The sequence below is a fragment of the Amblyomma mixtum genome, chromosome 9 (assembly GCF_055824585.1).
Source record: "Amblyomma mixtum isolate Tamu chromosome 9, ASM5582458v1, whole genome shotgun sequence".
Classification (NCBI taxonomy): domain Eukaryota; kingdom Metazoa; phylum Arthropoda; class Arachnida; order Ixodida; family Ixodidae; genus Amblyomma; species Amblyomma mixtum.
Window position 1 is genome coordinate 114047974 of NC_143020.1, and position 104277 is coordinate 114152250.

Sequence of the window (104277 nt, forward strand, 5' to 3'; positions counted from 1 at the left end):
GCCATCACGGCGTTCGTGAGCCGACCAGTCGCTAGATGGCGCCACTTCTGCGACATGCGTGCGGCCACCATAAAAAGGCCTTCAGCGCGTTCCTCAGGGACGTGAATCCGTGAGATCTTGAGGTCACGAGACTCGCCCGGTGCCGATTACGCGTGAAACTTGCAAGTATGAATGCTCCTTCAAGACATGTTAGAATCACCAGACAATTTGGCGAGCGAAGACAAGCGCCTGTGTCTGGTAGGCGTTGGGAGGCTGCAGGAGGTGAGAGGAGGGAAGAAAGAAGGCAGGAAGAGCAGCTGGTCGTTGCGTAACCAATTCGCCGCGACCACCCAGCGCCGGAGGGAGTGTGGATCGAGCCCCGGTTGGCACCGCAGCGGACGCGTATACACCCGCATGGAGAAACCCACTGGGAGGGCAGAAAAGGGAGAAACAGGAATGACGTGGGGCCCATAGGAGGATACAACTCAATGACGAGGGGCATTCGCCGCTGCGTTCTTGATTTGTGCCCAATACTATAGGTGAACTCTCCTGGGCCACGGAGCTCGGATTATTGACGTCGCAGTCCCTCTTTTTGCGCATTTCGTTCAATCAGCCGCCATATTCAGACTGCTGGCTGCACTAGCAGATATGCGCTATGCTGTGATAGCGCCAACATTAGCATACATCGCATTTTTTCTGTTTTTTTATTTCGATTTTACCTCTCTCGCCCCGCCAGCGAATTTCGTTACACCGGAAGTCTTCGGGCTGCACCTGACATGAGTTCTAATGCTGTCTAGGTTACTATCTACAGAAACTATAGGTTGTCCAAAACCCGGTGGACAACCTATACAGAAGCCCTTCACTACGGCATCTCTTATAGCCTGAGTCGCTTTGGGACGTTAACCCCGATAAAACCAAACCAAAACCCGGTGGGCCAGTTGTGATGACGTCACAAGGCCACGTAACGTTTATCGACTAATCATCGAATTTATTAACATTGGAGGTTTATTTTGCTGCTGGTGTGAACTGAAATGCTGTCGTATTAATATATGAATTACACATTAGTGCAATATCCCGTCTTCAGTGCGGGTACTCTATGAGCCATAGAAAACCACAGAACACTTAACGATCCCTTAAAGAGTCAATTGCACTCGTTTACATGAGCACACAAGCTAAAATTTGAGGAAAATGGGTAAGATAGAGATGGGCTCATAATTCGTTGTATTGTTTTGACGCGATAGGATTAGGTGGGCCGCAGAGGCGACAACTGTCCGGCGGCGACGGCGTCTGTGTGGAGCGTCCATTTCCTAGGTGGTGCATGCTTAGGGAGATTTGTCTCTCACCCTCTTGCCCCTCTCCCATTCCCCCTCTCCACCTGTAGGGGTACAGCCTCCCGAAGAACTATCTGCGCAAAAATAAAGCTTCCGGGAGCTACCGCTTCTAGCATTGCTCGGGAAGAGCGACCTGTGTCTCGTCAGTCTTACCGCCGGCTGTGTCTGAAACAGCCACCTGCCAGTGCAGTGGTGTACCGCTTTACTGCGCCGGTAGCTGTATGATGACTCGCCGCGATCCATGAATGTGCCACAATTTGCCCAGTTGCTAGTCGAGATTCGAAGAGAATCGGAATTGGAAAAGGATGTCGGGACTGAAATTGACTGCCGAGTGAAAGAAGCGTGCTATCTCATTTCCCCGCATCACTCAAGTTGGTCAGCTATAATTTTTTTTTCTCTTGTAACCTTTCCCCAATGGGCATTGAAACTCCCTTGGACGTCCTAGGGACGTTGAGGATGTCCGCAGGACGTCCAAGAGAGGTTCAGTGCGCATTGGGTCTCGTGGGGCTGGCACACTTTTGCTAATCGTAGCTTCTCTGAGAAGCTCTATACCGGTAAGGATAAAAACATTAAACTCATAGATAAGAGAAATCGTAATTTTGACTGCAACCAACTTTCTGACGCACCTGAATATCAGCGTTATCACAGCCGCTGCTATTCCTTAACCGTGTAATTACTAATCACAGGCGAAATTTCTAGCTCCATTAACGGGGTTAAGTATATTGAGTACTTCCGACTCTCATGCATACTCGGTGCGGGCAGGGTACTAGCTTCTTTTTTCCTGCCCTTTATAATTTATTTCATGTGTATTGAGGGTGGTTTCCAGAGGATAGTAAAAAGGACATCTTCGCTAGATATTTTTTGAAAGTATAGAGTATTAGACTAGGGACTATAGTTGAATAGAGACTATAGTCGTCTCTTCAAAACGTGTCCGCAAAACGTGTCCGCAGCAGTTGTGACGTTCTCAGAAGAGGTGGCACCAAACGAGTGGTTGTGATCGAAAGAGTATGACGTGAAGATGCTGCGCAAAAAAAAAAAAAAAATATGCCTATACGATGATTAGTTCGAGCCAAAAAATGTCGAAAAAGCTTCGAAATAGCGCGGACGTCGATGTAGTGAGTGGACAGGGAAACAGCCATGGACGGCAAAATAGTGCAAAAATATGCAAAGGAGTGAAAATAAAGATCGAAATGAACTGAAATTTTTTTGATGAGTGGTAATCGAACAAAAAGTTTCATTGAAATCGATTAATTAATTAATTATCAGCAAAAATCATTAAACGGTTGAATAGGCTGGACGGGGATATAGTAAGTGGACGGGAAAGCAACCACAGCGCCAAATTTGAAAAACCGAGATGGTTGAGATAAAGAAGGTGCAATCTGAGTAAATAAATCGATGTTTAATTGTAATATATTACAATTGCGCTAATTCAGTAATTAAAGTAATTAACAAACAAAAATAAAATGATAAAAAGAGGCGGCGAGTGCCGATGAGGCGTCAATGCTTTCGCATTCTCCCAAATGCGGGTCGCCGCAGTGATCTCTAATTTTCAAGAAACTATGCACGAGAGCCGCCAGCCGACGCAGATAAACGAACTGCATTCGCCGGACGTGCACACATCCTCAAGCGACGGGAGAGTTGAGGCGGCTGTCGGCGCGATTGTTGCCTTGGTGACACTCGAAACGAAAACTAAAGAAGGAGCGATAACAGCGCGCACTCACCCGGCGGGAAGCACACCCCTGCGAGACGGTTAGGAAGCGAGCGATTGATGTGAGCGATCTCTCCTAGAAGCATGCAGTACACACTAGTCGGGTTCTCCACCGAACTGGACTGGAGGCCCCTGAGCTTCGTGAAGCCCATTCCATCCTACTGGGTGTGTGGCGCATGTGGATTAGTGCGCAAGAAGACGGCGCTGCTTCCATGTAGGCACACACTGTGCGAGTCCTGCTATCTGCTCAGCGTGCATGATGGCGGTCGAGTATGTCCGCTCGATGGCAACCACTGCGAGGAAGGTGACGTCTTTCTAAAGGAGTTTCCTGTCCAGGATCTGCTGAGGAGAGAGGTAAGCTTGGGGGTTCAAAGCAGCTGTGGTGTATTAAGGCGGAAGCCTTTAATGCCTCATCGTTGTAAGCAGGAGTTGCCGACAGAAGTGTCACGGTTTTCAATTGGTCGAAATGGTCGTGACGTCACAGTGCGCGAATTTCAAAAGGGGCCAATTGTACTTTGGCTAGTAACCCTACAACCAATTAAAGGATGGTATAGTGATGCTTCAAGAAAGTGGGGCTGAGGTTAGTTAATTGCTTAGTTAACCAAGTAGCCTAATTAACCTTTCTAGTCACACCAGATAAATAAATAAAACCGAGTAGGTAACTGGTCGAATTGGGGAATCGAACCAGGGTCTCCGGAGTGCGAGACGAGCACGGTAACCACTCCGCCATGCCAGCTCGATGGTTTGGAGTGAACAAAGGCGCGTCTGGTGAATACGGTGTCTTCGTTCACTCCCATCTTCCTCCCTTCCCTTAAGGCGAGGTTCAGGTGTCCACCGAGATATGCGAGGCAGATACATTTCCTTTCCTCAAAAACCAATTTACCGACGAGCAAGGCGTAGAACCGAACGGGCAATGGCGTTCTATGGACTCCCTGGCAGCGTTGCAAGACGCTGTAGCGTTTCGCTCTTAGAGGCGAAGCCTAACGTCTTAACAACGCTTCAGTGACACAAGCAGCAACACCGCGCTTAAGGCTTTCGCCTTACCGCACTTGAGGTCAACAAAGTGCCAACCTTTACTCATTTATTTAGGCATCCTCATTTATCATTACATGCCGTTTTATGCCCTGAGGCAATAAACATCGCATTAAAAAAAAAAAGTGCCCCCCTGATTTTTCATTTTCTTCATTACCGCCCCTCTTTCTCTTTCCTCTTTCACTCTACTTACTCCGTTCCTGTTTGGTGCGGTTCAGGTGTCCACCGAGATGACAGGGAATTACAGCGCCATTTCCTTTCCTTAAAAAGCGTTGCGTTCAAAGGGCAACGCATCACGCACGAACGGGTGGTGGCGTTCCGTGGACTCCCTGGCAGCGCTACAACACGCTGTCGCGTTCCACTCCTAAAGGCAAGATTAAGCGTCATTAATTGGCAGTTAATTAATGCACCAACAGAATGTGAAGTGAACAATCGCGTAGCAGAATGCAGCACTCAGGCTTTCGCCTTTCACCACTTTAGCAGCTAAAGTTCCTCGTAATTTTTTCTTTTTGTTTTCATTTTGCAGATCAAGTGTTGGAACGAAGGAAGCGGCTGTAGGACAGTGCTGCCTGCATCGCAAATCGCCCAGCACTTCCACCGTGATTGTCGGCACCACTGCATTCGCTGCCCCAGGTGTTCGGCCATAGTTCTCTGCAGCGACATGTTCACGCACTTGGAGTCGGAGTGCTGCCTAGCTACTGCGACGCCTGCAGGATCGGAACGCGAAATGGGTCCGAGCCTCAACGACGAGACGGCGCTGCTGACATCCCACAGACGTCTGCTGGAAGCGCAAGCCGGTGAACTGAAGGTACTCTTGGAACAACTGCTCGTTGCAAATGGCGCCGACAGCGACCGCCTCAACACAATCGGTCACGGGGTGAACAGCTGCCAAGAAGCATTGCGAGCACTCTGCGGAGGCATTGATAACGTGAAGGAGACCGTGAGGAAAGAAGTGGCCAAAAGAACGAGAGAAGAACGTGAGTCTCTGAAAAAATACTCCGACGAAATAGCCGCGTTTAGCGAAGAAACGAAAGGAAGTTTCGCTGCGAGCAGCGATGCAATTCAAACCGTTTCCAACAGGATACATGCGCTGGAAAAAGTGATGAGAGATGAGTTAGCAAAAATGGCCCGGAAGAAGTGTGACAAGGGCTCTCAGCTTCCAAGAGACTCCAAGAAGGACGCGGAACAAGGGAAAGAAAGTAGCAGTACGCTGGCCCGCGGTGGGAAAGCGGCGCCCAAACCACCTAATCTGCGGGCATCGTATTGCAAGATTATCGTAACAGGTGTGAGATCAATCGAAGAAAAACTGAGGAATCGAAGTGGGGTTTTTTATGCGAGCGAGCAGGTGTACCTACGAGGCTACTGCATGTGCCCCAGTGTGTGGCTCCAGAAATTCTGCAAAAACACCACGCTGCGTGCAAGCTTCAGCCTACGCAAGGGTGAAATGGATGACTCCGTCGAGTGGCCCTTGAAACAAACAATCAAACTGCGTGTCATTCATCCAAAGGGAGGTGAAGAACGAGTGCTTGTAGAGGATACCTCTGAGAAAAGTCCCTGTTGTCAAAGGCCGCGGGATGGACATGAACAAGTGTCATTTTTTTCCACACAACACCTTAATCTCGAAGCTCTCATCCGTGACGGCTATGTGGAAGGCGACCAGCTTCAGATCAAGTTCGATCTTCGACCGTGATTTGCACTTGAATAGGGACAGCGGTGGATGCCAAGAGAAGGCAAGCGTAGCAGGGGCCGGCAGAAAGTGAAGTGGGCGGATGAGATAAAGAATTTTTGCGGGGATACGGTGGCCGCAGCTGGCAAAGGACAGGTTTAATTGGGGAGACATGGGAGAAGCCTTTGCCCTGCAGTGTGCATAGTCAGGATGATGATCATGGTGGTGGTGGTGATGATGATGGACAGCCACAGTCACAGTCGGACCGAAGCTCCGTTCGTACAAGCCTTGTTGGTTCATTGTTTCTTCCTGTTTCTACAACTCACCCGGAACGGTTATGTCTGTAATTAGTTGTCAATAAAAACTGGTGGATTTTATTATTGTTTCAAATCTTAGAAACTCGTCATGCACCCGGGCTAATGCTTTCTTCCAGAGAAGTGCTTGCGGCATGAAATACGGTGGGTGAAATTATAGTGCCAAATTTTGACTATTTCGACGAGTCACCTCTGTATAGACCAGATTCTTTTACCCTCACACGCAGGCTGCTGGCGCGCTCCTACTCTCGACACCAGCCGCCATCTATCGGCGCGCGCGGCACGATGGACTGCGGGTCGCGCCGGCGCCGCGCGTAGAATGCATGTTTACGTGTTCGCTTCTGTCGTTGTAGTGCTTCATCATAACGTATGAGGGTGTGTGCTGTGCGTCACTACTCATATTTTCCCTCTACCAGACAGTACTGCGGTTATCTTGCGCGCAGTTAGGCGTTAACGTAACATCTCCGAGTTTTTTTTTTTCGTTCATTTGGATGTGAGTGAGTGCGGCGAGGCAGTGCGCGTCTGTCTCGTTGTTTGTGCCTACCATGATGATATTGATATTGATGATTAGCGCTCGTGTCCTGTCGTCACCTTTTCTGTGTCTCGTTTTTCGCTCTACGTTTTTCAATGATGATATTCTGCTGACTCAGGATTCTAAACGCTGGCACCGCAGCGGCGACGCTGCTCCACCAAGCCGCTGGCGCAGCGGCGCTGCTCAGGGAAATTCTGGAATACTTATGCAAACAGCAAGGATTTTTCCCGCGGAGTAGTTGGCCAGGTAGCGTACGGACTGGAAACCGCGGCACTTCTAAGCATATTTCTGCGCTGAGTGTCGTTTGTTGCCGTCTTTTACGTGCGCTATCATCTATGATAATTTTAGGCACAGAAATGTGGATTTATTGATTTGATTCAATGGTGTAGTAACTGGATAGTCGAGCTGCAGACTGAAGGTTGTGACGAAGCGCGTGTTTTCGATCACCTCCTTGCGCTGAGCTTGCTCTAGTTCCCATTAAACTCATTTCATGCACAGGATTATAAGCACGACCGCTACCGACTTCAGTTGCTCTTTCCGCACGCATGTCATAGGGATCAGGGGGGGGGGGGGGGGGGGGGTAAAGTGTTTACCGTAGTGTCTTTGTGCTTTTGCTATCTACCTTAATCATAGGAAAATATGCGCTATTTTAATACATTCATTCACACTTAGCCAAACGCCTACGCAACGCTGTCACACGCGGCGAGAGCTACCGAATAAAATGAACGCAACTTCGGACCTCAGATTTCGTGAAAGCTGGATTCGCAGCTAATATCTATTCAAGCTTTGATAATTTGAGTAAAAGTACGTTTTTATGCACCAGGTTGCATAAACCATGACAAATTTTGTTTTTTGTTGGCGCTGCGACTCAGTTAAGCTCACAGCGGTAATTTGTTGATAAACCGGCGCACCACGCATGCATGCGACAAGAAAGCCCTGTTTGTGGGTGGTACTTTATGGCCGAAGGATTAAGAGTGCATGGGAATTGGAAATGCATGCTAGCCGCACACCTAATACTTGATATTGAACGAAAAGTTTTTTTTTTTTTTTGCAGTGGAGCACTAAGACGGTAGCGATATAAGCATGAGCGCGTTCTAAGCGTCAGCACAATTCACGTGAATGTCAAACTAAATGTCATTCAAACGCACCAATGTGCTCCCTTTGATAACGTGAATACTTCCTGCAACACAGCCACGCTGCGGAAGTATGCTCGGCAATTTTTTTTTAGCGCCCGAAGCGCGGCTATATGCAGGCGCGGCCGCGGAGTTGCCGCAGCCCCGCAGTCCCCAAAGAAACGCCCGCACCGCGGCGCACCAGTCGGCGGAAAATGGCCGCGCCCAGGAGCGGATCTGGATTCAAAGCAGCCTTTGTTTAAGGCGATACCGTGAAAGGGGGTGTCGTTTTGTGCAGGCCGGAATATGTTATTCTTGGCCAGATGTCTGATTCCTGGCCGTGAAAGTTAAGTTGGGTGTCAAAATGTGCCAGGGTACTTGTTCTTTTGATTTATTTTTTAGAGCGCAGCTCTTTGGCGTCCGTTCCTGGGTTTCGCGTCGGCGTCGGCCTCGTAACCAGCTCCGCCCCCAATGTCACGCTTTTCAATTGGTCGAAATGCTCGTGACGTCACAGTGCGCGAATTTCAAATGGGGCCAATTGTACTTTGGCTAGTAACCATGCAACCAATCAAAGGGATCGTATAGTGATGCTGCAACTAAGTTGGACTGAGTTTAGTTAATTGCTTAATTAATCAATTACCCTAATTAATATAGAGGAGAATGAAGACGTCAGAAGAAAAGAAAAGAAAAGAAAGACGCGCGCCGCAGCGACAACAGCGTCCGCGGAAGGAAACGCTGCTAAAAAAAAAAACAGATAAGTACGAATCCGCGTTCCCTCCACCACCACGCACTTCCCCACTCAGAAAGACGTTGCTCGTTTCATATACGTTATGTCGAACATCCTAGACAGTTCCAACAATTGACAGGTTAATGACAGAACACGACGGATAGAAATAAATAATATAAATATGAAATAGCCTAATTAACCTTTCTAGTTAGACCGCATAAATCAATAAAACCGAGAACGAAATGGGAATCGAACCAGGGTCTCCGGAGTGCGATACGAGCACGCTAGCCACTCCGTAATGCCAGCTGAATGGTTTGGAATGAACAAAGGCGCGTCTAGCTAATACGGCGTCTTCGTTCACTCCCATCTTCCCCCTTTCCCTTACGGCGAGGTGCAGGTGTCCACCCAGATATGCGAGAGAGATATATTTCCTTTCCTCAAAAAATAAATTTACCGTCCAGCAAGGCGTACAGCCTTGGCGATGGCGTTCTGTGGACTCCCTGGCAGCGTTGCAAGACGCTGTCGCGTTCCACTCTTACAGGCGAAACCACACATCAGTAACACACGCAGACAGCCAATGGACGCGTCATTCGCTGGCAGCACTTGATTCATCATTCACAACCACATTCTTAACGTACGCTCCCTTGCCGCACATGCCAAGGACGTACACCACGATCACATTCTGCGCCATTCCTCTGTACTTTGCTTTGCTGAAACCTGGATGGATCCCGAAGAGCCTCTCGAAATCATAGATTTCCTATACTGCTGTGGTGCTCGCAGAGACCACAACAGAGCGGCGGGAGTCGCTATCTACTTGCGCACAGGTCTCTCTGCAATACCAGTCGAAATGTTTGGCACGTCACATGAAGTTGGCGAACTGTGCGCCGCAAAGTTGCCCAACGGCTTGCTGGTAGTAGCTGCCTACTTCGCCCCTACCGCACTCACGAAAGACGTCGTGCACTTCCTGCAACTCGCATTAACCGTCCATCGATCCACACCGATGTTAGTAGTGGGGGACTTTAATGTTGACATAAAGACAAACAGCAATTTCCTAACACTTATGCGGGAGAACATCCCGTTCCTCTCGCTCGTAACGCGTCCCACGGCTGTGACAACCTCGCGAGGCACTTGTATAGATCTCGTCTTTGAGAATCAAGCATTGGTGTACCAAGTCGAACATATATCAGTCTAGTTCTCCGACCACAAAGCTTCCTTCATGACTGTCAAGAACTGTTAGTGGAGTCTTTGTTAAAGGAATACGTGTGAAAAATAAAAAAAAAATTCTGTGATAGCGCATACATGTGTTGCTCGATTTCTTTGCCTCAATCTATCGAAAAGGTGAAACAGCTTATTTGCTGCGCTCAAATTTCGCATTAGGAAGTAACGTAATCGTCGGTATTTTTTTTAATTTTATTTTATTTATTTTTTACCCTCAGGACCTTACAGGCATTGCAGAGGAGAGGGGCAGGAAAAGCTACAGAAAACAATGGTAGAAAGAAAACGACGGGTACATAAAAGATTAATCGTGTGTATACATTGTAAGCTAAGAGAATAAATACATTAGTGTAGAACAAAACTGTCAGAGTTTATAAAACGCTAGCCAAAGCTTTGTTAGATTTTTAAGGTGGCAGCGAGGATGGCAAGTTGCGGCCGCAGAGAGCAATTTAGCAGAGCTCAATGATACCGAGCCTTGACTGCTCAAACGCTCGCAACGTTCCCCTCTAATGCCCAGCTATCCTGAACACCAACGAACGCCATCTGTTGGCCACCTGTAGCGAACACCGCGTAACTCAGAGGGGGCGTTTTAAATTCGTAATTTTGAGAAGAATAGGGTAATGAGAGATCCTTCGCGAACATGGCGATTACCACAGTTGACAGGGCTTCCTGTGATTACGCAAACTACTTCCGACTGCCGTAGAAAAAAAAAAGGTGAGTAATGAAAATCAACATTCCCGCGCAATTTGAGTGTCGCAGCGCCACGCGGCGAATGGTGGCAGCCGTGCACACTAGAAGCGTTTGTCCAGATTCTTCGCCTTGCCTCGCACAGGCCTACATAACTATGCCGGTTGAGTGCTTATTTCGCTACGTGGCTTTTGAAATTTAAGCTCGTCGCAAGTGTTTAAGATGCCAAAGTAAGCGCGAAAGTGGGCTGGTTTTGCTTTGAATGCGAAAGCTTTGTCTCGTCGTGAGTTCTGTTGAGGGGCTCATTAGGTTTGGTTTACGGGGTTTAACGTCCCAAAGCGACTCAGGCTATGGGGGACGCCGTAGTGAAGGGCTCCGGAAATTGCGGCCACCTGGGGTTCTTTAACGTGCACTGACATCGCACAGCACACGGGCCTCTCCTCCTCCAAAGAAATTCAACCGCCGCGGCCGGGATCGAACCCGCGTCTTTCGTGTCAGCAGCCGAGCACCATAACCACTGAGCCACCGCGGCGGCTGAGGGGTTCATTAAAGATTCCTTCCTTTCTAACTCTTTAGCATGGTTTTAATCAAACGCATGCACTAGATTCACCTTTATTATTTGAAGAACGTTTTGTTCGGCTAGTTGGTAACTGTTCATCTTCTGATTAGGGCACGAAGCACACACAGACACACCTGTAATAAATATCATGTTAAAAGAAAACACTTTTGTGACTTTTGGGTTGCATACTCGTCTCGCAATCTGAGAGTTTCTGGTTCAATTCCCCGTATCTTGGCGAGATATTTTATTTTATTTCTATTTGCTGCAGACGTCACTACCCCAACGTCTACTGCTGATATAATGTGACACGATAGCGACGTCACTGGGAGTTTTCGGACTACTGCTGCTGCTCAACGCCTTCGGGTTTCGTTGCTGATGAGCCATATATCATATCATGCTTTCATATTAATAAAGTACACGCATGTACTAGGGACAAAAGTTTGCGGTACGCGAGTTCTTTGGAAAACGTCCTTGTCACGGCTCGCTATGTCTGGCCTCGCATCAACGTCGACGTTCGCCGCTGGTCGCGCACGTGCCTGAGCTGTCAGCAAAGCAGAGTGCATCGACACACTGCGACTCCGCTTGGCACGTTCCCGTCTCCGGACGCCCGCTTCAGCCACCTGCACGTCGACATAGTCGGTCCCCTTCCTCCCTGCGGGAACCACCGCTACCTGCACTGACAGGTTCACGAGATGGCCTGAAGCGATGCCCCTTCTGGACATAAAGGCGGAGTCGATCGCAAGAGCACTCATCACACTGTGGTTCAGCCGCTACGGTGTCCCTTGCACCATTACGACTGATCGTGGCCGTCAATTTGACTCCACCTTATTTGCCAACCTATCTCGGCTCCTCGGCGTCAACCACATCAAGACGACCTCATACCACCCGATTTCCAACGGTGTCATTGAGCGTTTTCACCGGCAGTTGAAAGCTTCACTTATGGCGTCCGCTTTTCCTTCGCCATGGATTGAGCGTCTACCCTTCGTCCTGCTTGGTCTCCGCACTGCACTTCGCAGTGACTCTTCTACCTGTGCAGCAGAGCTAACGTTTGGCAATACTCTCTGTGTCCCTGGCGAATTCTTCGAGCCCTCGCCACCCACGCCTGCTGACGTCTCAGATTACGCCTACCGCCTACGTAGCGCTATGAGCACTGTCGTTCAACCACGTCAGCGCCAGTATTCTCGTCGTGTCCACATCCCCTCCGACCTTCAGCGGTGCAATCACGTCATTGTTCGCCACGACGCCGTACGCCCGCCCTTAAGGCCACCATACAATGGCCCCTACCAAGTGCTCCGGCGTGCCCCACTTTCTCCGGCTCATCAACGGCAGGCAGGACACAATCTCTGTTAACCGCCTTAAACCTGCTCATCTTGACACCGACGTCATCGCAAACTGTGCCGCTGCATTCCCTCCCGACCGTGCCAGTCCTCGTCGCGTACGATTTGCGCCAAGGGTATCCGCTTTTCGCCATTCACCCCTCGCGATAGCGTGCCATCGTGGTCCGGCCGCAGAAGACGACGAAAGTCCCAGTACGCTTGCCAAGCACGCGCAGACTGGATTTCGTGGCTGCTTAACTGAAGGCCGGCGGCGCGCTGTTCCGTTCCCGCCTGGCTAAGCGCGTCCAGCCGAATATAACGTTTATGGTAACTGCACCTCGCTCCCCACTATCCTGAGATTGTTACCAGGGTAAGGAGCATTTAGGATTTTAATATTTTCATACAACATCAGGGGACTGGGTAGCGAGGTGGAGTACATCAAACGTTTTTCCAAGAACTCGCGTCCCGCAAGCTTTTGTCCCCGATAGTACAAACCCTCATGCCCTGAAACACTGCGAAAAACATAACAGCGGCGTTTCCATAGTTTCCATAGACATGAGCATAATGGTATGTACGTGTGGCACAAACGAATTCTGCAGCTGCTGTAGGAGTCCTTTTGTTTGCCAGCCAGTGCGTCGCTCTCCAGCTTCCGGTGAGCATGAGTATTGCAATGGAATCAACGCGACACTATACCTGCGATCCCGCAAGTATGAATAAAATATTTCGTCTAAAAATGTGCTCAGACAGCCATGTAAAGGTCCTTGCACAGCTTTCATCCCACGTGCGGTTCAATGAGGAAAGTACGAAAGGTGGAAAGGGTGAGCGGAGAGGGCAAGCCTCTCCCACTTTTCTGCCTTCCTTTAGCCGGCAGTGCTCAGTCACACCTGCTACGCTGCCGTTCCCCAGCCACTGCCCTTCACTTTACCCGCCAGCCCCCGCTGCCACATACGCCTTCGTCGGTCCGCTCTACTGCGATGATTTTACTTGTCGGTGCCTTCACTGTGATTGCCGTTCTCGCAGCCTCGTTTTTCAGGTGAGGCGTTTATTTGATCACAGTCGAAAAACACAATAGAAAATTTTATGTCGTCACAACAGATTTTCTGTTATGATTATTGCCATTAACTTGTAGCAACGACCGAATTTCGCGCAATTACAACTGAACGGTACTGCAGAAACATACTACGAAAGAGAAGAATCTGTCGTTACGACAAAACGACAAACATTTTGTTGTAGTTTTGACACACTTTCGACTGGAATTTACCTCGTTGATAAGTAACTCGATGTTCAGACGTAGCTTACCATTCTAAATGAGCGGCCTGTCATGCGCATAGTAACGACCGAATTTCGTGCAATTACAACTGGTTTGGTTTATGGAGTTTAACGTCCCAAAGCGACTGAGGCTATGAGAGACGCCGTAGTGGAGGGCTCCGGAAATTTCGACCACCTGGGGGGTTCCTTAACGTGCACTGACATCGCACAGTACACGGGAATCTAGAATTTCTCCTCCAAAGAAATTCAACCGCCGCGGCCGGGATCGAACCCGCGTCTATAACTGAATGGTACTGCAGAAACATACTACGAAAGAGAAGAATCTGTCGTTACGAGAGAACGACAAACATTTTGTCGTAGTTTTGACACGGTTACGTCGCTTTTTTCGACTCGGAATTCCCTCGTAGATAAGTGACCCGATTTTAAGATGGGGCCTTTCACTCTAAATGAGCGTTTCTTGGCCCGTCTTGCGGACTAAATGAGTCTTTCGCTGCAGCGCGAACAGCCATGCGTGAAGCTCTATGGCGTTTCTCATTTTTATTGTTTAGCTTCGGAGGTGCATCGCGCCAGCTGCAGGTAGTGGGAGGGTGACGTTGAGGATGACCTTGGCAAACCTAGCACAACAACAGTCCAAGCAGAAATAAAACATTCTGCGGCGACTGGGTTTTGAACATGCGGCGGCGGCGGCGAAACAGATCAGTTTCGCTGGCCACTGCACGAGAGCATTATGCTATCGCCACAGCCGATCACGCATTGTGTTAAACTGAAACTCACTCTCGCGCTGTGCATTGCACATCGTTGTCATCATCAACTTCCAACCAGTTCCAACCAGATCCAACCAGTTCCAAGACGTTTCAACCAGTCGTTTAGCCAGCCAGTCGTTTAGCCAGCCAGTCTTTTCCAACGAGCCGTTTAGCCAACGAGCCGTTTAGCCAACGAGCCGTTTAGCCAACGAGCCGTTTAGCCAACGAACCGCTTAGCCAACCAGCCGCTTCGCCAACCAGCCGCTTTGCCAACCAGCCGCTTCGCCAACCAGGCTGAACAGATGCTTTCGCACGTGTGTTTAACTACGTGAAAACCCTACTATTTTTTTTTTGTATTCGCGGACTGTCTTTAGAGCTGGCAAAAAAGATAACGTGAGGCTTTCCTTATCGCATAATGATGGAATGGAGGCTTCTGAAGGTGCTAACCAAATTCGCAAATAACGTTTATTGTCAAACGACAATATTTAACAGTCGATGTAAAGATTAAAACAACGAGTTAATTACTTGAAAGACCGAAAACCCTGAGGTGTGCATGGGGCTGCTGACAATGCGACCGCCAATATCTTACATTTTAGCTGGACAATTTTTTTCCGACATGGCGGTACGACGCTTTCACGTTAACGTGCGAAGTTGTTGCAGTTACCAATATTTTAACCTAGCTCTCAACCTCCTCTACCTTCTAACTCAAGACCTCTGGTGCCGGGTTTAAAGGGCTACTTCCTTTTCTAACTGCCTAAGGCTGCTATGCTTTCAGATGGGAATACATGCCTGTCTTGACAACAGAAAGCAGTCACTATATTTAGCGATAAAATACTTCCTTTCGGAAGCGCTATAAATTTTGATACGGACAGATGAAGGGTGAAAAAAAACGACCGCCTCCCTGTATCCGTTAAAAAATTTTGTAGAGCGTCAAAAATGACCTGATGCGGTACTTTTTCCACGTAGTGTGCCGGGACCCGATTTCAGCCTACTATATCTTTTCTGTGTCTTCAATGCGCTTCAGTTAGTGAAACCGCTGCATGGTTCATCGAATCAAAGTCACAAGAATCGATTCGAAGACTCCAGTGAGAGTGATTTTGCAGTTTCACTGCGGATACGATATCAAAAGCTATAAAAATTGGATAGGACACTTAAGCTCCGCCTTGAGGGTATGACGTGATAGCATAGTGGATTAGGCCTAGGTTAGCTGGCGGTTTGAAATCTTTTAACGCATTTTTTTCAATTGTTTTCATTAATTAATCACTCAATTTCACAGTCTAAATTTTCTTTATTAACATCATCAAGTATTGGCTTTTCATTCTGAGCATTTTGACACCTTTGAATTTCCTTTTTCTATTTTTTTTAATTTCCTTGAATAATCAATTAATTACAGCGATTTCATTCACTTGTCTTCGCCTATCACACCCAAATCAATCATCAATCACTAGAACCACAGCCCCGCCGCGGTGGCTCAGTAGTTACGGCGCTCGGCTGCTGACCCGAAAGACGCGGATTCGATCCCGGCCGCAGCGGCCGAATTTCGATGAAGGCGAAATTCTAGAGGCCCGTGTGCTGTGCGATGTCAGTGCACGTCAAAAAGCGCCCCAGGCGGTCGAAATTTCCGGAGACCTTCACTGTGGCGTCCCTCATAGCCTGAGTTGCTTTGGGACGGTAAACCCCAATAAACCAACTAAACTTGCACCACAAATTACCATAATGCGATATGATTAATTTACGCAGCCCCCGATTACTTCCGACACGAGGTGCCGACTACTACTCCGCCGACGGCTTTTCGACAGAACCAGCTGTAGACGTTATTGCGTAATAATTGAATTGCTCGGTCGCCGTCCCTCTCCTTCCGATAGCCATGATGCTAATGTTTCCTTTTTCCTTTCCAGATGGCGACAGAAGCACTTCTCCTATTTCAAAACCCTCGGAATACCTGGCCCCGAACCGAGCTTGCTGTGGGGAAACATCCGCGAGTATCACGAAACGGTGAGATCGCGTGGAAAGTACAACTGCAAAACCTCTGGTATGTCGGTGCAGATTCACCCCGGTGCGATATCTCTACATGTTTTTAGTGAGCTGAAAACAGCGTTGGAGGGGCAGCTGCAAAAAAAGTGCTTTCAGTCGCATTGGGCTTCCTGTACGCAGTTGTGTGGGGCAAAGCCAATCTTGCTTCAAAATGTGTGAGGCTTATATCGATGATTCCACCTCAAAGCCTTCACTAAAGAAATGAGATAAAATTCGGTAGAGACACTTAAGACTTGTTACGTGTAGCAATGCGAAAGCACTAGTTTTTTCGCAGCCGAGTTTCTTTAATTCATTAAAGTTCTTTCAGCGAGATGGTTCGTCTGCGTGGTTTGTTATGCACGATGACCGGCACACGTCCCGAACATACCCAGCAGTTCTGGACAAAAGCATTTTTGAGCGGAAAAACTTTTACGGACACAGTTTTTTCATATAAGGAAACATTTCGCTATAACAATCAATATGTCCGCTGATAATTCGACGGCAGCCTTGAATTTTTTTTCTCATTCACATTTTTTGCTATCGTCAGAAGGGCTGCCCATTGGTTTTCTATGAGCGTCTTAACTGGTCGATGCGATCGACGAAAACACTTTAAAAGAACGATTTTGTTACATATCAAAAGAATGGACCATTACCTTCAATATTTCCGCAAAAATATCTTGCAATTTTACAATTTCCAAAATTTCTGTCCGAAATTGTTGGACATGTTAAAGCTGCACAGAGTGACCTTAGTCAAGGCCAAGCGCCCTGCAATGCGCTCCATTTACTCCATCTCAGTAGTTCCATGCAGCACTACCAAAGCTGCGATGAGCGCACAGACGACGCTGTGACCCTGCAGACTGTAGTGCCAGTATAAAAAAGGCAGAAGGTTACACGGGATAGCCTGCTTTAAAGCGCGTATGCTCCAAACAATGTTTCATATCGACCGTTAACGTACGTACGTTCCCGTTACGTGAGCAATTTCCCGAATTTAGCGTGCTCGACTCTTGCGTACGTTCAAACATCGTTTCCGAAATGGCGGCCCCCTTCGAAGCCGGACCCTTGGCCTCGGGCTGAACTCATCGTAGTAACCACTATATTCAGTACCTTCACTGGCCGTAAATGGGCCACTTCGCTTCGTCTAATCTCGCCTATAACAATGAGCAATAAGTTCGGCATGACTTTTATTCAGAGTGGCGATTCTGCCACTTGTAGTCCTAAGAGCAGCGTCAGTGTGAGGACAAAAATGTTTCTCGTTTCAACAAACACATGGCGGCACTGCGCTTAACTGGGTTGAGTCTCCGTTTGCATGCGTTTATTAAAATTACGATTATGTGACAAATGGCGTAACATCCCGCAGAATGCTTGAGTTTAGCACACATAAGCGTGAATACGCATATGGCGTGTAGGCAGCATCGATTTGGGCTTTTTTCTTACCATATCTGCGTACGCCGCGAGCAGACGACGAGTGGAGGACAGTCACGTTTAACGCGCTCTCCTGATTGGCTGAGGAGGTCCCCAGCTTCCATTACGCTGCAAGGAACTTACGAGATGGAGTATGGATGACAGGCCGCAGCGAGAGAGTGCCTTGCGCTCGGGCGATCCTATCTTGGCTACGACTCAGGGGGATCCGTCAGATGACGTCACTACGCGCGCGCGCTGCTTTTTCTGCTCACCTCCCGGCCTCCCCCACGAGTCGTAGCCGGATGGGATCACCCGAATTGGTTCGCCAAACCGGCGAATCATGTTAACTAGTAAAGTGATTAACAAAATTCTAATAGTTACCGATAGGCACCTGATTGCAATTAGAGGTTTGTAGCCGGCCATTAGTATTAGCCGTATCAGTTTTTAGAATTTCGAAAACGCGATCACCATTCGCGCTGTGGCTCGACGAAGTTTGCCTATCTCGATTAGTTACATGCACTGGAGGGCTTGCTTTGTCTTCATGCTTTTCGAAAGCGCCTGTATTTTGGCGCTATGTCGCCCAATTTTGTCGAGCCACAGCGGCGAGGGTATTCTTATTTTCGAAATTCTTAAAACTGATTTAGCTATTAATAACGGCCAGCTACAGATCTCTAATTACAATCAGGTGCCTATAAGTAACAGTTTAACTATTAGAATTTAGTTGATCACTTTACACGTTAAAATGATTCGCCTGTTTATTGACGTCTGCCCACACTGGTATCACTGTGCCGCAAAAAGCTTCGCTTTGCCTCAAAAACCTTATTTTCCAAAATTTAGTGATCACCTTCCTTGAAACACCTGACATATATAATTACTTTATATTATTTGATATACTGATATTTCATTATTACGCCGTGTAATTAATATTTTCAATATTCCTGACAGGACCGCATCAAGGTTGTTGAGAGATGGCTGGAAAAGTATGGCGACACATTTGGGTAAGGTCTACATGAAAGCATTCCTTCCGAGAATTCCTTGCTCGATGTTAATTTGTGGACGGAAAACTCACGTCCCCTGCATTAATTCATAAGTGCACTGAGGCAGAGCAAGCATCTGGGAACTGAAACAGACAGATCACTTCTAAGGATCTCTGTTTCCTCCGAAAACAATCGCACTATGTGTGGCTCTAAGAGGTTTCTTGCTTCTTAATGAAAATTTGCCAACGTGTAACTTACGTCATTAGTGAGCTAAGCGGCAGCCTCCCAGTCCCTGACTAGACTTCACGAGGCTGTCGTGTATACTCGCTAACCCGCTTCTGATCAGCTGCTACAGTTCTGCTAGAGCTTCAATCCAATTAAGAAGCTGTGCTTATTGCTTTGCAACTGTGAGCCCCCTTACTACCTCTCACTAAAAAATTCATAGTTAAGGCAACCAGTACAAAAAAAAAAACCGACAGATTCGGGAACGAAATACGACAGAACGTTTGGTCATGTCGAAACGAGAGGTCATTTTGTAGTATTACCATAGAGTAACATAAAAGTAAAGAGCGGACACTCGGGCCCTTTCGCGGCCGAGTTCGGCGCTTCCCCGTTTCCGCCAGATGGCACTGAATGTGCAAATAAAAAAAAAAAGAAAAAGAGTATGGTCTTGGCATGTCTTGGCTTCCTTCTGCGGAGTGACTGATGCGCTCATTGTCACCCTGACAGAATGCACGTAGTAGGTTCACTGCCGCTTGCCAAGCGCACGCGATGCGTGGCATAACGCCTTTGCGACTTGTGGGCGACGTGTTCGCCGCGGCGTCCAGGCAAGCGATCAAAGCCAAACGCGTTTGACGAGCGTTGCACGTCGAAACCTGGATAATCGTTGCGTGCTCCGTAATCGTCACGCTGGTGGCCGGCTGCTCAGCTGGGCAATGTGACACCGCCTCCTCCGCGAGAGTGGAGAACGCACAAAACGCAATCAAAGTAGAGCCTCCAAGATTCCTGTTACGCCTATCATCTCTGAGGCCAGTGCGTTTCCCCGGGTCCGCTAGGTGCGCTGTGCACTAAAGTCGGCCGCTGGGGCCTACGGGAGTGTCCGCTCTTTACTTCTATATTACTCTATGGTATTACGAAGTTGCCTGTTGTCACGGCAATAGTTGGGTTACTACCATAAAGGAACTACAAAATACTGCAAAAAATCTGGTGTTTAATATAAAGACATGTGCAAATTTACTTCTGAAATCTGCTGTGGCACCGGAATATTTTTATTATGTTATTCAAAAGTAAAACACCTACATGTTGCGCTTTTCAGATTCTACAACGGAGACGTGCCATTCATCGTAACTAAAGACCTGGAATTCTTGAAGTTTGTTTTCATTCGCAACTTCCAAAACTTCACGGATCGCGGCGTAAGTTTTATGTCAGCATTTTTTTTCCCCCAAGAATGGCAATTACTTAACGTGAGAGTTTTTCCGCGGCATCTAATTAACGCAGGTATTTTCTTCTTCGCTTTATTTCAGCTTTATCATTAGGTTTTTTAAGGGCTCAAAAATAGTGGCACTTGCTATCCGGACTAAAGCGCAAGACATTTTCAGATTGCTCTCATTTAGCGCATGTCAGCTCCTAATGAGCCTTTACGTGGTCGTCCAGGCACGCATCGTCGTGGTAGTCAGCCTCGCAGTGTACACTTCATAGCTGAAAATTCTTATGTTATCCCAGTGGCTAAAGTAATGTTGTAAAGGCCGGCTTGTACCAACAAAACACAAAGGGACTGGAGTGAACAAAGGTTTAAATATAGATCCCTGCTTTAACGCGACAGTATTAGAAGCAAGAAAATGCGGAAGCTTAATTCGGTGATTTGCTGGAGGCAAGCGTAATGATGGCTTACAAAAACGGTCTATAGACTGTGTATAGACTTTTTATAGATTCTATTGCCTTCCTATAGATATTTCATTTTGTCTATTCATAGTCTATAGGCTATCTATAGAAAAAGTCTACTAAAAGCGTATGGCCATAAATCTATATAGGTTGTCTATAGACTAGATTTGTATCGCCTGTAGACTACTCTATAGGATTTGTCTATAGAAAGTCTATAGACTTCATAGACGAAGGTCTATGGAAAGTATATAGACCCTATAGTCTCCAACCCGGGCTACGGTTATGGACCGCCAGAAGAAATTTTTGTTAGTGTTAGGGTTAGAGACTGTCCGAAAAATTTTTTTAGGATTAGTAGCGTATAGAGACCGTACGAAGAAATTTTTGTTATCGTTAGAGACTGTTCGAAAAAATTTTTGTTAGGGTTAGGGTTAGAGACCGTCCGAAGAAATTTTTTTAGGGTTAGGGTTAGAGACTCTCCGCAGAAGTTTTTGTTAAGGTTAGGGTTAGAGACTGTCCGAAGAAATTTTGGTTAGGGTTAGAGACCGTCTGAAGAAATTTCTGCTAGGGTTACAGTTAGAGACCGCCCGAAGAAATTTTTTTAGGGCTAGGGTTAGAGACTGTCCGAAAAAAATTTTTGTCAGGGTTACCGGACTAGATCATTCCCATTGGCTGAAGAGAAGTGACGTCATCAGACAAGAAGTGACGTCATTTTCTCTAAAGGCATCGACCTCTGCTAAAGCTATCGCACTGCCAACATAATAGATGAAAAATTCGAAGGGCGACCTGATTGGAAAAAAAAATTGAAAATTCCTTTCGAGGAAATCAAAGATGCTGCAACTATCTCACTTCTCAGTGGGCACCTGAACGAGGCCGTGAGGAAAGGGAGGAAGATGGGAGGGAAGGAAGAGAGAAACAGGTACTCTAGTTGAGGGCTTCGGTATAACGTGGACCACCTGGGGGTCTTTAGCATTCGCTAGCATCGCACATCACAAACGCAACGCTTCAACTGAACCTTATTACAGAACGGGAAGACTTTATACAATCATTGCAAAATAAAAAAAAATCCGGCAGACAAGGCTCGAACGAGCTGCCCACGTGTCCAACTGCAGAAAACTGTCTTGCCAGCGAAAGATTACCCTGAACGCATCCTTATTTCCGGTATCAACCGAGATAGGCACTCTTCAGGAAGTCTAATTCCTTCTGTGAAACCACAACTCGTGGGCGGCTGACGCAAGAATCTCCAGAATTATGTACAGTCGGAGACAAAAGTATCCGGACCACGGGTTTCTCAAACTAAGCTCATAGCTCTACTATCAGACAGCGGCTGGAGACCGCACTTATGGAGATGAAAGAGCAAAAATTTCACTTTCACCTCCACAGGTGCGGTCTCCAGCCACCGACTAATTGCAGAGCTAGCTATCGGCTTCGTTAGAGGAACACGTGGTCCGGAGACTTTTGTCCCCGACTGTACAGCTAGACGCAACATGAAAAGGAACATGACAGCGCGTGGCTTCCGCTCTTCGCAAAGCGCTGCCACGGACAGACGACGGGAAATGGTGATATATAGGTTCGCGCCTCGTGTGCCGGGTTTTGATTTTGTTTATTTTTTTATTCACAAAAATCCGTGAGGTACAAATCTTTCCTATCGTGTAATAAACTTCAGTCGAAGCCAGCGTCTGTCTTGTCCAAGTCTCCTTCATGTCCGTGTTTGCTGGGCTGCTGTAAATCATGACTGTTGACTGTTGACCCGTGTAAATCACGACTGTTGACCCGTGAGCAGTCCTTCGCGTTATTTACCTCAATATCCTTATGATAGCACTATTTCGTTTCATGTGCTTTAACAATTTAACAAGTGCTGCTGCAGGCATTTCATTTCCTTTTTCGCAGCTGATGTTGGCTCTGGAGAAGAACCATCCTGTAATGAGCAAATCTATTATCAATGCTGACGGCATGCAATGGCGAAGCCTACGCCGGACAGTGGCTTCGGGTTTCACTCCGACGAAGCTGAAGCAAGTGAGTAGCAAGCTTCTTACCGCAGAACAGATGTCTTTTCTACAGTTTGGCTTGTCTTCCGAAAGGTGGGAGTCGTTGATCTGAGACAGTCATTGATAAACGTTTGAGATCATAGTCTGTATGATGCTGACTTTACCTAAATAAACCATTCTAATAGACCTTAGAAGAATACGTTCCACTACATCAAAGACAGTTGCAACCAGCCATACAAAGTAATTTTGCAATGACATGAACGCACATTCAGTAAGTTGGGGCGACCGAAAGGAATGACAAAGTCCCCGCCTGCACCACGTACGTATTTGTTGAAGAAGTTAGCGCAAAAAACGAACAAGGGACAGAAGAAGGTATGCAAAAGACATTCACGAGCGATATTGTGTCTTATGTGTTTCTTCTTCTGTCCCTTGTCCGTTTTTCGCGCTAACTTCTTCAACAAATGCATCACCAACTAGCCCGGCCGCTTGCTCTCCTGGACCACGTACGTACAACAGGCTCAATCCAATTGTAAGATACAAGAGGAGGCCCAAGGGCAATTGTGAGTTTTGCCACCCTAAAGTGGAAAAATAAAATAAAGGGGGAACGGGGGGGATCTACTGTAGCGACACACAGCCGGGGGAGAGGGTCCGGGAAGACTCGCCTGCTCTCCCCTGGGTAGTAGCGGTAAGGAGTGGATTGTATGGTTGTCAGGAAACGGATATTTTGGACGGGATTGGAGGAAGCGAATGTTTTGCTCTGATCCGTGAATTTGCCTTGACTCCATCACTGGCATGCCCGACCAGGACAGAGGGGGCGTCAAGACCGTCCAATGGAGCGTGGCCTGGTCTGCGGTTGGAACGGGCTGCGGAGCCAGGCTTCATGGAGGGGCCCCAGGTTGATAACCCCGTGTTATTAGGTCGGGCGCCGTTGCGTTACAGCAAAAGACAGAGACGGAAACGCTACGAACGACTGTAGTGCTAGTTATATCGCAAGTGGCGGTTTGGGCGGATTGGCCACAGCACCCCCCACGAATAATGAGTGCTCAAGGGTAAAGCCTTTGTTTCCATTTTAAATACACATGTCGCCACCTCTACCCTAATGAGTATTGCCCACTGCTGCCCTAGAGTAAAGGTCCAGAGGTGGATCAGCCTTCGATAAACTCAGGGCAGACGGATAATAGAGGCGTAGCCTGAAGTATCCTCATATGCAGTGTATCTTTTCGTTTTGTGTTTAAGGATCAGTCGTCTACAAAACAGCCAGGGGAACAAAGCATAGCACGTAAACGGTGGAAAGCAATACGGGACACAAGAAGAAAAGGGACTAACATGAGTGCATCCCTGCACCTACACTTGCACAGTCCGCATCGGTGTTTCTCTCATAGTTTTTAAGATAAGAATCTCTTAAAGTTGTAAAAAGTCACCGCATATTGATGTTTACCCTGATGCGGCCACTTTGTCCTTCGCTCCAATAGCGTATTTCTAGTCTCTCTAGTCGGATACAACTTAAGTCTGCAGTGAAGCTCCGCCCACATTCAGCCTCCGCGCACGGAATTCCTCCACGACGAAAAAGAAGTCCGCTGCTTAAAAGTTTCTTGTTACCTAAACAAGAAGCTTATTCTAACAGAAAAAATTACGAGGTCTAGAATTTTGATACGTGGATTGTTTGATGTAGTCAAACATTAAAAAGCTGCAGAAGAATGGCCTGAGGGGCGAGTTGGTGCATAACGAAATGAAGGGCGGCGCAACAAGGACGCTAACAAGAAAGGGACAGCACATGCGCACCCTACCAACTGTTTATTACATGGAAAGGTGGCATATTTAAACATACAGCATGCAGACGTGACACTCATCGCATTATCGCTCCGAACCCAACACGTGGAACACGTTTTTTTTCCCACGTATTAGGTTCGGAGCTATAATGCTATGAGTGTCATGCCTAAGCAGTGTGTTTAAATATGCCACCTTTCCATGTAATAAACGGTTGGTAGTGTGTGCATGTGGTGTCCCTTTCTTGTTAGCGTCCTTGTTGCGCCGCCGTTCATTTCATTAAAAAGCTGATTTCGTTTACTGTTGTTATTGGCCAGCGGAGTAATACAGGACTCCGCAGACCACAGCCCAGTGTTAGCAACTGCTGTTTTTTTTTAAGTTGTATCCAAGGAGGTTAACCTCCTTGGTTGTATCCTACTATAGGCCTAGTTGGTAGTCCGTCATGATGCAAACAACGCACAAGACAGGACACAGGTGCACTTGTTCATCCTGTTTTCTTGTGTCCTGTCTAGTTGTTTGCTGCTATAGCTGCTTGCATGATGACGAGAGAGAGAATTATGAATGGAAAGGCAGGGAGGTTAACTATAGGCGACTCACAGTATGCTACCCTACACGTGGGAAGGGGGACGAAGGGAGAGGTAGAAAGGGGAGAGAGGAAGGCAGATGACTTTTACGCGTCTCCGTAGTCCGCAGCTAACAGAGTACACAATGAAAGTTTACAACCTTGAACTCACTCCTCAGTCTTTCAAGAATTTCAAAAACGCCTTCACAGATGTCCTCTGACGAACTACGAACCAGCCCTACGCTCTACGCTGTTAGACCAAATGACAAAGTGGCCGCATGAGGGTAAATCAGGTACACCCGGCGACTTTTTACAGCGTTCACAGTTTTTTATCACAAAAACTACGAGTGAGATCTTGATGCGGTCTGTGCAGGTGGATTGTATACAAAAGCAGACATTGTGTACCTTATAGAGCTCGATAATGATGCAATTTTAACTAATAAACTTTTTATGCTAGGTTTTTGGGCGCCAAATTTAATCACGACATTGAAGACCGCTGATATCGAAGGCTAGCCTAATTTTTAAAATTTCTAAGTTGGTAGTGTGGTTCGAGAGATAGTGTGTCAAGAATTTGCTTCTGAGAATTCGTTTAGTTGACTTTCACTCATAGCAAGTTGATAAAATAGTGTCGCTCGTATTTCTAATGCATCAAATACAGGTGCCGTTTGTATATTTCATGACATCAAAGAAGTTGCCCATTTTGGCAACGATACTATGCTCCGACGCCGTTCTGTAAATGTGCAACGCAGGACAGCAAACTCAACGAGCTTTCGAAGGCGCATGCTTGTCGATCGATAGTTCGACCACATTGCCGATTAAAACTAAATCTTGTCCGACCTTCGACGTGACAGGCTTCAATTTTGCAATATAATCTTGCCCCATAAAATTTTAAAAAAAGTTGATTAGTTAATTTTCGTTAATTAACTGTCAAATTACCGTGCTCTATGACGTGCACAATGGCCGCCAAGCTGTATAATCTACGTGTACAGACCGCTTGGGCGTATTGCCACAGTTTTCTAAAATGAAATTTTATAAACGTTTAAAATATCACTCGATATATTTTCAGTATTTCTTTTTTAGACACCGCGCAGTCTTCAAACATGATGTACAGTCTTTGTCAAAAAATATACAGCCCAAGGGGGCTTGCTTTAAAGCTCTGTAGCGGGGGCTCTTAAAGGGCAACTGCAGCACTTTTTTGAGAATTTCGCGATATTCAAGGATTCAAATCTATGTAGGCTGTAGGTAAAACATGCCAAGTGTTTTTGCACTAGCATTTAAAATAGTGACGTAATCGACGATTAAATTTTGCGCTTCTCCTCAATGCACCAGAGCAGTGCAAAGAAACTCAGCGTGACGTCACGAAAGGTATGATTTCAAATTACCGCTGTCGTCATCCACACCCTGCCCTGACGCGTTAGACACTGCCAAACAACTCTCGGCAGTGTTCGCCTTTAGTGGCGTTGGTTTTTTTCCTTCAAAGCAGGCGTATGTGCGTTGGAAATGTGTCGATACCTTCGATGACGTCATAATGCACTCCGAATTGGCATTGTGCGCTGCGGAGAAGTTTGAAGGACGTCCGGATTTTAATCGGCGATTATTTCACTATTTCAAGTGCTAGCACAAAAAGACTTCGCATGCTTTACCTGCAAGTTTCACACATTCGACCCTCTTAAGCTCGTTGATTTCTAAAACCTATGCAGTTTACCTTTAAGCACATTTGACAGTCCCAAGCTTGGGAGGGTTAAGTACTTAAGTCCCTCCCGCCTTCGTGAGATTAAAGGGAAGCTGAAACGTTTTTTTTTTTTTTTTGAGAATTCGAGGTTATTCAAGATTTCGAATCTATCAAGCTTCCAGATAAAGAATGCAAAGTATTTTTGCACTAGCATTTAAAATGGTGACATAATCGTCGATTAAAACCGCGATGATGTTTAGGCTTCTCCTCACTACGTTCGAGGAGTGCAAGGAAACTCGGCAGTGTCGTCATTGTTGCCGAAATTTCAGATGTCCGCTGCTTAAGCCTGCATTCTGCTATGCGTCGTCAGATGGCGCCAAACAATGCATCGCGAAGTTCACCTTCGATGGCGTCGGTTTTCTTTCATGGAATAACCATTTCTTCGCTGGAAACGTAGTGCCGTCATACGTGACGTCATTATCGGGGCCTCTGCTCGTCGCTGTAGACTTCAGAGAAGCGTGGACGCCGACGAAGACTTTATTCCGCGATTACGCCACCATTTCAAATTCGAGAGCAAAATGATTTCGCAGGCTTTACCTGCACATTTTGCACATTCGGCAACCTTAACCTCGTCGAATTCTAAAACCGCTTCTAAAATTCTAAAATGCGTCGTCAGATGGCGCCAAATAATGCATCGCGAAGTTCACCTTCGATGGCGTCGGTTTTCTTTCATGGAATAACCGTTTCTTCGCTGGAAACGTAGTGCCGTCATACGTGACGTCATTATCGGGGCCTCTGCTCGTCGCTGTAGACTTCAGCATCGCAGCATCGCAACAATGCATCGCGAAGTTCACCTTCGATGGCGTCGGTTTTCTTTCATGGAATAACCGTTTCTTCGCTGGAAACGTAGTGCCGTCATACGTGACGTCATTATCGGGGCCTCTGCTCGTCGCTGTAGACTTCAGAGAAGCGTACTGGACGCCGACGAAGACTTCATTCCGCGATTACGCCACCATTTCAAATGCGAGAGCAAAATGATTTCGCAGGCTTTACCTGCCCATTTTGCACATTCGGCAACCTTAACCTCGTCGAATTCTAAAACCGCTTCCAAAATTCTAAAATGCGTCGTCAGATGGCGCCAAACAATGCATCGCGAAGTTCACCTTCGATGGCGTCGTTTTTCTTTCATGGAATAACCGTTGCCCTTTAAGGTCCCAGACTATGCAAGAGGAGCCGCGCTACAGGGCTCAGAAGCGGATCCCTTGGGCTGTATACTTTTGACAAAGACTGTACTACAAGAAGCGCAACGTGTATTTAAATCACCCGTGCCAGTCTCGTGATAGCAGCCTAACTCTTTCGCCCTTGTTCATAATGGCGAATGACTTCCGCCCGGTCTCTGTCGCCAAGCGACAACACGCGCCTTCTTGTCTGACTGTCTACTACTATCTGCGGACAGATGATGCCGGAGCTGCAAATGGGCGCCGACATATTTATGGACCTGGTGGCAGAGCTAGCGGAGAGCGGCCGGGAGGTGAACGTGTGGTCACTCTACAAGCGACTTGCCATGGACTACGTAGGGCGCGCTGCATTCGGCGTCAACTACACCTTCCAGAAGGGACCCGATGGCGACCTCGCCATTGCTGCCAAGGCGATGACGAACGGCGTGAGGACGGGGGCTCTCCACATGATCTGCCGTGAGTGGGCGATTATTAAGGCGAAAGCCTTTAAAGGGTCAGTCTACTCACCGAGATGAGTGTATAAATAATGGCATATTCTGGTAGTTGGCAGCCTATAACATTAATAACGAGGGAACTGCTCCCGGTTTAGGCAGGAATTTATATTTTATTTCGGCGTTAAAAGTCGCGTAAAAATGCAAGGTGGCGACCCCAAACGTTCATTTTGTTCAAGAAGGTGGTAGTCTTTTTTTGTGGAAGCAGAAGTGAATATACTACGTACCATTTGTATGCCCCAATGTCAGAGAAACGCACATTTTATTCTAGTAAACTGTAAAAGGCGTACCGCTCGCTTTTTCTGTAAATCACATGAATATTTATAGTTATACGTCCGCAAAACGCAGGCACATTCCCACTTTTAGTTCAGCGTATGCTAGCAGAGACGCAAAAATAAACTCAGGGTATAGTGGCGCCATCTGGTTGTCAGGACGGGAACCATTGCTGTAAACAAACCGACTCTCCACTTAAGCCTAGGAGCGGCAGTATCGTCACTCTAATTATTAAAATAAAGCAAATTTATCTCTTATATGTTTTCTTATAGGCGAGATGAGACAAAGCGAAAGACCGGCGCCCCATTTATGACCAGTGAACGCACTGAAAAAGGCAGCAACAACGAGAATTCAGTCCGAAGCGAGAGGCCCGGCTTCGACGGGCGCCGCCATGTTTGTCGCCGCACGGCGGAAATCCAGATGGTTGCCAAATGAGACTACCATCTCATACAGATGTGTTCCCACATCAATAAATTCTATTTTAAAATGTTCTACCGCACTTCTTGGCACCACAGCTGGCTAAACGGTAATTTGAGTAAAGAGCTATCGGTTGCCGCAAAGAAAATATGGTCGATAAAATTCAGTAGACTGACCCTTTAATGGCTAATACTGTCGTCTGTTAGCAGAGGGTGTCACACCTTTGGCAGCGTGTTAACTCGGTAACTAAAAAAGATAAGAGAAATCGAATGGTTGCTTCAGATAGAGGAGGAAAAAATGAACCTAGAAGCCACGTTTGATGACTGTGGAATAATTAGTTAATTGATTATAATCAAAAATGTCAAAATTGCGTCGAAATAACGCAGACGTCGATATAGCCACGGGAACTGTGTGGCGTCACATCCACCGGAAGTCGTCACGGCATAGTGAAAATTGTCACAGAATGGTCGGAAAAACGCCGGATTTATGTCAAATTGATGGGAAAATGTGTAATTAAGCGTAATTAACACTTAAGATCTCCGAAAGATGTATAATTTGGGTATCAATATAACCACGGGAACGGTGTGACGTTACATCCACCGGAAGTCGTCACGGCATAGAGTCCTCGGCTTTCGCCTCTCAACACTTTAGTTGCCAAAGTGTCCTTGCAATTTTTTATTGCCTGCTCTTAAGGCTACAGTGTGCTGCAATTGCAGTTTGCTGCATTACGTGCGGGAACGCTACCGCAATCCCCGCACGTAATGTTATTGTCCAATGTTCCCTTTTTGATTTCAGATGCGATACGACTCACTCCAACAAATTGGAACCATTAGATACACCAAATGAGCACGAAGCAGCGTTAAATGAGCACCTAGAACGTAATTTTGGTACATGAAGACTTCGTTTTTTCCTTCTTGCCCGACAGAGAGCGCCACCAGGCTCAAGCCTCTAATGAAACCGTTGTGCTGGATCAACATGCTCCTCGGCGCCTATGTTGCCATAGATGTGATAAAAGAAACGGCAAAGGTGATTGAACTGAGAAAGAAAGATCCTAAGGTAAGTGCTTCGCTATGTAGTAGTAGTAAAAACATTTATTTTTTTTTTTTCAAAAGGAAGAGTTAGGGAGTAGGGGATGGGGATAGATGTGGAGCTACAGTGGTCGGTCTTCCCTAGTGCAGGATCCCGTTGGCCTCCGCCGCTGCCTTGACCCTCGTCACCAGCATGAGCTGTGTGCTCGGGTCGGAGTCAGCCAGGAGGGCCTCCCACTGCTCTAGACTAGGGCTATTTACCTTTGGTAGTAAAGGGCTTTTTTCGCAGCCCCAGGTGGCGTGGTACGTTGTGGCGTAGCCCCCACACCACACGCACTCTTTCGCGTATCTGTTCGGCCACATTTTGTGATACATGGCTTTGCTTGGGTAAGTGTCTGTTTGTAGTCGTCTGAGCGTGGTGGCCTGCTCCCTGTCGAGGATATCCGCCGGAGCCGAGCACTTCTTGCGCGCTCCCAACAACGCCTTCATTGTCTCCCCGTAAGATTCTGGCGTGCTGAAGCGTTCGACCGGCAAACCCGCCCTCCGGTTCGTGAACCCTCGGACAACGGTGTCTGCCATGAGATTTCCCTCAACCCCAGTGTCAGGGACCCAAATGATGGTGTGTTGAATGTTTGTGTTGTTTGATCCATGTCTGTGTTGTTTTTGTTCGAAGAGGATACTCGCGGCTTTTCGGCCGATCCTTCCATCTCTGTATGCCCTTGCTGCAGCCTGAGAATCCGTGGCTATCCAGTAACTCAGTCCCTGCTTCGCTATAACTACAGCGCTTTCCTCTGTAAACGAGCTTTGTGCGCGTCCTAATCGCCCCCTAGAGTTATTTAATGAAACCGGTCATGTGCCCAAGAGCTTCTCACAAGAGCAAATTTTTCATCCGCTTAAACTTGGCATAAAACAAGCTATAAGTGGAATAACTTGATCAAGTGTCAACTTTTACTCTCAAAATGGCTGCACATTCCCAAACAGAGCCGCCGCTGTGGCTCGGTGGTTCTGGCGCTCGGCTGCTGACCCGAAAGACGCGGGTTCGATCCAGGTCGCGACGGTCGAATTTCGATGGAGGCGAAATTCTAGAGGCCCGTGTACTGTGCGATGTCAGTGCACGTTAAAGAACCTCAAGCGGTCGAAATTTCCGGAGCCCTTCACTGTGGCGTCCCTCATAGCCTGAGTCGCTTTGGGACGATAAACCCCCATAAATCAATCAATCAATCAATCATTCCCACACAGGCAACGATCGAGGTATAGGCGGTGAAAGTGGGATGAAAAGAAAGACATCTATGTTCTCTGAAGACAAAACTCCTGGCAAGGACCCCCCAACAAACACAAAATGTCCTAGCATTTTACACACAAAGGAAATATGAATTAAAAAAGTCACCCCATCTTGTCCATATAAGAACAAATAGCAGCACCACACAGAAGTCATTTCAGTTTACTAGCCGTACTCTTAGCACGACTTGTCAAGGGCGTCCGCAGAACTTTTTCCAGGGGGGGGCACCTGAAGTCCGGGGATGGGGGCGGCGGTAGGTTAGCACCAACAAGAAACTAGTGCATAAATAATATCCTTAATTCCAGGGCGAGGGGGGGGGGGGGGGGGGGGGGGCAACCGCCCCACCTTGCCCCCCCCCCCCCCCCCCCTTCCGGACGCCCATGCGACTTGTAGCCTATACAGACGAACTGAAAGTCCGTGCTGAACAAAACTTCCGGTCAACGGCGCAAATTTGAATGAATACAAACAGCAGACGCAAACGTAGGCACCTTTTAATACACAATTTGTACATAGCTCTACGGCGCCATGCATATAATGATGGCCACTTTTTTCTCTAGCTCTGAGAAATCTGCAAAATGAAGAAAGTAAAACAGAACATGGGCTGGAAGTTGATGCACCTTAAACAAGTATTCTAAGGGCTACAAAAGCAGATATGCACACGCAAAAGCAAACGTACGTAAAGAGCAACTTGGATGACAAAACAAAAGGCGAGATGAGCGTACGCTGCAGACACGCAGTTTCAGGTCATGGATTTTCTTCAAGTTGAAACCCCCCTCTCTCGGAACAAGCTTCAGCGACATGTTATCAAAACAGAAAAAAAGATAGTTCTTTCAGGCGAAAATAAAAAAGTGCGAAAAGGCCCTGCAGTATGTTTAAATAAATAAATAAAATAAACCAACATACCTTGACAACTTTGCCTACGGAAACCCAGGGATGAAATAGGAGGCTGCAACAGCTGAAACCATGAATTAAACGCAGCCCTCTGTCCTGCGCCTTCTCACAGCACAGCGAACGCTCAAACATACGCGTTACACCCTCGTAACGATCCTGGGAGTTTTATTTTCTTGTGACTAAGTGTGGGAGTAAGACTGCTTGAAGCTAGGCGGGAGGGGGGACGTCTTGAGGCAGGTACGGTGGCGCGCTGCATCCATGGTGCGGCAGACCGCGCATGCGGCACAGTCCGGCGTGGGAGTCGAGATCAAGGCACGATTAATCCGGTGCGGGAGAGTCAATATAGCCACGCGAACACTGCACAAACTACACCGCTGCGACAGGATGGCTGGGCGGTGGCGAAGTAGGTAGAGCAGGCTAATCCATGGGCACTCGCAGAAAGAGAGTGGTGGGTCTCCGGAGGTCCTTCCCGCCTATGACCGTAGTAGAGGGCCACGCTTCCACCGCCAACGCGCTGCAGTCGTCGGAGGCGCTGAGGAATGCAGGTGCGTATGAGGAGTCGCCGATTGCCACGAACTCCGCCGCCGCCGACGCCGCCTCGAACAGCGGCAACAAGGGCCGTGAAGCTGCGCAAAGGACTTGCGATGCGCCGCCGCTGCATCAGTTCCAAAACGAATGGTATGGGCACGCCGACGGGAAAACTGCCGTGAATCCGTAGCTACGAAGTCCACGACAGCCCAGTTGGCGTAGTGATAAGAGCATGAACTGCCGCGCGCTGGGCCTTGTGCTCGAACGGCTGAGGCAGCGCGAATAACAGCGCGCAAAGTGGCTTCCGTTTAGCGAGGAAGCCGGGCGAGCGACGGGAGGCCATTACTGCACTTCTGCTAGACAGCGTCGCAGCTAGGAGCGCCGATAGCCGGAGATGCCTGGAGGAGCCACCACACAATGTTGCAGTTGGACGGCAGCAGGGAAAACGCTAGAAGACGGGAAAGCTGGTGACCGCCGCTTACGGCGGCGCGACGAAAATGGAGACCGCCGTCACCTGCCGGCAGCATGGAGCCGACGGCCCACGTGCAAGAAACGCATGCGCCGAGAGAGATGCGGGGCTAACCGCTTCCTTCGGCTGTTCGAATGAAACTGCCGTTTCATCTCTCAAAACGACGCGTGCAAGAGCAAAACCTCCTCTCGCCGCAGCAGGGAAAGAGAAAAGAACGCGAGCAGTCGATTTTTGTTTCTTGTTGAAAATCATTGGTCCCGAAAACGTTATGCCCAGCTACCTTTCTGGGACCAAAATCCATTAACTCGCTTTTGTTGCTGCTTAAAACTCCAGAAAAAACGTTTCTAGACCTTTAGTGGGAGCACTGCCTTTTTGCTTGTGTTTCTGTCTTGCCTCTATGGTCTGGAAACGTTTGAGAAACGTTGTACTGGGACTGGGACATTCCATCCTTTCTAGGCGCACATGGGGAGGTCTTGTGCGTGTTGGGCATTTAGCACACAATGGCAAAATATTATTTTGAAGGTGTTTCCATAAGTGCTGCTAAATGCCAGGTAATTCTCAGTTGACGCGAGTGTAAAACAAGGGTTCGCAGTGACCGCAGCCTAACATTTCAAACTGCCTGTCGCAGCTCCGGAAGCCCGATCTTCTTCAAAACTTGTTGGATGCCGAATACCAACCGGAAGACACCACAGTTGACAACGACGCTGTTAAGAGTGGCAGTGCGGCTGGTAAGGAAACTAAAAAAATTACGGGGTTACTTACTGCACTTTAAGAGGGAAATGAGATAGCGGTGTGTTGAGGATCCACTGCACACGGATGGAAGTTGTTGAAGACGTCGACATCTAAAGCACAGCTCTATACACTGGCAGTTAAATACGCGGATTGTTCGGCTGAAAAAAAAAAAAAAAAGCGACGAGGGTCTAATGCAGTGGCCAGCGTAGCTGACCTGTTGGCACGGCCGCAGTTTCGAACCCACTCGCAGCTCTGAAATATCAATAAACCCCCGAGGGCGCATTAGAAGCACGCAAAAAGAGGACCGTTCCTTGATTTGCCTGAAACTCCTTGAGTTCCGAACTTAATGGGCAAAAGGAATGCCCCGCGGCATCATTCATAGACATTCAGATCGAGTACTAACAACTTATGCATTGTTTCCCTTGAAGGAACCAAGATAAATTTGAGAGCAGCGTCTCACAAGTTCTCGCCATGCTAAGGGTGATGCGTTGTATGAGGCCCCGGTGAAAACTGACTGTAAAAAAACACAGCTATGCTTTGCTGGCGCAGTCTTTCTGTCCCGTTGAAGGGGGGGGGGGGAATCTGACTGTGCAGCCTGCTCGTGCCCCCCCCCCCCCCGCCACCGAATACGGGCCGGTGTAGTTTCGGCTACTAGGCTTTGTTTCGGTGCAATGCCAGCAGTGGGGATGGGATGGCCGGGACCCATCCTCTGGGGATGCAAACCCCCAATGGGAGTGGCAGCGACTCCCAGACGACTGTGAGGGCCAGTCGTGCACGTGAGGTCCGATGCCTGAGCGGAGGCAGGCCTGGGTTTATACTCAGGTTGGACCCACGAAATCCGGCCCGGAAGGCATGTCAAAACGCCAAAAGGTTTTCAAATACATGCTACCTTCCTTCTTCTGCGCGCGGGGGCGTGCAAGTCTGGCTACCGACGCGTCGGTTTCTGGTTACGGAGAAACCAGGTCCGCGCGGGGGTTCATAGTGGCCAGGCTCTGAGGACCGCCGCCTCGGGGAAGCGGCCTTACGGCCGGCCGCAGGCTTAACCGCCTGCGGGATGCCGGGGGATGAGGGCTTAGTACTGCCTCGTAAGAGTCTGGCGAAAACCGAAGATGTGTGGAGTACCGGTGGAGTAGGCCCGGGTCATCTCATCCTAAGCCACGTTCTTGGTTAGTGGCCCGGTCGCCCAGCCTTGAACACTCTCTCCTCAGTAGGAGAAGAGTAAGCTAGGAGAGGAAATAAGTGCATGGATGGTTGGAGGAAGCACAGATGGGTCCCCCCGGAGCGACCAGTTCTGAGGCCGCGAGGCCGTTGACGTTCTGGACCTCCACTGGCCGGGACTATCACACATACTTCCGGTGTCCGAATAACCGCGAAAAACCTTCGACGGCTAGTAGCCGGCAGGTGGGAAAAGCCCTCTAGTGAGCGATGAGGAGCCCCAGGTAGCTACTGACCCCGTGTTAGGTTTTCCTGTCTCCGACGGTCGGAGCCCGTTGCGTATGGTGGGTGGTCGGGCATCCCGTGAGTGGGGCCGCACCATTGGGCAATCTCGATGCTCTCCCTGCCCTGGCCAGGCGGGCCAGTAATGGAGTCGAGATAATTGAAGGATCAGAGCAAAAAACTCGCTGTCCCCATTCCCTTCCCACGTCCCATTTCCCTTTCCGCTACTTCCCAGGGGAGGTCAGGGGAGCCTCCCCGGGCCCGCTCTCCCGGCTGTGGGTCGCTAATGTAGCATTTTCCCTATTATTTTATTTTTCCACCCACGGGTGGTCAAATTACAACTTGCCTACGGGCCGCCTCTTTTATTTTACAATTGGGTTAGGCCTGTTGTGTATAAGAGGTGCAGGCAGGGGCCTATTATTTTTATTTCCTTTTCGGTTGCCCCAACCTATTCAATGTCCCGTTGAAGGATGAAAAACCGAGAGCGGACATCACCTGAAATGCTCGAACTGAACCTCAAAGTATGAGCTGTGAAATCCTAATTGAATGAGATATATAGCTATTGCCACTTAATTTGAACGCGGCATAATATAAACTACACAAAGAACGAAATGAAGAATGCCACTTTCCAGCTGCCGCGGGAATTTAACAGCAAACAAGGCAGCCAAATCTCATTCGGTGTCTTTGGGCTTTACAGGAATCGCTTTGAAAAGCCGCGCGCTGAATACGGATGAAGTTGTTAACAGCGCTACCGCCCTTTTCGTCGCAGGGTAAGGAACAACAGTGCTCAAATGGATTGCCACTAGAACAGATTTAACCCTTTAACCGCAAAATTAAATTGCTAAAAACGTAGCAAGACCGCTTATTGTTGGCTAATTTTTGTCGGGTTTAAACACGCGCTGAAGACGCAAAACGAGTTTTGTGGACAACTACTGCCCTCTAGTGCAAAATACTGCAAGCAAAAATTGCAATTAATGCAATTTTTCACACAAGAGGGCGAAAGTTGTCCATTAAACTCATTTTGCGCCTTCAATGCCGATCGTAACTGGTGTTTGACGGTATATCAGCTCTATGGCGGGAGCAGTGCAACATCGCACATCGGGCTGATTGGCGGCGAAGGTGCAATCTCTCATGTCGAGTGCAGTTCGGGATTGGTGGTTAAGGGTCAATGTCAACCCTTTTCTGCGTTCTTTTCACAAACCATGTATCAGGATCAGAGCTTTCAATGTCGAGAAGGAAACACGCATTCCCGAAAATCACGGCGCCGAAAATATAACTTTGCTTGAACGCAGAAAATGCCTTCCGATCCCGACTCCTGCCAAACTACCGCTTTTCTATGTTTTGTTCAGTTCGCTGCACACCGGGTGCTTTTTTTTTTTTTGCGTTTAGAGACTTTTAAATATATCTACAGAAACGTCGCTGTGGTTTGTGCAAGGTGGATCGTACAAGAAGGCGGACATTGTGCACGTGATAGAGCTCAATAATTCGACGATTAGCGAACGAAAATTATTTTATAAAGATTACAAATTTGATCTTAAAGGACAAGATTATACTGAAAAATTCAAGGCTGCCAACATCGAAGGTGAGCCAGTTTTCAAATGTTCTTAATCGGCAATGTGGTTCGAACCTCAAAAATACGCGTTTCAAGGGCCGTTGAGTTGGCTTTTCCGCGTTGCACGTTCATCAGATATAGGTCGCTGCCCGCAGTATGGTCGCCAAAATGACAACTGTTTCTACGTCATAAAATACGCAAACTGAGTCTGTATTTGCTTCATCAGAAATTAGAGTGAGACCTGCAGCTCGAGAAAGTCAACTCAACTACAGCTTAGAAAAGCGCGATTTCACGCTTGATATTTAGAATCATATTGCCGAGTTCAAACATTTAAAAGCTGATCTTACTTTCGATGTTGACGGCCTTCAGTTCCGCAATACAATTGTGCCTCTTAAAATAAAGATAACGAACATTACTTAGCTTTGTCAATCAATCGTCTAATTACTGAACTCCATCAAATAGATAACGCCGCCTTAGCGTACAATCGACTTCCTCATAACGCATCGAAGTATCCCACAGTTTTAAAAATAAAAAATCTGACCCAAACAAAAATTCACCCATTGTATATACACAACACAGGATTCTCCACTCGCCTCTTTCTACATTTTATAAGCATAATTTTATTCATGCACTTTTCAAATGAAACAGCCCGGCTTCAAAAAATAGAGCATGCATTTTTTCACAAGCCGAAATTCATTACTTTATACCGATAATGACTCATAACTGTACTTCGTCTCAGAACTTGCTTGCAGCACTGAAAGGTAGAGCTCTCTCGTCTAATCAAGGCCAAAGGAAACAGTACCGTTAGAAAATTTGATTAAAAAATTTACATGCCAATCAATACAAGTTCGTGGTGTCTTTAGCAAAAATGACGGATTTCTACAGTTTTCAAGTGAACGGTAGCATGGAGGAAGGAAAGAACTAAGGAGAGGCCCTGACGTCACTTTTTGTGAAGCCGCCCCGCAACCGGAAGTTGGCTCGGCTCTCCTCACTATCTTCTTTCTCCACCGAGCTACGGGGCGGGGATCGCGCGCGGCTCGCAAGCGCTTCGTAAAAGAAGGGTATCAAAAAAACCGCGCCGCTCGCCGCTACACTCGTACACCTCCCTCCCCGTAAACACGCACCTAGACACAGACCGGCGCACAGGTGCGGTGAACCTTTTCCGACGCCAGGCGAAGAAAGACGACATTGCGCTCAGCTCACCATCCTCCTCGGGCTACCGTACACCCGCCGTGTGGCCTTCGAAACGCAGCTCAGCATCGCCGAGAGCGCCTTCATGTTTCTGTGCTGTTTGGTGAGGTGCGAAAGTTCGCTGATCAAAACAATCAACGCTTCTTCGCGTGTCGAAGCGCGGTTCCGGAGTGCCACCTTTTCGCGAGATTCATTTCAATGCATCGATCGCTCCACGTAACGACACGGAGTTTGACGAACAAAATATCAAATGAGCGGTTATTTGCTGCATTTAAAAGCAATCTTAGATGCGTGCGTAACGTCACGACGCCAGGCATGTAGACTTTAACAAGCAAGGCCGAACACACCGTGCCGAAAGCCCGTCCACCGCCACCGAGAAACACTCGGGCCCCTAGCAACAACGACGCTAACGACGCCGTACGCCGTTGCTAGTGGCCCGAGTTTTCTTGGCAACAACGACAACGTTGCTAGTGGCCCGACTTTTTAAGCCTAAATTTTGACGTCACTTCCGCCACATTGGGAATACGAAGGGCCTCTCCTTAGGTTTCCTTCCTCCATGGAACGGTAGTATAACGTAGCCTCCGGGATCCGAGTTGAATTTAAGGACGCATGCGTTTTACTTCCAAAATCAGCCGGTGATGGCGGCGCTTGTCTTTCGTTTTTTTTTTTCTTTTCGAGCTTATAAAATATCCCTTTCGGTTTTGAGTGAAACAACGTGGTACCTATCGGCAAAGGACAACTACTGTTTATTTATTTATTTTTTTATTTCAGTTACCCTCTCAGCCCAGAGGGACTGTCGCCAGTATCCCTTTAAGGGATCATACTCCTGACAATAAATCTGCTGCAACAGTTATTGAACGAACTTTCCAGCTTTGAGATCAATATGCTGCATTTAAACAGGCCGCAAAATAATGAGCTGTAGCAGGCGGTAAAGTGCTGAATCAATTTTCCCTAAATGTGGGCGCTCATTCTCAGATACGAGACCACATCTTTGGCACTAAGTTACATCACCTACCTCCTGGCTAAGCACCCCGAAGTTCAAGACAGAGTTCGACAAGAAGTCAACGATGCTGTTTCCAGCGCTGTAAGTAGCGTCATATTTTCCGAGTTACACCATTTTGGCGCGTACATTATCGCTAATCACACAAACACGCTGGCTAAGACGTTGCCATTGTTTGCTCTTATATTCTGAGGTGCCACTGAGTCGCAGCATAACTGACACGAAAGCGCGCTCATGAGGGCTCCATTATTCATAGTTAGAGGAATTACTAGATTACAACAGGCACAATGAATGAGGGTGCTGATCTAACCATTGTTTCCTCTATCAGCTTGCCTTCAGCTTTCTGGTACTTTCCTAATTTTCCTGCATTCCAGGCGAACCTTGATTGCTGCTGTGGCCGTTTCTAGTGTGAAATACCACTTGAATAAACTTCAGGATTTCTTAGAGAAATCTCCGCTAAAGAAAAAGTTCGGTACACAATACGCGGCCAGTCATTTTGAGGAACAGAAGAAAATATCAAGCTTTGAAATGGTTTTCAAGAACGTCGAAATTAAACCTACTCAAAACCACACTGCGTATTTCCCGAGGGAAGTGACGTCACTAGAAAGGATAATTCCTATTGGCAGGAGGGAAGTGACGTCACTAGAACGGATAATTCCTATTGGCCGGAGGGAAGTGACATCACTAGAACGGATAATTCCTATTGGCCGGAGGGAAGTGACGTCACTAGAACGGATAATTCCTATTGGCCGGAAGGAAGTGACGTCACTAGAACGGATAATTCCTATTGGCCGGAAGGAAGTGACGTCACTAGAACGGATAATTCCTATTGGCCGGAGGGAAGTGACTTAACTAGAATGGATAATTCCTATTTCCCGAGGGAAGTGACGTCACTAGAAAGGATAATTCCTATTGGCAGGAGGGAAGTGACGTCACTAGAACGGATAATTCCTATTGGCCGGAGGGAAGTGACGTCACTAGAACGGATAATTCCTATTGACCAGAAGGAAGTGACGTCACTATAACGGATAATTCCTATTGGCCAGAAGGAAGTGACGTCACTAGAACGGATAATTCCTATTGGCCGGAGGGAAGTGACTTAACTAGAATGGATAATTCCTATTGGCCGTAGGGAAGTGACTTAACTAGAACGGATAATTCCTATTGGCCGGAGGGAAGTGACGTCACTAGATCGGATAATTCCTATTGGCAGGAGGGAAGTTACGTCACTAGAATAGATAATTACTATTGGCAGGAGGGAGGTGACGTAACCAGAACGGATAATTCCTATTGGCAAGGGAAGTGACATAACTAGAACGGATAATTCCTATTGGCAGGGGAGAAGTTACTTCACTAGAACAGTTAATTCTTATCGGCAGGGGGGGAAAACGTCTCTAGAACGGATAATTGCTATTGGAAGGTGAGAAGTGACGTCACTAGAACGGATAAATCCAATTGACAGGAAGGAAGTGCCGTCACTTTCAGTAACGGCATCAACAATTTCCTGTGCAATTGCATTGCCAACACATATTGTATTTTATGTACTTGTGATTTTTTTCGTGCAGGCAAATATGGATTACGAATTGGTGACAAGGAAGTTGCCGTACCTAGGCCAAGTCGTCAACGAGACTCTCCGCATGTACCCGCCTGTGCCTATGTGAGTACCGCCTCTATAGCGGACAGATTCAGTGCACGTTTCACCAAGAACGCGGTTGGGTCTCCTCCACCCTTTCGCTTATCAACTTTTGCATTGCTTCTGAATAGGTTCGTCACGAGAAAGGCTGTCAATGACTTCGAGTACAAGGGCGTGCAGTACAAGGCAGGGACGTGCATCATGTCTCCGACAGTTCATATCCACAGGGACGGACGCTACTGGCCAGACCCGCTGACCTTCAACCCGGAGAGGTGCGCCATTCACGGCCAATCACGCCGCGCTCTTCGTGAGACGTGCCGCTTCCTAGTTGATGTTCAGTGAAGTTCGCGGTGCTGTAGTTTGTTTACCGCATCCGGTCGCGTAGTGGAATGCCCATTATGGGCTTTTCTTGGGCCCTCCGCACAACCGCACAGAAAGGGGTCAGTGAACCCAGCGGGAGAACGGAGGCGCCGAATGGCGGGGGATTACAGGAGACGTCAAACTCCCCTCATGGACGGAGTCGTTAGGCGGCATCCTGTGTGCACGTGTGTACGGCGAGGCTGGTTTCGTCACCTAGAACTGCGAGCCAGTCAAGTGTAAATATGTTCTCTCCTTGCTTGTATCTTCCTTTGTGCTTTTAATTGTTATAAAAAGTTAACCTCTCCTAAAGTGTCCTCTTGCAATGTGATTGAGCAAAACGAATCTGCAAGACGTCAAGAATCCTTCAATCATCATCATTAACTAAATTTCCCTCTACGAGATCAAGAGGGAAGCCAACTGGCGCAGTCGCGACAGGATTTGCTGCGTCTTCCTGCTCGAGGTATCTGACGGAGGGGCGGAGGATCAAGTCGGTGGACAAGCTGCAGAGCGGAACGTCCTAAAGGAGGAACGTCAGCGTCATAGAGCGACGTTGAAAGCTTCATGAGACTGCTGGTCATTGTCAACGGGACGTAGGAGGCTCAAGTCGGCGAGGAGCTGAAGGAGCCAGGCGACCGACGTGTCGTGGAGGTGCCTAGTCCGTGAGCTGCGTAAGGAACCAGGCGTCCCCGTTGAGGTTCAAGAGAAGAACCAGGAGACCAGCAAGTCAAACGAGGCAGGACAAGTCAGCGAGCTGCTGTGAGAGCCGGGGCTCAACTCAACTCATCCGCATCAAGGAGCCCGCTGTCGTCACTCAGGGCGACGAGATTACCGTGGCAGAGGAAAGCAACCTGCGAGGTAGGCGACCTTTCTGCTTCCTCCGAATTCACCATGTCGGTGTAGTGTTTTCGTGCTATAGATGATAGCACGGAAAAGGGAGATGGCTGCCGTACGGTATAATTGGGAGGGCAAGATGCGATGTTTGGAGATTGAGGAGGCAGAAAAGCTGCTTGAAATTGAGAATTTGAAACTCATAATTGAGCGAGAAAAGATAAAGCTCGCACAGATGCAGTTGAAAGTAGGACAGGGAACGAAAGCTGGTAGCGAGATGTTATTCGCTGCAGTTCAATGTTTCCACTGCATGGAATTTGGGCATCTAATGATTGACTGTCCGAAATCGAAGCGAGAACAGCATGTTCCCGTATTGAGAATGACCTGTGTGCCAGTGGCTATAGGTGTGAAAGCTGCAGCGGTTAGGCAGCAGGGCCCAACCGTGTGTGCCGTGCCAGGAGAGATGGCTGAGGGCATAGGGGCGTTAGTCGCGCCTTTGAAGCGCTGCCTGTCAGAGCAAACTGAGATAAAGCAGACCCAGGAGGCACATGAGTGCATTGTTTGTGAACAGGAGTTCAGCACTGGGCCAGAACAGGTTGACGCAAACTCTGGGGCAGCTGTAATGCTCGACGAAGAGGTAGAGCAGGCGCGAATAGAGGCAACACTCTTTGCAGGCGAAGGTAAGCTGGCTGCCAAAGATGAATCGGTTAGCCAGCCGGAGCTGACACCCTGCGCAGTGACAGTAGATGTAGCTGATGGTGTAGAGAAGCTGGTAACACCTGAGACGCACTCGCTGCTAGAGCAGCCAGAAAAAGAGCGGCTGCATGAAAAAACAGAGCGAGCTGATTTTGAAGAACATTTCAAAATTCGAGAAAAACCTAAGACGCCGGTAGAGCTTGAGGCCAATCCGGTAGCTGCAAAAGTTTTTGCAGCAGATTGTGAGCTAACAACGAGCGATGAGGCTGCATTTGATGCCGAGGAAGGAAGGAATGCGCGTTTGATCACTGCAATGGTTTTCGAAGCTGATAAGGAACTGCAGGATTGGGATAATGCATCTGTCCCCGTGGCTATCAGTATGGAGGAGAGACAGTGTGTTGCATTGCCAGAAGTGCGCAAGCAAGTTGGTGGAGTCAATTATGAGAAAAGAAGGCTCGAAGGCATGATTTTCTTTGAAGTGAACGTCGGTGGGCAGTTGTACGAAGAGCTGGGGCTACTTGAATCTCGTTGCAAAACTGCATGCGAAGTAGCCGATGAGAGGCCTGAGCGAACTGTAAAATTGAAAGAAGTGGAGAATGCAGACGCGAGGGCAGCAGCAATCTTCGTAGCCCGCGGGGAGCAGGTGAGCTCTATTGCTCCGACGGTGGCGGCAGCCTTTAGAACCGGTGTTTTCCCGGATAATTCGGAAGTTGGGTCCAGTCTTCTGGGCAAGGCTCAAAAGAAACAAGTGTTGTTTCGAGATGTAGGAGGCTAGAATTTATTTCTGCCAGTTTGGGGCACCGATCTGACATGGTGAATTCTGGAATGTGCAGATTGGTTTCCGGCCTTGTGTGTGCGGGTTGAAATATCCGCTGTGTGCGCGCATGTGTGCGTGCTGGTGTACTGACCGGACAGCCGGCGCATGTGTGCGTGTTGGTGGACTGACCGGACAGCCGACGTACGCGTGTGTGCGTGTGTATGTACTTTTGTTGTTGGACACCGTGGCTGAACTTTAATGTCCCACTGACAACAAGTGTCCGTGTGACATTCTTGGTTGGGAGGAGTGAAGTTCGCGGTGCTGTAGTTTGTTTACCGCATCCGGTCGCGTAGTGGAATGCCCATTATGGGCTTTTCTTGGGCCCTCCGCACAACCGCACAGAAAGGGGTCAGTGAACCCAGCGGGAGAACGGAGGCGCCGAATGGCGGGGGATTACAGGAGACGTCAAACTCCCCTCATGGACGGAGTCGTTAGGCGGCATCCTGTGTGCACGTGTGTACGGCGAGGCTGGTTTCGTCACCTAGAACTGCGAGCCAGTCAAGTGTAAATATGTTCTCTCCTTGCTTGTATCTTCCTTTGTGCTTTTAATTGTTATAAAAAGTTAACCTCTCCTAAAGTGTCCTCTTGCAATGTGATTGAGCAAAACGAATCTGCAAGACGTCAAGAATCCTTCAATCATCATCATTAACTAAATTTCCCTCTACGAGATCAAGAGGGAAGCCAACTTGTTCCAACAGAAATTTGAGAAGGAAACTAACTGCTTTTGCCAGTACTTCCGATGAGCTGTAGAAGGTTGTTGGTCTGCAGTGAAAGTTGGTGCTGAAGGTGTTAAAATGTACTGGTGGTCGGCAGAGGCTTGGGTAGAGCGATCAGGTTATGACGAGTTCTCCAATACACAGTGCTAGCGGCTGGCGCAGTACGGGAGTAACTGCTGACCTCTGGACGAACTATTAAAAATGCTTTTAGCTCCCGTTGTCGGCAGTGTGGTGACGTCACGCCGAGACCGAGAGCCAACATCCGGGCACTGAATTCCACTCGTCCGGGCACTGAAACGAGAGCATCCGGGCACCGTACGAGATTTAACGAGACTCATACGTGATTTGTTAGGGACTTTGAGGGAGGGTCGTTTAGATCAAGAGGGGAGCTCAGGGCGAGAAAGGCTTTGGGCGGAAAAACTGCTTCCGCGCCGTCCCCAAGGATGACGCCGCGGTCCCACACTCACGCATGTAAAAGACCGGCCGCTGGGCCTTCAGCTTATGACGTTTCCCCCTTTGGCAGGCAGACGTATACACGCTCGCGGAGTATTCGGACGCGCTGCATATACATTCTTGTCAGGCCTGCGTCTCGTCGTGCCCGCGTACGCTTCTGCGTCGTCCTGCATTTCAATGCCGCCACCGTCACAGCTGCTTAAGCCGGGTGATGGAGCCTGACAAACTGGATACAGCTGACGAGGCAGGGCGGAAGAGATTCCCCAGACACTCAGAGGAAACGATTGCGTCCACATGGACCAGTGCACAGTATGTGTGGTGTGGTGTGTTGAACACTAGGCCCATTTCAAGATTTTGACTACTACCATCTACAAAAAATGTGTTATGCCCGTAAACATTTCATGGTTGCTCTACCCTCGGTTACGGGAGAGGCAGATTTTTTTTCTAATTAGAAGCCTCATCGGGAAGAAAATCTGTCGTCGCAAGCTAAATTCGCTGATTATCTGGAAGGCAGTTATATCGCCATACCGGAGCATTCCCATTGGCTGATTAGCAGGAAGGCATCTACAGCTGCTATTGCTATCGCATTGCCAGCACATAGAAACCTTAAAGAGACCAGTCTATAGGCAATACAAATGCTATAGACAGTCTATAGAAATTCTATAGATTTATGGCCATACACTTTTTGTAGATATTTGTGTGTAGACACTCTATAGGCTATTAGTAGACAAAAAGAAATATCCATGGAAAGGCAATATAGTCTATAAGAATTCTATAGACTGTCTATAGATCATTTTTATAAGGGTCGGTATGGATGCGACGGCACCTAACCGCAAGTGGCATCACTCTCGGTAAAGAGCAGAATAGAATTGGGTGTCCCTGAGAATTTTTTTCCTGCAATGGACTTTAACACGGTGATGGTGATGACGATGATGGGGGTGGTGGTGGTGGCGATGACGATAAACTGACCTATACAGGAGCGCACGATGAGATCTCGATTTTTCTGTCCACGACAGGTTCTCCCCCGAGAACGAAGGCACCTTCCCCAATATGGCGCACCAACCCTTCGGCATTGGACCGCGCAACTGCGTCGGAATGCGCATGGCTCAGATGGGGCTGAACTCCACCATAGCCCGGCTGGTCCAGAGGTTTCGCCTCGAAGTGGGACCTTCGCAGGGAGAGGTACGTGATGGTAATATAAGCCCGGTAACAGCCCCTTTTTGCTTGCTATCATTATGGCGGAAAAGTTCGGTATGTTTTTGAAAAGTAAGGCTTTATGCTGTCCTTCATTTTCGGACAATATTCGCCTCACTTTGCCCAGTACGGGAGGTAAAAGAACTTCAAGCACATAATTCGCAGTCTCTCTCGTCGTCGATAATAACCATAAGTAATTAAATGCACTGTCATGTGCGATTATTTTAGTCCACCTTATAGATGACACTTAATTTATCAAAAAGAACCAATATAAGCTGTGGAGATTGGAAACGAATTTTAAAGGACTGCAAAAATATATCAACCATATTAACATTGATAGTGGCCATTCCACGCATTCAGCCGTTGTCTGTCTGCCTCTTTGCCTTCCTCCTTGCCTGCCTGACTGTTGCCTGCCTGTCTGTCTGTACTTGCCTACCTGTGCCTGCCTGCCTGCCTGCCTGTGCCTGCCTGCCTGTGCCTACCCATTCCTGTCTGCCTGTGCCTACCTGTTCCTGCATGCCTGTGCCTACCTATTCCTTCCTGCCTGCGCCCACCTGTTACTGCCTGCCTGTGCCCACCTGTTCCTGCCTGTCTGTGCCTACCTGCCTGTACCTGCCTGCTGTGCCTTCATGTCTGTTCCTGCCTGTTCCTGCTGCTTGTGCCTACCTATTCCTGTCTGCCTGTTCCTGCCTGCCTGTGCCTACCTATTCCTGTCTGCCTGTTCCTGCCTGCCTGTGCCTACCTGCCTGTGCCTACCTGCCTGTGCCTTCCTGTCTGTGTCTACCTGTTCCTGCCTGCCTGTGCCTACCTATTCCTGCTTGCCTGTGCCTACGTTTTCCTGCCTGCCTGTGCCTACCTGTTCCTGCCTGCATGTGCCTACGTTTTCCTGCCTGCCTGTGCCTACCTGCCTGTACCTGCCTGCCTGTGCCTTCCTGTCTGTGCCTACCTGTTCCTGCCTGCCTGTGCCTACCTATTCCTGCCTGCTTGTGCCTACCTATTCCTACCTTTCTGTACCTGCCTGCCTGCCTGTGCCTACCCGTCCCTGTACCTGCCTGCCTGCCTACCTGTGCCTGCCTGTTCCTGCCTGCGCCTACCTATACCGGCCTGCCTGTGCCTTCCTGCCTGTGTCTACCTGTGCCTGCCTGCCTGTTCCTTCCTGCCTGTGTCTACCTGTGCTTGCCTGCCTGTGTCTACCCGTGCCTGCCTGCCTGTGCCTTCCTGTCTGTGCCTACCTCTTCCTGCCTGCCTGTGCCTACCTGCCTGTACCTGCCTGCCTGTGCCTTCCTGTATGTGCCTACCTGTTCCTGCCTGCCTGTGCCTACCTGTTCCTGCCTACCTGTGCCTACCCTTCTGTACCTGCCTGCCTGTGCCTACCCGTGCCTGTACCTGCCTACCTGCCTGTACCTGCCTGCCTGTGCCTGCCTGTGCCTACCTATTCCTGCCTGCCTGTGCCTACCTGTGCCTACCCTTCTGTACCTGCCTGCCTGTGCCTACCCGTGCCTGTACCTGCATGCCTGCCTGCCTACCTGTGCCTGCCTACCTGTTCCTGCCTGCCTGTGCCTACCTGCCTGTTCCTGCCTGCCTGCGCCTACCTGTACCGGCCTGCCTGTGCCTTCCTGCCTGTGTCTACCTGTGCCTGCCTGCCTGTTCCTTCCTGCCTGTGCCTACCTATTCCTGCCTGCCTGTGCCTACCCTTCTGTACATGCCTGCCTGTGCCTACCCGTGCCTGTACCTGCCTGCCTGCCTGCCTACCTGTGCCGACCCTTCTGTACCTGCCTGCCTGTGCCTACCCGTGCCTGTACCTGCCTGCCTGTGCCTACCTGCCTGTGCCTGCCTGCCTGTGCCTACCTATTCCTGCCTGCCTGTGCCTACCTGTGCCTACCATTCTGTACCTGCCTGCCTGTGCCTACCCGTGCCTGTACCTGCCTGCCTGCCTGCCTACCTGTTCCTGCCTGCCTGTGCCTACCTGCCTGTTCCTGCCTGCCTGCGCCTACCTATACCGGCCTGCCTGTGCCTTCCTGCCTGTGTCTACCTGTGCCTGCCTGCCTGTTCCTTCCTGCCTGTGCCTGCCTGTCTGTGCCTGCGTGCATGTGCCTTCCTGCCTGCGCCTGCCTGCCTGTGCCTACATGCCTGTCTGTCTGTCTAAAGTCAGTTTTGTGGAAGGCTCCTCACTTGCCCACCGAGTCAGGTGACAGGAACCTGGATTGCAACCCGACCCAAGTTCCACCGATGGCAGCGTCTGCCATAAAGGGCAGTGGCACATCGCTCCACCTCTGCACCACTGCGCCAGGAGTGGTAGAATGACTCTCATTGAAATCTATGGATGGAGAGAATGACCAATTCCGCATATATGGACATTAACCCATTATCGCTGTCCGGAAAACTGCCGTTCGTGAATGCTGGACCTGAACACCAGAACCGAAGGGAAAACCGAACTGCTAGCGCGCCTAATTCGCATCTAGCATAACTACGTTAATCAACCATCAATAATTTTTTTTTTGCGCGCGCAGAAGGGTGGCTGCGTTGCTGAGAAAATCTGAATGAAAGTTCTGAAACCCTTCCGCATTCAAACCGCCCGGGAAAAATTAGCACTATTACGCCATATTTGTGACGTATTTTATAGTGCCACGCGTACTTCGCTTTTACGGAACTTTCTGGCTTATAAAATGTTTGTTTTCAATAAAAATGACATATCTGATAACACGTCACGCTAAGGTATCGAGTGGGATAAAACTTAAGAACGTAGGGGTTTTTTCCCCTTCAAAGGATCCCCTTCCAGCCAATGGCGTCGGGCGATTCTCATGACCGTGCTAGTGTGAAAAAGGAGAGTGGTAGGCGAAAGGGGATAATCCCTTCCCTCTATGATCGGGGATAGACCCCTCTCTCCATTGTGGTGCCGCTCCCTGCATTGTGACGCTATCAGGGTCATGACATTCGACCGACGCCATTGGCTGGACGGGGGTCCTTTGACGGGGAAAAGCCGCTGCGTTCTTGAGTTGTACCCGACCATAGCCTTACTCAGTATTCCTGTTTAGTGTACATTTAATGCTGTATGCTTAGGCGAAGGTGTTTTCATATGGATGGTTCACAAGCGACTGAGATTTCCAATTTTTTTTATACTCCTTTACGCTGCTTTTCAGGATTACCTCGGGATTAACGCTCTCACTGTGTCATCGAGGCCCAGCGACGGCCCGTGGATTGTCTTTCGCCAACTCTGAACTCATACTGAGGCCGGAAGAGGGAGCCACCGGCCCAACGCCCAGCAACTGTGTCGCTATACTAGAGGAAAACGAAACTTGCGCTTGCTGTGCATCCGTGATTCGCACAAAGGCGATCGCATGTTCTAAGAGTACTGTAAAATCGCACCTACATGAATCTCAGTTTTCAGGAATCGCCACTTATCAGTTCAGGATTTTAATACTTTCGGGTGACGTTTTTGGTTTGGCTTTAGGTGATTTTACTTGGTTTGGCTTTGGTATCGTATGGTACAGTTCGGTACAGTATGGTACGGTATGCTACAGTACGGTACAGTACAGTGCGGTACGGTATGGTACAGTACGGTACGGTGCGCTACAGTACGATACGGCGCAGTAGAGTATGGTACAGTATGGTACGCTACAGTACGATACGGTGCAGTACAGTATGGTACGGTACGGTGCAGTACAGTACAGTACAGGTACGGTACGGTATGGCATGTTATGGTATATAGGGCTTAACTGTTATGGTATATAGGGCCTAGAATTTAAGCAAAAACAGCAAACTGGATTTGGGCTTGTTGCTACAACGTACTGGACATCAAAGAGCGCAGAACGAAGTCGACAAATGAGGAAGCGAAATTGAACTGCTTTTCACGGATTCATTTCGCTGATTTTTCCGAAAAAAATATATATTGAAGTAGGATATTTCCAAAACTTAATTGCACTCACTCGTACTCTGCAGTACATTCCCGTTGTGTGGGTACGCTTCATCACCAGGTCACATTGCCGGGTAGCCTTTGCCAAACATTTAATGCTTCCCCTAACAAAGCAGGTTTCAAAACGCCCTCATATTTAGTATCGCAATAACAAGTTACGTGCAGATATGTAATACTTATAGTAATTGGAACTGCTGATAGCTCTAAATTCAGGTGGGCAGGTTGTGAAGACGCCACAAGGTAACGTGACCTGAGTAGAGATGTGAAGGCCTGAAAAAAACACTGCAATTTTGGAAAAAAACCGGTTTTTTTCGTTTTTTTCAGACGAGGGAAAATGGAAAAATACATCGAAAATTTCAATTTTCAATTTCAAAATGCAATTTGAAGGTTTTATGGCTGCCTGCTTTCAGTTTAGGTTTTTGTTTTTTATTTGAAAACCATTACAGCATGCATCGTTAAAAGATTGGAGAGCAGTCGTCATCGCCGGTGCCAGGTAGTGCTTTTAAAACGTTCGTGCTGCGAGTACGCGGGTTGAAGGCCAGGTCACATATAAGCTCCAGGCTTGACTTAGAACACACTAATAGTTTGAATAAAATGGCTGCAAATTCTACAGCGCTACACACACGGCATAAATAACATAGGCTGCTGTGCACGTAAGCGGTTTTAGCCAAATACAAGCCTAGCTTCTTGATTTCCAACGTAGCAGAGTACAGGACATCCCCATGAATTTGGTCGAGGACAGGGGTCTTCAGCGAAGCACGTGGCCCCATCTACCTTGTGGCAAGACCTTTGCACCAACCAGCCGCTAACTCGTCTGGCTTGCCGGCTGCTGCAGATACCTCCATCATCCGCCAGCTGCGAACTAAACTAGTCCCGTTTCGTAAACGTCCATACAAGGATTCGCAACAGGCTTTCAGGGGAACGCGTTCGAAAGCTTGTGTATGTGCAGTCGAACCTAGCTGTGGACACAGCTTCAATCCATGCTGCTGCGCGTAGTGCTGCATCCAGCGACAGTGACTCTGAGTCCGATGTGGAGTGACTTATAGATCAGTTTCCATGTTCTCTTTCTCGGTGCAACAGAACAAGAAGTTCGTTCCACAAATATGATATTTATATTTCCATATTCGCCTGGAGTGCAAATCATTATTTATCTTCTCTGTGCAATAGAAAAAGAAGTTTGTTTCACAATATGACATCTATAACTACATATTCGACTGAACTTCAGAGCATTATTATTGATCGTCGTGCTGTTGCAACTAAATTTGTTTTTGTCATGTTTTGCAAAATTTCCAATTTTTCATGAAAAAAACCCTGAAAAAAACGGTTTTTTTCATGCCATTCAAAATTTCATGAAATTTTACATCTCTAGACCTGAGTGGCTGGTTGCTTCTCTGGGGGGGGGGGGGGGGAGGCGGAAAGGGGGGGGGGGGGCTCATGTCGCTCATCTTACTCCCGCGAACCACTGTGACTCTGCAGCAGGAGTTCCTCATACCGAAGAGGAGTGTTTGAATGTAAGTTGTCTGTCGCAGTTGGGCCCTTCAGTTCACCAAGCTGTCCGAGAGGTCAGGGTTCCAATACATCCGGTGCTGTGGCGCCACATGCTCTTGGTCGCTCCGCTCCCGCGTAACATGGACATGGCTTCACATGAAGGCAGACGACAAGCGCGGGTTCGCACGCTTGAGAGGCAATATGGGTATAAAGAGGGCGTCTATTACGTGGACATCACAGGGCCGTCGCCCGCAGGATTCTTCACGGCTGCCGTAGTCCACCGGGGAATGAATGTCGATGGGCTGTCTTTTCGGGCCCCAAATTCAACACGAGCGGAGGAAGTCGCAATAGCTCTCGCTGCCGCCGATCCAAAATCGAAAACGGTTATTACAGACTCTCGCCGGGCCTGTGAACATTATCTTGCAGGCGAAATATCACCTCTGGCCTCGCAAATTCTAAGACGCGCTCTCGCCGATCCAACTCGCACAAAAGTGGTCTGGGCTCCTGGCCACCAGGGTCTACGAGGCAATGAGGCCGCTGATGCGGCCGCCCGAGCGCTCACACACCGGGCTCCTCATCCTAGCACCAGGGTCTACGAGCAATGAGGCCGCTGATGCGGCCGCCCGAGCGCTCACACACCGGGCTCCTCATCCTAGCTCTCATGGCTCAGAAGCTCATAAACCGCTTCTGCGGTTCCGCGAAATCCTAATTTATTATTGCGACAGCCACCGTCTCTACCCGGCACCTGCCAAGGGGCTGAGTAAGGCGGAGGAGCGAACTCTGCGGCGCCTGCAGACAGGAACCCTTCTCTGTCCTGCAATAGCAAAACACTTCGATCCGAACACAGATGGGCGCTGCCCGCACTGTGGAGAGATCTGCGATATCTTTCACATGGTGTGGGCATGTACTCAGAATCCTCACCTTCCCCCCTCCCCCACCCCCACCCGAGAGGCATGGGAGACTGCCCTCCTCAACTGCTCCACACTGGAGTCCCAAAGGGCTCTGGTCAAGCGGGCGCGAGACGGGGCCTCGTCATGCGGTGTCCCGGACTAAGGATACCGACCATGCAGCAGGGTTATTTATTTTTTTTTTTAACCCTCAAGCTCTCTTGATTAAAGTTTTTCACCACCACCACATCTCTCATTCCTAGTGTGACGTCACGCTATAACGTCACTAGCGCCTCTAGCGGGAGGAGCGCGGCGCGCCGTGCCAAACGGCCGCCGTTACCCGACGAGCCAAGTTGGTAGCCCGTCTCTCGCTCCTGGTATGACGTCACGCCGTGACGTCACTAGGCATGGTATGACGTCAGGGGTCATTCTAAAGGTCAAACGTGCGAAGTGTCCGCCGCTGCGCAAAAGGCCGTTCTTGGGAGTACTATTGCTTTCGCAATAATAAACTGAACAAAATGCTTGACGAAAGCTCACATACTCGCTTACTAGCGAGAGCGCGCCTAACTAATATGGGTGTCTTCTCGCACTTGACTTCGCGGTGAACGAGAAGCTGTTTGAATGGCAGACTCTGGCGAATATGAAAATTTAACTCGAAATAAGTAAGCATGTTTGTTTAAAAAGTAATGAAATGCAAAACATCCGGGTCAGCAGATTATACTGGAGTATGCAACGCCCGTCGTGAGAATGTAACGACTGTTCGCAAGACGCAGAGTTCCTCGGCAGATTAGCTGCGCAAGAAGATATATTTTGCGTAACTAACATTGATTCACTTTTTAAACAATCTATGGTGCCACCCTGTCTTGGGAGGACACCAAATTTGCGGAATTTCAGGCGGTGGAGGCAGTTTTCTGTTCAAAACAGCTCGCCGACGCATTGCACCCAACTTAACCGAAAAGGAGAGTGGGACCCAACATGCGCCACGGTGGCTCAGTGGCTATGGTGCTCGGCTGCTGACCCGAAAGACGCGGGTTCGCTCCCGGCCGCGGCGTTTGAATTTCTTTGGAGGAGAAATTCTAGAGGCCCGTGTACTGTGCGATGTCAGTGCACGTTAAAGAACCCCTGGCGGTCGAAATTTCCGGAGCCCTCCACTACGGCGTCCTTCATAGCCTGAGTCGCTTTGGGACGTTAAACCCCATAAACCAAACCAAACACGCCTCCGTAGAGAGTGGTGTCCTCATCATGAAAGCGTCGCTGTCCATCCAGGTGATCATTCTATTTCAGTACACAAAAGTTGTTCTCAGGGTTATGTAAATGTGGCCGAAACATCCGCTCGTAGTCCTGGACTTAATGCAAAGACGAGCGGATAAAACCTACTCTGGTAAGAAGGTGGACAAATTGCTGAAGCAGATGCACAAGAACGTGCGTACTGTACGCGCATATTCAATGCACGGGGAGTAGTCTGCAACCTATGGCAGGGAGATAATCAGACGCCAAAGACGCAGGTCGCCTTCAACACGTGCTGTCTTGTGCCGCAGCTTTTCAACTGGTGTTTCGCCGCCAATGCAGCGGTTGTCAGCGCGTTCGCCTACAGCCTACGGAACTTAAGCCACACAGCGATTACACAGCGTTGCCAACGGCAGTCCCTGCTCAGCAAAACGCATCTGTGGCCGGCCAGGTAGAAATCGCCACCCAGGCACACATCCTCTGACCCGCCGCGGTGGCTCAGTGGTAAGGCGCTCGTCTACCGAGCCGGAGTACCCGGGTTCGAACCCGACCGCGGCGGCCGCGTTTCGATGGAGGCGAAACGCAAGAGGCGCCCGTGTGCTGTGCGATGTCAGTGCACGTTAAAGATCCCCAGGTGGTCGAAATTATTCCGGAGACCTCCACTACGGCACCTCTTTCTCTCTTTCTTCTTTCACTCCCACCTTCCTCCCTTCCCTTACGGCGCGGTTCAGGTGTCCGCCGAGATATGTGAGACAGTTACTGCGTCATTTCCTTTCCTCAAAAACCAATTTACATTTACATTTAATTTACACATCCTCTGGGGTTGCGCGGGAAATCCGCCCCCTCGAACCTTACTGCCAGCTCCCTCCGAAGACGGATGGAACCAACTCCTCAGAAGGCCAGACAAGAGCGTCCAAATGGCACTCATTTCGTGGGCCCAGGAAGTCGCCCCCACTTGGGGGGCACACCAAGCCCACCTGCCCTAAATCCCGCCAATCTATGGCAATAAAGTTGTTTCTCTCTCTCTCTCTCTCCTTAGCCATCACGGCGTTCGTGACACGACCACTCGCTAGACGGCGCCACTTCTGCGATATGCGAATATCATCTGCGAATATCATCATCATCATCATCGTGTGCGCCCACGAGAAGATCTGCAGCACGTTCCTCAGGGACGTGAATCCGTGAGGTCTTGAGGTCACGCGACGCGCCCGATGCCGATTACGCGTGAACCTTGCAAGTATGAATGCTCCTTCAACACCCCTCAGAATCACCAGACAATTTGGCGAGCGAAGACAAGCGCCTGTGTCTGGTAGGCGTTGGGAGGCTGCAGGAGGTGAGAGGAGGAAGAGAGAAAGGAGGAAGAGCAGCTGGTCGTTGCGTAACTAATTCGCCGCGACCACCCAGCGTCGGAGGGAGTGTGGATCGAGCCCCGGTAGGCCCCGCAGCGGACGCGTACATCCCGCATGGAAAAACCCACTGGGAGGGTAGACAAGGGAGAAATAGGAATGACGTGGGGCCCATAGGAGGACACAACTCAATGGCGAGGGGCATTCGCCGCTGCGTTCTTGATTTGTGCCCAATACTATAGGTGAATTTTCCTGGGCCGCGGATGGATGGATGGATGGAAAAAACTTTATTGCTGATAAATTTAAAGTGTTCTTGACCTCTACGGGTCACTGGGCGCCGTGGTCGATCCTTGGTCCAGGATGCCGCACTTGACTGCTGCCATCGTGGCTCGGCGCACAAGGAATCGTTGCGCTTCCTCGTCCTCGCTGGCCAGCAAGTGCTCCCACTGCATCACACTCGGGTTTATTCTTGGTTCTAAGTCTGCCTTAGGGCAGGTCCATGTGATATGTTCTAGTGTAGGTTTACCCTGACACCACGGACATTCGTCTGCATATTGTGTAGGGAAAATCTTGTGTAGTTTGTGAAGGTGTGGGTAGGTACCGGTTTGTAGTCTGCGCCAGTCTACCGCCTCCTCTTTGGTGAGCCTTTTGTGTGGGGCTGGGTAGCGTTTCCGCTGACCCCTGTAATGATCGAGTATATCTGAGTACGTGGGGGTAACTGGGTCAAAGGTGCCTGTGGCGCAAAGTGCTGAGTCTGCTCGGTTCACGTATCCTCGAGCTAACTCGTCTGCTGCCACGTTGCCCCTCATCCCCTCATGTCCCGGAACCCACACTATACTATGTTTAGTGTTTTTGTGTCTTCTCGTCGTGTGTAGAATATGATTGGCGATGCTGTCGATCCTGCCTCTTGCGTAGTTTCTACATGCTTGTTTGGAGTCCGTCACTATAGTGAGGTTATGTCCTGTTGCGTTGCCGTGCGATATTGCCAGAGCAATGGCGGCTTCTTCAGCTGCTTCTATGTTTGGGTTGTTTATCGTTGAGCTGGTTATTTCTTGCCCTCCTTCGTCTGTTACAACGGCGATTGTTTTGCGTTGGTATCGGTACTTTGCTGCGTCCGTGTAGACTACGTTGGGATTGTCGCTGAGTTCCCTGGTGAGTGCTCGGACTCTGGCTTGTCGTCTTTCATGATGTAAATTCGGATCCATGTGTCGTGGTATTGGTCTTACCCGGATGTTGTTTCTGTCTTCATTATTAATCTGTTCCTTGTCTCTGTGTGTACCTAGAGGTAGCCGTAATTTCTCCAGTAGGTGTCCGCGGAGCTCGGATTGTTGACGTCACAGTCTCTCTTTTTGCGCGTTTCGCTCTGCGGGCCGAACGACTGAGCAGTTTCGCCCTTAGACCGAAGCCGAAAAGAACTAACTGTAGTAACTTCCCTCCGTTGTGTTGAAAAAAAATTAGGGGTTGGTGTCAGTATACCTGAATTTTTGCTTCAAAAAAACCCAACCAAGCTGATTTCCGTCGAAGGCCGGTTTTCTGGGCTGTGGAGTTCTTTCCTGTACTACGAAAATAGAGGAGTTCTTTCCTGTACTACGAGCATGGCCATCGGCCTTTTTTTGTTGTCTTCGTTCCGCTCTAATGCGCTGCAAGTCAACTACAAGTTTCGTCATGATCGAAGAACGCTGTTAGGGGGAACGCTATTTGCAGGGGGGCGGCGAGCTCTTCGATATACTGAACGTTACAGCGGACGCGAGTTCGATAAACGCGAAAAATTTTCAACGGGGTGTGTTCAATTCGACATATCCAGGTTCAATATACTCGGGCTCGGCTGTTCTAAAGTAAATGCCAGCTCTGTGCAAAATTCGAGCATGAACATGCCAGCGGTTCAACCGTGAGAATTTTTCTTCGATTTCCTTTTTCTCAGAGCGACACAACCAATATTACTTTGACACAACCCGCACTATGTTAGGTGGCGCCACTTGTTAGCTGCAAGTGCAATGAACAAGCCATTGAAAGCCAATTTCGCAAACAATCCAATCTTCGCCTGCGCGCAAAACATGGCCGTCGTTGTGCCGGCTCTCATTCAGGAGATTCGGCGCCTGTGAACTTGTGTGTTCGCCCAAATGTGTTTATTTTGACAAAAGCGGTGCGTGTGCTTGCATTAAAGCACATCGAGTGCAGCGACATGACATCTATCATCAAACTCCACGCCATATCGGGCGTTCAGGACGAATCTCCGCAGTGCTACCTTTTGCAAGTGGACGAATTTAAGTTCTTGCTTGACTGCGGTTGGGATGAGTTCTTCAGTTTGCACGCCATTAAGGAAATGAAAAAGTGAGTGCCTGTGGAAGTGTCTTCAGGGGAAAGTCAGCAACGCTTTATAGACCACTCGCCTTTTTTTTTTTTCTACAGGCATAATTCAGCGACCCGAAGTTCTTTTTTGTGTTCTTTGACAGCGTCTGTGCACTTTTGAAACGAAGTTTTTTTGTTTTTTTTTTCTTTCGGCATGCTTCACTTGGCGGTGACATGAAAGTCACTTTGCGCTGTCCTCAAAATGCGTGGCGGAGATCGTGACAAATGTGGCGTTTCTTTTCTCTTTTTTTGTGGTGTTTTGCGCTTTTTGTGGATCCTTTGCACAGGGCGCATCTGGACTCGACGAATATTTGTAAATCTACAAAAACGTGAACTAAACAACTAGGGCAGCCACCGTAAAACAAACGGTAAAACTAAAGTAGCGGTAAAAGGTAGCGAGCAGAGAAAGCTAGCCTGTTGTGACTAGTTTTACATATGCGTTTCACGAAATTTGACTTACAAAACTAGCGCTGCATGCTATGAGGGCTCTCGCTCTGTGCTGTGCAAGAAAATTAAAAGTGCTTTGCAGCATTAAACTCCTGTACGAGCCTTTTGCAAGCTGGGTACAACAAAGTGAGTGATTTGTAGCATCTGTGCACACAGTTTGTGAGGTTTAATCACAGAGCGGAAGTCATTTTGTGGTGTGTATTTGCAACACTGCACACCATATCGTATCATGTCTTCGTGGTGATGTTCAAAGACAGCCTCTATCTTGCTGGCAGCCAGTACAATTTCTGGGCTGAAATCCTCCCAGCACACACCTGTGATTGGTCGCAGAAAAGCAAATCACATTTTGTCATCAAAACTGATTTTTACTGCTTTCATGATCGTCTTTCATGATCGTCTTTCAGGAAAGACCACAGTTAGAAACTTTTATCAACGGAAACTTTTATCAACGAAACAGCCATCAAGAAGTTCAGTAATAGGCGGCAGGTGAATGCCACAGGGTGGCCTAAGTTTACCAGGGTTTAATGCGTCATTTCAAGGAAGAAAACACGAAAGCGAACACCTGCAGGCAGTGGTGTATTTTAGCTACTTTTTTAAGATAGTCTTCACCAAAAGTTGCTGCACGAAATTTCTGTGCATTGAGCAATAAACGCAGTTTCCTGGGCTGGAACAGCAAGAATAACAATTGCAGTTACATAATAGGATTAGTAAACAACAAAATAATCAGAACAGTCAGGTGTAACATTAACAAAATCACATTGTCAAATAGCCGCCGCGGTGGCTCAGTGGCTATGGTGCTCGGCTGCTGACCCGAAAGACGCGGGTTCGATCCCGGCCGCGGCGGCTGAATTTCTTTGGAGGAGAAATTCGAGGCCCGTGTACTGTGCGATGTCAGTGCACGTTAAAGAACCCCAGGTGGTCGAAATTTCCGGAGCCCTCCACTACGGCGTCTCTCATAGCCTCAGTTGCTTTGGGACGTTAAACCCCATAAAACCAAACCAATCACATTGTCAAATAATCAAACAGAACGTGTCAATCAATAAACAAAAAAAGGTTAATGGAGGAAGGGAAACAATGTGCATCCTTGGAGGGTTTCGTTAGCAAGCTCGAGACTTGCACCCGCGCGCTCGACATGTAGACCACTACGGAGCTTATCTGAATTTTCGTCACACTGTGCACAAACTATTGTTCATTGCCTCTGCTTTTGGCTGTGTCAAGCCACATGTATCTTTTAAGCTTAGCATTCTGAAGTGCTTAGTAGCCAAGAACAGCTGCAAGAAATAACAGGAACTGCTCTCATGCTGCAGTCAGTCACTGGCAGGGGCCAGGTCAACCAGGCAGTTCTCTTAGTAGCGACTAAAATGAACTGTGTTGGGAGAACTGGAGCCATAAAAAACTAAAAAAAAAAAAACATTGTGCTCATGACGCTGTTAGCTGCCTGCAAAGGCAAGTGTTTGGAGAATTTCAGCCAGAAAATTCTTCTTGCTGACAGCAAAATAGCTGCTGTCGTGTTCAGAATGATTGCTTTTACTGTTGCCGTGACTGCTGAGTGATTTTCAGGGTCTAGTGAGGCAAATCAATTAAATGAAAGCTGGCTTTCAAGGACCGTGGGCATGTAATTTTAGTGGCATGTTTTTTTTTTTCATGTGATGTGTAAGACATTAGAATACATGGTTTGTTATGTGGTATTCGCCTACGACCACTAAATAATTTCTAATTGAATTTATTCTGTTATGCTGTGATTTCGGTTTCATGAACCGAATGATGGCTGCGACGTGTTGTTGTGGTTGTGTTTAGGTCATATGAGGCCCTAAAAAACAAATATAATCATTGATACGTAGTTTTGATTAACTACAACACTTAAGCCAGCCTCTTTCAAGACCTGGAATGACAAGAAATGACCTATCAGCAGTTATACAGGAGATTTGTCATTCCTCACGGGACCTAAACATCAACTAAAGTTCACACTCATTGTTCAACTGATGAAACCAGAACCGAAACAGCCATCAAGAAGTTCAGTAATAGGCGGCAGGTGAATGCCACAGGGTGGCCTAAGTTTACCAGGGTTTAATGCGTCATTTCAAGGAAGAAAACACGAAAGCGAAAATTTGGTGACTATACTCCTTTAATCCAGTAATATGCGTTGTGGGGCTAGTTGGTTCATGCTCAGATTTCTTTTATGCGCAGAGAAAGACGACACAATAAGACAAGGTAGACAGGACAGAGCGCAAACTTTCAACTGATTTTATTCTGGAAAAAGTACATGACATTTATACCAAAAAGGAATGGATAGTCATCAGTGCCACGTGCAAGCCAACACCCGGGAAAAGCACATAGGAAGGGCACAGGTGACTCACCTCTTATGTAATTTATCTAAAAAGGCAAAATCTTTATCATATATTGTCACAGATGGTGCACTGACACATGAACTACCGCTTTTCCTTATATGGTAGGCCTCGGCCAATTCTCGCGCAAGCGTGTCAGTGCTCCTGCACAAGATGCTGGTGCCTTGGAGCGTTGCATCACACAGTTTTCGTGCTGTCTGTTTTCTGTCGTTATCTTTTCCACACTCACATCGCGATCCTGTACCGTTCTTCAAAGACAAATTGTGTGTTCCCTTAGCCGCTCATTAACACATCGGCCCGACTGCCCAATGTACACCTTTCCACACTTCAACGGAATTTTGTACACTACCCCTTTTTCACACTTCACAAACTTATTAACATGTTTGATTTTGCAATCTGAGTTGCGGCTACCATGTTGCGAAACTAGACGACACAGTGAAGAGAGTTTTTTTGGGGCCGAGTTTCCTTGGGAAGAGAGTTTCCTTTAAGTTCCTCATGTTCACAATTGTTGACAGGGTTTGTGTGAATTTATTGCTTCGTTAGTTAAAGTTCCTTGAATAAGTGGTTTTCTCTTTGAGTTTCCTATGGCACATCCATCAACGTGGCTTCACGGCCATGTCATGTCATGTCATCGTCCCTGCAGGCATGCAAGCCAAGTGGATGCAGTGCTTCTTTCATTTCCCGACTGTGGTCACCTGGGGGCGCTGCCATACCTGGTGGGACAGTGCGACCTCAAGTGCCCCATCTATGCCACGGTCCCCGTCTACAAGATGGGCCAGATGTTCATGTACGACCTGTTCCAGTCACGCCACAACATGGAGGACTTCACCCTTTTCACCCTCGACGACGTCGACGCCGCCTTCGACAAGATCATTCAACTCAAGTACAGTCAGACAGTCAATCTCAAAGGTGAGCGGGTAGCATGTCTGTAGCGCGTGTCTCCCATAGTTTCGCTTGTGTGCGGCAGTTTTGCATTTCATTGCCATGCACTGGGGGACCCGTTTATACAGATGACATTGTTTGCCTGCACTTGGTTTGTGATATTTGCAGTACCTTCATTAAAAATAATTGTTTTCATTAAAAAGACACTAATTGCAACTCCATCTAAGTTTTGTCTTTAGGGAAAAATTAATTGCTGGCTTTTTGTGGCAGTGTTGATGTTTGTATGCCAGAAATGGATGCATTGATTGCTGAGAAACTCAGATTTAAAAATGGAACATTTTTCCTCACCACTCAATTCAAACTCGGGGCGTCAGCGATAAAAAAGGGACTCGGTGATCACTTCCTTGAATGGCAGTGTAACCCAGCCTCGGAGATCTGCGCTGTTTCTAACCTCACAACAAACTTTCTGAGCTACTCCTGCATCTTGACACGAATGCTTGGTGATGGCTTGCATGCAGGCAAAGGCCAGGGCCTGTCGATCACCCCACTTCCGGCCGGGCACATGATTGGCGGCACAGTGTGGCGCATCGTGAAGGATGGTGAGGAGGACATTGTGTACGCAGTAGACTTTAACCACAAGAAGGAGCGGCACCTCAACGGCTGCGCCCTGGAGACCATCACCCGGCCATCTCTGCTCATCACCGACTGCTACAACGCCAACTACGTGCAGGCACGCCGGAGGACGCGGGACGAGCAGCTCATGAGTAGGCCGGCCTACCTTTCTGGGCTGCTTCTATCAGTCAGACACTTAGGACTACTTTGTTCTCACATATGCCGGTGTCCTGAATAATGAGCCGTGCACGTCGTATATCCTTTTCCTGTTGTGTAGTTGTGTGCTGATATCAACTTCCCTTCTCAAAGACAAAGAAGACAAAGTTTAGGCATGAGAGAAATCGAGAGTACTTTGTCCCATCAGCACTGATTGTTGTCAGCATGCAGCTGTAAAGGTGTCATCTGTTCGGTTGTTGTCACTTAGATTGGTTAGTCAGAAGAAACTGTGACAGTGTTAATAAGGGTCGAAAAACTTCGTTAATGGCTTTTAATGGAAAAGCAACCCTCCAGTCACTGCTCCAACTTCTACCTTCTCTTTGCCGGTAAATGCTTAACCGTGTTGCTTGGTTTACAATTCTGCTTGTTTTTCGGCATCCCAGTTTGGGGAATTTCTAGTAATCCCAAGCGGCATCTGAAAAAAAAAAGAAAGAAAAGCATTGCTCATGAGGAAGTATTGATGACAACTTCTCAACGTTCTTTGCAGCCAACATCCTGCAAACTTTGCGGAATGGAGGCAACGTTCTGGTTGCTGTGGACACTGCTGGCCGTGTCCTCGAACTGGCCCACATGCTGGTACGACAGAACTCTTTGTGCTTGGTTTACTCTTTTATCCTAAAGGCCTGACCACTAGGCAGCGTTTCTTCAGTGTCACATCAGCGTCTCAGCTGCCGGCATCGCTGGAGGTGAAATTTGGATGTGCCTGGAGCGAGGCAGCTTAGGGAGACGCAGATATCTGGCAAGGCCAGGTCTCGGCATTGGCACCAGGAATACCTCGTAGGTGCAGATTGGTTAGGACCAATGACTGGCCACACATTGGCAGCGACTTCCAGATTGATCCACACCACTGCTGTACTCAGCCGCGCACTTAATTTTATTCGAAGAAATTTCTGCAAGCCCCCCTTGAACTTAAAGAAATTTTATACTTGACCAATGTGCGTCCAGTATTAGAATATGGCTGTTCTGCTTGGGATCCTTGCACGAAGCAAAACATAAACGAGCTTGAGCATGTGCAGAAACGTGCAGCCCGCTTCGTTTCGGCCAATTACGACTTCAGAAAAAGTACCACAACAATTAGGAATGACTTGCGTCGGCCACTGCTTGAAACCAGAAGGAAATATCTCAGATTGTGTCTCTTCTATAACATATTCCAGGGTAGAACAGGTATTGACAGGGACATATACACATGAATCCACCAACTTACGTATCTTATCGAATCGATCACTCGATGAAAATCCGGGAATACAGGTGTAGGGTCAGCATCTTCAAATACACTTTCTTTCCGAAGACAATTCATGACTGGAATAATTTACCTGAACATATTGTTACTGCCCCTCCTTCATCGTTCTCAACTCAATTGTGTTCCATGTCTAACTTCTGATGATTTTGTAAAATGTTTTTTATGTTAAGGCGGAAGCCTTTAATGCCTCATCGTTGTAAGCAGAAGTTGTCGACAGAAATGTCATGCTTTTCAATTGGTCGAAACGGTCGTGACGTCACAGTGCGCAAATTTCAAACGGGGCCAATTGTGCTTTGGCTAGTAACCATGCAATTAATTAAAGGGATGGTATAGCGATGCTCCAGGTAAATGAGTCTCAGTTTAGTTAATTAGTTAATTAAGCAATTAGCCTAATTAACCTTTCTAGTCAGACCAGATAAATAAATAAAATCGAGCAGGAAATTGGTCGAGGTGGGGAATCGAACCTGGGTCTCCAGAGTGCGAGACGAGCACGCTACCTACCACTCCGCCAGCTCGATAGTTTAGAATGAGCAAAGGCGTGTCTAGTGTCTTCCCTGTCTTCCTTCACTCCCATCTTCCTCCCTTCCCTTACAGCGAGGTTCAGGTGTCCACCGATATACATGAGACAGATGCATTTCCTTTCCTCAAAAACCAATTTACCGATGAGCAAGGTGTACAGCTGAACAGGCGATGGCGTTCTGTGGAGTTGGGTTCCACTCAGAGGCGAAGCTTAACATCTTAACCACACATCAGTGACACAAGCAGCAACCCCGCGCTTAAGGCTTCCGCCTCACCTCACTTTAGGTCAACAAAGTGCTCCCCTGAATTTTTTTTGTCACCAGAGCATCCGGTGCAGTTTGGCGTTTTCTTTCGCTTTAGTTCTGGTGTATATTATTAGGTCGTGCAGAGCCTGCGTATTAAATGTATGCAACAGAATCATACTTCTTTTTTTTCTTAGATGTTTTAAAGGAAGTGTTGTTGACGTGTCAGTAACCGCAGTGTATGAATGAACGTATGTATGCATGGATTACTTTTGTTTCCCTTTCTTTCTGTACTCCCGCCTACAATAATGCCCGTTGGGCACTGTAGGTACTGTAAATAAATAAATAAATACCCGCCTTAGGCGCTGCCAGTTTTTGTGAAGGCAGCAACGGCCCTTCAGTCCCCGTGCTGTGGTCCTCCGCGATCTCTCCACACCCCCATCTGGAGACACCAGTTCATATGCCCTCATGCATTTGGCCACCATCTCCTGCAAGCGCCAAGCAACAACGCTTGTTGACGAGACGGTGATGCAACGTGGAAGAAACGCTGCCTTGTGGTCAGGCTTTAACCAATGACCATCTGTGGCTAACACTGTCATCCCTGTGAGATGTAATGTCAGGTGCATGTCTACTCTCAGGCAGTGTGATTCCCTTGTGTGTTGTTTCGCTGTGAAATGAACTGTGTGGGATGCGCACAAACCGAAAATTATGTCCACATATGTAGGCCATGCTTGCAGTGGCAGCGGGAAGCTATGAGTGGTCCGCTTACGGTTCCAGCGGCTACCACTAGGGGCTTTCGGTGGCACCTCCTACTGACAGGGCATGCAGCATATATTATTGAAAGCTGTTAGTTGTACAGCTACCTTCTTTCAGAGGTGTTAAACCAAATAAAGCATGTTCTTGTGTGTAGGCTCATGTGTGGCTTGAAGACCACTCTGGTTATGGCAGACTCGTCTGTGGTTATAGTCTGTTGTAACAGTATTTGGGTTCTGCAGACTTCTTCCACGACAGATCGAAACCTTGTACAGTATCATGGGCTGTTATGGTCGGTTTATGGTGACATTTTTTGTTTTAGAATTCTGTCAGGCTGATTCCTTGTGCTCATCTCACAGGAGCAGCTCTGGCGGAACCAGGATTCTGGCCTGATGGCTTACTCCTTGGCCCTGCTCAACAATGTCAGCTACAACGTGGTCGAGTTTGCCAAGTCACAGGTAAGCTGTAAAGATGCCTTGAAAATCCTGTCAAGGAACCATGCAGACCGTGCTGTGGTGGCAGAATTCATTGTACCTTATCTTTGTTGCATATTTTTTTGGTGTATCATCACCTTCATGCCCTGTAATAGGTGCTTCAGTATACTTGAAGTAAATAAGTAAGTGCAGCAATTGGGAGTGATTTCTTCTGGTTGTTTTTTTTGTTTTGTTTTGTTTTATTTGTTCCTCAAGACAGTGTCTAAGAGGAGAGAACCATTGTTCTCCCGCATGGCTGATTAGGACATCATCATTACTAGTCACTTGGCTAACGTGTCATAGTTGAGGAGGGATTCAGTGCATATGACTTGAAGTCGGCTAGCAAAACTGGTATGTGGTAATCTCCCTGCTTGCAACTAGGATTAATTTTTATCTACAGAGTTAAAGAATGCTGCTGCTAATAACACATTGAAGGTTGTCGCTGCATTGAGAGTTTCGCACCGGCTTGCCGCATTTGTGGATTAATGTGGAAGAAGAGGTGTTGTGTTTCTCATTTCTTTCCAATCTAGGCTGCTACTGCTCTTGGCTGCATACGGTAGTGTGATTATTCAAAGATAACGATTAGTGGTTTGGCGTCATGGTGTTCTCTTCCGTTGTCTGGACAACCATACATAATGGGACTTGAATGCGACAGAAGCTATGACCTACGAACACTGGAGCAAATGTGCTACGCATTGTCCAGGTGGAGTGGATGAGTGACAAGGTGATGCGGTCCTTCGAAGGCGCCCGCAACAACCCCTTCCAGTTCCGGCACCTCCAGCTCTGCCACGGCCTGGCCGAACTGGCCAGGGTTCCCGAGCCAAAGGTCAGCGCTTGTGCCTCTGAATATAGCATCAGCTTCGGCTGGTCCCTGTGCTTTCTGTGGCTGTGAAGTTCTTGCTCATGACGTGCCCCCCATGTAATCCGTATCTGTGGGGCACCTGTTCATTGAAGTCCCACTTTTCATGATGTTACTGGGACTATGCCTTCTTGAGGAAACAGGACAGGGCGAATAAAATGTCTCTGCACAGCATTGTTTTAAGGCGAAAGCCTTTAATGGCCCATACTCGCAGCTATGACTCTGTCCGTCTGTCCGTTACATGTTTGTGATTTGTGGTGTTTACAACAGATGGCGCCACCCATCCACATGCTATGCATGGTGGCAATCGCCACCATCCCGTTTCAAAGGGGGCACTCCTATCCATCCATCCATACATCCATCCATCCTACGTTGACTTCCTGCCAACGCATATGCACTTCTCCTTGTCCAGCGTAAGGACGTTGGAGAGCATTGCGGGAAAGGCTTTCGCCTCATCGCACTTTAGATCATGAGAGTGCCCCCTCGAAATTTTTATCCTATCCTGTTTCTTGAAGCCAGCACGAAACGGACACGCCTTCTAATTTTTGTAGCCAAAAATCTAAATATTTTTGCTATGGCACTATCCCACGTAGTGGACACCCCCAATTTTCATTAGGTTTTTTTTTTTTTTTTTCAAGGGGTTGGGGGGTACTCAAGAGAAGGGCACTCATTGTTGGAGTAAACAGAGTCAGAAATTCAGGTGTTGAAGTGTGGCCCTGTCGAGGTGTCAAATGTGGTGCAGTGTTTCGAGACACGGCCGTCCACAGGTGGTGCTGGCAAGCATGTCGGACATGGAGTGCGGCTTCTCCCGGGAGCTCTTCATCCAGTGGTGCAGTAGCCCACGCAACAGTGTGGTGCTCACCAGTCGCTCGGCGCCCGGCACGCTCGCACGCCAGCTCATCGAGAACCCACACCAGCAGTCGCTCACAATCACGGTGAGAATCACGCTCACGATCATGGTCACGATCACGGTGAGAGGAACACTCTGCCGCTAGGCCTCCTGAATCCTGTGGTGCACAATTTTAAATTCCACTAATTAGAAAAAAAGAATACAGTCGAACCCTTTTATAGTAAAGTGGTTCGGACCAGCAAAAATCTTTACTTTATTAGGAAGCCGCTGCGGTGGCTCAGTGGTTATGCTGCTGACCCAAAAGATGCGTGTTCGATTCCGGCTGCAGTGGTCAAATTTCGATGGAGGCAAAATTTTAGAGGCCCGTGTACAGTGCGATGTCAGTGCTCGTTGAAGAACCACAGGTGGTCGAAATTTCCGGAGCCCTTCGCTGCGGCGTCCCTCATAGCCTGAGTCGCTTTGGGACGTTAAACCCAATAAACCAGACTAAACCAATTTATTAGGGTCTTTACTATATCAGTTGTTGGTGATTGCATGACTTTGAAGCTGCTCTCTGGCAATTAATTGGCTGCTTACTAAACAAAGTGTTGGTTTCTAAAAAAAAGCACTCACAAATACCTTCCTGCCGGCTCCTATTGTTCCTTTAAGTGATAATTATTTATTTTCAATTATCACAATTCATGTCATCAGAATTTCAGCTTTGTTTACCTCTTGAGGAAGTACCACATTTGCACTAATACAATGCAGCTGCTAATATAGCGCGAGTTTTATTTCATGTGAAAACCAAAGTTTTACTTAAACACAATGTCATTTTTCGCAGCCTCAGCATCGTTTAAAAGGGAGTTGTTAAGCGCGTGACACTGCATGAGCAGTACCGCCGCTTCCCTGTGCTTTGCGCTGCCGTGCTGCGAATGTTCTCCCTTTTCTTCCCTTCCCTACTTTCCTTTCTCAGTGCCCGCTGCGCCTTCTTTCTGTGTTCATAGCCAACTTTTTTTTTTTTTTTCGTGTGCGCCGCGTGCTTTGCCTCATGGCCTCAAGGACTTGGAAGTTTACTTCTCCTCACAACTTCCGAGCATAGTGGTGAAGCTATCTCAAAGAGTGCCATATTATTGTTTTTGGTATCCATTTACCTCCGAATGTTGGCCTTGCATGTGCCTAGTTGTCATCATTCTGCGGGAAGTATGTTGCCGCGGTCAGACACCCTTTACTGCTATAATGAAGCAGTTTATAACTAAATAATGGATGTAATGTAGAGGTCGGTGTGGAGGTCGCTCAGGAGGCGACCGCGGCCACGTTTATTAAAGGGCTCCCGGAAAGGATTGATTGATTGATTCAATTTTATTTCTCAACATTCATACAAGGCATGTTTGTGAAAACATCTGGATCCCTAGCTAAAAGCTAGTTGGGATCCATGCAATTCAGTTTAAAAGAAAAATTTCAGGCATAACAAAAATTACATACATATAAAAGCTCATGAAATTAGAAAGGCATAAATGGGTACATAGACAGACAATATTCAGAGCACCAAGCCTCTTTTACAAACACACAAAAATACATGAAAAGAAAAAAAAACGCTGGTTTCACTCATTGTTTATAATATTTCTTCAGTGACACAGGAAAAGTATTACAATGTTTGAGTTCACTTGGAAGCTTGTTCCACAGCTTAATACCAACATGGGCCATCCTTCTTTCTCCATAGACATTTTTCGTTTTCGGAAGAAGGAAATTTCTATGAGTGGCGTTGCGAGTGTATAGTATTGGGATACAGAACAGCGATGAGTGTAGCGGATAATTGTCCTTAAGGCATGTGTGTATTGTCAAGACAGTCCTGTATTCAAGTAATGATTATAGTGGCAGTATATCCATCTGTTTAAAAAGAGGAGCAGTGTGGGCGTTGTATCCTGAATGTGAAATGAATCGAATTGCCCTTTTTTGCAAGACCCTAAGTGGTTCCAAATAAGATCGGTAGGCGTGGCCCCATGATTCGATGCAATATGATAACTGGCTTTGAAAAATTGAGAAATAAATAATTCTGAGTATGTCATTACTAAAATAATCTCGGCATTTGTACAGTGCAAAGCATGCTACAGCTTAACTTTTTACAAAGCGCCTGTATGTATGGCTTCCAGTGTAGGTTCTCATCTAGAATTATTCCAAGGTAGGTAATGTTATTGACAAGTGCAATAGATGTTCCCAGCCATTGCACGGAAGGCAGGTTTTCATGTATTTCAAGGAGATAGTGGCAGAGCGGCGGCGGCAGTATCCGGCTGAGGCCAAGGTTCCGAGCATTCTTTAGTGCATGCTCACCGCTTCATCTTCCTTGTGCATGCTGAAACGGTAGCTCTACAGCAACAAAAGAATAGCTATTCCCCTTAGAAGCTCGTGTAGAAGACCACGAATTTGATATCTCGTTTTTTTACCGGTTGAATTTTTTCTAAAACAGGATCTAACAAACCCCAAATGAATGTCACTAGCTATTTCGAGCTGAGTGTGTCAATAAGGGCGTAGCACCTCCATAGCCATTTGATGCGACGGACTCAAATTACCACGCCATAAACCCACTCTGTAGCGAAGCTACAGGACAAGCTGACATAGCTGCCAGTCCTACAGTATGTGCAGTGATGTGACACACTGGCCCAATATTAAGGCAAAAGCCTTTAATGGCTCGTACTCGTGGCCATGACTCTGTCCATCCGTTCATTACTTAAAACGTTTGTGATTTGTGGCGTTTGCAACAGATGGCGCCACCTATCCACATGGCACGTATTAAGGCGAAAGCCTTTAATGGCCCGTACTCGCGGCCATGACTCTGTCTGCCCGTCCGTTGCATCTGAAGTGAAAGTCATAACTAGTCATTACTAGACGCAAATCATGACTAACTAGTCATTAACCAGAAAAAAAAAATCCTAAAATCTTGTGCACGGCGAGAATCGAACCACCATCCTTCCGTTCCATAGCAGAGCGTGCTAGCCGCTATGCTACGCGGACTTCCTGCCAACGCATGTGCAGTTCTGCTTGTCCAGCGTAAGGTTGCTGGAGGGCGACGCGGGAAAGGCTTTCGCCTCATCGCACTTTAGATCACCAAAGTGCCCCCTCGAAATTTTTTAAGCCATGAGCCTTGTTCAGCTCAGTTCCGCTGCCTCACAGGTGAAGAAGCGCGTCCGCCTGGAAGGCTCCGAACTGGAGGAGTACATGCGCAAAGAGAAGGAGCTGGCCGCAGCTCGTCACAAGGCCGAGCGAGACACGTGAGTATGCGCATCCGGGTCTCCTTGTTTCCCGTTTTTATGGTCGGGTGAAACTTAACTCCGCTGTGGAGCTCCGTCCTCATCCAGAACCGCCACACAGAATTCCTCCACGACAAAAATGTTGTTCGTTGTTAAAGACTTTCTTGTTACTTTAACTCGAACCTAATCGTAAGACGAAATTATATGTAGCGGCTGGCTTGTTGCTTACACATACTGACGACTACACTTGTGTTTGTGTCAGTCTTTCTTGTCCGTGTCGCGACTGCGCTGGAGTCGACGAAATTACAAGTTCAAGATTTTTGATGCACTAGGTTGTTTAATGCAGTCAGACATTAAAGAGGTGACTTTATTTACTGTTGTGATTGCCGAGTGAAATAATACAGGCGCCGCGCACCATGGCCTATATTTACCAACTGTTTATTTCTTTTTTTAAGTCTTATGCTGCTACTGTTTATCTCAGTATAAGTTTCTGTGTCATGCCTGAATCATTCCCTCAATGAATGGAACCTGACTTTATCCTTTGGCTATGTCAAACTCATGCGGTAAATGTAGATTCGGAGGCGTAGTACGATGGCACAGAAAATGTAGCAATGATACGCTCACACATAGGCATGGTAGTGTCGCTGACTAACTGTAGACTTGTCTATCATAGCCTTTGTCTAGGTGGCATAGGTAGGCCAAGTGGTAAACAGTGTAAGTCTGCAATATGACCGCAAATTCCTGCAGGTTGCCACATCACTGAAGCAGTGCGCAGTTCACTTTTTACGCGACGTGTACTTTCGATCGCACTCAACATGAGCTGCAATGTACAAGGTGCGGTAGGAGCTCATCTCCCAAAACAGTGTGGGCCTAGTGGTGCTGGAAATTGATGCAGTTAGCAGTCAGTGTAAAGGAGTAAGCGTACTTTGAATGTTGATGTACTGCTATGCATTGTAAGTCATATTGAGGTTCGTAGTACACAGGCGCACGTCTCGAGCTGTTCCTCTACTATTGCAGGGAGCTGGACGTGTCTGATTCAAGCGAAGAAAGTGAGGATGACATGGATGTTGACGAGAAGAAGCCTCTGCCGGAGCCTAAAGGAGAGGTAGGCAGCTGCTGGTGTCACTAGTTGAGTTCTCATTGCCAAATTTTTAAAATGGCCACGGATACCCTAAGTGTTGGCAAGCTGTTTGAAGTCTCAGAGGAGTGCTTTGTGAAAACTGCAGCCTTCTCTAACATGTGCCAAGACTAGGCGTGGTGTTCTTGTCAGATGTTTTATACTGTAGTGCGTGTTGTGTAATGTTTGAGACGTGTACACCTATCATTGTAAGTGCATGCAATGCTGCTTGGGTGAAGAAGCATAAACTCTAATTTCTTTGTACAGTAGAACCCCGCTGTTACGTTCCTCACTGCTGCGTTTTCCCGGCTGTTACGTCGTTTTCTTCGGGTCCCGGCATAGCTTCCATAGGATCCAATGTATTGGGAACCCCGCTGTTACGTCGTAGCCGAGGAAACGATCCCGCATGATACGTCGCAACCGGGTTCCCCGAACCCAACCGGGCAATGCGCGCCAACCGTCATTTTGATTTTTGACGAGTCTTGGCCAGGCTTGGCTACGGAACTGGCTGCAAGAAGCCGCACGCCGCCACTAGATGGCTATCTGCCTCGCGCGCCGAACGCGGCGATCTTTATCGTGGGAGGTGGTGAGGAGGAGGGGCGCGGCTGCGGTCGCTTATCAGCCCGTCTTTTCTTTCACTCTTTCTTTTTATCTTTTAACTCTCCTTTATCTGCAAGTGACAGCGGTGGTGGCTCGGCTGGAGCCAGTCCAGTCGGCAGGGCCCGTGCAATTTCCTTTTCATCCTTCTCAGTCTGCAACAACATCTTTATTGTGCTTTGATGGCGTGATAGCGTTGAGTAAGCCGAAAGGGCTTTCCCTTGAGGAAAAGCTGGACGTACTAAATGCAGTCGACAGGCAGCCAGGGTGGCTTACGCGGAGCAGCGCGGCGAGCAGCCTACGAACATTTCAGTGCTTGACGCTGTGCACGTCGCTTCAGCGTGGACTGCAGTGAGCGCGTGAACTGCACAGCACTGCTGCGTGCGTGTGGTGTGGCCGCACCGCAAAGCGACGCTGACAGCAATGCGGCCTTTGCTATTGAGAAACGCGTTGTTCTTTCCAGCGAGCGAAAGAAACTGCAATCCACCATTCTCGATTTTTTAAAGTCCTAGGGTCAATTTGCGGAAATAAATTGTTTCTAGTCAAAGCTGCACTGTTTTCATTAATTTTCGGTGCTTTCCTCACTGTTGCATTTTCCCGGCTGTTACGTTTTTTTTTCCCGGTCCGGTGAAAAACGTATGAACGGGGTTCTACTGTATCTGGGGCATCTTGCCTTTGGTTCAGCGTCACACTTTTTAGTCAGCACACCTGTAGTTGGGCTGTATGAAGTGATGGCATTAAAAGAAGTTTCTTCCCCAATATATTCAGCTGCACAAACTTTTCACCGAGGGTGGACATTAATGCCTTGCCTACATTTCCTTGTGCTGCAGGTTCTGCATACATGATGCCTTGCAAGAGTATCAAATATAGTTTGCATTTGTGAATTTCATTCCGGTTTTATTTTGTCTGCCGCAGTCCAAGGCCAAGAGCATGGGCTTCTTCAAGCAGGCCAAGAAGTCGTACCTCATGTTTCCGGTGAAAGAGGAAAAGATCAAGTGGGACGACTATGGAGAAATTATCCGGTCAGTGGGTGTTGTCATGTATATTTCTGTTCAACTGCTGTCGGTTTCGTGTTCTCATTGGGTTTTATTCTGCGCAAGTTTCCATTTTGCCTTGCCTGTGCTGGATAGTGTTCTGTTCCCTAACGGAGGTGTTCTTTTTTTCCCATTCTGTAACACAGCAGGAAAACAACGGCGAAAGGCTGAGGTTACTGTTAGCTGCAGGCAGGATTAGTGTCGTTTAGTACTGCCGGCAAATGCTGCACCATCGTTGCACTTACTGTATTTACTCAGTTGTAACACGCACCCGTTTTTCACTGTCTGGAAAAAAAAAAAAGAAAAAGTGTAGTGCCTTCGTGCACGAGATTTTTTTCCTTCGATAAAAATCAATGAATCTTCTTCTCACTTGGAACAGCCAACCTTTACTGCAGTTGCCCTAATGTCCCGAAGTAAACGGCACCACTGCCTGGCTCCTTTCCCCATCTGGCCGACAAAATCATCACCACTCATTGTCGCGGTCAGAAATCTCCTTGTCGCTCTCCATAGCCCAAAGCATTTCATGCTCGGTGCCGTTCATGGCCTTTGAAATTGCACACTTCTTGGAGGCCTTGTTAACCTTGGCAGATTGGAACATGCACCACGCAAGCGAGGCACGCTTGATCGCGTTGCGTGGTGTTTCTTGAAACTGGTCCTTCTTCACCCGTTGAAACCCTTCCGAGTCAACTTTGCTTCCACCAGACATGCGCATAAGTTTCAGGAACACCAAAAGCATGTGAGGTGGTCCAATTGCCACTTGCGTCCGCCTACTCCATCCTCCATACCCAATCCATCTCCCTTCTCCTGTGAGGCCGCTCTGCGAGTTGCTCAACTACCTGGCCAAACATGGCTAGTGAGCAGAGCCCTTCGTGAAGCCCAGACACATGGACTCTTGGGCAACTAGGAGCCCACCCTTGAGGACCTTCTTTTATTTTCCGCTTCAAAATAAAGTTACAGCCACCATCACCTCCAGGCACAAAATCACCTTTTTTTGTTTTTTGCAACCCGGCGTCGTCGTGAACTTGGCATGTCTTCGCAACCGTCGCTTCCATGCTGGCTCAAGTCCAGATTGGCTAAGTCCAGGTTGGAGCCTTGCTGGCCATGCAGTTCAAATGTTTGTGAGGCCTGTTGGCATTCGTGACTGCTGTAGGCAACGTGGTGATATCAACGCACTAAAAATGCCAACCCGCCATTTTGTGATGCTGATGTCATAGGGTGTGTTGCTGGCGTAGTTTCATTTTCGTACTCAATTGTGACATGGATGTCATTTCTAGATTATTTTTTTCCTGAAAAAGGGTGCTTGTTAGAGTTGAGTAATTATGGTAGGTAATTAGGGTCGACTATTTATGGCACCATTCTGTAACCTAGCCGTTGTTTGTCGCAAGAAGAGAGGAGTTTTGTAGCAGAAGACTGATTGCAAGAAAAAAAAAATCTTCCTTGTCACTTCTGGTTCTGCTGGCAGGCTTCAAACTTACAAAGCTCTATCTTGTGCATTATGTGTGCAGGCCGGAAGACTTTGTGGTGGTTGACAAGGCAGCTCAGGAAGAGGAGGCGGATGAGACCAAGGCTGAAGACGATGACCTCACACAAGGTGAGTGCATGTTCGAATGCTGCAGCCATTAATCCTTTAACTGGCCTGTCATCAGAACTAATATGGCCTCAGCGATTGACGCCTGCCAGGTCACTCATCTCTGAGGTTGCAGCGCAACACTAATGGTGACCTGTGCAAGCCTGTACTACCTAGATAAGCCTGTTGTAATATAACTTGAAGGGGCATTGAAGTTGCTTTACCGTAGCTATTGCTTTGTAATGTTCGTGAGAATTAAGTTATGTTTGCATTTGAAGGGGTGTGTTGTTTTCTTTGTTCTATCTGCAATTTTATTATGCACCACTTAATTGTACCATAGTTGAGCTGTATGCCCTTCGTTTCACTGGAGATTTTATTCCTACAAGGACAGTTTGCTGTCAGTTTGCTTTGAAAGCACGAGTGACCAGTTTTGGCCAGCCAGCTTATGTGCTACCGTGCACAGTGAAGAAATTCAGAGGCAGTTTTAAGTGATTTTATCTATACATGTATTTTATTAGAAAGAACTACAGTTGAGAGTTTAGTGTGGTACACTGTATATAAGTGACACTACAAGAAAAAAATGAGAGGCAACCACGTGACATAGGAGGGCATAAACACAGATTCAGTGCAAACCATAACGTTGTTGAAAACAACTCTTTCAAACCTTGTTGGGCGTTGACCGAAGCATTAAGCTAGTTTTGGTGAATTATAAGTTTGGCATCACTGAGATTTTCAGTGTGATCGAGGAAGCATGAGGTTTGTTTCTAGAACTTGGAGCTAGCTTTAGAAGTCAGCACTTCACCAAAGCTGCTACGAAAGCTGGTGGCTGTTCTCGCTGTGAGGTGCACTGACGTACCATGGCATGATGTCCTACTGGTTTGAGCAGGAGGTTCAGGGTTTGATCCCCAGTTTTGGTGGGCGCTAGGCAGTTTTCCCCATGGGTACAAGTTTTTCTTGGCCCGGTGCTTTACTTTCTGTGGGGTGAAATGCTTGGGAAAAAGCAGAAAATGTGTATGTTGTGCTGCATAATGCAAGAACCCAGTTAGTAGCTGCTTCACATTGCTGTGTGCACGATGTTGCTTCCTTTTACTGTCATTGCTTTTGGCACGCATTGCGTGTCTCGCCCGTTGTGTATTCATGTCCACATGCCTCTTGCATTGTTGCATTAACATTCATATCATCGTCACCCTCACTCCTCCTACCCTGTCACACTCCTTCTCTGTGTGGATATCTACGCCAGCGTCGTGGATCTGGGGAATGGTGTCATTAACAGCTCTCGCTGTAAGAAAGGGTTTTCGAACCCGCCTTGTGGAGACGAAACATGTCAGCCGTTGCGTTCTTGGGACAAACCTCTCTCGTGCCATTAAATATCAAATAGTTGTTCATCATCATTACTTTTTTACAGGAGGTATCCCGGGGCCTGAAATGAGTACAGTTGAGGATAAGAGTTAATGGAAAATGCCTAAGTAATTTGCGATTCACTGATTACATTGCCTTGCTAAGTCATTCAAGACATGAACTGCGAAGCATGATCAATGAGTTAGACAGGTAGAGCAGAATGGTGGAGCTAAAAATTAACATCCAGAAAACCAAAGTAATGTTCACCACTCTAGCAAGGGAACAGCAGTTCGCAATTGGTAGCGAGGTACTGGAAGTAGTACGAGAATATGCCTACTTAGAACAAGTAGTGACCGCTGATCCGGACCATGAGGGGGAAATAACTAGAAGGATAAGAATGGGGTGGAGCGCATATGGCAGGTTCTCTCAGATCATGAATGGTAGCTTACCAATATCCCTCAAGAGAAAAGTATAGAACAGCTGTATCTTACCAGTACTCACCTATGGTGCAGGAACGTGGAGGCTAATGAAGAGGGTTCGGCTTAAGTTAAGGACAACGCAACCAGCTGTGGAAAGAAAAATGATAGGTGTAACAATAAGAGATCGGAAGAGGGCGGAGTGGGTGAGGGAACGAACGCGGGTTAATGACATCCTAGTTGAAATCAAGGGGAAGAAATGGGCTTGGGCAGGGCATGTAATGCGAAGGCAAGATAACCGCTGGTCCCTAAGGGTAACGGAGTGGATTCCAAGAGAAAGCAAACGTAGCAGGGGACGGCAGAAAGTTAGGTGAGCGGATGAGATTAAGAAGTTTGCAGGGATACGGTGGCCGCAACTGTCAAAGGACAGGGTTAATTGGAGAGACATGGGAGAGGCCTTTGCCCTGCGGTGGGAGTAGTCAGGCTGATGATGATGATGACTCGTGCAGATGTGACAGAGGTGCCGACCAAGTGCCTGGAGACCTCCCTGCAGCTGGACGTGAATGCGTCGCTGCAGTTCATCGACTTTGAAGGTCGCTCGGATGGCGAGTCGGTGCGCAAGATTGTGCAGATGATGAAGCCGCAGCGGGTGATCCTGGTGCGCGGCAGCCCCGAGGCGACCCAGGCCATGGCCGCCTTCTGCCGGTCTTCAGGCGCCGTCCAGGGCCGCGTCTTCACCCCGCGGATGAACGAGGTGCGTGCTGCTCTTTTGCTGTTTCATCCGCGAGTAAGCTGGGCAAGGAATTGCACACAGGCAGCTCCAATATGAAAGGGAGTGTGTCATCCACATTCAGCCAATGTTCACTTTGTTCTAAACAATTTTCTGCTCTGTTCATTTAGTGCTGTGCAGCTAAGACAAGACAAGGTGCTTACAACGGACAAAAACAGACTTCAAAGACTGAGCACGCTCTGTCTTCATGGTCTCTGTTTTTCACCCCTGCAACCTTATTAATATTTTTGGCACGCTAATTAAACACAGTGCACAGCCAACTAGCCCCCTTGCTGCTTTAGTTAAACAGTTTTCTTTTGGATGGACATTTTCATGGTCCATGGCTTTGGATGGTTATGGAATGGCCGATAAGGCATTTGTAACTTCAGTGTAAAAGTAAAAACAGTATTAGTTGTTGTGTGCGAGCAGACTGTTCCTTTTTATATTAGACCTGCCTGTGCCGTGAATACTGCAAAAGGGGAAGTGTAATCACCCGCAGCAGAGGAGCAAGTGTTAATGAGAGAAAATCTTCAGGAATAGGGAGGATGTGATTGGTGCTAAAGAGGGCATAGGATTTTGTTCTACGGTAGACCTAACCTAACTGATAATGTCGATGGTTTGGTGGGTCTCCGTGCCTTTTGCAGCTGGTGGATGCGACGACCGAGTCACACATATACCAGGTGAAGCTGCGTGACTCGCTGGTGAGCTCACTGCAGTTCTCGCGGGCCAAGAATGCTGAGCTGGCCTGGCTGGACGGTGAGATTGCAACCGAAGAGCACCTGGCCCCCGATGGAATGCAGGAAGATATCCTCGGTGAGTGGCATCTGTCACTGGTGCCTTCCAGTGATGCTGCCGGAGACACTAACGCTAGGGAAGGACCAACACTAGTGATAGTGTCAGTTGTTTTTTGTTTTTTTTTGGTCATTAAAAAAAATAATACCTAAAACCACGAAATTAGCTGTATATATCTGTCTCAAGGAATCCCTACTCCTTTGATCTCGCCACACTGTTACCACATAGCATGCTTAGTTTTCTGGCTTGGTTTGGTTTATGGGGTTTGGCGTCTCAAAGCGACTCGGGCTATCAGGGACACCGTAGTGAAGGGCTCCGGAAATTTCGACCACCTGGGGTTCTTTAACATGCACTGACATCGCACAGTACACGGGCCTCTAGAATTTCGCCTTCATCGAAATTCGACTTCCACGGCCGGAATCGAACCTGTGTCTTTCGGGTCAGCAGCCGAGCGCCATAACCACTGAGCCACGTAGTTGTTGGAAAGCAGGTATGGTAGATTCAAATCAAGTTTCAAGAAGGGGCACCAAATTATCTTCTTAGAAGCACAGGAAGCCTTACTGGCATGTGGTAAATGTGCAAACTGTGGCTGGGCCTATACTGTTCTCATAAATGTTAAGTGCAAACATGAGTTTAGCTTTGGTGCTGCCTTTTGCAGGATTATGTTTTTTAATTTCAAGAGATCCACAATTCCATTGAGAAATGCGTTGTTGTTTTTAACTTAGTATTTTGGTCTGTGTAACATTTTTTTCCAATTTCTTTTCCTGCAGTGTTTACTGTGTGACATGTACTGCAGTTGTTTTGTTTCTGTTGTGCAATGTGTCTTAACTTTAACCCCGCTCTTGCTGAAGGCTTTGCTGCAAAGAGCCAGCAGTCCTTTGTAAATAAAATATAAAATAAAATAAATAAGCATACGCACCCTCTACAAGTAGCAAACATAGTTTGTGTCCACTAAAGGAAAAATTGATTACCTGTAACCTTACAAACATTAAAGCATTCAGCACCCTGGTTTTAAAACGCAAGGCTTATAAAGAACTTCACGTTTGGTGCGACTAAGAAAGCTGTGCTGGTAGGGTGCTCTAGCACACTTGTTTTGTTGATATTTACATGCCCCAGCCATGTTATCATGTTATTTTTGCTTTGTTATAGATGTGGACGAGCCTCGGGACAGCATGTACATACTCCAGCCTCTGCCACCTAGTCAGGTAAAGTTTGTTGCACTGCGTGGCATTGTGCCTCTATACAGGGGACATCACAACGACATGACAATGAACTCTACATCAGGAATGAATTGTTATTGTATTGCACTAATGCAAGCAGTCAAGCACATTGTCTTGATTGTTTTGTAATTTTAATTGTACTCCAAACCAAAGTTTCACAAAGTTGTGGTTAAGGCTTCTTCTTCGTCGAAACAGCATCTGATACTCATCAGGCGATCAGGAATGTAATGTGTACTAAATGTGGTTGTTGCTGTGTTGACAAGTTGAGCGCAGCAGTTCAAAACATTCGCCGGCACCCGTGGGCAGACTGAACCTCTGATCACTGGCCTACTAACGAGGACAACGCTAGTTCTGTCAGATTCTCACATGATTTCTCACATGTCAGATTCTCACATAGTACAATCAGACCTCAATTTAATGAACACGTTTGTTACGAATTATTAGCTATCAAACTGACCCTAAATATTTTGAACAAACACAAGCAATTTTTACTCTTTATATTGGAAGCGTTTTGTCATAAAGCCGATGTATCAAACTGCCAAGTGCCAAGCTGCACCCACTGGGATGGCAGGTGGCAGTCTTTGCCTTACTACGCAAGTGACCGGTGGTGCTGCGGCAAACATTCGAGCCACGAGTCACGCTTTATCTTGCACTTGCCAACAGTACCACGGATGATATAGCAGCGTGAACTTTTGGTAGCCAGGCTTTTGGCCCCCTTTTGCGCCTCTCTCGCCCATTGATAGTGCCCAGGAACCAGCGGCACGGTTGGTTGTAGCCTTCCAGCAGCGATCGTGCACACATAGACTATCGCAGATGTGACGAAAACTGTGACAGCTTTCGACCTGCCATCCCATTTATCACGCGACACCGCTGTAATGCAGAGAAGCCACCCTAGTTGGCATTTGACCTTTCACCGCCACTTGCTGGTAGGGAAGCCAACCTAACTGCTGTTTGGCGCTCAGTCTTTTGCGGCCTCAGCAATCTCCGCAAGCGGCTCTGAAACGGTGCTAAAACTTCTGGAAAGGTCTCTACCAGTTTCCGTCCTTGCACTGTCTAAACTGCACTCCTCTTGTGAGAGTGGCGAAATTTTGTATTACGAATTTCTGCTGTGTCAGACTGTTTTATGATTTTTTACCTGTTCGTTATAGCAAGGTTTGATTGTATTTCACTTTCCTAGCATTGTCGCACATCCTTAAGCTGATGTACATGATTTTAACATGATGGCAGACATCCTCAATTTTCACCATGTCATTGCTGTAACAGTAATACTGGATGTAGTGTTAGTACAGATAGTTAGAGAGCAAGCACAAGTTTTGGTCGCTACAGGAACAACTGTTTTGTGTGCAAAGCCGTGCTGTGTTGTTCGTGCCAATGTTGGTACCAGTGTTTGTACCAATGTTCATGCCAATGTTCGTGCCAATGGGGCAAAAGGACTGGTCACATTGTCAGGTGCTTGTGGCTTTTTCTTCAGCTTGCTCAACAGTGACAACTTTAGTACTAGTACTCATTCTTGGCCAAATTATAACATCCGTACAACTTTGCAGGTGCCTGGGCATGCGACTATCTTTGTTAATGAACTCAAACTCTCCGATTTCAAGCAAGTTCTCCTCCGTAATGGAGTCCAAGCTGAATTCTCTGGTGGAGTTCTCTATTGCAACGGCATCGTGGCTGTGCGAAGGGTCAGTATCACCGCTTGTGTCGAGCTATATGCGTTGTCTTAACTGAAGAAATGCAACTTGATTCCACCTTAAATATTGTGCATCATGCAGAAAAAGAAAACATTACAGATTGGTTCTAGTGTGTCTACCAAGTAATCATGAAATGCCGTTCACTAGAATCTCAGGTAGTGGAGGTGACCTTTTCAATTGTCTGTAGTCTCTGTTATTGAACTCGAGAGTTAGATGTAGGTCATTGTAGGGTGTTTAACATCCTGGCAAGCGTTGTTCCCAGAATTGTGTAAAACTTTTCAGGCAAAGCGTGAAAAACTTGTATTTATACAAATGCAAGAAAAATAATAATCTAAAGGCAAAATTGTTGCCTCTGGTAAATTCAGAGTGTTTATTATAAAAAACTTGTTGCAACTTTATGGCACTTTGATGGGAGGTGCATTAATTTTGGTCCCAGTTGACAGAATATGTTTAGAAAAATATTTACATATTTTTGCATTACTTAACTAGAATATTGTTGGTACCTTGCATATTTTCCATTTGAGTGACTGCTGTAGGTGCTTGGTAGTTTTGGAATGTTTAGTAGAAGTTTTTGCAACATAAGCAGACACATTTAAATAGGTATCTTTTTCATGTTTGCTTTGTGAGCTGTGTGATTTTTTTTTTTAGTGAGGCAGTCGCAAAAATGATTATTAATTTAATTCAGCTCTTAAATGTCACACTGTTGGACTGCTTGTCTGATAGCTTGCAGCTTGCACGGCCTTTTTTTTTTTCTCATCTGATTCTCATTTTCCTAACTTTTTACAGAACGAAGCCGGTCGAATCAACATTGAAGGTTGCCTTTGCGAAGACTACTTCAAAGTCCGTGAAATCCTGTATCAGCAATACGCCATCATTTAGAAATAAAGCCTCATCATTCAACACACACTTCTGCATCTTGCAAGGACAGTTTGCATATTTTATTGTTACCTAAATTTTTCATCCGATTACTAATTTGTCTCACCATTTCATTGGAAAACCTCGCCTGCCATTGGTCAGTTCTTTTTCACCGAGGGCTGCATCCTTGTAAAAATAAAATATCATTGTCTCCTTGCAATAAATACCTGGAATAATTAGTTTATAGTACACGTCCCGTTTTTCTTGACGCCGCCACCACGCGGAAACGATAGCTGACATAAGGCTTAAGCCAGACTTCAACGCAATGCACGGTACAGAAATGCTCATGCTCTATAAATCATATGATTTCCCAAAATTACGAGCAGCTGAAGGCCGCTTCGTCGATAGTTTACGCCACATGCAGCACATACCGCGCTTATTACTTTCAAATGTGCCGCCACATGTTCAGGGTCACGGAAGCAAAACGCGGCCGCTACACATCTACCACAGGAACAGTTGGGCAGTCGCCACTGAGTAAGCTATGGGTCAAAGAAGTCGGTGTTCATCTCTCGGGAGGAGACGAATGACGTACTACGCGATGCAACACCCTCGAAAGCACGAAAAACCAGCCCTACACACATGGGCAGCGGCCACGTAGCCACGAGTTGGCGCCCGACTTCGTCGCATCAGGTTGTCATCAAACGGCGCCTATCCTACGCGTCTGCCGGCAGAAACTAGAGCAACTGTTTCATTCATGACAGCCCGCGTGCATAGCCTACTTGTCTGATCGTTCTTCTCGAGAGAGGAGGAGGTGGGGCGCTGCCGTCCACACACACACGGGAGCACGGGAAACGTGCAAACAAACAAACATCGGGAACGTCCGCGGGGGCTTGGGTGTTCTCGGAAGTTGCTTGCGGGCGAGCCGAGTAATATTAACTTTCCCTGACCATGGGCGGGTAAGCATCGCTTCGCTTTACTCGACGAACGAGACGCGTTCTCTCCGCACCGCTATCCTTTCGCGACATCGGCTGACGAGGTCGTAGTCGCCGCGTACTGCCGATGTTGTTTGCCGACACGGAAGGTGGGAGTCAAGGCGGCAGCACAGGCTGCCGCAGTCGTCGTTAAGCCTACTTTGACGATCGCGGCACTGCACCGCCTAAAAACTTAGCTGCTGGTGGGCCAGATCTGCGATTTCGCCCAGCTTTTCGTCGCGCAGATTGCCGGTAAGGTGTGACACCGCTCGGGCGCAGCTTGGAGGGGGTAGGGAATTTGTTTGGCCTTCCGATAACGGTTCCTTCTCGTCTAGGTGTTGGCGGCTGACTGCCCGCCTTGGCTGGGCAGGGGTTTTTGGGTGGCGGTCATCGGAACGCTTTTTGCCGTTTCCTCGGTAGGTTTGTTCCTGGACCAGGCGTGTTTACCGACCAGCTATAATCGCAAGACACCGGCGGTGACCCGCTGTGACTCGGCCGGTGGAATCGGGACCCTGTTTTTCTTCGGTGTGCGTAAACTGCCACGGTTAGGTGAGTTCACTTTTCCACATCTCTGCCTCATATTATGCTTGCATTTGCTGTAGAAACCAGTCTTGGAGTAACAGGAACTCGGGAGTGAGTTGGCGACTGTTGTTTGGTGTGAACCGTCGTCGTATAGTGTTGTTTTTTCATCGCAATCTGCCCGAGTTTTCCGCGGTGACCTCGACTGCGGCATTAGGTATTTACAGTGTTCGGCGCATCATTTGATGGGAACATTCTTAACCTCGCCTGTTATTATTGTTATTATTTTGTTGAAGACCTCGTAACACCGAGACGATTTGTCATTGAGCCTTGTTTCCAACGGCGTGATCGCTTCCATCTCCCGGCGTGCCGGACACTTGCCAAAATGCGTTGCTTGTAGTGGTTGTCCTTCGGCCAACTGTTGTTGGCAGTGTGCGGCTGGCTGTTTGTGTTTGCGCCCCGCAGCGAGTTATTGGCGGCGAAAGAAAAATAAGAGGCGAAAGGTGCCGTTCTCCGCGCCTTCGCTTTTACCTCGTGTCGTTATTGCGCAAACCCTGCAACGTCTCCGGCAGAGCGGTTATCTCCTGCGCTGTTAGCCGGGAGGCGATTTTTCTAGGACCCCAAAACACCCGCAGCCGCCGTCAGCGTTCATACGAATGGGCTGCTCGCGTCGTATCTTGCGTCTACATGGCCAGGCTGGGGTTGTTTGCAGAGAAGTCGCCCGCGCGATGTCAGGTGCAGTAAACGTTGCTTGTTTTTAAAAGCGGAAACGCTGCGTGAACTCGGGATCGGTTGTTGTTTATCCGCACCTGCGCCCAAAATGCGCACTAGCGGGCTGGCATCCGCTTGCGGTTTCGATGAACCGCGTTCGTTTACCGCTGGTTCGGCTTGCGGTCTCGGGATTCATTTTAAACAAGGTTCACTCTAGGTGTAACCCGAAAGTGATGTTACTCTATCAAAAGCCTTGTCCTGTCAAGCGGAACAGAACGGTTCGAACTCGACAGTTGTGTAGGTGGTCATATGGCCATCACCTGTTGACTTGAAAGAGAACTGTAGGCAATTGGGGCCATGATGTCACTGTAGCTGGCTCTGTGCACTAAGTATAGCAGCTCTACCTTGAAGATATTCTGCATGAAGCCTGTGTGCAGTTGAAGAAGCAAAGTTTGTGTATAAACTGGTACAAAAAGCATTTGGAAAGAAGTCTGTAGATGCGCATGTGACACCTGGTGACCTGTAGTTGCAGGAAATGCGTGAGTGCAAACACATTGTCTTATCTCTGTACAAACGGGGAGCTGGTCTCAAACATTAAACGTGGCTGTCTTTACACACCCTTTTCCAACATTCAAAATTTTTTGTAGGAGGTATTTATTTGCTTGTTAGGCTTGTGTGTCTTTTAACTGACTCACCTATATATATGTATCGGCAGTTCTGGCTTTTTAAGAATTCAGTGGCCTTGGTAAAAAGAAAAGAAAATTGGTGCTATGTTTAGTAGCTTGCTGTCATGCTTGGTGAATGATGCCTTGAGGAAGGAAACAGCTCTACAAACATCCCCTTGGTACACGGTAACAAATGGGCTGCAGTTTGGCTGCCCATTCAGAGACGTGGCAGTAGAAAACAGCTTGCGCATTGGGCAGTCCGACACTGGGTACATGTGAGCACACTGCAATGAGACAGTTGTTGGTAGCGTCGCAGAAAAGTTTGCTGTTCTCTCGTCAGAAACTACTTCACTGTGGAGGGGTCCCGGAAACATGCTGCACAAGCATCACTGCTACCTCAAGTTGTTAGTAATTTGGCCTTGCTACTCGATCAGCTAGCCACCCCGGCTAGCTCATTTGGTAGACCAACTGCTCTTGTCTAGTAGCAGGTTATGGGCAGAGTCCTGAGAGGTTGGGTTAGGTTAGGTTAGCAGGAAATGCCACTAGAAATAGAAAACAAAACCTGCCACAGTTTGTTACTAACTTGTGCATTGCTGGAACTTTTTTTTGCTTCTTTTTGCTTTTATGGCTTTTTATATATGCAACTTTGTAACCACTTTTGTTTCACTGATTTTGTTGCCTCGTTGCATCTTATTGTCCACCTTGGAAACTCATAACTTGTACTCTGTTTTCCAGCCTGTAGGTGGTGCTACAATCAGCTAACCTCTTTCTATCTTTAACCCAGTCGTAGTGCTGATTTTTGTGTATTTAAACTTTGGGGATAGTTTTGTAACTACTATGATTGCAGAGCTGTGCCTAGTAGCTACGATAAACTCCTCGTTACATTCCCAAACAGCATTTTGAGAAGCTGTACAGCACAGTGTCAGGGGAAAGTGTGGAAGATCTTGGAGAAACAGGATAGGACGAGCGAAGGGCGCATTTATAATACGACGGGCACTGCATCTTGTCACGATTGTGCCTTTTATTCACCCTGTCTTCCCACGTTGCTTTGCTCCTTAAGGGTCTAAGAGATGAACTAGTTACCCAGACAAAAAGTTCAGAAGGGCATAAAGTTGAAGTTTGTTTTTTTTTGTTGCCACTGTTTCCATATGCCAAAGAAGGAGGCTTAGCGTGCCGTTGTCGTCGGCGTCGTCCGTGCAGGCTGGCTTGGGCCGGCGGGGTCACGATGATGGAAGCGCCTCTGGCGCCACAACAACGTGCCCCGCTTGGAATGCACCCGGGAGGCATGACCATGGCCCCCTACGGCATCGAGCCCATCATTCCCGACCCTGAGCCATCAATCGTCAAGGAGGGATGGCTCAATAAGCGAGGTGAGCCGGAGATAACATCACTCGCTGCGTTCATTGGTGCCATCTCAAGCTGCTTTTCCAATTCACCGGGATGTGGCCTTGAGAGTGGAGCCGAGAACAATTTCCGTCGGGCTTTTCTTAGTAGAATCCACTAGCTGGGTCTCTCATGACTCACTCGATGTTTGTTTGGCGTCAAAAAGTTCTGAGATTTTTAGAGTTGAAATATATTTTTCCTGCCACCTGTTCGATTCAGATGTGTAATGGGGATAATGCCAAGCAATGTGGGTTTGCTTCATTTCATTTTCCTCTTCTGTCATCATTTTCTTCGAGCAAGTAGACTGCACTATTGGTAGCAGTGTAAGGTTTTCCTCAGTATGCAACAAATGCAACAAAAAAAATCTTCGATCGTCACTGCAGTGTTCCTGTAGAAATGGCCGATGGTAGCAACTCCTGTCTCATTTTTCACTGTTTTCAAGCTTATATGAGATCCATATCCTGTGAAACAGCCTTTGGTTGGCCCATTTCAACTTTCCTCAGTTTCCCTGAGACGGGCATATTTGGTACTTTGGTTTTATCTCACTGTACCTGCCTAGTGCTGCCTTGAATGTGTGCCCAGTTGCTCACATAAAATTTTTCACCCCTTAACAGTCACCTGTATGTAGGAAGAGTCATTGTAATATAGTAGATTGGTGCACGGTCCGCTACACTTTGCACAGAGTTTCTTAAAGTGGCAAAAAAATTACCTTTGGCTAGGCTGCTGTACCACTCAGGTACCAGGTAAGCTCAATAGGAACAAAAGTATTTAGCCATTAATTTTTGCCAAGCTAGGCTTTGATTGGGTGCTGTTTTTGACTTGGTGCACCTGCTTGCAGCTGATTAGCATGACAGGGGTGTTTACAGTTTTAGGTTGCGTGCTCTGATGAGGTGTCTTTAATGAGTGATCACAAAAGCGACATCTGCTGCCTATTCTCAGTGGTGTGGCTTTCTTGCAATGCTGTTGCTTAATCATTCGTCTTTTTCGTGTTTTTTTTTTTCTTTCTTTTCTGGTTCCTTCACGTCCTCATTGGCGTGCCCAAGCTGTTGCCAAGACATATAAAGAACCATATGCACCCCTGTTGTAGTGTTGTGGGTGCAAACACCGCACAGACTTTGTCACCTTGAATATATTTCAGAGCTCGCATTGAACCTTTTCAGCCAGGACAGCGTTTGCTAGAGAATAACAATAAACAGGACAGAAATTAGCATTTGACATGAGGATGAATCGTGCATGCTAGCAAATCCAGAACAGCTGTTACAGATTTCTTAGTGTGCATAATTCATTCTGATTTGAAATGCTAATTATACGGGGTCTCGCACAGAGGTCCATTACTCCGCACAGATGTTGTGGGTTAGTAAGTCGTCACGAAGGGGAAACAGAAATGAGATCAGGTTTTTCCGGGTGACCTTTCGTGCTGTGCTGCACCTCTGACAGCCTGTGAACGTACGCTTGTGCAGCTGTTTTTACTGACCTCCGGGGAATGTTTCGGGAGCATAGCTGCGTAGCAACGGTTTGCTAGTGCCTCCAGTGCATATATGCATGTGTATTCTCTTGTTTTTGCTTGCGTGCAGGGGAGCACATAAAAAACTGGCGGAAGCGCTACTTTGTTCTGCGAGAGGACGGCACGCTGATTGGGTTCAAGCTGAAGCCTGAGCATAGCCACGCTGACCCTCTGAACAACTTCACTGTCAAAGGTGCGTGCTCTCTCTCTCTCTGCCCGCCGTGAGGGAACAGGAAGCCCGGAAGAAGTGCTACGCAACAGGCAGTCATGCAGACTCAGGTAGCCCTAAGGGGGTAAAAACAGTAGAGAAATTCAGCCCACTCATTTCTTTGTCACTCCATTGTGTGTATGTGGCTGACCACTCGACATGGGGCATATTATGGACAGTGGAAATATCTACAGATGCTCATGAGCATTGCCTTACAGCCTCTTTGTTCAGAGAAAACTTGTACAGGTGCTACCAGTCTTCATAGATGAAAAATTTTTGCTGAAACAGCGCACATTTTTCTTGGAACTACTACAGTCTGAGGAAGCGGTTTAGCTTCAAATTTGTAGTTCACAGTAATCAGATATGACTCGAGAATGAAGCAACGGATTCCCCTCTGAGGATGACCCCCAGCCAACCGGTTGCCATGATATTGTGGTTAGCCCCTATTCACCTGCTAGTGTGGCATCTAAGGGGGCTGATGGGAGCAAGGGGATTAAACACAGATTAGCTGGATTAACAGCGATGTCATGGCAATCGGTCGAAGCCATTGGCGGCAGGGCGTCCTCTGAGGGGCATTCGCCGCTTCGTTCTTGAGATGTATCGTACTGTAACATAGACATGGTGGTGCGAGCTGGGCAATTCTATTTTTATTTCTTTATTCCTGCCCATTTTACTCTGTAATGTAGACATGTGAGTCAGTTGGGTTCATGTGAGTGTAGTGTGAAGTGTAACAAGGACGTGTGTGAGATGGGAGATGACACATGCGTGTGTGTTGTCTCCTTACAGTAAACTGGGCAACACAGCGCTCATTCATGCTAACAGAGTAGAGGAAGTCGGCGACAGAGAGAATACGCGACTTGAATGGAGATTGTCGTTTGATAATTTTGTTTGTCTTGTCCCTGTCCCCACTGCACTGGGCAGCACATTTCATTGGCTGGTTGCCACATGACATTTTCCACGACAATATTTATTGCGTTCACTTTCCTTGTTTATGACTGTTATGAAAGACTGGATCTTGTCCATCAGGGATATCGGACATTGGCACCTGAACTTAAAATCTCGCTTGCGTGCCTCTGTGGACTGGATCCAGGCTGCCACATGTAGGGCTGACTTCTAATCATCTGGCATAGAGAAGCATCTAAGGGAAAAGCTTCAACTATAGGCAGTCCCATTTTTAATTAGCTGGCCTCGTACTCCCTTTAGTATAACCTTTTTTTTTCTTTTTTTTTCCTGCTTCCATTCCCGCGTGCTTTTCAAACTGTCATGACATGTTTTTTCCCCGAGACAGATTTTGTGTAACCCCTGCTGTGCATTGTCCCCTCTAGGCTGCCAGCTAATGAAGTCTGAGCGGCCAAAGCCATTTACCTTCATCATCCGTGGCCTGCAGTGGACGACGGTCATTGAGCGCATGTTCTGCGTCGACTCTGAGGATGACCGGTGAGGCCTTGCTTTGAGAAATGACACTCTTTCCTTGGCTGCAAATTTAGTTGGCTCACACTGCAAAAAGTCTTTACTTTTAAGGGAGCATTTTACACAGTGATGTTGCATCCTTGTCTGGAAAAATATTCTAGTACACCAAAAGTACACGGCTGAAAGTGCAACAGGCTCCAACTAGGCCTCACTCTTGAGCAAGTAGTAGTACTGAAATGGTTGTGTACTGCATGCATCTTGTATGCAAGCACAGCTTTAGATGCACTAATGAGGAACTGTAAAGGCAGGTTGGCTTTACTGTGAGATACACGAACAACACTGAAGGATCGATGGTTAGCTATGCATGCCATTACCCAAATTGTAAAAATACCCACAGGTGACGGCAATCTTGGTCAGTGAGGCATGAAACACTGCTTTTTTTTAGTTTGTGGCACACTGATGCATACCCAGGATTGCTCTATCGCACAGCACAGAGGTCGGTGGAAGGCATCCATGCAGCACAGCCATTGGGAAAGAACGGCCATGTTCTGTCTTGTGTATGGGAAAGCCGTAGACAAATATAAGAAGCAAGGATATGGAGGCCATAAGTAAGCAGTAATTTGTAAGACTGATCATTACTGTTATTATTACTGTGCAGTTACTTCTGTCACAGCTTTAGGCCAAGAAACAGCGCATTTCACTGTTTGCTAGGCAGCGAAACAGTCCACTCGCATGCCATGGTGGCTCAGTGGCTTTGGCATTTCGTTGCTAATCCCAAGATTCTGAAATCAAATCCACAGCTGCAGTGGACTGCTTTTCGATGGAAGAAATGCGAAAGTGTCCTCGTATGCTGTGCAATCTTGGTGCACGCTGGAGAGCCCCAGGTGATCTAAATGTTGAGGCCTCCACTGCAGCATCCTTCTTAGCTCAAGTTTTATTTTGCTTTCTGGCATAAGAGCCCATGTGTCACGCACTAACTTATGTCAGCCTCTTCCATGCTGGCTGCACCTCAGATCTCCGAGCTGATTTTGCTGCTTGAAGTCTTGGCTTCTGCGAACAAAACATGATGTTATGGACGCTGTCCGTAATATGGACATTTTCCGTAATATGGATGACTTCCGTAATATGATGCTCTTTTGTCAATTGTGGCAGTGATGATTGTGGCTAAAGTTACTGCATATGCTACCAAAGGTAGCAGAGTTGCGCGTCTGTTTGATAAACGCCGCTCGCGACTCCATTGGTAGAGCGCCATCACGTGGTGTCCAAGCAACCGTGCACTGCGGAGAAGACGACGCTCGATGGTCAAAATCGTTCACTTTCGGTTCTGAACCAGTTTTACCGGTGTCGAGTGCTCCCCCGCCGCCTCTGTTCCCCGATTCGAGACGCCCTGCAGCCTTTCTTCTCCCTGTGAGAGCCTCCTCAGTACGGTGCATGTTTTGCCCATCCGGCCAGAAACACGTGCGCTGATGACATAGGCCGGCCGGCGCTGCAGCGAACTGGATTGACAGCCGGCCAAGTTTGAAACGGATCCACTATCCAACGGCTGTTTACGTTCGCTGCTGTGGGGTGTCTAGCATGCATAGCTCACTCCCTTTTTTGTTTTTTGTTTTTTTTGCAAAAGTTGCATTGAGGTTTCTTTACCGAAAACAGGCTGCACTTGCGGCTCTGCGCTTTTTCGTGTACACTGTTGAAACGCTGAAATAGAGCTCTACGTTGCATATTTATCCGTGTTGGCATAAAACCTGAACGGCAAACCATTTTTAATCGAGGGAAACATGTTTAGGCATCTGATTGTTTACTTCAGATGGTAACGTTTATCCAGTTTCGAGTAAACTGTATTTTGGATTTTTATACTGTCCTTTCTATAGTTCCGGCTCATAACTTTTTGCAGGGTTTCGTATTTAGTAAAGGTTTTTTTAACGCAGGTCCGGTAAATAAATGTTGCCGCAAAGATGAATGAATGCTGCATTTGCACGGCGTATTTAGAATACTGAGTTTGCCCTTAGGTTATCAGGTAAACAGTTCGGGGAAGGTGACTGTGGCAATCGCTTGCTGCCGCAGCTCACGGCGCGCGCTAGAGCACCGTTTTTTCTTGGCTACATTTGTTTACTGGGTTACGCAGTCAGCTTTTTAGATGCTTTTTGTTTGCGATCAATCGAAAAAGTGCTTTAAAAACCTCGGAAAAGCGCCCACGGTCGATCGGTGATGCGCTAGGCATGTCGCCTGCAGAAACGGAGTGCGGCTTCGCCGCATAACTTCGGTTGCTTGGCAGGCAAGATGGCGGACCTACGCGCAACTCTGCTACCTTTGGTAGCATATACAGTAACTCTAATTGTGTCCATGCAGGGAGGGTTGGTGCCGGGCCATCCAGCAGGTGTCGGAGCGGCTAGCAAGCGAGGAGGATGTCGAGATGGCGGAGCCCAAGGACGAGCAGTCGCTGCGCGACAAGTTCAGCATCTCAACACGCACATACGCCACGGGCAACCGCCTGAGCCTGGACAACTTTGAGTTCCTCAAGGTGCTGGGCAAGGGCACCTTCGGCAAGGTGGTGCTGTGCCGCGAGAAGTCCACGGAGTCCCTGTACGCGATCAAGATCCTCAAGAAGAAGGTGGTCATTGACAAGGACGAGGTGGCGCACACGCTCACCGAGAACCGGGTCCTGCGCAGCACCAAGCACCCCTTCCTCATCTCGCTGCGCTACTCCTTCCAGACGGCCGACCGGCTCTGCTTCGTCATGGAGTACGTCAATGGCGGCGAGCTCTTCTTCCACCTGTCGCGCGACCGCGTCTTCACCGAGGAGCGGACGCGCTTCTACTCGGCCGAGATCCTCCTTGCGCTCGAGTATCTCCACAGCCAGGTAACGACACTGTCTTCACCTTGAGGGAGTTCTGCAGCAAGGGGCTTGTGAATGAGCCCCTTGCTCCTTTTGTTCAGGGCTTCTCAATCTTTTCAGCCTCAGGGGAACCACAACAGTTCTCAAAATGTGCCAAAATTGTGTCTTGGTTGCCATCCCTTCCTGTCTGGCATGCATGCAAGAGAGGGCATGAAGGTGCACAGTCGCTCGTAAAGTGCCCTAGTACAATTAATAATGGCTACTGATAGCATAGTCAACCAGTCCGCTATGTATATATGCCGCCGCGGTGGCTCAGTGGTTATGGTGCTCGGCTGCTGACCCGAAAGACGCGGGTTTGATCCCTGCCGCGGTGGTAGAATTTCTTTGGAGGAGAAATTCTAGAGGCCTGTGTACTGAGCGATGTCAGTGCACGTTAAAGAACCCCAGGTGGTCGAAATTTCCGGAGCCCTTCACTACGGCGTCACTTATAGCCTGAGTCGCTTTAGGACGTTAAACCCCATAAACCAACCAACCAAACCAACCAACCATTATGTATATATGAACAATTACAGTACGGTTAGTACCAAAGTAAAGTGGATTAAAATAAGTGCAGTGGTTCAGGAGCATACATGGATTTAAGTGTTCTCAGAACCCTAAAAAGTGTTCCACTGAACCCAGTTTGAGAACCCTTGCTTTAGGGTGAGGAAGCTAGCTAGTAGAGGAATTTAAGCTTCTTTAGAGCGAGAAGACCTGTCCTGGTGCATCAGAAGCCATGAACTATTGCAAGGGACCGAGGCAAACATAGTCAGTAGATGGGGCTGCATGCTTGAACTCACTCCAGTTTGTGGTCAGCTGCTCATGTTTCTATGCATAATTTTTGTCTTTTTTTAATGGTAGCGATACCAACTTTTTGTAATGTGTTTTTTCTTTCGAATGATGCGTAAGACTTAGTTAACATGAATCACCATGTGAAATCCTTCTGTACTCGGGACCTTCGTTTTTGAAGCCTGAATTTTAGGGAATTTTAGGGGTAAATTACGTGAGTAAATACGGTACTTACCTTTGACCTTGCATTTAGGTCCACCTTATGACTCTGTGTAGGTTGACTCCAATTATAAGTCTACCGCGGCACACAAACTGCAACCCTTTGTTCACTTGCTGCTATTCCGGCTTCTGTGGCAGTTTAGCGTAACAATTTGAATGAATTTAAAACTGTAAAGCAGTGGTTATATTGCATTGTTTATATGTCTCACGTGATCTCACGCAACCAACTTATGGCAATTGAAACGAACCGGAAACTATGTAGGAAAAAAGTTCATTTGTAAATTATTTGTTTAGTTCCGATGAACAAGGGCATTTGGTCAGTGTATGGTTTAAAAGGCAAGCATAGCAAGGGGCAGCAGGAAGTTAGGTGTGCGGATGGGATTAAGAAGTTTGCGGGGATACGGTGGCTGCAGCTGGCAGAGTACAGGGTTAATTGGAGAGACATGGGAGAGGCCTTTGCCCTGCAGTGGCTGATCATGAAGATGATGATGCATTGTGTGTAGTGAGGAAAACGTGCACAGTTCAATCACAGAAAAAATTGTCGGGTGGGGCCCGAATAGAGACCTCAGAGTGTGAACAAATGCTTCAGGGACGCTCTTTGTAAGTCTATACCATGCAAGCTCATCCACTATCTACATTCTGCTTGAGCAGCAGCTTGTCTGTTGTTGCTGTCAAAGTGCTACTCTTGATTCTTCCTTTCTTGATGGAACAGCGCAAAACATCGGGACAAGAGACAAGCGCTGACTTACAACTGCTACTGTCTCCTCCTTGTACTTTGTCCACCTACCTTCATTGGCTACATGGCAGCCAGGACAAGCTACGTATTACTCAAGTTCATGGAGCGCAGATGTCTCTCAACTCACGTGTAATGCTAAAAAAAGAGAGAGAAATTAAAATTGAACTGGGTGTTTGCAGAAACTGCATTGTGTCAAGTGACCAAGAGCTGTGCGACTTGTTTGCGCGGTGAATTTTTGGTGTCAAAAGATTGCATTTCTCACACATTTGTAATGATTACTTCCACAAAAATTGGCAGATACATTAAATATTAACTATCAGGCATCGACTGCGTGACCTGAAGTTCTGTAGCTCCGTCTTGGAACCCATGGGAAGTAACATCAACAGCTTTCGCAGCGAAAATAGAAAATATCACGAGGTGTTTACCTTCGTGGTAATGTGAACTTTAGCAATAGCTGGGGCATGCAAAAAAGCTGTGAAGTGTTCAGTAACTCTGAGTTGAGGTGTGTAGTGAGGTGTTGGAGTGAAGGTCAGGTGTGCCTCCTCGTGCAGTCACGTGTGTCTGCGTGTGACCAGCATCACGCATGGTCACATGCGGTGTCACATGAGGTACAGTGGCATCGTGCCTGATGTCACTGAATTGTGACCAGTCAGTCTTTCTTTCTCTCCCGTTTCCTCCTCTCACTCCTTCATTTTGCACCACTGCTGTACAGATGGGAAGTTGGCACTTACTTGGCAGCTACCGGTGTAAAAAACTATAGAGAATGTTTACTACATTCCAATCGGAGCGAAAGCACGGATTTGTGCTATGTAGGACGGTGAGTAGGCATTGGAGTGGGACGGAGCAGATGAAAGTTGATGAAGATGACGCTCTCCAATGCACAGTGCGAGAGTGGGGTGCAGTTTAACATGAGACGTGTTGGCTGTGGTGATAGCCTAGTGGTCTTGTTGAGCGACCCTTAAAGGAGATCTGCTCACGCAGCCACGGGTTTGACTCCCAGTCATGGATATTGATTCAGTTTCTTTTTCTCTTTTCCATGGTTTGACCCCTAACTCAGCTGAAGGTCAAAACTAGGCACCCGGCGATTGAAGCACGAGGTCCTGTAATGAAGCTTTCGCTTGAAATGAAAGAAAGAATGAAAAGGAACCTGACACGTGGCTATTGTTTGTTGCATCCAGGGCATCATCTACCGGGACCTGAAGCTGGAGAACCTGCTGCTCGACAAGGAAGGGCACGTCAAGATAGCCGACTTTGGCCTCTGCAAGGAGGACATCTCGTTCGGGGCGACCACCAAGACATTCTGTGGCACGCCCGAGTACCTGGCGCCCGAGGTGCTGGAGGACACCGACTATGGCCGTGCGGTCGACTGGTGGGGCCTCGGGGTGGTCATGTACGAGATGATGTGCGGCCGGCTGCCCTTCTACAGCCGGGACCACGACGTCCTCTTCGAGCTCATCCTGGTCGAGGAGGTCAAGTACCCCAAGAGCATGAGCCCCGAGGCACGACACCTGCTCTCGGGACTGCTCGTCAAGAACCCCCGGCACCGGCTGGGCGGGTCGGTCAACGACGCCGCCGACATCAAGGTGCACCCCTTCTTCCGCTCCGTCAACTGGGACGACGTGGCGCAGAAGAAGGTGAGACGACTGCGGGGGGGGGGGGGGGGTTGGCGGTGGCCTCTACAGCGAGTTGCCACTGTCTTTTGGTATGGCAAAGCTGGAAAGAAAAAACAAAAAAATGAGAAAAAAGCACTGCATTTTAAACATTTGCTCAATGCTGGCATCTCTCTTCCCGCTATAATGGAGTGTTTTTATACACACACACACACACACACTTGAGTTGTTCTAGTATATATACTTGGAGTTGCTCTAAATGTTTCTCTACATAATCGAACCTCGTAATAACGAACACGGATATTACGAATTGTTGGCTATACAGTGAAACCTCGTTAAACCGTAGTTGGCCGGAACCCGGAAAAAGTACGTACTAAACGGTAGTACCGCTTAACAGGAGTAGCATAAAATCGCCCGCTTACCTACCAAAAAACAAAACCAGAGATCAGTAGTAGTTGAAAGAAGGAAAAAAAAACATGCAGCCTTTATTTTGCACTGAAAAAGTCGGCAATCTTCGTTTGACGCCGCGGTGTTCTGGCAGCGACAACAGCAGCCTCAAACTCATTTAGGCCGCGAGCCAGCTTCTCGGCCAGTCCCCTTTTTTCAGCGAACAGCCGCATCACGTTTACAGCGCGTGCAGCCTCTGCCACGGTTGGGCCCAAATCACCCTCACTTTCCACGTCGTCCTCATCACTGTCTGGGCACTGCGCGCTACCCACTCAAAGCAGCGCGGGGAGGAGGTGAAGCGAGCACGACTTTGGCCGCTTATCTGTTCTTTCAGCCAGCGTCGGCTTCGCGGTTGTTGCTGCGACACGCGTCTTATCTTTTCTCTTTATCTTTCCTCTGATCTTTTAACTCTCCTCTATCTGCACTAGGCAGCGGTGGTGGCTCGGCTGAGCCAGTAGGCAGGGTGCAATTTCCTTTCACCCTTCTCTCAGTCGCAACAAAACAGCAACAAGCAGCGCACGACTGCTGCGACACAACAAAGCACAAAAAAAAAGACGCCAGCTGCTTCGGCCGCCGCTAACCATCCGCTAACCTCGCTTCCCTCGCCCTTTGGATTGGATTGGATTGGATTGGACTTGGGGCTTATCCCTTTGTAACGGGCGGACATTACACGAATGTCCTAGCCAACTTTGTGACGCTACGGCGAAGACTGTCCCGCCGTGTTGTCACCACCACCTAACGCTTCAGTCCACTCCAATTTTCAAGGCGGCGCTTTGTTGTTTCGACCGCCCTGGCCTTGGTAATGGCTTCCTGGTTGTTCATTTCACTGTCGCCCGCACCGCCCTCTGCCGATTGCCCTGTGTCAAAACCTAGCGCCTGCGGAAGGGTACATCCACTCGGTTGGCAGGGGCAGAGCGATCGACATGACAGCACCACATGCTCGATCGTCTCCTCCTCCTGTCCACACATCGTGCACAAGCAGACCGCATTGTCCTGGTCGGCAATCCGGGCTTGCCACTTCTTCGTATGCAGCACTCCCGCCCGAGCCTCGAAGAGTAGGGCACTGCCAAGGGAGTTGTCATAGAAGCGCTCCTGCGCAATCTCTCGTTTGTGCGCAGAATACAATCCGAGAGCTGGCTTGGCTTCTGCATTAGTCTGCCACAGCGCTGTCTCCGTCGCCACTACACGCTGCCGCACCTTCCCTTTTCTCCAGCAGGTGCCCTCGGTGTCGGTGATCGTAGGTAGTGGCACACCGTATTTGCTCCCCAACGCTCGTACCCTCCTCTTCCAGCGCGTGCACATACCAGAGTACAGCAGACACCGCTGTACTTTATGGGCCCAGCGTTCTTCCCCAAGCGTCCACGAGCGCATCTCGAAATTGAGCTTCGCCGTCGCCTCCCGTGCCTCGAAGGTGGACCACCCCACGTCTCCCTGCACGGCCTCGTTTGGGGACGTACGGTAGGCACCCAGAGCCCGCCGTCCCACCTCTCTCTGTCGTCGCTCCAGAAATTCACGGGTCCCCGATGAGACACATAGCACCGCGTTCGCATAAGTCAGTCCCGGCACCATCACCGCCTTCCAAATGGTGCGCAGTATTTCCAGTCTGTTGAATGACCATAGCGCTTTGGCCCTCAGGACACATTGGTTCCGAAGCGCCTTCGCGCGGAGGCCACTCTCATACAGCTCCAGGTATGCCCGCTGTGTCGTGAGCTCTATTCCAAGGTATCTGTAGGAATGCGCCCACGGTAGCTCACGTCCCTGTAGCAACAGCTTCGGCTCCACGCCCGTCGGGGCACGGGACCAGCACAGCACTGCGCTCTTCCGTGCACTGAATTGGAGACCCAGCTGCCCTGCATGTGTGGTGCAGATATCCAGCAGCTTCTGGAGGCCTGGTTCCGAGCCCGCCACCAGCACGATGTCGTCAGCGTACAACAGGCCTGGGAGGACCTGTCGCACCACCCGCCCATCGTTCATGTAGGTTAGGTCGAAACCTGCACCACACCGCTCCAGTTCACCTTCCAGGTCGCTCAGCAGCAGCATGAACAGCAGAGGGGAGAGTGGGCATCCTTGACGAAGGCCCCGCTGTACCTCAATCGGACGAGACCGGAGGCCCTGCCACTCCACAACAACTTTAGTGTCTGTGTAGAGTGCCCGCAGCCGGGAGACTACCTCTTCGGGCAGTCCTTTGAGACGTAGCCTATTCCAAAGGATCCCGTGGTCCACGCAGTCATAGGCCTTTTCCACATCCAAGAAGGCCGCCCACAACTCTCTACCCTGACCTGCCGCGAGTTCTATGCACTGGGTCAGGATGAACAGGTTGTCCTCCAACCGCCGTCCCTGGCGAAAGCCCTGCTGCAACTCGCCCAGCACCTTTTCTCGCTCCGCCCATGCTTGAATCCGTCTGCGCAGTACTTGAGCGAACAGCCTGTATAAAACAGGATTCACCGTGATCGGTCTATAGGCCGCATAGCTACTGCGGTCGCCGGAGCCCTTGTACAGGAACAACATTCTTCCCAGTTTCCAGCCCGCAGGTATTTCTCCGGACTCCAGGCAGGTACTCAGGGTTTCTTGCAGTGCCTGTCGCTGAACCGGGCCTAACTTCTTGAGAAGCGACGCTGGGACGTCATCGGTGCCAGGTGCAGAATCAGTTGAAAGTCGCCCGATAACGTTCTTCAGCTCCTGATCCCCGACTTCTCCCAACCATTCTCGTACGTCCGGCCCCGGTCCAATTTCCGGATCCGGCCCCTCTTCCGGTAATCCACTGCTGCTAGTGAACTTTGCTGTTACCTGCGTTGCCACCAGCTCCATGCTGTCCTCAGGTGAGAGCAGTTGAAGAGATTGGGGGTCGCGTAACTGCTGCTTCGGAGTTGTACGGCCGTACAACTTTCTCACATGCCGCCAGAATGTACGAGGCGCGTTCCGCCCGCTTCTCTTTATTTCATCCAAAAACTTCCTGTCCGATGTACGGATCTTCTGCTGTATTAGCCGAGCTGCTTTCCCCTTCTTCTCTCTATATTCCTCCCATAGGTGCAGGATTGCTTGCTCAGGCTGTTTTGTTCTCAGTGCCTGTCGATGCTTCCGGCACGCCTCCTTCCTTTCCCTGATTGCCCTTTGAGCCTCACCGTCCCACCAACGCTTGGGAGTGTGCTTGCCACGTTTATCACCCCTACGCCGCTTGTTACGAAGCACTGTCTGCACCCGTTCCACCAATCCTTCATAGTCTTCTGCTGGTGTAGTTTCTAACTCGTCCGCCAGCTGTTCGGCGTCTCGGTCAGACAGGAAAAACCGTCTCTCCTCCACAGGCCTTAGCGTCCGGGCGTTCCCACCAAACTCCAGCTGTATTCTGTTATGGTCGCTTCCACAGCTAAACGCCCCATCCTCGTCGATAGCCATTCGCGTCAGGCATCCGTACAGGCCCGGCGACATCAGTATGAAGTCTATTGAGGACCTCTGGTCCCTTGAAGCCCAGGTGGTCTGGCCCTCACACTTTGACTGCAGGTTTCCTATAACCAAGTCAAATTCTTCGGCAGCGCTGAGTAGCTCTCGACCGTTCGCATCCGTCGCACCGTCCAATTCCTCCAGGTGGCCGTTAAAATCTCCCATCATCAGTACCTGGTGGTCTCGTTGAAAACTACCAATGTCATGTCTCAGACATTGCCATAGGTCTTCGTTCTTCTCCTTACTCGAACTTCCAGTCCACATATACACTATGCCCACTGCTGTCCTCTTTCCACACAGCATCCCGGTGATCCACATGTGTTCCTGGCACTCAGGCTTTGCCCTCGTCCACCCTCGGGCTGGGTGCAGAAGGACCCCGACTCCTCCCCCTTTCCTCTCTCCTGCCTTCCTGTTACATCCCTCCCAGCACAGTTTGGGATGACTTGCCGGTTCCTCCTCGTCACGCAGATGGGTCTCCACCACGGCACACAACTCTAACCCTTCCGCTTGTATTGCCTGGAACAGCTCTTCCCACTTGCGCTGGGTCCTGCCTCCCTGCAGGTTTAGAAAAGCAATGCTCACTCCCTTCCTCCTCCGTCGTCTTTTCCTCCTCTCCCTTTGTGATGTTTCTGTTGTCGCTGCACCTTTGAACGATACGTCCCGCCTAGCGTCTGGAGCAGCAACCGCCTCAGTGATACCATGAGATGATCGGTTGAGGCCTTGGAGGGGCCCTGTCCGTGTCTGCTGCGGGACGATCCTAGCGGTGCCAACCCTAAAAAAATACATAGCCGGCGACCCAATCGTTGCCCAAGCACGTCAGCTGTATGCTCGGCGTAGGGCCCGCCCTGCTCATTAGGTAGTACTACCCAGTTCGTGGCAACAAATTCCACCATTTGCCCCAACTCCATGCATGTGTTCTTCATGTCAGAATTCCACTTCTCACATTTTGCACGGATGTCCTCTTCCGCAACTGCTCTCTCCGGAATAGCATAAATGACAAAGTGGTGCCTGCTGGCTCGCTCTTTCCACTTAACGAGCGCCGCGCGCAGCTCCTGGACCGATAGGCTAGGATCGGCACTCTTGCTGCTGATGACGATGACCATACCGATCGCCTATGAGCAGTACAGTAGCGCCGCTCGTGGCAGTATTTTTTTCTTTTTGCTCTCGGCGCACCGGCTTTGCGGGCTACGGAGTGAAGTCGAATTAACCGACGCACGACAAAATTTGTTCGAATTAACGAGAGTTTCGCCCCATAGACTCTTATGTATAATTGTAGGGACCTCGCGTGCGCGTCGAGTTATCCGATTTTCCGAATTATGGCCTCCGCGATCGGCTCCGGCGGCTCGCCGTCGCGGAGGCCACGGGTAGTTATTGCTGCCGCGGCAATAAAACCCCCAAAGATGGCGCTAGTTGTATGATTACCAACTTTGGCGCCAATTTGTCATTAGAACCGTCCTTTGGGTCGGTGCTACCGGCGTGAATTCGTCACGCGCGAGTGCGACGAAAAGTGAAAATGGTACGTGCTAACCGATACGACCGCGATAAGCTGGTACGGTTTATGCGGATGCAAAATGCATTATGTTCAATGGGTGCTCAGTCGGGGACTTGACTTCACTACTTTTAAAACGAAAGTACTGTTTAAGCGGGTACGTTTTAACGAGGTTTTACTGTATTGCTACTGTTCCTAAGTATATTTAACAAACACATGCTTCTCTTACTTTACGTATCAAACATAGTTTGCCATAAAATGGATATATCGAACTGCCAGAGCCGCCAAGCTGTGGCCGCTCGGATGGCAGGCAGCAGGCTTTGCCTCGCTACTCGGCTGCTGCTGCAGGAAGCTTTCGCGTCGCGGTTCACGCTCTATCTCGCATTTGCCAATAGTGGCGAGAACAGCCAGTAGCCAGGTGGTCGGCACCAGTTTGCGCCTCTCGCGCCTATAGACGTGTCACAGAGCGGAGGTGGGTAAAACAGTGGCAGCCTTTGTCATGGCATCCAGTTTTTTACATGACTGACCTACCGCCAGCCTCCACGTGCTGCGGTGCTGTGCGTGGAAGCCAACCTAACTAGTGCTCGCTGCTCGCATTTTACCTGCCTCTGCAATCACTGCAAGCGGCTTCAAAGCGATGCTAACAGTGCTAATACCACGGAAGAAGTCTCTCTCAGTTGGCATTCTTTTGCCGACTAAATTTTGCTTCTCTGGCATTAGTTTTATGGTGCAGTTTTATATTACAAATTTCATCTATATCGAACTATTTTGCAATTTTTTACCTATTTGCTATAACGCAGTTTCACTGTAGTTGCCTGTTTTAATGAAGCTTTCAGCTGATGCTTATATAGTGTTGAGCGAGATGTTTTCATGTTGCCGTGAATGCATGCAAAATAACAGTTTTCAGAAGATTAAAAAAAAAAACCTTCTGCCTTTAAAAGAGCAGAACTCAGCCGGAACGTAGCTGGCAAGTATACTTGACAGAAATCAAAACAGCCAGTCATTTGCAGCTGGCTCCTGTTTGTGATGGTCGTGTTCTCGTTAAAAAATTCAAGGGGCACTTTGTTGACCTAAAGTGCGGTGAGGCGAAAGCCTTAAGCGCAGTGTTGCTGCTTGTGCCACTGGTGTGTGGTTAAGATGTTAAGCTTCGCCTCTAAGAGTGGAACGCGACAGCGTCTTGCAACGCTGCCAGGGAGTCCACAGAACGCCAGCGCCCGTTCGGTTTTACACCTTGCTCTTTTACGCCTTCGCTTTGCTCGGTAAATTGGTTTTTGAGGAAAGGAAATGTATCTGTCTCGCATACCTCGGTGCTCACCTGAACCTCACTGTAACGGGAAGGAAAGGAGGAAGATGGGAGTGAACGAGACACTGTGTTCAGCAGACATGCCTTTGTTCATTCCAAACCATCGAGCTGGCATGGCGGAGTGGTTAGCGTGCTTGTCTCGCTCTCCAGAGACCGGGGTTCGATTCGCGAGCTCGACCAGTTTCCTACTCAGTTTTATTTGTTTATCTGACCTGACTAGAAAGGTTAATTAGGCTAATTGGGTAATTAAGCAATTAACTCAACTCATTCCCACTTACTTGGAGCATCACTATACAGCCCCTTCAATTGGTAGAATGGTTACTAGCCAAAGTACAATTGGCCCCGTTTGAAATTTGCGCGCTGTGACGTCAGGACCGTTTCGACCAATTGAAAAGCGTGACATTTCTGTCGACAACTTCTGCTTACAACGATGAGGCATTAAAGGCTTCCGCCTTAAAAATTCCTGATCAACGAATGATTTTTGTTTAGATTGGTTTGTTGTTCAACTATTGCAGGAAGGGACCAGTTTTGTTGCGGTAGATATGGAGGGCATAATGTTACGGCACTCGTGTTGTCACCACCCCTTTCCTGTTTTCGTTTTGATAGTTACACTAAAACTGACCCAACTTGCCCGGTTTGCTGTTTTGCTGAAGCATGAATGAAATATAAACCAATCATAAACGATAAAAGGTTAACTTATGAGCACATTAGCCAATATACTGCACACAGAACTTGGTAGTTTTGCGGGCAGTAATTTGGCACTCACCGCAATTGAAGAAATGTTCTGCAGAAGAAATCGAGAATCTGTTTGCATCCACGCCGCAGGTCACCCCACCCTTCAAGCCGCTGGTGACCTCTGACACGGACACACGCTACTTCGACCAGGAATTCACGGGTGAAACGGTCGAGCTCACTCCACCCGAAGAGGGTCCCCTGAACTCCATATCGGAGGAGTTCGAGCAGCCCTACTTCCAACAGTTCTCGTACCACGGCAGCACGGGCGCGCTGTGCGGGAACAGCCGGGGCTACTCGGCGAGCGACCGCAAGGCCATCCTGTCCTGAGCAGCAGGATGGCAAATCTCGCTGGGTGAACTGCTTTCGTGAATGGTGTGACAGCACAGCTGAGACAGAAAACGTATCGTTCGGGTCATTGCACCTGTGTAGGTTCGGCCGCAGTGAATCGCAGTGCACGGCAGTGAAGTGGAATCGGGCTGGAGTGTAGTTTTTCTGTACTTCTTCCCTGCCACCAGAAACGACAGATTGTGGAGATAACCGCAGATTCGATACAGCTCTGGTGGTGTATGCAGTGCTAGATACAGCATTGTTTATGCGATTTTCATAATGTTAGTTGTTGTTCCCGGTTATTGGAACTGCGGAATACCTGATCTGGCGATGTTTTGCAGTGAAACATTTCATCGATCACAAGGGTCGCTTTGGCGAATGATTTTGAAGCGCCGTGCTTTCACGCATCACATTTCTGCGTAGCTCACATCCTTTTCACTTGTCGCAGGGCACTTATGTTTGTAGATAGGGGATTGTTGTACACAATGTGTATTGATTGTGCCCTGAAGAATACGTTCATTTCATTGCTTCGCTTTCGCATTGGCTTGGCAGATGTGACAAGTTTAGGGGTAAAAACGGATCCTTGTTATACAAGTTTTAACACACTTATACTTTGCGTTTATGTTGTCGTAAAGTTTTGCAGCATGCTTTACGCAGCGTGTAGTGTTTTTTGCACAAAGCCAGCAAAAATGACGAAACACGGATTCCAGCATGTGAGGTCAGTCTTTTGTTATGTTGTTATGAGATGGTCTTTGCATGTGAAGAATGACGTGTTTGGTAGCCCTCCGGATTGGAACCTTTGCGGTGGGACCCCGTGTTAGGAGCTGCCGCTGACCTGCACAGGTGCATTGTGGTCCGAACTTGGGCGCTGCCGCATGTTTCTGCCTCAGCTGTATTGTAGCAAACCCTGTGCGTGGACACATTTGTTTCTGCCCAACCAGTCGGCACTGAGGCTCTGCGCTGTGGAACCAACTAAGTTGTCCTTCCACCCCGACACCTGGGAAGAAGGGATTGCAATGTGTACATAATGTAAGGCCCATGGTGGGGCTAATAAAAGGCTTCACGGAGATTGTCGCATATCTCTCTTTATAAACAAGCATAATCGTACTCACTGCAGCCTTCCCCACGTTAAATGGCTTTGGTCAAATGTTTAGGGGAATACCCCAAGGCGGAGTAGATTTGTAATTGGGAACAGTGTTGGTCGAATGTGTAGGGGAATCCCCAAAGGCGGAGTAGATTTGAAATTGGGAACAGTGTTGGTCGAATGTGTAGGGGAATACCCCAAGGCGGAGTAGATTTGTAATTGGGAACAGTGTTGGTCGAATGTGTAGGGGAATCCCCAAAGGCGGAGTAGATTTGTAATTGGGAACAGTGTTGGTCGAATGTGTAGGGGAATCCCCAAAGGCAAAATAGATTTGTAATAAGGGAGTAATTACTCATTGGCATCCACCCAAGTGCAGTTAAATGGCTATATGGGTGGGTTTTGAGGTGTTGTTCATTTAAGAGTTTCTCTCTCTATGGTGAGGTAGTTTACAATGATCAGTTGGTAAGGACAGCAGTTAAGCTTACGTCAAAGTAAAAAATGAGTTGTTTGCATGTGTTGTTTGAGCACAATCTCATTTTTTTAAAACGATGTCAGAAAAAAACAATGGATTTTCATGTATTCATTTAGCGATAGGCAAATTTCTTAAAGTTGGGAGAGACACTTATGACTGCTTACATGTGAGAAGGCGTAAGCCCACCTTCTCACTTAATGAACGCAGTCGGCGCGCGCTGCGGCTTGATGTAAACCGATGCCACGCAGGTGGCAGTTCTACCTCTACATGGCTCTGTGTAGCTGCTGCGGCCCTTCCGATCTGCACGCCAACTTTGTGAAGGCTAACTTCTAACGCTAACTTCGCTGTACTGCAGCCCGCACTCCACGTTGAGAGTATGGCGCGATAACTAGCCAGCCCATGCTCCACATTAAGTGTATGACTTGATAGCTAATGGGTGAATGCCCTCATAC

At 48.1% G+C, this 104277-nt stretch overlaps 4 protein-coding genes across 9 annotated transcripts; all 4 read left to right on the forward strand.

Moving 5' to 3' along the window:
• The first annotated feature begins 3043 nt into the window (after positions 1 to 3043).
• LOC149330819 (TNF receptor-associated factor 6-like) lies at positions 3044 to 6093 on the forward strand. Its single transcript, XM_089559986.1, has 2 exons — positions 3044 to 3372; positions 4577 to 6093. The coding sequence occupies exons 1-2, from the start codon at positions 3103 to 3105 to the stop codon at positions 5738 to 5740; spliced, it is 1434 nt and encodes a 477-aa protein (XP_089416112.1). The 5' UTR covers positions 3044 to 3102; the 3' UTR covers positions 5741 to 6093.
• Positions 6094 to 13079: 6986 nt separating this feature from the next.
• Positions 13080 to 49382, forward strand: LOC149330820 (cytochrome P450 3A14-like). The gene is made up of 14 exons (XM_089561496.1): positions 13080 to 13211; positions 16089 to 16185; positions 18550 to 18602; positions 19897 to 19993; positions 22350 to 22475; positions 27905 to 28142; positions 29793 to 29923; positions 33691 to 33790; positions 35929 to 36001; positions 38950 to 39058; positions 40540 to 40631; positions 40739 to 40879; positions 45494 to 45659; positions 48812 to 49382. Exons 1-14 carry the CDS (start codon positions 13153 to 13155, stop codon positions 48887 to 48889), a joined length of 1560 nt encoding a protein of 519 aa, XP_089417622.1. The 5' UTR covers positions 13080 to 13152; the 3' UTR covers positions 48890 to 49382.
• Positions 49383 to 56572: 7190 nt separating this feature from the next.
• Positions 56573 to 80987, forward strand: Cpsf100 (cleavage and polyadenylation specificity factor subunit 2). The gene is made up of 16 exons (XM_089561497.1): positions 56573 to 56863; positions 60317 to 60582; positions 61074 to 61319; positions 61871 to 61959; positions 64497 to 64595; positions 65314 to 65436; positions 66237 to 66404; positions 69467 to 69564; positions 70561 to 70648; positions 72173 to 72279; positions 73797 to 73882; positions 76122 to 76366; positions 77026 to 77194; positions 78323 to 78378; positions 79938 to 80072; positions 80868 to 80987. Exons 1-16 carry the CDS (start codon positions 56715 to 56717, stop codon positions 80958 to 80960), a joined length of 2217 nt encoding a protein of 738 aa, XP_089417623.1. The 5' UTR covers positions 56573 to 56714; the 3' UTR covers positions 80961 to 80987.
• A 688-nt stretch (positions 80988 to 81675) lies between these two features.
• On the forward strand, positions 81676 to 103338 carry Akt (AKT serine/threonine protein kinase). 6 transcript variants are annotated; one of them, XM_089561501.1, is made up of 8 exons: positions 81676 to 81892; positions 82328 to 82456; positions 84960 to 85172; positions 86760 to 86882; positions 88223 to 88334; positions 90654 to 91164; positions 94099 to 94554; positions 102033 to 103338. In XM_089561501.1, the coding sequence occupies exons 3-8, from the start codon at positions 85028 to 85030 to the stop codon at positions 102267 to 102269; spliced, it is 1584 nt and encodes a 527-aa protein (XP_089417627.1). In that variant the 5' UTR covers positions 81676 to 81892; positions 82328 to 82456; positions 84960 to 85027; the 3' UTR covers positions 102270 to 103338. The 6 variants fall into 6 exon arrangements, with proteins under 6 accessions (XP_089417627.1, XP_089417628.1, XP_089417624.1 ...); XM_089561502.1 differs by having other exon boundaries at positions 84963 to 85172; XM_089561498.1 differs by having other exon boundaries at positions 81678 to 81892; positions 85003 to 85172.
• Positions 103339 to 104277: the final 939 nt, after the last annotated feature.

Coding starts and splice junctions, on each gene's coding strand:
- Akt (XM_089561501.1), top strand. CDS start 85,028: ATGATGGAAGCGCCTCTGGCGCCACAACAACGTGCCCCGCTTGGAATG. Junction 88,335..90,653: donor GTCGACTCTGAGGATGACCG/GTGAGGCCTTGC, acceptor GTGTCCATGCAG/GGAGGGTTGGTGCCGGGCCA. Junction 94,555..102,032: donor ACGACGTGGCGCAGAAGAAG/GTGAGACGACTG, acceptor TCCACGCCGCAG/GTCACCCCACCCTTCAAGCC.
- LOC149330820 (XM_089561496.1), top strand. CDS start 13,153: ATGATTTTACTTGTCGGTGCCTTCACTGTGATTGCCGTTCTCGCAGCC. Junction 39,059..40,539: donor ACGATGCTGTTTCCAGCGCT/GTAAGTAGCGTC, acceptor TTTTTCGTGCAG/GCAAATATGGATTACGAATT. Junction 40,632..40,738: donor ATGTACCCGCCTGTGCCTAT/GTGAGTACCGCC, acceptor GCTTCTGAATAG/GTTCGTCACGAGAAAGGCTG.
- LOC149330819 (XM_089559986.1), top strand. CDS start 3,103: ATGCAGTACACACTAGTCGGGTTCTCCACCGAACTGGACTGGAGGCCC. Junction 3,373..4,576: donor AGGATCTGCTGAGGAGAGAG/GTAAGCTTGGGG, acceptor TTCATTTTGCAG/ATCAAGTGTTGGAACGAAGG.
- Cpsf100 (XM_089561497.1), top strand. CDS start 56,715: ATGACATCTATCATCAAACTCCACGCCATATCGGGCGTTCAGGACGAA. Junction 61,960..64,496: donor TCGAACTGGCCCACATGCTG/GTACGACAGAAC, acceptor CTCATCTCACAG/GAGCAGCTCTGGCGGAACCA. Junction 76,367..77,025: donor TCACCCCGCGGATGAACGAG/GTGCGTGCTGCT, acceptor TGCCTTTTGCAG/CTGGTGGATGCGACGACCGA.